Source organism: Pleurodeles waltl, chromosome 6 (genome assembly GCF_031143425.1).
Source record: "Pleurodeles waltl isolate 20211129_DDA chromosome 6, aPleWal1.hap1.20221129, whole genome shotgun sequence".
Classification (NCBI taxonomy): Eukaryota; Metazoa; Chordata; class Amphibia; order Caudata; family Salamandridae; genus Pleurodeles; species Pleurodeles waltl.
In genome coordinates, this window is record NC_090445.1 from 793,758,608 (window position 1) to 793,902,786 (window position 144,179).

Genomic DNA, 144,179 nt, shown 5'->3' on the forward strand with positions numbered 1-144,179 from the left:
AAAAGCCCTGGAGAAGGGCCTTGGTTTTGTCCCCACACCTAAACTAGACATCTTTAAATTGAGAATTGAGGTAGCTGAGTTCTTCCGCAAAATTAGACTTAAGACCTTCTTTATAGAGCACCCCATTGCTATCACTGGACCAGAGAAGAATACTGGGCTACGACCCAAATCGAAATTTACCCCTCCAAGTAACCAAATGCCACCAGAGGTACTGGCATTTGAGAAATCAGTGAGTCAGAAAATCGACAACTTACAAGAGAACCCCACAGATAAATACCAGAACATAAGCACCCAGGAATTAACAGCTCTACAGGAGCTCACCGCAGACACCTCGATAACTGTTAAACCAGCAGACAAAGAAGGGGCCACGGTGCTAATGCAAACCGTAATGTACAATGAGGAGTGCTCACGAATATTGGAGAACACTCACCATTATAAAAAACTCTCCAGAGATCCTACCCACTAGATCCAAGAAGAAATAGGGGGTCATTCTGACCTCGGCAGGAAAAGGCGCTTACCGCCGGTCAGAAGACCTCCATTACACCGCCGCGGTAAACCGCCACGGTCATTCTGACCCGCCACCTCAAAACCTCCAAAAACCTGACAACCACAAAAGTCCGCCACAGCAAAGGTCAGCGAAAAAATTGCGATGACCAAACCTCCACCGCCATGCCAACAGAAATACGCCCATGCCATTACGACCCACGAATCCACGCAGCGGTCTTTCAACCGCGGTATTCCATTGGTGGTACACACCGCCGCACTCAAAATACACATACCCGTACAAAACACAACCACATTGGACAATTTGAAATATACACACCTGATACACATACACACACCACTCCCACACACCCAATACAATATAAAACACACACCCACATCACCCACAAACCCCTACGACCACAATTGCGAATCAAGGACAGAGAGAGACAGCACTGCTTAGAGTAGACCATCACACAGAGGCCAATCACAACATCACCCACACATTTACCATGCACAAAACAACATACACCAACACACACATCACACTCTCCAACACATACAACTTCCCTCACCTCATCCACACCACCCCATGGCACCCCAAAGACACCCCAGGTTCTCTGACGCAGAACTCAGGGTCATGGTGGAGGAAATAGTTTGTGTAGAGCCCCAGCTCTTCGGGGCACAGGTGCAGCACACCACAATTGCTAGGAAGATGGAGCTATGGCAAAGGATAGTCGACAGGGTCAACGCGGTGGGACAGCATCCACGCAATTGGGACGACATCAGGAAGCGCTGGAACGACCTACGGGGGAAGGTGCGTTCCATGGTTTCAAGGCACAACATTGCGGTGCAGAAGACTGGCAGCGGACCCCCACCTACTCCCCCAGAATTTACAGCATGGGAGGAGGAAGTCTTGCACATCCTGCATCCTGAGGGCCTCGCAGGAGTACGCGGAGGAATGGACTCTGGTAAGTCAAATCTTAACTACTTCTTCCGACCCCCACCCCACCTGCATGCCAGCACATACCCCCACCCTCACCCCCATCACACCAACTCCTTGCAAATGTCCCACAATCACAACCCACCCATCCCAACACCAAGCCCTGCATGCCACCACAAAGCATGGACACCCATCACCAAAGCATGCCCACCGCACACACACATCACCCCCACAAGCCACCCTCACAAAAGCCCCCACAACGGAATGCCTGCACTTGGGTACACGGACACCCACCCATCACACGAAATGCCACACACAGAAGCTATAACCATACCCTTATACCCCTGCAGGACCCGAACGCCACCACACCGCCACGGAGGGTACAGAGATGTCCATCCCACCCCCAGAAGAGGCCCCCAGCGATGACAGCAGCACTGTCTCCCTGGACCCAGATGACCAGCCCGGACCATCGGGGACCTCTGGACAGTCGGTTCCCCAAACACAGCCACAGGCTACACCAGACCTAACCCCCTCTGGAAACACCAGCACAGCTCCCACCCAGCGGGCCCATGCCTCTGTCTCCAGGACACGTCAATCAGCGGTGTGTCTGCCACTACAGGGAACCCAGGTTGACCCACCACCCCAACAACAACAGGGACCTGGGGGCAGTGGTAGTGGGCACACTGTCCAGGGGACAGAGGCCCAGGGAAACAGGGGAACTGGGAGGGCTGCTGTGCGACAGGGGGGGACAGGCCCAGGGAACCCACTCTCCAAGAGGCCCTCACCACCATCATGGGAGCATACCACCACTCCCAGGAGACGATGGCGACGGTACTGGCCAGGTTCCAGGAGATCCAGGCACAGCAGGAGGAACGGTACATGGGGTTCGGAGAGGAACTCAGGAACATCGGGTCCGCAATGGGGACCATAGTCCTGGCCCTTAACCAGATAGTCACCACATTGCGGGACCATGTGGCACCCCAAAGGGCCCCTGTCACTAGCCTGGACCACGAACAGCCTACCAACTCTGCCGGCGCTAGTGGACAGGAGGCCCCCACACAACGACAGGCCACCAAAACCCCACCTCCTGCTGAAGAACAACCACCCCGCAAGCGGAACCTGAGATCACACAAGAAGACAGAGTAGGATTGCAAGACCCCCGCCAGCATCAGATACCCCCTGATGTCATCCCACTGTCCCACATTGTCACCCTGTCCAACCTTAAACTGCCCCTGCTCCATCCTTCCACAGGCATATTGACAATGCACCTGTGAGACTCAGAACTGGACTCTGCCATTGACGTTACTCCACCCCCACCCATCACCGTTTTACTATCATGTACCTATATGTAGCACTTAAAATAAATCACTTATTGCACATACAATAACAGGAGTCTGCTTGTATTTGTAAAAAATGTATTACACATAACGGTGCAATAATGTTCTGTTACATTGTGATGACAACATACCAATGACAATAAGCAGTAGTCCATGGGCAAACAAAGCTGAAGTCACGCAGTTGGTCATACAGCTCTGAAAAGGGAAGTGAAAGTCACAAATCAGTTAACAGGAACTGGGGGGGAAACACAGAAAGTAGAGACGCAGGAGGCCTGAAGTAAATGTGAAATGGCGTGGTTGATTCTTACCTGTGTGCTACTGAAAATATTGTTGTATGACTGTATCCCTGTTGTCCGTGTCATCCCCGTCGTCTTCCTCCTCTTCACTCTCCACAGGCTCCACAGCTGCTACAACACCACCATCTGGAGCATCCTCCTGCAGAAAAGGCACCTGGCGTCGCAAAGCAAGATTGTGAAGCATACAGCAGGCCACGATGATATGGCACACCTTCTTTGGTGAGTACATTAGGGGTCCACCTGTCATATGCAGGCACCTAAACCTGGCCTTCAGGAGGCCGAAGGTCCTTTCTATGATCCTCCTAGTTTGCCCATGGGCCTCATTGTACCGTTCCTCTGCCCTGGTCCGGGGATTCCTCACTGGGGTCAGTAGCCAGGACAGGTTGGGGTAACCAGAGTCCCCCAATAGCCACACACGATGTCTCTGTAGCTGTTCCATCACATAAGCGATACTGCTATTTTGCATAACATACGCGTCATGCACTGACCCAGGGAACTTGGCATTGACATGGGGGATGTACTGGTCAGCCAAACAGACCATCTGGACATTCATCGAATGATAACTTTTTCTGTTCCTGTACACCTGCTCACTGTCTTTGGGGGGAACCAAAGCCACATGGGTCCCATCAATGGCACCAATGATGTTTGGGATATGTCCAAGGGCATAGAAATCTCCCTTCACTGTAGCCAATTCATCCTCCTCAGGGAAAACAATGTAGCTCCGCATGTATTTCATCAGGGCACACAACACTCTGGACAAAACCTTTGAAAACATAGGCTGAGACATCCCAGATGACATGGCCACTGTTGTCTGAAAAGACCCACTTGCTAAAAAATGGAGTACTGACAGAACCTGCACCAGAGGGGGAATCCCTGTGGGTTGGCGGATGGGGGACATCAGGTCTGGCTCCAGCTGGGCACACAGTTCATGTATAGTGGCTCTGTCAAGTCTGTATCGAAGTATAATATGTCGTTCTTCCATTGTGGACAGGTCCACCAGCGGTCGGTACACGGGAGGATTCATCCTTCTCCTCGCAAGTCCCAGCGGACGGTGCCTAGGAAGGACAACATGGAGTACAGAGTCAAGCAACCCACGGGTACGTAACCACAGCTTGCACAGTAAATGAATCGCAATGCAGTGAAAGGCGTGTATGAGTGGCAATGCACGGCCTAGGCCTGTGTGACGCAGTAGAAATTAAGCCATGTGGGCCTTTGAAATGGCGGCTGCCTGACCTGTGAAGTGTGACAATGGGATGTGAGGTCAATGCGCTGGCGTGGCACACCGTGGCGGTAGGCGGTCGAAGACCGCGGTGCGAAGCCGCATTGGTTAACATTGAACCCTATGGGTTTCATGAGCCAATGACGATGTGCGCCCGCGGTCGCGGTATGCACTGCCGCGGTACGCACCGCTGCGGGTGTGACCGCCATTTTCTATCTGATTAATCACTCGAGACCTGATCATCCACAGGAGAGAACCCATACTGCAAGTGCTGCTGTGACCTCGGTCTGGAAGATACAATGGCTGCTGCGACTGGGGAAAGGGCCCCTGCCTTCACTTCAGAAGAGTTAGAGAAACTTGTTGATGGGGTCCTCCCCCAGTATGCGCTACTCTACGGTCCTCCAGACCAACAGGTAGGTACACTGGGTGCACGTTGAATGGCCTATGCCTGTGTTGAGTGGGGTGGATGTAAGATGGAGGGGAGCGAATGAGGAGTGCAACGCACGACAGATGAGAGCATGTGCCACATGGCAAGGTTGGGGAGGGGGGGCCACTCATATCTGCCATGCAGAAAAGTGATAATATTTCCTTTCCCACCCTGTACATGTCACATAGGTCAGCACCCATCAGAAGGTCGACATTTGGCGTGCCATCGCCAAGGACGTCTGGGCCCTGGGGGTCCACAACAGACAGGGCCCCAACTGCCGCAAGAGGTGGGAGGACATCCGCCGCGGGACCAGGAAGACCGCCGAGTCACTGCTGGGGATGGCCTCCCAACGTAGGAGGGGTGCCAGTCGTACCTTGACCCCCCTGATGTCCCGGATCCTGGCGGTGGCCTACCCCGATTTGGATGGGCGCGTGAGGACATCAAAGCAGACACAAGGGGGTGAGTATCCGCACATTTTGCTATCTTTGCGCGCAGTGGAGGTGTCTGGGTTGGGGAGGAGGGCTGTGGGTAACTCTAGGCCAGGGCGCTTTCTGTAGGCTAGTCCCCTCCGTTAGGCATGGCCCTGTGCCACCTCCCCCCACCTCTGTAGGGAGCCAAGTACAGCTATCCATGGTCCTGCATCACCCATGTGTGCATATGTTGTCCATAGACCTGTAGGCCTAGTCACAAGTACTGAGTAGTGTACCCCAATTGCGCGGCGTAGTGCAGGGGGCTTCTGTGTCTGTCCTCTCCCACAACTGTGTTGCCAATGCATGCACCCAACCTGTCTTTATTTCTCCCCCCACCCATTTTCTTTTTCTACCTGTTCATGTGTGCATTAGCATCATCAGGCGGAGGAGAATTGGCATCGGAGCATGAGGGAGCTGCAACTCACATGGCCCCGGAGGGCCATGCAACAGACTCAGAGTACACCAGTGAGACGGAGGGAGAGGGGAGCTCCACAACGGGGACCCGTGGAGACGTCAGCGACACCGACACGTCCTCGGAAGGGAGCTCCCTTGCGGTGGCGGCAACATCCGTGCCCACCGCCACAACAGGTACAGCCGCCACCCAGCGCACCAGTCCCGCCCTCCCAGCAGCCCCTCAGCCTACGATCCGTGCCCGCTCGCCCAGGAAGGCGGGCATCTCCTTCGCCCCAGGCACCTCAGGCCCTGCACCAGTTACCCCTGCTGCCCTCAGTGAGGAGGTCATTGACCTCCTGAGGACCATCATTGTTGGTCAGTCTACCCTTTTGAATGCCATCCAGGGTGTAGAAAGGGAGGTGCATCGGAGCAATGCATACCTGGAGGGCATTCATTCGGGTCAGGCTGCCCATCAGCGATCGTTCAACGCTCTGGCCTCAGCACTGACGGCAGCCATTGTCCCTGTTTCCAGCCTCCCTCTACTAACTGCCTCCACCCAGTCCCAGTCTCCTGTTCCTCTGCCTATCCCAACCACACCATCAGACCAGCCTGCACACACCTCAACACCCAAGGGCAGCTCATCCAGACATAAGCACCACAGATCCCACAAGCATTCACCCAAACAACACCCAGATGCAGACATGCCAACAGTCACTACCACCTCTGTGTCCCCCACCTCCTCGTCTCCCTCCGCCCTCCCTGTTACGTCTCCACTCACACCTGCATGCACACCACCATCAGGCAGTACTTCCATCACCAGCACACCCTCCAGTACAGTCCGCACACGTGCAGTCACCACCCCCACTGCCATTTACACGTCCCCTGTGTCCTCTCCCACTGTGTCTGTCACACCCTCTTCCAAACCACAAAAACGCAGGCAGCCACCCACCCAACAGCCATCCAGCTCACGACAGCCTCCGTCACAGGCACCTGCACCCAAAGACAGCACACTTGACTCTCCTACAACCACATCCTCTTCCTCCACTCCCATACCCACTACACCTACCCGTCCCTGTCTTTCTAAAATGCTTTTCCTTTCCAACCTTGACCTCTTTCCAACCACTAACCCACCCACTCCATCTGGTAGGAGTCCTAAGAGCACCTCAGCCACCACCAGCCCTGCATCAAGTATGACCATCGTGCACGGGTATTGGAGTCCACCTTTTACTGGGTCAGGAACATCGGCCAGCAGCAAGGGGACAGCCAGCCCATCCCCTGGGAAGAGAACCAGAAAAAATAAGGGCTGGCGCGAGAAGGCTGAGACGGCTGCCACCAAGGAGCGTAGCCTTGGCCCGTCACCTGCCACAACAGCTAAGGGAGGCAAGGGCCAGACTGCTCCATCGAAGGAGGGCAAGGGCAGCAGGGCGGAGAAGTCAGCCAGAAGGCAAGCGGACCAGGAGGGCCCCACCAGCCCCATACCGGGTGTGACGGACGACAGCCACGGGCCCAAGAGTCCATCACATGAGGGGCCAGCACCCGCAAGGTCGGAGGGCGAATAAGCGGAGAGTCTTGGTAAGGTCTGGCTCCCTAGATAGACAGGACAGGCACCGCTGAACAGGGCCCCGCCGTGAAAAGACACCGCTGAACAGGGCCCCGCCATGAAAAGACACCGCTGAACAGGGCCCCGCCGTGAAAAGACACCGCTGAACAGGGCCCGCAGTGAAAAGACACCGCTGAACAGGGCCCTGCCGTGAAGAGACACCGCTGAACAGGGCCCGCCGTGAAGAGACACCGCTGAACAGGGCCCGCCGTGAAGAGACACCGCTGAACAGGGCCCGCCGTGAAAAGACACCGCTGAACAGGGCCCCGCCGTGAAAAGACACCGCTGAACAGGGCCCGCCGTGAAAAGACACCGCTGAACAGGGCCCTGCCGTGAAGAGACACCGCTGAACAGGGCCCGCCGTGAAGAGACACCGCTGAACAGGGCCCGCCGTGAAGAGACACCGCTGAACAGGGCCCGCCGTGAAAAGACACCGCTGAACAGGACCCCGCCGTGAAGAGACACCGCTGAACAGGGCCCGCCGTGAAAAGACACCGCTGAACAGGGCCCCGCCGTGAAGAGACACCGCTGAACAGGGCCCGCCGTGAAAAGACACCGCTGAACAGGGCCCCGCCGTGAAGAGACACCGCTGAACAGGGCCCCGCCGTGAAGAGACACCGCTGAACAGGGGCCCGCCGTGAAGAGACACAGCTGAGCAGGGCCCGCCATCTCAAGCACCGCTCCGCTGGGCCCCGCCGCCTCAAGCACCGCTCTGCTGGGCCCTTCCTGTCAAGCACTGCTCCGCTGGGCCCCGCCGTCTCAAGCACCGCTCCGCTGGGCCCTTCCTGTCAAGCACCGCTCCACTGGGCCCCACCGTCTCCAGCACCGCTCCGCTGGGCCCTTCAACTCAATCACCGCTCCGCTGGGCCCTTCCTGTCAAGCACCGCTCCGCTGGGACCTTCAACTCAAGCACCGCTCCGCTGGGCCCCGCCGTCTCAAGCACCTCTCCGCTGGGCCCCGCCGTCTCAAGCACCGCTCCGCTGGGCCCTTCCTGTCAAGCACCGCTCCGCTGGGCCCTGCCGTCTCAAGCACCGCTCCGCTGGGCCCTTCAACTCAAGCACCGCTCCGCTGGGCCCTTCCTGTCAAGCACCGCTCCGCTGGGCCCTTCGACTCAAGCACCGCTCCGCTGGGCCCCGCCGTCTCAAGCACCGCTCCGCTGGGCCCTTCCTGTCAAGCACCGCTCCGCTGGGCCCCGCCGTCTCAAGCACCACTCCGCTGGGCCCTTCCTGTCAAGCACCGCTCCGCTGGGCCCTTCAACTCAAGCACCGCTCCGCTGGGCTCCGCCGTCTCAAGCACCGCTCCGCTGGGCCCCGCCGTCTCAAGCACCGCTGGCCCATTGACAGTGCCGGTTCTGTGTCGAGCTGGTGTTCACGCAGCACTCTGGGCACCATGCCTCCTCCAATACCAGTGGAGTCGGTTATACATCTGATGGACTGTGGCTTTGCACTCCCCAGGATGGCACAGTGGGCAACCCTCCCACTGTATAGACTTGAGAGACTGTGGCTTTGCACTCCCCAGGATGGAACAGTGGGCAACCCTCCCACTGTATAGACTTGAGAGACTGTGGCTTTGCACTCCCCAGGATGGAACAGTGGGCAAACCACCCACTGTAGAGACTTGAGAGACTGTGGCTTTGCACTCCCCTGGATGGTACAGTGGGCATGGAGGCCCCTCGTGGATCTGGCGTCGTGGACTCCTGTGGCTGAGGTGCCCCCCTTCCCTTCCCCCTAAGGTGCCTGTAGTTTTATCATCTGATGCCCCTGCAGTGTTCTCTCCAATGGTATCCGGTCTCCTGTGTGGGCTTTGCCCATGTGTTAGTACACATTGGCCCACGGACAGTGGAAATTTAAGTGACGACTTATTGCCTATGTGTATAGGTTTCGCAATATTCTTTCTTTCTTTTTAATATTTCATATTGCTATTTTACCATGACTTCAATGAACCCAGTGAAAGGCGTGTATGAGTGGCAATGCACGGCCTAAGCCTGTGTGACGCAGTAGAAATTAAGCCATATGGGCCTTTGAAATGGCGGCTGCCTGACCTGTGAAGTGTGACAATGGGATGTGAGGTCAATGCGCTGCCGTGGCACACCGTGGCGGTAGGCGGTCGAAGACCGCGGTGCGAAGCCGCATTGGTTAACATTGAACCCTATGGGTTTCATGAGCCAATGACGATGTGCGCCGGCGGTCGCAGTACGCACCGCCGCGGTGCGCACCGCCGCGGGCGTGACCGCCATTTTCTATCTGATTAATCACTCGAGACCTGATCATCCACAGGAGAGGACCTATACTGCAAGTGCTGCTGTGACCTCGGTCTGGAAGATACAATGGCTGCTGCGACTGGGGAAAGGGCCCCTGCCTTCACTTCAAAAGAGTTGGAGAAACTTGTTGATGGGGTCCTCCCCCAGTATGCGCTACTCTACGGTCCTCCAGACCAACAGGTAAGTACACTGGGTGCACGTTGAATGGCCTTTGCCTGTGTTGAGTGGGGTGGATGTAAGATGGTGGGGAGGGGAGCGAATGAGGAGTGCAACGCACGACAGATGAGAGCATGTGCCACATGGCAAGGTTGGGAGGGGGGGCCACTCACATCTGCCATGCAGAAAAGTGATGATATTTCCTTTCCCACCCTGTACATGTCACATAGGTCAGCGCCCATCAAAAGGTCGACATTTGGCGTGCCATCGCCAAGGACGTCCGGGCCCTGGGGGTCCACAACAGACGGGGCACCCACTGCCGCAAGAGGTGGGAGGACATCCGCCGCGGGACCAGGAAGACCGCCAAGTCACTGCTGGGGATGGCCTCCCAACGTAGGAGGAGTGCCAGTCGTACCTTGACCCCCCTGATGTCCCGGATCCTGGCGGTGGCCTACCCCGATTTGGATGGGCGCGTGAGGACATCACAGCAGACACAAGGGGGTGAGTATCCGCACATTCTGCTATCTTTGCGCGCAGTGGAGGTGTCTCGGTTGGGGAGGAGGGCTGTGGGTAACTCTAGGCCAGGGCGCTTTCTGTAGGCTAGTCCCCTCCGTTAGGCATGGCTCTGTGCCCCCGCCCCCCACCTCTGTAGGGAGCCAAGTACAGCTATCCATGGTCCTGCATCACCCATGTGTGCATATGTTGTCCATAGACCTGTAGGCCTAGTCACAAGTACTGAGTAGTGTACCCCGATTGCACGGCGTAGTGCAGGGGGCTTCTGTGTCTGTCCTCTCCCACAACGGTGTTGCCAATGCATGCACCCAACCTGTCTTTATTTCTCCCCCCCACCCATTTTCTTTTTCTACCTGTTCATGTGTGCATTAGCATCATCAGGCGGAGGAGAATTGGCATCGGAGCACGAGGGAGCTGCAACTCACATGGCCCCGGAGGGCCATGCAACAGACTCAGAGTACACCAGTGAGACGGAGGGCGAGGGGAGCTCCACAACGGGGACCCGTGGAGACGTCAGCGACACCGACACGTCCTCGGAAGGGAGCTCCCTTGCGGTGGCGGCAACATCCGTGCCCACCGCCACAACAGGTACAGCCGCCACCCAGCGCACCAGTCCCGCCCTCCCAGCAGCCCCTCAGCCTACGCTCCGTGCCCGCTCGCTCAGGAAGGCGGGCATCTCCTTCGCCCCAGGCACCTCAGGCCCTGCCCCAGTTACCCCTGCTGCTCTCAGTGAGGAGGTCATTGACCTCCTGAGGACCATCATTGTTGGGAAGTCTACCCTTTTGAATGCCATCCAGGGTGTAGAAAGGGAGGTGCATCGGAGCAATGCATACCTGGAGGGCATTCATTCGGGTCAGGCTGCCCATCAGCGATCGTTCAACGCTCTGGCCTCAGCACTGACGGCCGCCATTGTCCCTGTTTCCAGCCTCCCTCTACTAACTGCCTCCACCCAGTCCCAGTCTTCTGTGCCTCTGCCTATCCCATCCACACCATCAGACCAGCCTGCACACACCTCAACACCCAAGGGCAGCTCATCCAGACATAAGCACCACAGATCCCACAAGCATTCACCCAAACAACACCCAGATGCAGACATGCCAACAGTCACTACCACCTCTGTGTCCCCCACCTCCTCGTCTCCCTCCTCCCTCCCTGTTACGTCTCCACTCACACCTGCATGCACACCACCATCAGGCAGTACTTCCATCACCAGCACACCCTCCAGTACAGTCCGCACACGTGCAGTCACCACCCCCACTGCCATTTACACGTCCCCTGTGTCCTCTCCCACTGTGTCTGTCACACCCTCTTCCAAACCACACAAACGCAGGCAGCCACCCACCCAACAGCCATCCACCTCACGACAGCCTCCGTCACAGGCACCTGCACCCAAAGACAGCACACTTGACTCTCCTACAACCACATCCTCATCCTCCACTCCCATACCCACTACACCTACCCGTCCCTGTCTTTCTAAAATGCTTTTCCTTTCCAACCTTGACCTCTTTCCAACCACTAACCCACCCCCTCCATCTGGTAGGAGTCCTAAGAGCACCTCAGCCACTACCAGCCCTGCATCAAGTATGACCATCGTGCACGGGTATTGGAGTCCACCTTTTACTGGGTCAGGAACATCGGCCAGCAGCAAGGGGACAGCCAGCCCATTCCCTGGGAAGAGAACCAGAAAAAATAAGGGCCGGCGCGAGAAGGCTGAGACGGCTGCCACCAAGGAGCGTAGCCTTGGCCCTCACCTGCCACAACAGCTAAGGGAGGCAAGGGCCAGACTGCTCCATCGAAGGAGGGCAAGGGCAGCAGGGCGGAGAAGTCAGCCAGCAGGCGAGCGGACCAGGAGGGCCCCACCAGCCCCATACCGGGAGTGACGGACGACAGGCACGGGCCCAAGAGTCCATCACAGGAGGGGCCAGCACCCGCAAGGTCGGAGGGCGAATAAGCGGAGAGTCTTGGTAAGGTCTGGCTCCCTAGATAGACAGGACAGGCACCGCTGAACAGGGCCCCGCCGTGAAAAGACACCGCTGAACAGGGCCCCGCCGTGAAAAGACACCGCTGAACAGGGCCCCGCCGTGAAAAGACACCACTGAACAGGGCCCTGCCGTGAAGAGACACCGCTGAACAGGGCCCGCCGTGAAAAGACACCGCTGAACAGGGCCCGCCGTGAAGAGACACCGCTGAACAGGGCCCGCCGTGAAGAGACACCGCTGAACAGGGCCCGCCATGAAGAGACACCGCTGAACAGGGCCCGCCGTGAAGAGACACCGCTGAACAGGGCCCGCCGTGAAGAGACACCGCTGAACAGGGCCCGCCGTGAAAAGACACCGTTGAACAGGGCACTGCCGTGAAGAGACACTGCTGAACAGGGCCCGCCGTGAAAAGACACCGCTGAACAGGGCCCCGCCGTGAAGAGACACCGCTGAACAGGGCCCGCCGTGAAAAGACACCGCTGAACAGGGCCCCGCCGTGAAGGGACACCGCTGAACAGGGCCCCGCCGTGAAGAGACACCGCTGAACAGGGGCCCGCCGTGAAGAGACACCGCTGAACAGGGCCCGCCATCTCAAGCACCGCTCCGCTGGGCCCCGCCGTCTCAAGCACCGCTCCGCTGGGCCCTTCCTGTCAAGCACCGCTCCGCTGGGCCCCGCCGTCTCAAGCACCGCTCCGCTGGGCCCTTCCTGTCAAGCACCGCTCCGCTGGGCCCTGCCGTCTCAAGCACCGCTCCGCTGGGCCCTTCAACTCAAGCACCGCTCCGCTGGGCCCTTCCTGTCAAGCACCGCTCCGCTGGGCCCTTCAACTCAGGCACCGCTCCGCTGGGCCCCGCCGTCTCAAGCACCGCTCCGCTGGGCCCCGCCGTCTCAAGCCCGCTCCGCTGGGCCCCGCCGTCTCAAGCACCGCTCCGCTGGGCCCTTCCTGTCAAGCACCGCTCCGCTGGGCCCCGCCAGGCCCCGCCGTCTTAAGCACCGCTCCGCTGGGCCCTTCCTGTCAAGCACCGCTCCGCTCGGCCCTTCAACTCAAGCACCGTTCCGCTGGGCCCCGCCGTCTCAAGCACCGCTCCGCTGGGCCCCGCCGTCTCAAGCACCGCTGGCCCATTGACAGTGCCGGTTCTGTGTCGAGCTGGTGTTCACGCAGCACTCTGGGCACCATGCCTCCTCCAATACCAGTGGAGTTGGTTATACATCTGATGGACTGTGGCTTTGCACTCCCCAGGATGGCACAGTGGGCAACCCTCCCACTGTATAGACTTGAGAGACTGTGGCTTTGCACTCCCCAGGATGGAACAGTGGGCAACCCTCCCACTGAATAGACTTGAGAGACTGTGGCTTTGCACTCCCAAGGATGGAACAGTGGGCAAACCACCCACTGAAGAGACTTGAGAGACTGTGACTTTGCACTTCCCTGGATGGTACAGTGGCCATGGAGGCCCCTCGTGGATCTGGCGTCGTGGACTCCTGTGGCTGAGGTGCCCCCCCTTCCCTTCCCCCTGAGGTGCCTGTAGTTTTATCATCTGATGCCCCTGCAGTGTTCTCTCCGATGGTATCCGGTCTCCTGTGTGGGCTTTGCCCATGTGTTAGTACACATTGGCCCACGGACAGTGGAAATTTAAGTGACTGTGCAGGACTTATTGCCTGTGTGTATAGGTTTCGCAATATTCTTTCTTTATTTTTAATATTTCATATTGCTATTTTACCATGACTTTAATGAACCTATTTTATGCATAAATTTTGCTTCTCAATTTAATTATGTCTTTGCATTTTTCCAGGGGGTTTGGGTGGTGTCACTATGACTTGTTGCTCTGCATTTGTGTGTAGATAGTTGGGGGGGGTGGTGGGGGTGGGTGTGTCGCATATGTGTGTGCCCGTAACCTTTCATCCTCCCCCCTCCCCTGTGTTGTAGGTGCGGTACTCACCGTTGTCGTCTGCGCCGGCGTTAGTACTCGTGGTAGATGAGCAGGTAGACAATAGCCGGTAGGATGTTTAATTCGGGTTCCATGCTGTCCAGATTCCCCGTGGAGTGTGTAGAGGTGAGCGTTTTCCCGTTCGTAGTCTGTTTCCGCCGTGTTTTTATCGGCGGGGCTCCCGTTCCGGAAAAGGTGGCAGATTGGTGAGTTGTGATAGGGTGGGCGGTACATTGTCTGCCGCCTGCCTGTTGGCGGTGACCGCCGCGCTGTTTGTCTGTCCCGCCGTGGCGGTCGGAGTGTTAAAGTGGCGGGCTGTGTTGGCGGTTCCCGCCAGGGTCAGAATACCATTTTTTTGAGCGCCGATTTATCACCGATCGCCAGGGATGGAATCACCCCCTATATGTGAAGCAAATTCCAACATATCTAAAGGAAACACAAGATGTGCTCAATCTGCTTGACGGCCTAGAATTTAACAAAGAAAAAGAGTACTTGATAACCCTGGACATTGAGTCCTTGTATACCAACATACCTCAGGAAGCCACACTTGAAGTTATCTGTAACCTTTTTAACCACTTCTGTGCCCAGGACGTAATGGTTACGTCCTGAGGCACAGTGCTGCTGTGCCCAGGACGTAACCATTACGTCCTGTGCACAGAGCCCAGAGGGAGCGCTAGCGCTCCCTCTGTGGGGTTCCCCCCCGCCCCCCAAGTCAGGGATGGAAGGGGAAGCCCTTCCCCTCCCACCCCCGACCCCCCCCAACCCTCCCTGTGACGCTGATTAGTCACAGGGTCGCCCCCATCGCGCTGGAAGCAGAGCTTTCAGCGCGTTTGAAAGAGAAATGCTTTGCATTTCTCTTTCAATCCCATGGGGGAGGCCCCGAGAGGCTTCAAAGGGAAGGAAATGTATTTCCTTCCCTTTGAAGTCTCTCACAGGGTTTCAAAAGCCGGATTGCTTGCAATCCGGCTTTTGAAACCCCACTAGACACCAGGGATTTTTTTTTTTTTCTGAAACTGTCAAAAGGGAGCGACCCCTTGGGCAAGGGTCGCTCCCAGGGGGGGCATTTTTTTGGGAAGGACTTTTCTGCGCCCCTGGGGGCAGATCTGCCTATTATTAGGCCGATCTGCCCCCATGGGGGGCAGAAACCTCTAGGCACCAGGGAGCTTTTTTTTCTTTTTGTGTTATTATTTTTTTTTTAGGTGGGGAGCCAATCCGTTAGGCAAGGGTTGCTCCCCTACGGGACAATATATATTTAGGCCATTTCTGCCCCCCTTGGGGGCAGATTGGCCTATTTTGATGAGGCCAATCTGCCCCCAAGGGGGGCAGACACCATTAGATATCAGGGAGTTTTTTTTTGTGTGCGAATTTCACGCAACGGGAGCGACCCCTTGGGCAAGGGTCGCTCCCAGGGGGGGCATTTTTTTGGGAAGGCCTTTTCTGCCCCCCTGGGGGCAGATAGGCCTATTATTAGGCCGATCTGCCCCCGGGGGGGCAGAAACCTCTAGGCACCAGGGATCATTTCTTTTTTTTATGTTTTCTTTTTTTTTTAGGTGGGGAGCGACCCTTTAGGCAAGGGTCGCTCCCCTAGGGGGCAAATTATATTTAGGCCATTTCTGCAGATTGGCCTATTTTGATGAGGCCAGTCTGCCCCCAAGGGGGGCAGAAACCATTAGACACCAGGGAGGTTTTTTTTGCATGCGAATTTCACGCAACGGGAGCGACCCCTTGGGCAAGGGTCGCTCCCAGGGGGGGGGCATTTTTTTGGGAAGGCCTTTTCTGCCCCCCCTGGGGGCAGATAGGCCTATAATTAGGCCGATCTGCCCCCGGGGGGGCAGAAACCTCTAGGCACCAGGGATCATTTCTTTTTTTTTTTTTCTTTTTTTTTTAGGTGGGGAGCGACCCCTTAGGCAAGGGTCGCTCCCCTAGGGGGCAAATTATATTTAGGCCATTTCTGCAGATTGGCCTATTTTGATGAGGCCAATCTGCCCCCAAGGGGGGCAGAAACCATTAGACACCAGGGAGTTTTTTTTTTTTTTGCGTGAATTTCACACAAGGGGAGCGACCCCTTAGGCAGGGGTCGCTCCCGGGGGGGTCGATTATTTTAGGCCATTTCTGCCCCCCTGGGGGGTAGATCAGCCTATTTTGATTAGGCTGATCTGCCCCCAATGGGGGCAGAAACCACTAGGCACCAGGGATTTTTTATTTTTTTTTGTTTTACAGATGGGGAGCGACCCCTTGGATAAGGGTCGCTCCCCTGGAGGGGCAAATTGTATTTAAGCCATTTCTGCCCGCTTTGGGGGCAGATCGGCCAATTTTAGGTCAATCTGCCCCCAAGGGGGGCAGAAACCACTAGGCACAGGGATCTTTTTTTTGCGCCGTCACGCAAGGGGAGCGACCTTGTAGGCAAGGGTCGCTCCCTGGGGGGGGATGGGGGGCACAAAATTATTTTAGGCCATCTCTGCCCCCCCTTTGGGCAGATCGGCCCATTGGTATTAGGCCGATCTGCCCCCAGGGGGGGCAGAAACCTCTAGGCGCCAGGCGATTTTTTTTTTTTTTTGTGTTTTTTTTTTTGTTTGTTTCTTTTTTTTTAGATAGGGAGCGACCAATCAGGCAAGGGTCGCTCCCCTGGGGGGCAAACTGTATTTAGACCATTTCTGCCCCCGTGGGGGCAGATTGGTCGATTTTAGGTCAATCTGCCCCAAGGGGGCAGAAACCACTAGGCACCGGGGATTTGTTTTTTGGCGCCAATGTCACGCAGGGGGAGCGACCCCGTAGGCAAGGGTCGCTCCCGGGTGGGTGGTGCGGGTTGGGGGGGCAAATTTATTTTAGGCCATTTCTGCCCCCCCTGGTGCCAGATCGGCCTATTATTAGGCCGATCTGGCACCAGGGGGGGCAGAAACCTCTAGGCGCCAGGGCAATTTATTTTTTGTTTGGTTTTTTTTTTAGAGATGGGGAGCGACCCATCAGGCAAGGGTCGCTCCCCTGGGGGGCAAACTGTATTTAGACCATTTCTGCCCCCCTTGGGGGCAGATTGGTCGATTTTAGGTCAATCTGCCCCCAAGGGGGCAGAAACCACTAGGCACCGGGGATTTGTTTTTTGGCGCCAATGTCACGCAGGGGGAGCGACCCCGTAGGCAAGGGTCGCTCCAGGGGGGGGAGTTGGGGGGCAAATTTATTTTAGGCCATTTCTGCCCCCCCTGGGGGCAGATCGGCCTATTGGTGTTAGGTTGATCTGCCACCAGGAGGGGCAGAAACCTCTAGGCGCCAGGACAATGTTTTTTTTTTGTGGTTTTTTTTTTGTTTCTTTCTTTTTTTAGAGATGGGGAGCGACCAATCAGGCAAGGGTCGCTCCCCTGGGGGACAAACCGTATTTAGACCATTTCTGCCCTCCGTGGGGGCAGATTGGTCGATTTTAGGTCAATCTGCACCCAAGGGGGCAGAAACCACTAGGCACCGGGGATTTTTTTTTTGGCGCCAATGTGGGGGAGCGACCCCGTAGGCAAGGGTCGCTCCTGGTGGGGGGGTGGGGGTTGGAGATACAAATTTATTTTAGGCCATTTCTGCCCCCCCACCGGGGGCAGATCGGCCTATTATTAGGCCGATCTGCCACCGGGGGGGCAGAAACCTCTAGGCGCCAGGGCAAATTTTTTTTTTGTGTTTTTTTTTTGTTTCTTTCTTTTTTTAGAGATGGGGAGCGACCCATCAGGCAAGGGTCACTCCCCTGGGGGGCAAATTGTATTTAGACCATTTCTGCCCCCCTTGGGGGCAGATTGGCTGATTTTAGGTCAATCTGCCCCCAAGGGGGCAGAAACCACTAGGCACCAGGGATTTGTTTTTAGGCGCCAATGTCACGTAGGGGGACCGACCCCATAGGCAAGGGTCGCTCCTGGGCAGGGGAGCTTGGGGGGGTGGGGGGGGGGTCAAATTTATTTTAGGGCATTTCTGCCCCCCCCCGGGGCCGGATGAGCTAGAGGCCAAAATCTACAGGTAGGCAGGGGTCGCTCCCGGGGGGGTCGATTATTTTAGGCCATTTCTGCCCCCCTGGGGGGTAGATCAGCCTATTTTGATTAGGCTGATCTGCCCCCAAGGGGGGCAGAAACCACTAGGCACAGGGATCTTTTTTTTGCGCCGTCACGCAAGGGGAGCGACCTTGTAGGCAAGGGTCGCTACCTGGGGGGGGATGGGGGGCACAAAATTATTTTAGGCCATCTCTGCCCCCCCTTTGGGCAGATCGGCCCATTGGTATTAGGCCGATCTGCCCCCAGGGGGGGCAGAAACCTCTAGGCGCCAGGCGATTTTTTTTTTTTTTGTGTTTTTTTTTTTTTGTTTCTTTTTTTTTAGATAGGGAGCGACCAATCAGGCAAGGGTCGCTCCCCTGGGGGGCAAACTGTATTTAGACCATTTCTGCCCCCGTGGGGGCAGATTGGTCGATTTTAGGTCAATCTGCCCCAAGGGGGCAGAAACCACTAGGCACCGGGGATTTGTTTTTTGGCGCCAATGTCACGCAGGGGGAGCGACCCCGTAGGCAAGGGTCGCTCCCGGGTGGGTGGTGCGGGTTGGGGGGGCAAATTTATTTTAGGCCATTTCTGCCCCCCCTGGTGCCAGATCGGCCTATTATTAGGCCGATCTGGCACCAGGGGGGGCAGAAACCTCTAGGCGCCAGGGCAATTTATTTTTTGTTTGGTTTTTTTTTTTAGAGATGGGGAGCGACCCATCAGGCAAGGGTCGCTCCCCTGGGGGGCAAACTGTATTTAGACCATTTCTGCCCCCCTTGGGGGCAGATTGGTCGATTTTAGGTCAATCTGCCCCCAAGGGGGCAGAAACCACTAGGCACCGGGGATTTGTTTTTTGGCGCCAATGTCACGCAGGGGGAGCGACCCCGTAGGCAAGGGTCGCTCCAGGGGGGGGAGTTGGGGGGCAAATTTATTTTAGGCCATTTCTGCCCCCCCTGGGGGCAGATCGGCCTATTGGTGTTAGGTTGATCTGCCACCAGGAGGGGCAGAAACCTCTAGGCGCCAGGACAATGTTTTTTTTTTGTGGTTTTTTTTTTGTTTCTTTCTTTTTTTAGAGATGGGGAGCGACCAATCAGGCAAGGGTCGCTCCCCTGGGGGACAAACTGTATTTAGACCATTTCTGCCCTCCGTGGGGGCAGATTGGTCGATTTTAGGTCAATCTGCCCCCAAGGGGGCAGAAACCACTAGGCACCGGGGATTTGTTTTTTGGCGCCAATGTCACGCAGGGGGAGCGACCCCGTAGGCAAGGGTCGCTCCTGGTGGGGGGGTGGGGGTTGGGGATACAAATTTATTTTAGGCCATTTCTGCCCCCCCACCGGGGGCAGATCGGCCTATTATTAGGCCGATCTGCCACCGGGGGGGCAGAAACCTCTAGGCGCCAGGGCAAATTTTTTTTTTGTGTTTTTTTTTTGTTTCTTTCTTTTTTTAGAGATGGGGAGCGACCCATCAGGCAAGGGTCACTCCCCTGGGGGGCAAATTGTATTTAGACCATTTCTGCCCCCCTTGGGGGCAGATTGGCTGATTTTAGGTCAATCTGCCCCCAAGGGGGCAGAAACCACTAGGCACCAGGGATTTGTTTTTAGGCGCCAATGTCACGTAGGGGGACCGACCCCATAGGCAAGGGTCGCTCCTGGGCAGGGGAGCTTGGGGGGGTGGGGGGGGGTCAAATTTATTTTAGGGCATTTCTGCCCCCCCCCGGGGCCGGATGAGCTAGAGGCCAAAATCTACAGGTAGGCACTCTGCAAAAAACACCTCTGTTTTCTGTGAAAAAATATATTGTTTCCACGTTGTGTTTTGGGCCATTTCTTTTCGTGGGCGCTAGGCCTACCCACACAAGTGAGGTACCATTTTTATCGAGAGACTTAGGGGAACGCTGAGTAGAAGGAAATTTGTGGCTCCTTTCAGATTCCAGAACGTTCTGTCACCGAAATGAGAGAAAAAAATGTTTTTTGGCCAAATTTTGATGTTTGCAAAGGATTCTGGGTAACAGAACCTGGTCAGAGCCCCGCAAGTCACCCCATCTTGGATTCCCCTAGGTCTCTAGTTTTCAAAAATGCGCTGGTTTGCTAGGTTTCCCCAGGTGCTGGCTGAGCTAGAGGCCAAAATCTACAGGTAGGCACTTTTTTCTATGAAAAAATGTGATGTGTCCACGTTGTGTTTTGGGCCATTTCCTGTCGCGAGCGCTAGGCCTACCCACACAAGTGAGGTGTCATTTTTATCGGGAGACTTGGGGGAACGCTGGGTGGAAGGAAATTTGTGGCTCCTCTAGGATTCCAGAACTTTCTGCCACAGAAATGTGAGGAACATGTGTTTTTTTAGCCAAATTTTGAGGTTTGCAAAGGATTCTGGGTAACAGAACCTGGTCCGAGCCACAGAAGTCACCCCATCCTGGATTCCCCTAGGTCTCTAGTTTTCAGAAATGCACAGGTTTGGTAGGTTTCCCTAGGTGGCGGCTGAGCTACAGGCCAAAATCTACAGGTAGGCACTTTGCAAAAAACACCTCTGTTTTCTTTCAAAAATTTGGATGTGTCCACGTTGCTCTTTGGGGCGTTTCCTGTCGCGGGCGCTAGGCCTACCCACACAAGTGAGATATCATTTTTATTGGGAGACGTGGGGGAACGCTTGGTGGGAGGAAATTTGTGGCTCCTCTCAGATTCCAGAACTTTCTTTCACAGAAATGTGAGTAACATGTGTTTTTTTAGCCAAATTTTGAGGTTTGCAAAGGATTCTGGGTAACAGAACCTGGTCCGAGCCACACAAGTCACCCCATCTTGGATTTCCCTAGGTCTCTAGTTTTCAGAAATGCACAGGTTCGGTAGGTTTCCCTAGGTGGCGGCTGAGCTACAGGCCAAAATCTACAGGTAGGCACTTTGCAAAAAACACCTCAGTTTTCTTTCAAAAATTTGGATGTGTCCACGTTGCGCTTTGGGGTGTTTCCTGTCGTGGGCGCTAGGCCTACCCACACAAGTGAGGTATCATTTTTATCGGAAGACTTGGGGGAACACTGGGTGGACAAAATTTGTGGCTCCTCTCAGATTCCAGAACTTTCTGCCACAGAAATGTGAGGAACATGTGTTTTTTTAGCCAAATTTTGAGGTTTGCAAAGGATTCTGGGTAACAGAACCTGGTCCGAGCCACACAAGTCACCCCTTCTTGGATTCCCCTATGTTTCTAGTTTTCAGAAATGCACAGGTTTGGTAGGTTCCCCTAGGTGGTGACTGAGCTACAGGCCAAAATCTACAGGTAGGCACTTTGCAAAAAACACCTCTGTTTTCTTTCAAAAAAATGGATGTGTCCACGTTGCGCTTTGGGGCGTTTCCTGTCGCGGGCATTAGGCCTACCCACACAAGTGAGGTATCATTTTTATCTGGATACTTGGGGGAACGCTGGGTGGAAGGAAATTTGTGGTTCCTCTCAGATTCCAGAACTTTCTGCCACAGAAATGTGAGGAACATGTGGCTTTTTAGCCAAATTTTGAGGTTTGCAAAGGATTCTGGGTAACAGAACCTGGTCCGAGCCACACAAGTCACCCCATCTTGGATTCCCCTAGGTCTCTAGTTTTCAGAAATGCACAGGTTTGGTAGGTTTCCCTAGGTGCCGGCTGAGCTACAGGCCAAAATCTACAGGTAGGCACTTTGCAAAAAACACCTCTGTTTTGTTTCAAAAATTTGGATGTGTCCACGTTGCGCTTTGGGGCGTTTCCTGTCGCGGGCGCTAGGCCTTCCCACACAAGTGAGGTATCATTTTTATCGGGAGACTTGGGGGAACATAGAATAGCAAAACAAGTGTTATTGCCCCTTGTCTTTCTCTACATTTTTCCCTTCCAAATGTAAGACAGTGTGTAAAAAAGACGTCTATTTGAGAAATGCCCTGTAATTCACATGCTAGTATGGGCACCCCGGAATTCAGAGATGTGCAAATAACCACTGCTTCTCAACACCTTATCTTGTGCCCATTTTGGAAATACAAAGGTTTTCTTGATAGCTATTTTTTACTCTTTATATTTCAGCAAATGAATTGCTGTATACCCGGCATAGAATGAAAACCCACTGCAGAGTGCAGGTCATTTATTGGCTCTGGGTACCTAGAGTTCTTGATCAACCTACAAGCCCTATATATCCCCGCAACCAGAAGAGTCCATCAGACGTAACGGTTTATTGCTTTCGAAAATCGGACATTGCAGGAAAAAGTTACAGAGTAAAACGTAGAGATAAATTTAGGTTTTTTTCACCTCAATTTCAATATTTTTCTTTTTCAGTTGTTATTTTCTGTAGGAAACCCTTGTAGGATCTACACAAATTACCCCTTGCTGAATTCAGAATTTTGTCTACATTTCAGAAATGTTGCGGTTTCTGGGATCCAGCATTGGTTTCATGCCCATTTCTGTCACTGACTGGAAGGAGGCTGAAAGCACAAAAAATCGTAAAAATGGGGTATGTCCCAGTAAAATGCGAAAATTGTGTTGAAAAATTGGGTTTTCTGATTCAAGTCTGCCTGTTCCTGAAAGCTGGGAAGCTGGTGATTTTAGCACTGCAAACCCTTTCACAAGCCTTCTTCTGCAGCCCCTTTTTCCCATTTTAAAAAAAAAAAAGAAATTTTCAGTTTTTTGGCTAATGTCTTGGCCTCCTTCTGGGGAACCCACAAAGTCTGGGTACCTCTAGAATCCCTAGGATGTTGGAAAAAAAGGACGCAAATTTTGCGTGGGTAGCTTATGTGAACAAAATGTTATGAGGGCCTAAGCGCAAACTGCTCCAAAGAGCCAAAAAAAGGCTCGGCACAGGAGGGCGAAAAGGCCTGGCAGGGAAGGGGTTAATAATAGTGTCTGGAACGTTATAACTCCTCCAGAGTGTATTTTGGATCTTGCACTCCAAAAACTTTTTTGAATTCAATAAAAATTACTATCTTCAAGTACACAGAACTTTTGATGGGCAGTACCTTTGCCCCAAGTCCGGCCTGTCTCTACGTAGACCACTTTGAGAAACAATTTGTCCTAAATGAAGAGAACCCGTTGTACGTGGCTGGCCTGGCTTATAGTGGGTACCCAATGGTACTTACACCCTGTGCCAGGTCCAGTTATCCCTTATTAGTAGATTAGTAGTGTTCTAGCAGCTTAGGCTCATAGAGGTAGCTATAGCAAAGCAGATTAGGCTGAACTAGGAGACGTGCGAAGCTCCTACTATACCACTTATATCATATAGGTACTATATCACAAGAAACACAATACTCAGAGTTACTAAAAATAAAGATACTTTATTTTAGTGACAATGTGCCAAAAATATCTCAAAGATTATACTCCCTTAGGAGGTAAGTAAAATACACAGAAACCACAATCAGGTAAGTAAAACAGTCAGAAAGACTGTAGAATACAATAGGATGCATGTGCCTAGGAGCACAAGCACAAACCATATCCTAAGAAAGTGGAATGCGAACCACGAATGGACCCCAAGGCTAGTGTAGTGTATAGAGGGTCGCTGGGAGTATAAGAAAACACTAAGGGTGTACAAGATAACCCACCCCAAGACCACGAAAAGTAGGAGGAAAGTGCTACTACTTCCCCAGAAACACACTAAACTCGTGATAGAGGATTCTGCAAAGACCACAACAGACTGCAAAGCACTGAAGAAGGACTCCTGGACCTGAGGACCTGCAAAGTAAGGGGACCAAGTCCAAGAGTCATGAAAGTGTCCGGGGGGCAGGAGCACTCTAAACCCCGGATGAAGGTGCAAAATGGCTGCCTCCGGATGGAAGAAGCTGAAGATTCTGCAATAACAAAAGGTGCTAGGAACTTTTCCTTTGTGCAGATGTTGTCCCATGGAGTGCTGGAGGATGCAGATCTGTTTCCTTGGAGAAAGACCGCAAACAAGCCTTGCTAGCTGCAAAGGTTGCGGTTAAAGAAAAAGGGTGCTGCCCGGGCCCAGGAAGGACCAGGATGTCGCTACTTGGGAGAGGAGACAGAGGGGGCCCACAGCAACACAGAGGGCCCATGCACAAGAAGGCAGCACCCACAGAAGTCCTTGAACATGGGTTCAAGAAGACTGAGCATGGTGGTCATCTCAACACTACAAAAGAGGGTCCCACGAAGCCGGAGGTCAACTCAGCAAATTGAGCAATGCAGGACGGAGTGCTAGGGACCTGGGCTTGACTGTGCATGAAGGATTCCTTGCAAAAGTGCACAGAAGCCCTAGCAGCTGAAGTTCATGTGGTGCTCCTCTAAGTTTGGACAATTGGACCACTGGACAGTCTGGGTCACTTGGGTCCACCACCTGTATTCCAGGGGCAATGCTCATCCGGATTAGAGGGGTCCCAGAGTACCAGTGATGCTGACGTTTGGTGCCTGCTGGAGCAGGGGGAAGATTCTGTCAACCCACGGGAGATTTCCTCGTGGCTTCCAGTGCAGGTTGAAGGCAGACAACCCTCAGAGCATGCACCACCAGGAAACAGTCAAGAAAGCTGACAGGATTAGGCACTACAATGTCGCTGGTAGTCTTCTTGCTACTTTGTTGCAGTTTTGCAGGCGTCCTGGAGCAGTCAGAAGTCGATCCTTGGCAGAAGTCGAAGAGAGAGGCTGAGCTAAAGCCCACAGGAGAGACCCTAAATAGCCCTCAGAGGAGGATTGGCTACCTAGTGAGGTGAGCACATATCAGGAGGGGTCTCTGACGTCACCTGCTGGCACTGGCCACTCAGAGGCCTCCATTGTGCCCTCACACCTCTGGATTCAAGATGGCAGAGGTCTGGGACACACTGGAGGAGCGGTGGGCACCACCCCTGCTGTGGTGATGGACAGGGGAGTGGTCACTCCCCTTTCCTTTGTCCAGTTTCATGCCAGAGAAGAGACTTGGGATTCCCTGAACTGGTGTAGACTGGCTTATGCAAGGAGGGCACCATCTGTGCCCTTCAAAGCATTTCCAGAGGCTGGGGGAGGCTACTCCGCCCAGCCCTTAACACCTATTTCCAAAGGGAGAGGGTGTAACACCCTCTCTCAGAGGAAATTCTTTGTTCTGCCTTCCTGGGACTGGGCAGAACCCTGTCTGTGGGTTGGCAGCAGCGGTAGCTGCAGAGAAAACCCCAGAGAGCTGGTTTGGCTGTACTCAGAGTCCATAGTGGAGCCCCAGAAAAGCATGGGATTGGCACCCCAATACCATATTTGGCATGGGGGGGACAATTCCATGATCTTAGACATGTGACAAGGCCATATTCGGAGTTACCACTGTGAAGTTACATGACCTATATGTTGTGCACATGTATAATGGTGTCCCCGCACTCACAAAGTCCAGGGAAAATGCCCTGACGTATGTGGGGGCACCTTGGCTAGTGCTAGGGTGCCCTCACACTTAGTAAATTTGCACCTAACCTTCAGCAAGTGAAGGTTAGACTTATAGGTGACTTATAAGTTACTTAAGTGCAGTGAAATAACGTGTGCGTTATTTCACTCAGGCTGCAGTGGCAGTCCTGTGTAAAGGTTTGTCTGAGCTCCCTATGGGTGGCAAAAGAAATGCTGCAGCCCATAGGGATCTCCTGGAACCCCAAAACCCTGGGTACCTAGGTACCATATACTACGGAATTATAAGGGTGTTCCAGTGTGCCAATTGAAATTGGTAAAAGTGGTCACTAGCCTACAGTGAGAAATGTATAGGCGGAAAGAGCATAAGCACTGAGGTTCTGGTTAGCGGAACCTCAGTGACACAGTTAGGCACTACACATTTAAGCCACAAACTATGAGCACTGGGGTCCTGCTAGCGGGATCCCAGTGAGACAGGCACAACACACTGACACATTGGGTTTCCACTATGAGCACTGGGGTCCTGGGTAGCAGGATCCTAGTGAGACAGTAAAAACACACTGACATATTCACACAAACAGGCCAAGAGTGGGGGTAACAATGCTAGAAAGAGGCTACCTTCTCACACCCGTACTATGGCCAAATCAGGCTATGGAAACGTTAAATCGATGACATTCTCCTGATCTGGACAGGCACAAGAGAAGAGGCGACAATGTTTGTGAATTGGTTAAATGCTTTAAATCCTTTTTTTAGATTCACATCAACGATAGGTGACATAGAACTCTCCTTTCTCAATCTCCTCATATCTGAAAAGGATGGTTTCCTAAAGACGGAAGTCTTCTATAAGGCAACCGACAGGAACAACCTGCTACAATTCCACAGCTTCCATCCACGTTCTCTGAAAGAGAACCTACCAGTAGGTCAATTTCTCCGCCTATGACGTAACTGCTCAGAACTGAGAGACTACGTCAAACACGCCAAGAAACTTACTAAAACTCTCTGGGCCAAAGGCTTTCCGGCCCGTCTCACAAGAAGAGCTGAAAAAAGAGCATGTTACAGCCACAGGGATCTGTTGCTGCAACCCTCGGTACGAGACGATAAGAAGGACAACATAATATGTGTAACCACATTCAACCCACTATCCAATACAGTTAAAAAGATGATCAAGGAAGATTGGAAGATCCTAACATCAGGAGGTTTACCCTTTGTACCCCCACTCAACGCCTTCAAAAAAGCAAAAAGCATCCGTGACATGGTAGTCCACACTTGACCACGTGACAGGACTCCTGTAAACAAACAAATGACGTTATGGCACCTACCACCACCCATGGGTCACTTCCCATGTGGCAATTGTAGTGTATGCCAATTCACAAAAAAGACTACCAAATTAGAACTTGGGTTGCAGACACCCTGGGAGTTGAGGACCTCACAACTGCAACAATAGAAACCTCACCTATATAATAAAATGCCCTTGCCAACTCATGTATATCGTCATGACTACCAGGAGAGTGGGAACACGCATCTGCGAGCATCAAAGTACCATTAGATGCATACAGGATGCAACCCATTTAACAGAACATTACATTCAGAACAACCATGATCCTGATGAAATGGAGTGGTTTGTCATACATAAACTCAGCAATCCGACTATAAATGTGAAACAAAAACTGTTATATTATAAACAGAGATGGGTATGGAGGCTGCACACAGACACCATTGGACCCAATGATAATATCCAATGGTCAGCCCTGTAAACCTTTAGCAACACTCCCCTGTCTTTTACCTACCTTTTACTCATCCCTCTCTTCCTCTCCTTCCTCCTCTCCATCTCTCCTTCCTCCCCTTTTCTTCTGCTTCCCCGTCTCCTTTTTCCTTCCCCCTTGCCCCTTTTTCTCTCCTTTTCCACCCCTTTGTTTTTTTCTCCCCCCTTTTTCCCCTTCCCCTCCCCTTCCCCCTCTCATTTCCTAGTCCCCCCTCTTTTCCTGTTCTCCCCCACCTTTTTGCCTCTGTACCCCACCCTACATTTCACCTTCTCTCCTTCCCTTCTTTTCTCTCAACCTCCTCTTTTAATTTTTTTATTCTTGTTGCCTTTTTCTTCCGTCTTCTCTTCTCTCCCCCTTCCTTTTCTCCCCCTCCCCTTCCCTCTCCTCTCTTTTCCTCCCCCTGTTTCCCTTTTTCCCCCTTTTCCCTTTTTTCCCTGCATTCCCCCCTTTCTCCTCCCCCCTCCCTCCCTGGTTTCTTTCTTTCCTTTCTCTTTTTTTCCACTGGGTACACAGGTGCTGTCCGCCCTGAAACGGGGTTGGGCCCATTGCTTCCAACTGCTCCGATTGGAGTAGCTGCCACTCGGAGCCCTTGCTCGGGCTCACTGTTGCTATAGCAACCGTCTGACAAGCGTGCCTCCGAGTGCTGGGACTTCATCTCCCATCATTCAGAGGCCCGGGTAGATGCACCGCGTCTCTTAATTAATCACTTCCTTTTGGCTTGCCCGACAGCCAGGCACTCGCATCCCGAGCGGCCGGGCCTGCCGGTGTACTGACGCTTGACGCTCCCCCGTCCGAATCTGCACCCCCTACGTCAGAGGGTGCTTTTTCAGTCAGCTCCTTCCTGAATGTTTCAGCTCGGGTGCCCGTCTCCGCTCCCCCAGCGCGATGTTGCGCATGCGCGAGCGCTCACAGCAACACAGATTCAAACGAGGTGTTTAACCCCGTCGCTGCCAATGTTTAACCCCTTCGCTGCCAGGCCTTTTCCTTCTCAGGTGCCAGGGATTTTTTGGTCTATTTGGGGATATTCGCTTTTAGGCCCTCATAACTTTTTGTCTACATAAGCTACGCAAGCCAAACTTTAGTCCTTTTTTCCCCACATCCCAGGGAATCGACAGGTACCCAGACTTTTTGGGTTCCCCTGAAGGAGACAAAGAAATTTGCCAAAATGCAGCAAAAATTTCGTTTTTTCAAACAAGGGAAAAAAGGGCTGCAGAAGAGGGCTCGTGTTTTTTCCTTGAGGGCTCGTGTTTTTTCCTTGAAAATGGCATCAACAAAGGGTTCGCAGTGCTAAAATAACCATCTTCCCAGCTTTCAGGAACGGGCAGACTTGAATCAGAAAACGCAGTTTTTCAACCTAATTTTGGCATTTTACTGGGACATACCCCATTTTAATGTAGACAAAATGTATTATTCACCAAGGGGTCATTTCTGTAGATCCTACAGTGTTGTCCTACTGAAATAACCACATAAATAAAAAATAATAAAATTGACGTAAAAAAAAAACAACTGTTTTTCTCCACGTTTTACTCTGTAGCTTTTTTCTGCGAAGTTAGATTTTTGAAAGCAATATACTGTTACGTCTGCTGGACTCTTCTGGTTGCGGGGATATATTGGGCTTGTCGGTTCATCAATAACCCTAGGTACACCGAGCCAATAAATGAGCTGCACCTTGCAATGGGGTTTCATTCTATTCCAGGCGTACATCAATTAATTTGCTGAAATATAAAGATTGAAAGATAGGATTCAAGAAAACCTTTGTATTTCCAAAATGGCCACAAGATAAGGTGTTGAGAAGCAGTGGTTATTTGCACATCTCTGAATTCCGGGGTCCCATACTAGCATGTGAATTACAGGTCATTTCTCAAATAGATGTCTTTTTTACACACTGTCTTACATTTGGAAAGAAAAAATGTTGAATAAGACAAAGGCCAATAACACTTGTTCTTCTATTCTGTTTTCCCACAAGTCTCCTGATAAAAATGGTACCTCACTTGCGTGGGTAGGCCAAGTGCCTGCGACAGGAAACGTAACATGGACACATCACATTTTTACATTCAAATTTGACGTGTTTTTTGCAAAGTGCCTACTTGTGGATTTGGGCCCCTAGCTCATTCAGCACCTAAGAAAACCTAGCAAACCAGGACATTTCTGAAAACTAGACACCTATGGGATTACAGAATGGGTTGGCTTGTGGGGCACTCACCAAGTTCCTTTACCCAGAATCCTTTGCAAAACTCACAATTTGTCCCAAAAAAAAAATGTTCCTCTCATTTCAGTGACAGAAAGTTCTGTAATCTGAGAGGAGACACAAATTTCCTTCCACCCAGCGTTCCCCCAAGTGTCCTGATAAAAATGGTACTTCACTTGTGTGAGTAGGCCTAGCACCTGCAACAGGAAATGCCCCAAAACACAACGTGGACACTTCACATTTTCCTAAAGCAAACAGAGCTGTTTTTAGCAAAGTGCCTAGCTGTGGATTTTGTCTTCAAGCTCAGCCGGCACCTAGGGAAACCTACCAAACCTGTGCATTTCCCCCAAGTCTCCCGATAAAAATGGTACCTCACTTGTGTGGGTACTCCTAGGTCTTGCGACAGAAAATGCCCCAAAACACTATCTGGACACATCAAAATTATTAAATACAAAACTACCTGTTTTGGTGGGGAGGGGGGCACCTGCATTTTTGTTCCTGGATTCAGCAGCCATCTAGGAAAACCTACCAAACCCAGACATTTCTGAAAAATAGACACTAGAGGGAGTGCAGGGAGGTTTGACTTGCGTGGTTCCTCCAATGTTTTCTTATCCAGAATCCTCAGCAAACCTCACATTTAGCTAAAAAATCTAAATTTTCCAACATTTCTGTTTGGGATCACCCCACCGGGACAAATTTCCTACCACCCAATGTTCCCCTCAGTCGCTCGTTAAAAATGATACCTCACTTGTGTAGGTGGGCCAAGTGCCTGTGATAGGGAAGAGCCAAAAACATGTGGAAATCGAGGGGGAACCAAAGCGGGTCAAAAAAGGCAGTTTCATATAAAAAAAATGTTGTCTGACAAATGCAGCATAATTTTTATCGGTATAGATGAGACAATGTTGAGAGGTAGGAGGTTTGTGTATTCCTGCAGATTCCGGAAGGTTCCATCACAAAAATGTAGTAGAAATGTGTGATTCCCAGCAAAGTTGGAGGTTTGCAAGGCATTGTGGGAAAGAAAATGGTGTGGGGTGTATGTGAAGCACACTATCCTGGAATCAACTAGATGTTTAGTTTTCAGATGTGTCTAGGTGTTGTGGATGTTTCTAAATGGCAGCTTCCCAAAGTCCAAAAAGCGCAGCCCTCAACATTCCAAGTGGCACACTTTTGAGAGTTACCAAGCTCTCATGGCCCAAACGTAAAACCAAGACCCAAAATAATTGGGGGGGGTGGGAGGCAGGAATGGCCTAAAAGTAATTAGGCCCCACCGGGAGTGACCCTTGACTAAGGGGTGGCTCCCCACAAATAAAAAATAAACAAAAAAATAAGTTATCCCTGGTCTCTAGGGATTTTCTGCCCACCTTGGGGGCAGATCGTCCTAATTATATTAGGCCGATCTGCCACCGTGGGGGCAGAAATGGCCTACAAATGTTTTGCCCCTCCTTGGGAGCGGCTCTTGCCCAAGGGGCCACTCCCCTTCTGAGTAACTATAAAAACAATAAAAATTCCCTGGTGTCTAGTGGTTTCTGCCTCCCTGTGGGCAGTAATGGCCTAAAAATAATTCCCCCCCCCCCAGGGGGTGACCCTTGCCTAAGGAGTCACTCCCCACATATCAAAAATAAAGAAAACAAATATATATATATATTTATCCCTGGTGTCTTGGGGCTTATATTAGGCCGATCTGCCCCCATGGGCCAGAAATGGCCTAAAAATATTATGGGCCCCTAGGGAGTGACCCTTGCCCAAGGGGCCGCTCCCCTTATGTGTCAGCATGCTAAAAAAATAAAATTCCCTGGAGTCTAGTGGTTTCTGCCCCCAGGTGGGGCAGAATTGGCCTAAAAATAATTTGGCTCCCGGGGAGTGACCCTTGCCTAAGGGGTTGCTCCCCACACATAAAAAAAAAAAATGTATCCCTGGTGTCTAGGGGCTTTCTGCCCCCCGGGGCAGATCGGCCTAATTATATTAGATCTGTCTGCCACCAGGGGCAGCACAAATGGCCTAAAAATAATATGGACCCCTAGGGAGCGATCCTTGCCCAAGGGGCTGCTCCCCTTATTGACAGTACCTAAAACAAAATTCCCTGATGTCTAGTGGTCATTTCGGCTGCCCAATCGCATTGCGATCGAACAGCAGAAATGCTATTTCTCTTCCGGTGTTCTAGCTGTCTGCACATTCCCGTCTGTCTGCGCATCCCCGTCTGTCTTCGCTCCCCCTGATGTCAGAGGGTGCTCAGGAATACCGCTGCTGCCTGTATGTTTGAGCTTGTACGTCTGTCGGTGCCTCCCCAAACGTGATGTTATACAGGCATATCGCTGGATGAAATACTTATCCTTGCAAGGTCACACAATCTGTCCAATAGTCGCAGAGGACATGGATGCTGCCCTAGCGCGATCTGCTCCGGCACCAGGCCAGGCCAAATTGGGCACAGTAAAGGAAGAACGGGTTGACGCCGTTCAAGGATGCTACAATCAGCCGCATGTGGCTCAACCACCGAGAGTGGAGGAAAAGAGGTACGGTAGCTGTGGTCTAGAGCACAGGATACCAGGAATATGCCCTGCCAAGGGAAAGAACTTCTCCAAATGTGATAAGCCCAACGATTTTGCCAACGTTTTCCGAGGGAGGTGGCCCAGATCCGTGACCATGTTGGCCCGGAAGGCGGCAATAAAACAAGTTACGCCAGACGATGGCACTGGGATGGTGGCGGTTGACGCATACCCAGGCAACAAACCCTACGAGGATGATGAAGATAAGGAGATATTTGTTGTTTCGTTTGCTGACAGGTTGGACCAGAGGTGGAGACCACCACCCATGTGTACCATAACGTTAAATGGCCCGACAGTGCTCATAGACACTGGGGCGTCAGTAAACGTTATGGATGTGGAACAATACAGCAAGATATCCCCCCCACCAGAGCTCACACCATGCTGGACCAAGAAAAATGCCCATAGGGGCGTGGACCCGTTACTCCGGCGAGGGGCGATAGAGGTTACTGTTGGTAGTGAGCGCCATTCGACACATGCCAAATGCCATGTGTTGGAAGGCAAGAAAGGAACCCTTCTCCGATGCCACACGGTGGAAGACCTGGAGCTAGTGTTTTTCGCCCGGCAAGTCCACGACTCCCTGGCTGAGGCGGTGCTGGCCCATTTCCCGGAGTTGTTTCAGGGGCTAGGAAAACTGAAAGGAAAGTAGTTCCAGTTACATGTTGATCCTGCAGTACGACCCATTGCCCTAAGGCACCGGCGGGTGACTTTCCACTTACGACCCCAGGTGGAGAGTGAACTACAGACAATTGAGCAGTGGGGGTCATAGAGAAGGTGACCGGCCCGACGCCCTGGGTGTCGCCACTCGTCATCGCCCCAAAGCCTAAGCAGCCTGACACCATTCGCCTGTGTGTGGACATGCGCCTTCCCAACATTGCCATAAATTGAGAACGCCACATCACACCCACCATGGATGATATTGTTGTGGATCTTAACAGGGCCCAGTGGTTCTCTAAGTTGGACCTATACTCGGGATACCATCAGCGGGAGCTAACCCCAGAAAGCCGTAACGTCACCACATTCTCAAACCAAGTGGTGCTGCGACGTTACAAGTGCCTTAGCTTTGGGGGCTCTTCGGCTGTGCATATCTTCCACAATGCCATACGGGAGACACTGTCCGGTTTGACCGGCGTCATTAATCGACATCTTAATTTTCTCCAACACGTTAGAGGAACATCAAAAACAGCTGAGAGCCACTCTCCAGAGGTTAGCAGAAGCAGGACTAACGTTGCACCGGAAGAAATGCGCCTTGTACCACAACTCCATTGACTTTATTTGGTTACATCTTTTCAAGGGAACTTCTGAAGGTTGACCCCAAGAAAGTAGAGGCCATCCAAGGAGCAGCCTTACCTCGCAACGCCACTGAAGTCAGGAGCTTCCTCGGTATGGCAACGTACTGTGGGAGGTTCATCCCCAATCTGGCCACACTTTCTGAACCTCTTCAACAGCTCACGAAGGCCAACACCCCGTGGGAGTGGGGCATAGAAGTGGACAAGGCGTTCCTAGCAGTCAAAAGTTCACTGTTGGACTCTGTGGTCATTGCATACTTCCACCCGCACAAGAAAACGGAAGTCATGGTGGACTACAGCCCCATTGGGCTTGGAGCCATATTGCTGCAGGACAGAGCCACCAGCAGTGGACGCCAGTGGCCTATGCCAACATGGCCCTCTCGGCAACGGATGCCCGGTATGCACAAATTGAGCTGGAAGCGCTGGCCATACGACGGGCCTGTCAGCATTTCAACTTGTATTTTTGAGGGCACAAATTTATGATGGTTACCAACCACAAACCACTGGTATCCCTCTTTGCGGGCACGGCCCGAATTGCCCCGCCAAGAATTGAAAGGTGGGCGGTGCTCCTCCAGCCCTACCGGTTTTACATTGTCTACTGGCCTGTAGTCAACAATCCTGCAGATTACTTATCACGCCATCCGTTGCGGCCACGCTCGTAGGTAGAAGAAGAGGAGGAGGATGGACGGACAGAGAGTTTCGTAAACATGATTGTGAACCTAGCATGTCCCACAGGTCTGATGGTGACGGAGATCACTGATGCCTCAATCCGAGATGCAGTCATCGGCTGAGCCAATCGGTCATGGAAATGTTTCTTTGACAAGAAGTACGATTTTGACTCTGAGGAGCGCAAGACGATGCAGTGGATTTGGAATGTGAGGGCTGGAGCTCTCTGTGAGTCCAGAAGGTCTTCCTCTCCAGGGCCAGCGCTTAGTAATACCCCGCAGTCTACACCTTAGAGTTGTAGAATTAGCTTACCAGGGTCATCAGGGGACAGCGAAGACTGTTTGCGTGAGAAGGTGTGGTTCCCCAGGATGAACGCCATGGTAGATGACCTGATACCAACAGGTGATCCCTGTGCGGTCACCGCTCGAGATCCCGTCCTTGCTCCAGTGTTGACCAAACCTCCCAGCACTCGACCATGGCCCCGGGTAAGCCTGGATTTTGGTAGTTTTCCTGATGGATGGCTGACGGCTGTCATGACTGACTTGTGCGCCCGGTTCCCGATGGTGGAACTGGTGACGTCCACGGCATTTGAGCATGTTCATCCTGTCTTGGAGAAGGTTTTCGCTCTCCTGGGTCTGCTGGAGGACATAACAATGGACAATGGTCCTCCATTTCACAGCCAGGAGTTTCAGGTTTTGTTTGCCATATCACACTGGTGAATTACCCCACAATATCCCCAGGCAAACGGGGATGTTGAGCACTTCATGTGGACCTTGAATCCCGCTTTACGAACTGGAGTAAGTCAACAAGAGAACGCCAAGATATGCCTGCATGCGTTCCTGAGGGCATACCGGCAGACACCCCATAGCACGACGGGGTGTGCCCCGGCAGCGTTGATGTTTCGTTCGCCACCACAGGACTGCAGATACGCTGATGAGCAGTGGCAACCTACTGAATTGGATATACTCAAGACGCAGGAGAAGCAAAAACAGACCAATGTCTAGGCCAGCAAGAGGAGAAGGGCGAAACATTCTGATATAAAAGTGGGGGAATCCGTCATTCTGAAGGATCGCCACCCAGGTTGGAAGTTCCGTACCCCTTTTGAACCTGACATCTAGATAGTCGAGAAGAGCGCTGGGACCATCGCGGCTGCCACAAAAGTGGGGCGTCAGGTGACCCGGAATGTGTCTTGGTTCTTGAGGGTGGAGCCTCGGGATGGCGATTCAGGAGCTGACCCGCTGGAGGAGAGTGGCGAAGAGCTTGAAGGAGGCTACGTTTCACAGCCAAGTTCTCCAGATGAATGCTGACCAGGAAGTGACGGAGGTCCCAGCAAAGATCTCGAAGGGTCCTGTTCCCCATATCGGGGACCCGCACGAGGGTTGAAGCAGAGGGGGAGAAGTGAAAGGTACGACCTGCTGCCCAACCCTGAACCCAGCCAAAGTCTTAAGAGACTTCATGTGTTTAAAAGAAAAGTGACTGGTGTGCATGTACAGCCAATAACTCCTGCTGTTATCTCCTTTTCCTTTCTCTCTCTTTTCTTTTGTATCTCTGGTTGTTATTGTTATTCATATGCCTTGTTCACTAAAACATGTGGGGGAAGTAGACAATCACCCGGGCTCTCCCCTACATTGTTGCCTGCTCTGTGACACCATACGTTGTCCGGGGCGGAGGTTATAAAATAAAGAGGTGCCCGGCCTGCGCGGTATTGGCGCACTAGTTAACTGTACAGCTTGCTGCAACAAGGTTTTGTTCCCCCATTAGGCCGTACAGTCCACAGTCAGCGCAACACACCCAGCCGTGCTACAGTAACTAGAACCTCCGCCCCGCCATGCAGTTATGTCATCGAACATTTTCCTACAAATGTTATGACAACACATCAATTTTGTTATAACAGATGTAATGAGTGCTGTAATATATGGGTTAATTATCAGCGCACGGCGAGTGCACAAGTTATATTTAACCTCTATCATATTATTTTACTTTTAGCCCTGCGGAAGTGGTGGTCTCCAGGGTGTGGGGGCTAGGCGCAGCCCTTGCATAGTTACTAAGCTTAGCCCTGGGGAGGTGGTGGTCTCTGGGGCTTATAAAAGCACTAGTAGGGGAGATCCTGTGTGCCCCCATCCTATTTTTAAGCCATAATGCCCTGAGGACCTGGCTAACCCTGGCGCAAAATAACTGTGAAACTTGGGAGACCAGTTTTTTAAACCTCTGCAAAATCTACAGATCCAGCCGCAGATTTTGCAGATATTTAAAAACAAAATACCTTTAAGCCCTGGTGGGGTCCAGGGGGACCCCTGGACCAAAGCTAATGTTTTAGACTATAAATATCCCGTTACATTTTCTTTTTATGTTTTTATTTGGCCTCTGGGAAGCTGAATTCCACAGGTGCCTGGAAGAATGTATGGGATTTAGGAGTGTACGTACGTCTGATGTCTTAGGGGTCACCTCCTCTCCATTCTTAGGTCTGCACTACCCACAGTGCATTTACTGCCTCTGCAATATATACAGCTTACCTTTTGGGGTTTGTAGCCTATTCATTTCTTGCTGTTGGACCGGACGCAAAAACGACAAGGTGATGGATGGAATGCTTGAATTAATCCCCGCCCATGGAAATTGCTCGGGCAGCATCCCATTACAACTTTTCTTTTGCCCACCATGCCACCATATCACCCCAGTTTGGAACCTGCCATATGCAAAGCAGTATTTAACCCTACTGCTCAAGGAACAGTCCAGCCTGAAATGCCAGGCCAGATCCTCCCTGGACCATAAACAAGCATTCTGGGACTGTTTTTAGGGTATCACCACCTATGGGCCAGGCTAGCTTGAATTCAGTGGCACAGTGACCACAGGATAAACATCTGGGCATAAGCTTCCTACGTAGGGCAACACCACACCACTCCACTTTACACTACTCCTCCCTACAACACTCTACATCACTTCACTCTGCAACACTCTGCTCCACTCTATGCCCTTCTACTCCATGCAAGCCTCACTTCATACCGTGCTACTCCACTCCAAGACACTCCACTGTAAGACTTTCTATGACACGGCTCGCCACTCCACTCCATACCGCTACACTCCATTCTACCCCACTCCACTCCAATTCAATACAACCCAATCTACCCCACTCCACTGCACTACAATCTATGCCACTCCACTCAAACCTTCCATTTCAATCTACCATACTCTAAATTACCCAATCTACTCTGCTCCAGTGTATCACACTCCATGTTAACCTACCCCCACTCTACTTTAGTCCAATCCACCCCACTGTACTCCACTACAGTTTAGCCCACTCCACTCTAATCCCCTTTACCACTCTGTATTTAACCCCAATCTACCCCACTTCACTCCAATCAATCCCACTAAAAATGTACCACACACCACTGCAATCTAACCCACTCCACCCCAATCTATGGCATTACAGTCTAGTGCAGTATACTCCACTACAATCTACTTCACCTCAATCTACTCCACTATACCCCATTCTTCTCCACTCCAACCTACACTATTCCACTATAATTTAACCCACTTCAAACTACTCCACTCCAATCTACTCCAGTATACCCCAATCCACTATTCCCCAATTTACCCCATTCCAGTGTATCTCAGTCCACTCTACTGCAGCCTACCCGGATATACCTCAATCCTATCTACCGCAATCAACACAGACTTACTCCTTTGAGACGTGCATCAGCTGCAAGGTGCTTCATTTGCATCTATCTTTACTTATATAGCTGAGCTGTTGTCTTAATGTATCAATGCTCATGCTGTATGACAGTTTATTCACACCTCATGATAGTATATTTCATTAGTGTGTAGCTCACTCTTACCTTGTTGGAGACTCAATAGTAGCCAAGCCTGGTTTGTGTTTATGTAACTTTCTTCACATAGAGCGGTAGGCCTCTTTTTGCCCTTGGTTGTGTGACCTTAGCTGTTCTTGCTAGTCCAGTGGATGCCTTGTTATTTGTTGTTTAGCAGGGCTCCTTCTCTGCCCCACCATCTCCTAGCACCGTTTTTGGTCTGCAGTTGCCCTTTTCATTGCTCAGCTCGGCCCCTAGGCACTGTCACTCGATGCTTGTTGTCGGTTATGTCTTGGCTGGTGGGTCTGTGTGTTTCTTTTGCACTCTTTGCATTTTATTTTGCCCTTTTATTGTTGTCCTACTGCTACTGCATTGACTTAATAGTGTCTTATTCAAATTCCAACATGTAGTCCTCTTTTGTACTTGGTGTACTCCTCTGTGTCTATGGCCGGAATATTGCTATTCCTCTTTTTCTCATAAGTCCATGTATATCTGTGGGTTCCAGTATGGCTCCACTCCACTCAATGCAACTGCAAGCCACACAGTGCCACTTCACTATACTCAGTGCCTCACCACTTCACACCTCACACCACATAATGACTACACTCCATGCCACTATACTCCAAGCCACACAATGCCACCCTACACCACACAATTACACCGCTCTTAATACCACACCACACAATACCAACTCCACTCCACCAGCACTAAGCCACTCCACCCTACACCACTGAGCTTCAAACTTTTTAACCCCAGGCTCACACAGACACATACACCCACACAGACACACACACCCACACAAAATCTTTCACAATTATTCTATTAAATGTGCACTGTTTAAACTTTTTTAAATAGTGCAGATAACTTGTGTTACTGTTATAAAAAATGCAATCAAATACATGATGCCAACCATACTATTCTGGTCAGGCATGTACTGCTCATTTTCTTCAGCTTAAGACACAGCACGGTTCTCAGCATAATGCTTCTCTTGGCCATAGCCTGGTGCCTCACCTCCCTGGGATCATTTGAGGCCCCCCCCTCCCAGTTTAAAGGCCCCCTGTTCTACACAATGGCACCGTACTCCACTCCTCTAAGTGCAACTCCACACCACTTAATGCCACTCCAGTACACTCCAAGCCACACAGTGCCACTCCATCCCACAATGTACCACACTACTCTAATCCACACAATGCTACTCTTTTACATGTTGCACAATGCTACTTCAAACCATGCCAGTCCACTAAATGACAATACACTACACTCCAGGCCACAAAATGACACTTCCCCCAAGCCAAGGCACTCCACTTCAGTCAGTGCACTATACTTCTTGCAACATAACATAAGTCCACTTAATAAAATTTCACTCCTCTACACTCCACTCCACACAGTGCCATGCAACGCAATGCCACTCCACTCCTTCTAAATCAATATAGTTTACATATGTGCAGGAGCAGTGCGTGGCGGGGCGGCTGGTGCGGGGGTGAAGAAAAATTAATAATTGAAGAAAAAAAACTTACCTGAATGCGCTGCCGCCATCACCACCACCAAGCATCACCTCTTTCCTTGGCAACAGGCACAGGCTCCCAGCCTGCCCTGCGGCCAATCTAAATGTTACCATCATGACACAAGTGTTCAGATTTGGGGGAGTGCCAAGCCAGGGTGCTCCTAGGCAGACTGCGAGAGTCTGCCTGTTCTCTCCAACCCAGCACTGCATTGCTGGATTGGACAGAGCTTAGTGCGCATGTATGTTTGCCCAGCCTGAGACGGCCGGCTAAACATACATGCGTACTGAGGGGGAGTACTGAGTATTCCCCCTCTGTGCTCGTCAGGGTCCGTGGCCCCACCCCTTCTACAATACAACAATAATAAACATAGTTCTTTATTGCTGTATTGTAGAGGTTTGGCAGCTGCTGCCGCTGGCGGGGGCGATGCTCCTCCGACCTAACGGAGGTTCCACCCCTGCATATGTGAGATCTATTGATTTTGCCAATGCTTGTTTTGCAACACCTTTGGCGTCCCATAATCTTTGTGTTCTCTGGAGGTATAATGAGGGCAGATCTTCCAGTCTTTCCCGCGGGTGAGTGAGAAGGACCATTAGAGTCCAAGGGGCTGGAATTCTGGTCTGAGGGGGGGCGGTATCCAAACATATTTTACTTTCATATTTTTAGATACATCTTTGAGTGCAATGGGTTTTTAACCACCCCTCACGCCCCCACCTCCAGAGATCATGACGGCTGGACTGTGGGTAATCCTCCAATATCATTGATAACTGTATTCGCAGCAACTGATGCTGAGACTGTGTGTTAATTTTCATTTATTGGTGAACATGTGTTTGCGTCATATCATTTTAAATGTTTTTATTTGTTCTCTTTTTAAGTTAAATCAGAGTTTAACTTGTTGTGGAGCAAAATATACATGTCAGATTAGAGGCTAACCGTAAACTTTCATACGTCAATACAGGTGTTCGAAATATGGCTGAAGGTGGTCTAGTGTTTTCAAGGGCAGAAACAGACTCACTTGCCACGATTCTTTAGGAAGTTAATTATATATGAAGATCTCAACCTTTAACACTACTCTACTAGACATGGCACCCAATGTAAAATATTTCATATTAGAACTGATTTTTATTCATCAACATGTAGATAACACTAATAAAAGTAAAGATGAAATATATCATGTCTATGGTCAACCGCCTGATTGGGGTACAGATATTTCCAGATTACAGTAGAAGCTAACCAATTTGAAAGTCCGTGGAGATATACATATTATGTCCATCCTATATTAATAGGCCTCACTTTTGTGGGCAATCTGTAAAATATTTCCGACATGATGATGTCATGTCAGATGGCTATTTTGTTCTTCGGTGAGTCTGACTGCCAGGGTACATTACAGAGCCTTATTGTGTGAGCCCTCTGAAATTCTAAATCTGCAATACTCAAACGTCCTATTACCTAACATTACATGGATGCTCTGGCAGAAAAGGTCTAGGTAGAGTTTTTGATGCCCTGTTGCTAGAACATGGCAAAGAGAAATCAAGACCGCCCCCCTCCCCCCGGAAAGAATAACTCATGGAAGGATTATAAAAATTACCTTTTCATCAAGGTTTAGTTATGTCCATGGTATGCTGTGGCTTACAATTGCTAAATCTTTATTGCCGAGTGTTGAAAGAATGATAAAACAATTTGTATTGGGGGTCAACTAAACCTAGGACCCGGAGGACTAAACTGTAGGCTCACACAGAGGCTGAAGGCCTGCGTCTCCTAAAATGTGTTTTTATTATAGGGCTAATCATCTGTCACAGATTGTATCTGATAAGTGAAAAATGAGATTGCAGAATGAATCCTATGTGCAGACAACTGGAGTTTTTTATGTTGCTAAGAAGCTCTGCACTGGACTTGTTTCACTCAACTAAGGGCCCGGTTTAATTAGTGGCCAACCCATCATTGAGTAAATTATGAGAACATGGAGTCTTGCGTATATGGAGGGGGGCTGGATCCATGCACACGCCCCTACATGGAATACTGCTCAATTTAACTATACCCAAGAAGGACCTCCCTGATATGCAAGCCCTAGTAGATCCAATGGGCTCTTAACACAATAAGATATTGGGGTATTAACCTAACTCCCACACTGCCACCTTGGACGCAGGCCAATTGGCCGCAACACTGGTTTCACATGGATCTGTCAGTGGACTGCTAGCCCCTCTGGGTTCTAGCCTGGCTACCCAAGCATGTTTCATTGTTCAGCACCTACATAGCTACCCCCCATTAGGACGGTACTTGACATATGAGACAGGTTGGGAATCAGGTGAGGGTTTACTACCTTCCCCTCCTCCAACACTCCAATCGCACGCAACCCGGATTTCACTCTTGTGCTACTGCCACCATTATTTACTAGCTTGGAGGCAGAGGAGTGTAGGAAATTAACAGACCTCTTTGCGGGAGCCTCCATTAAGTCATTTGAACAGTGTAAGGCTTATTACTCTCTCCCTGAAACAACAAGGCTACAGTACTGCCAGATGCATCATTGGGCATTGCACCCCTCCAATTATTCTGGGGCTACCATATCCTATACTGACTTGAAAAATTAGTGAGCGCATATGACGGGTCTAAAGGACTAATCTCCAATACATACCGGACCATTCAACACTCTACACCTCTTCAAACCCACACATTTCAAACTTTCAGGGCTGCAGATGGCATTTTGTCTAAGCAATTGGAACCCCTTTGGCGAGACATACCTAAAACTTAAGAAAGCTTATCCCACTGTAAAATAGCTTATATGATAATTTTTCAATGGTATTATGCACTGGCTTACCTCTCCACCATATACCCCCTCCACATTTTTTTTTCTGCTGGTAAAGCAAACTAGTTGTGGGAGATTATTGACAAATCCGCTGTTGACCCCCAAGCAGGAAATGGAATGTTTGGGGATCAGAGTGTGCTGGTGTCATGCTAACTGACCAAGCAGGCCGCTTCCCTTTTGCGACCCACCCGCCACCACAAAACTCTTGGCCACAGCAAGGCCTGATACCGGGGGAGTTCAGGGCTTAGGCGACCTTAGATAGCATCTTACATAGAACTGCCGTAGCATAGGAACTTGCACCACACATCAGTGAACAGACTTTGGTTGATACCAGTTACTGAGAATCCCGGCGACCCAGTGGGCCTGAACTTCGACCAACAACCCCACTGCGGGCTTCACGAAGAAGTGCAGACTGAAAGTGGGTGTGGGCTACCACCCATTTTTTCCCCAGGGCCTATAGTGACCACACTTGAGTATTTGCCAGTGCAGCACTGGGACTGCCTGTCCCCCTCTACTACGTGGGTTAATTCGGGTCTTACAACATATATTACTGGGTGTAGAGTGCAGCAGGGGCTGACATTGCTGCTGGTCAAGTGGTGTGCACAGGCTCTCAGCTAGAACAGCAAAGCCATTCCGTTACAAAAATGCCAGTATTCCTCTTCCCGGATTATATCAGTGCAGTGCCGCAGGGCTCCCTTTTTGGGGGTGACATGCAGATTGAGGCAGGTTGACCTCCACTATTCCCTCCTTTTTCAAGTTAAACTGAAGGCCATGGTTTGAATTAAAAGTTACTGCTTTACCAAGCCCATGGATGCCTGGGACTGGGTTGAGACATCCGCTTTCCCTTCACTGCCATGCCGACAACCTGAGGCACAAACATCGCATCGCCAGAAGCACTGGGCACGCAAACATGGTGGTGCTGGATTCAAAGGGGCATCTACCCCAGAATAGGCAAAGGAGGGACAAACCCAGACTTTAGGTAGGAGGTTACATTGTGGGCAGACTGCATTCACCCCTTGTTTACTGTTCAGACGATGGCATAGCCGATGTCAAAGCATGGTCTCAGCAACCCTGCAGGAGCTGACAAGGGAAACAGCAGAGGAGCTTATATCACAACAAGAACCTCAGGTGAAGTAATCTGTATTCATCAGATTGTAGTAACAGGTCGTCCCAACTGACCCAGACAGAGTAGAACTGCAGACTGCTTACACACTGTGGAAACTGAAGACAGCCTGGCTACCCCCCTTGCCTAGCAAGCATGATGCATGCTGGTAACATGCAGGACCTTTTAATCCATGGGCCTTTTTTTTTTTTTTTTTTACTGTTTAGGTGATCAGAATGTTTGAGGGCTGTCCACGGTAGGGATTTTTTTTTTTTTACAGTTTTGCATAACTGTGATGATGTGGCTCATGATCCGCTACAGAGCCCACACTCTCCCCACTTAGGATACTGACATGTCTAAACTTAGCATAATCAGGTAGAATGTCCATGGTATGGGCTCCACACGTAACAGACATGCGGTTCAGCAGTATCTTAGGTGATGGGGTGTTCAAATTGCACTGCTATAAGAGACTCATATCATGGGAGAGGAGGGTTCCCGTTTTAAAAAATGCTGTAGAAGGAAATGTTTTATACCGCATAGTCTGGCTTTGCTTGCAGAGCCATAATCTTGCTTAGACCAGGTGTTCTCTTCAGGCTCACAGTAATCAAAATTGACCTGAAGGGCGGTCCCATGCTGGTCGAGGGGCAACTAGATGGGAGGACGGTCTTGTTAGGAAGCATTTAGGGCCCTCCATTCAACATAGCAGGCCTACTTCTCACGTTTGTTCTCCATATTCACTAAATGGGCCCACATCCCCTGTATCATTGACTTTAGGTGTGTAGTTGACCCACAGCGTGATTGATCCCACCTACAACTCCCATACTCCCCGGTGTAGGCTTCAACACTGGACTTTGTTGGACTGAAGGAGATTGCTGAACTCAGACTCTAGGGAATGTTCCTTTAATTCTCCCGCTCCCCCCCCCACATGTTTTGCGTATCCGATTCGATTGGATACTCTGTGTCACAGCTACTAGGCTATTGGCATCAAGGGCAGAATATCTGGGGGAAGACCTATTCCAACCTTAATCCCCTCCAGGTACAGTTTTAGTGGGGTGTGTCATAGTCACAGGTTCCCACTAGGCATTTACAGCCCACCATGCTTGGAGATAAGGTATTCTGTGACACAACAGCAGAGACACTCTCCCATAGCCTACTCGACAACTGGGGAACATCTGTGTCCAAGGTAATTGACTGGGAAGCGATGAAAGTTATCCTCAGGGGTCACTGCATCCATGCGGTTGTAGGGGTGAAGGCAGGCCCACACAGTGACATGTCCTGTATTTTGACATCCCTGGGTGCACTGCAAACTACGGCCCAAGCTGACTGTACAATGCTGGGTGCAATGATTAAGGCACTGCATAGACATGCTCAAATGAGTGAGCAACTACAACACCTCGACATCCGTGCGTACCAAGCGAAGCAGTATGCAGATGTTTATTGTCCTGGCTCCTGCGCAGCATGAACCTGCCCACACAGATCACGATAATCAGGGATTCACCAGCAATTGTCACAAATCAGTCAGATTCACAAGGCATTTACTATGCATTATCAGACCGCATATGACCCTCTATTATGGACAGTCAGGTTGCAATATGTCACTTTCTTGCGTCTGTCAACTTAGTAGTCCGTCGTCCACTAGATAGGGAAGATCTTAACGCACCACTTTCATGAGAGAAAGAGACGGTGTCAGGCAGGGCACAGCAACTCATAAAACACTGGGTATGGATTCCAAATCTAATTCTACAAAGCCTACAAGCACCTTTTAGCCCTGAAACTCCTCAAACCTTAACAAGAGTTCCAAACGGACGATTGACTTCTGCCCACCCTCCGCAAATCTTAGTATCCTTTTCCAAGCCTGTGAAAGACCCCATGGAGCTTGCCTCTTAATACCCGCATTCTATGTTGAGGTCTGATTATAAAATCCTGAACAAGGTTATAGCGGGCAGGCTGTGTGAACACATGCCACGTCTGGTGCACACAGGTAGGTCCACCACCACTTTAAATATACACCTTCTGCACAGGGTAATGAAGCTTCCTCTGGTCCAGTGGCCATTTGCTGCATGCTTGGTGCTGGACTTGCATGAAGCATTTGATATAGTGGATTGAAATTGCCCGTTTTTGACCGTGACTACTTTTGGCATCAAGGGATGACTAGATGCGTTAATTTTACTCATATACATTGAACGCACAGTGCGGGTGAATATTGGCCAGTGTATCTTCCCCTGTTTATGAGTGAGCAGAGGAATGTGGCAAGTCTGTCCGCTGTCCCCTCTGCTCTTTGGCCTCGCAACGGAGCCCTTATCCCTGAGGCTCCAACAGCAGGGGCGTTCCTGGAGTATCCCATTGTCTGGGGAGATTCATGTAGTCTTGTTATATGCAGATGATGCATTATTCTACATCTGAAACATACAGTAGGGCATAGCTGATATCCAAGACATACCCCTGGAGTTTCATGTTGCTTCTGGCCTGGGGGTGACCTGTGCCAAATCATGCCTGTTTATGCTGCACCCGAACTGTCCCCAGCAGCATTTCATTGTGGATTCCAATCCTTTGTGTTAGGAGCCCCGCACGTTTTGATACCTTGGCATAAACATCTATCATGAGACAAAGTATCTAATAGATGACAACCTTATAAGAAGCATAGCAACCCGCATCCCCACATGGCTTTTTGGAGCACTTTGCAAGGTAGAGTGTCCCTATCTAAGATGGTAATGCTCCCTCTGCTACTTTACTTTTCCTATAACCTCCTGGTCTGTGTCACCCAGAGGCACATCCCATCCATTACACTTGGCCATAAGGAGTTTCATTCAAAACAAGGGGAGTTGCCACATTGCACTCCGTAAACTACAGTTGTCCCTAGACTAAGGGGTATTTGGTGCTCCAGATTTCGAACATTACTAGTTGGCGGCCCAGGTGCATTGGTCGGCAAGTTGTTTGTCAGGCCATCACACAGAAGAACTTGAATCTCCCACAGCAGCCCGAGCACACTTTGTGGTCTAGCGGATCTTCCTCCCCCAGGACAGGCTTTCACATGATGCTAATGGATTATTGCTGATCACATGAGAGTTTTAATCAGAGCTTGCGATACATCACGCAGATTCTTTGCTTGAGATACCACTGAGCTACATAACCTCATTCAGCAAAATGTTTGGTAGCGTGGGCACGAGGGCCTGGGTAGAGGCAGGCATAAGTACACTAGTTGCTTTGTATCAGGGGGGTACATTATTTTCTTATAAATGCTTACAGGAGGAACATGCCCTTCCAGCAGGTCATTTCTTGGCATACGGGCGCTTGCTGGGCCACCGTGGAAATACTCTGGGCCATCACAGACAATATGCCAGTACAGCGACAAACAACACATTACACATAGTTTATACAGTGGAAAAGGAAATTTGGCAGTGAATTACATCATGCAATACATAGCTATCAGCTATGTAGGTACCTTGCAATCTCGTGTGCATGGGAACGTCACTCGAGGGTGGCCGTACTCCAGCTTGGGGTATCATGTGCACTGGATTGTGAGGGCTGTCTGGTTGGGGCAGTGGAAATTGCCTGGTACGATTTGCAATTGGAGGGCGGCTAACTATGGTGGAAGGCTGCTGGTCAAGGAATTCAGGAGCACTCAGAGTTACGCTGTATGTAATAAGTGCTGTGTTGGGAAATAAAACAGAAATAATTATTTGGAAAAAGAGCTGAACTCTCTAATTGGGAGCAGAAAGGCAAACTTTGGCCATGTGTCGGTTGCTTCTTAATTGTATGAAGTTCCTGGTGACAGTGAGCACTTAAAGGGTAGTTACATGAGAGGTTGCTTTAACAGGAGGGGATGGGTGGATTGAGGAGAAAGGTGGCGGTTCTCCTTTGTGATGTGTACACCTGCATAGGGGGATTGCAAGAGAAGTTCTCATCTGACTGGGGAATTGAGAGGTGTTGTGTGGGTAAACTGATGAAATCGTGATGCCTTCATCAATATGGGGACTCCCGTTGGCATGGGTAAGGTTCCACTTTGTCATTGGGTAAGGCTGTGGTTTAGTGAGTTATGGGTTTTTCAAGGGGAAGCACCTGCTGTAAGGGCCTTATATTGTAGCAACATCACATCCCATGCTGCTGCGATGGGGCACTGTCTGATACAGCCGGCCTACAAACAGTGTAGTGCAAGCCTATCTGCCTCATCCTAGCAGGACATTGCCAATTGCCATGGGCCTGCGACGCGGTTGCGGGGCCTTTCAATACAAAGAGAGGAGGCATTTGGCCAATAAGAGGGCCAGCTTAGCAAATTTGGCTTGTACTTTGTGTTGGTTCCATCAATGGGAATAATCCTAGTGCAGTGGCGTCCCATTTTTTCAGTGCATTAAGTTATGGGACTGTGGCCAAAGTGCTATGCAGCTTGTCCCAAAAGTGTGCCAATGTGGAGCAGGACTAGAGCATGTGTTGAAGGTGCACCACTGGGAAAGAGCATCTCAGGCAGGTGAGGTGTGCCACTAGGAATATTCTGTTAAGGGGGGGGAGGGGTTGAGGTAGCCCTTATGTAGAAGCACTTATTGGTTATTCTTGTAGCATGCTTTATGTCTTACCATCTTATGTGATTCCAGGGCCCTGGCACATTGATGATCATGAAAATGCCTCCTGTGGTTCTCCGTACAGAACTGCCTAAGTTGCATCAGGGGTATGTCCAAGTGTTCCAATGGCTTTACAAAGCCAAATGATAAGATGTCACCCGTGTACCATTTGATATATTGTACAAACAACTTTGTGTCTAGTTTTTTCTGTAAGGATTTACCATAGGGAGTCCTTTGAGGCAGCAGGCATCAGTATGTGAATTGTCCTGGGAGATGGCATAGTCCTGGTCAAAAGCTGGCCGTCCTGGAAGAGGTCTTCCACTGTGTCAAATGAGTGTGCCTGCCAGTCTGGTAGCTGCTCTCTTGTCAATGAGCCCTACACGCTGGCGAGGCCCTGTATTGCAATGTTAGGGGCATATGGAGCAATCTGGTTTGTTTGTTAGGCGAAAGTTTCTAGTTAGACATTTCCACGGCAACCATCCAGGAAAGGAGCAGGGCATCATCAGTGGTGATCTTGAATGTGTTTTTGCCCACCAGCCATCGAGCCACCCAATCAAGCTGTGCCACCAGGTAGTAAGACTCGAAACATGGGTCCCCTCAAACCTCCCTGAACCACTGTCAACCCAACATTCCAGATTGTATCCCCCCCATCAAATGATCTAGATCACAGAATTGGTATGGTGGAAAGGCTGGTACGTTGACAAAATACTGCAATTGGGAAGGATTATCATCTTTGAGAATGCAATCTTGCCGGTGAGGGCTCTGGGGAGCTGCTGACAGAGTTGCCCTCAAATTTGTCTTCCTGCAAGTGGTGAAGTGGAACCCCAGGTAACGGAAGGCTGTGGACTTCCAAGCTAAGGGTGTAGGGGCAATGCTGGCAGTGTGGGGTTTCACCTCGGAACAAGAAAGTATAGAATTTTCCCTAGTTAACTTGGAGCCCAGTCACCGCTTCGAAGTCCTGAAAGGCAGATGTCAAACAGGAGGTGTTGATTTTCATGTCTCAGATGTAAAGTAGAACATAATTTGCATAAAGGAACACTAAGTTCCTCCGTGCAGCTGTATCCTCCTCCCCCCCCACACACAAACAGGGCTCTTCCAACTGAGGCAGTGCGCTATTGGCTACATGGATTTGGAGAACAGGATTGGGGAGATGGGACAACCCTGTTTAACCACGACCAACAGGAAAGGGGGGGAATATTAGGCAGCCCACTTGGACCCTTGAAGGGAGGTTTATGTTTAGTAGTTTGTTGTAAGCTAGGAGGCATGGACCTAGAACGAAGGATGATAGGGTCGCAAACAGGTGCTCCATAAGACTCAATCAATACAGACTATTAGGCTGATCTAGTATATAGTGAGGATGCCTGGTCTATTACACTGAATAGGCGACAGATATTATAGGGGTGGCCAGTTAGCTGTGTAGGTCAGAGTGATACATACTGAAGAATGGCAGATTGCAATTGTAATATCCAGCCTGTAGGCAGGGTGATTTCTGTTCTTGTAGGGGACCACCACACCAGCAGTTATCAAGGTTTGTCCACTTATGAGTGGATTCGAGCTGTGTATTTGCTAGAGTTAGGCTGGCAATCTGAGAGATACTGCAGTATGGTGCCTCAGGAAGCCCTCATTAATAGTGGGGAGCAGACTGATTAAAAAGCCGCCTACAGTGTTGAAGAAAGAAGTAGATGGGCTGGCCCGTGGTTTTTGGTTTTTACAGGTAGTCTGCTAATGGCAGGGTCACAACCTGGTCATGAGTTTCATTGGCATGCTTCACTTGGCGTTAGCCTGGCATGACTCAGCATGTACCTAACAAGTGCACTTTGTCCATAAGGTCTTGGGTGGTCTGTTTTTGGGTCTTCAGCTGTGGTACCATCTCTGTGATATTACTTTCTGTGTTGGTGAACCGGGAAGCCAGTTTTCGCAGGTCCTTCTGAAGGAGACCAAATTCCACACATCTCCTTTATGTGCGCTTCTACTGATGAGCAAGAGGATTTATTGGTAAGTAGGATGGTGGCCTGTTTTTCACCCAAGTCCTGTGGAGAGCTGGAGGTCTTTGCCCTGTGTCAAGGCTCCTCCCCATGATGGAGTGTGGGATAGGTTGGACGGGGGTGAGGTTTTGGTGATTTCAGTTTACCCATGGTGTGTTCCAAGTCTACCGCACCAATAGTTGCTGGATCACTGTATGCAGGATGACTAAAATCATGTTCCGTTGGGTAAAAGTCTGCTAGTGTCAGCTGTGGTCTTTGTAGTAGCCAGCTCCCTACACCCTCCCCCTCTGCCGGGCATGCCCCAGTATGGTATGCAAGGTTGGTTCTGGCCAGTCGACAGTCTGATGCAGCACTGTGTCTATTGGGGGGGGAGGGGGGAGAGGAGGGGGGGTGGTGTGTGTGTGTGTGTGTGTGTGTGTGATGGCAGGATTAATGTTGATTGCGGCATTCAGGTCCTGGAGCAAAGTTACTCCACGGCTGCCATCTTTGGCTCCATGGCAACCCCATAAGCACCCTCTCATACACACACTGTATATAATGGGTTGAGGCTGTAGACTTGTCACCTGGTTTGTTTGTGCACTAGCATACACCGCACACAACCTGTTAAATGTAGTCCTTAGGGAGTGGGGCTTAGGTGGCGAGTCGACAAGGAAATACTGGAAACAGTACTTACATACCCCAGGATGATGCAGAATACCAAGTTCAGTAGATCCTGCATAATATATTTCATATAGCTTACCTCACTCCTGCAACTCTGTCCTAAATGTTTGGGTCCTCCTCTGTTTGCCCGAGATGCCAACATGCAGGTGCTGACACGATGCACGTATTCTGGAGTTGCTCAGTCTGTAACCTTATGGGTGTCAGTGTCCAACTTGCTGAGAGGTGACTGGATGTGTTCACAACGGAAGTTTCACTGTTGGGATTGTTCAGGTGCTCAAAACCAGATAAAGCTGCGAACCGGTTTATAAACCAAACATTGCTGATAGCATGCAGACTAATTGCCATGCACTGGAAAGCCTAGGTATTGTTAGATAAAGCCCACTGGTGTGCGGCAATACTGAAGTGGGGACAGGGAGAGGAGCCCAGGAGGCAAGAAATATGAGGACTACGCAAATACCCCAGAAATGTGGAATGGGAAGCACTATTACTTGACTTGCACACATTCAAGAGTTGGTGGCCCGTACTTAAACCTACCCTGGCGGGGACATAACCCCCCCCATCCCCTTTTATCCACATTCCCACACCTCCATCATAACCCCTTCCAGCCTGTCCATGGGTGAGTGACAACACCCTTCTGTTACACCCTTTGATGTCCCCGAATAGCTTCCTAGTGGCCATTATAGCTTCATGGATGTCACTGTTGATTTTCAATGTTTGCAGTACCTGCTTGAGATAGCAAGATTGAATAGCACTTATGGTAATGGCAGAATGTGAGTTAACATCGACACATGACTTGTTTTTACCAATGTTGCTGTTTAAGGACTGAACCAAGGGCTCCTGCTGATACTGATGTGAAACTATTTTATTAATGACGATGTAGCTGGATTGCGGATTTTACTAATGATAATGTAACTTTCATAGATGTAATTTATTCAAGATTGTGATATTGAAAATGCAATTTAAAACTGGTTAAAAAAAAGTTATTGGAGATGCAGTTGGGTAGTTAGCTTTCACTAAAAAATACTAATGGTAGGTCAGCACTAATGAGGGACACATTAGCAAAGCACATTTACTTTTGATAATTATTGAAATTATGAACTATGATTCAATCTCAAGACCGGAGCCATGGATTATGCATTTCCTTTGTCCATTTTATTAATCAGCAGCCTTTACAATTAGAAAAAAAACCTTTATTTCACAGAAATCTTAGGGAAGGGGTATTCCACATAACCTATCAAACTCTAAATTCATAACATAGTCCATGTTTATGTCCCCTCTTTCTTCGTGAGATAAAAATGGTCAGTTCCTTCTTGTTCATTCCCGTTTGGAGCCGTCATTCCCTAGAAGAGAAAATACACCTTGTAACTATTCCATGCAGAACCAATATGACGTTCAAGTGGAGGGCACGCAAATAGCAATGTCACCTTAAATCTCAAATACAGTATTCAAAAGCATGATAATGGCAAAATAGTCATACTACTACCATAGGAAAGTCCCAAATGTATCATGCATCAACTTTGTCACTGGGTCAACAGAAACCTCTTGCTAAAGCGGGTGTTGTCTTCATGTCCTTAACCCCTTCACTGCCATGGACATAATGCTATTAAAGAACGAGTTACTTACCTTCGGTAGAGACTTTTCTGGTGGATACATTAGCTTCCTGTGTATTCCTCACCTAATGAATTCTCCCCATGCGCAGCATTAGACGGAAACTTCTCTCTCTAGCTCTGCACGTCAGGCGAGGACATCACAATTGCCCGACTCCACGCGGCTCCGCTTGACGTTATCGTGGCAATAAGAGGTCCTCGCCGTCGTGCTGACGTCAGTTCATGCAATGTTTTAGGTGCCTTTGAAACATATAAAGAACATCGACAATCTACACCCTTTAAGATTAACAAGAATAAACTTTATAGAGAATCTTCATCTAAAAACTTTTGCACAGTTCTTTAAATAAGGGCACATACCAACATGAATGGTTTGCAAACTTGAAAATAACTTGAATGTGAACTATAAACATATATACATATGTAGAAACATTGAAACTGAAGTGCACACCCAAGCCGATCCTGGTATGACCAGACAGACAACGGGGAGGCGGGAGGGACCGTGAGGAATCCACAGGTAGCTAATATATCCACCAGAAAAAGCATTACCGAAGGTAAGTAACTTGCTCTTCTGATGGATACAACTACCTTTGGATTTCTCACCTAATGAATAGAGTCCCAAAGCAGTACCACCTCGGAGGGTGTCCGTCTGGTCAAACTAGGAAATCCTGCAGCACCGACTGCGCAAAATTGCCATCCATTTGCACCTCTGCATCCAAACAATGCTTCACAAAGGTGTAGAGGGAAGACCAAGTCACAGTCTTGCAGATGTCCACCATCGGAACACCTCTGGCCAAAGCCGATGAGGTTGACTTGGCCCTGGTGGAATGAGCCCTGATCCCCTCAGGAGGATCGTTCTTTGCCAATGAGTAACATATTTTAATACAAAGAACGGCCCACCTGGAGATCGCTCTCTTGTGGACGGCCTTCCCCTTCCTCACGTATCCAATAAAGGGTTGTTCATCCAACCGGAACTCTCGCGTCCTGTCGACATAAAAACTGAGAGCCCTCTTAGGGACCAGACGACGGAGTCTTTCCTCCTCCTTAGATGGATGCGGAGGAGGGTAGAACGTCAAGAGAGTTATTGATTGTCCCAAGTGAAATGGAGACACCACCTTGGGGAGGAAAGCCACCCTGGTCCTCAAAACCACCTAATCCTTATAAAAAGTGGTGAAAGGCGGGTGAGCAGAAAGAGCCTGCAGTTTGCTAACACGTCTAGCCGAAGTGATGGCCACCGTTTTGAAAAACAAATATCCTAATGGGCAGCAAGTAAGTCAACACCAAATTCAAGTCCCACTGCGGCATAATAAAAGGCCTGGGAGGAAATTTATTAGTAAGCCCCCTCAAAAATCGAACAACCAAAGGAGATCTGAATAGGGAGGGCTGATCTGGAAGATATAAAAAAAGTCGAAAGGGCCGAAAGATAGCCCTTAAACGTGGGCAAAGCACAACCACGCTGAGCCAATGACAACGCGAACAACAAAACATCAGAAAGATGGGCACTTAAGGGATACATTTTCTTCTCCCCACACCAACGAACAAAATAAGCCCACCTACTTGCATAGACCAACTTGGTGGAGTGTCGTCTGGCTGATAAAAGAACGTCCACCACCTTCGGTGGGAGAGAAAAGGAACTCCGGTTGCCCCGTTCGAGCGCCAGGCATGAAGCTGCAGGCTTTGGAGGTGGTGTGTCGAACCTGCCCCTGCGAAAGGAGGTCTGCCCTGAGAGGGAGACGGAGCGGCGGGTACAGTGAGTTGGAGAAGGTCTGCATACCACACCCTTCATGGCCAATCCAGAGCTTTCAGAATGACTTGGGCCCGGTCTTGCCGAATCTTCCTCAAAACCCGAGGAATCAAGGGTATGGGAGGAAATGCGTAAAGCAACTGGTCGCACCAGGACATCTGAAACGCACCCCCCCCAACGCTCCTTGCGTCGGATACTGGAGGCTGCATAACGACCGACAGTGCGCATTCTCGAGTGGCAAAGAGGTCTATTCAGGGAAAAAACCCCATCCGAAAGATGTAAAGAACTAGATCCGGATGCAGACACCACTCGTGGTTGTCCGAGAAGAAGCGACTGAGCTTGTCCGCATGTACGTTTTAGACCCCGGCCAAATGGTTTGCCACTACACAAAGCTGATGGTCCCGCACCCGGGACCAGAGTCGCAGAGCCTCTCTGCAAAGAAGGTACGACCCTACACCCCCGTTTGTTGATATACCAAATCGCAGTTGTGTTGTCCATCAGAATCTGAACTGACTGACCGCAAAGGGAAGGGAGGAAGGCCTTGAGGGCCAAACAAATCGCCCGCAGTTCCAGCAGATTAATATGAAACCTCGGCTCTACTGGAGACCAACGACCCTTGATCTCCAGATCCTCCAGATGAGCTCCCCACCCTATGGTGGAGGCATCCGTTATCACCGTGACCACCAGAGTTGGCTGCGAGAACGGCTTCTCTTGAGAAAGGTTGCCTTCCACAGCCCACCATCGGAGATCCGCTGCAGTGTCTCTGGAGACCCTTATCGATTCCCTGAGATCTCCTCTGTGCTGAAGCCACTGCTTGCGGAGGCACCACTGAAGAGCCCTCATATGCCAGTGTGAATGCGTGACCAACAGAATGCAAGAAGCGAACAGACCGAGCAAACAAAGGACCTTGAGGACCGGAACTACTGCTCCTTCTTGAAACATTGGAACCAGCGCCTGAATGTCCCGTATCCGTTGTGGCGGAGGAAAGGCTCGATTCAATGTTGTGTCCAGTACTGCCCCTATGAACAGGAGACGTTGAGAGGGCTCTAGGTGAGACTTGGGCACATTTATTGAAAAACCCAGACTGAACAACAACTGGGTTGTCAGCTGCAGATGACGCGGCACAAGCCCCGGAGACTCAGCTTTGATCAACCAATCGTCCAGGTAAGGGAATACTGCTACTCCCTTTCTCCTGAGGTGTGCTGCAACAACTGCAATCACCTTCGTGAAGACCCGTGGTGCGGAAGTAAGACCAAAAGGAAGGACCGCAAACTGGTAGTGCTGCGATCCTACCACAAACCGGAGATACTTCCTGTGCGACTTGAGAATGTGAAAATAAGCATCCTGCAAGCCGACCAACACCATCCAATCCTCCTTGTCCAACACCAAAAGCACCTGTGATAGAGTCAGCATTTTTAATTTCTCCTGTTTGAGGAACCAATTCAAAATCCTCAGGTCCAAAATAGGCCTCAGGTGACCATCCTTCTTGGGGATCAGGAAGTACCTGGAATAACACCCCTGACCCCTTTCTTACTCTGGAACCAACTCCACTGCACCTTTCAATAATAGGGAGAGAACCTCCTGTTGTAACAGCAAGAGATGATCTTCAGAACAAAAAGGAAAGACGGGGAGGGAAGTGAGGCGGAATCTCTCGAAAGGGAAGGGCGTAACCTCTTCTCACCAAACTGATGAAGTCTGTTGTTATGGACTCCATATGGGAAGAAAGAGTGAAAGCCTCCCCCCTACCGGAGAGGTATAAGAAACAATGGTGAGAGGACTAGGGCTTCTTTCCTTGAGGTAACCCTCCAGCGGAAGAGGAAGGGTGCTGCTGCTGGGTGGCACCTCTTGTGCCGACTCTACCCCGCCCCCTGTATGAGCGATAAGGGAGGCTGGAGGACTGCTGCGATCTCCCACGAAAGGAAGAACCTCTTCCAAAAACATGCAGCCGTCTAAGAGATCGAAATGGGGTAGCAGCAGCCTGCAGACCCAAAGATCTAGCTGTGGCCCTACATTCTTTAAAGCGCTCTAGCGAAGAGTCCGCTTTTGAACCAAACAGTTTTGCCCCATCAAAGGGCAGATCCAGCAACATAGACTGGACGTCTGTCGAAAATCCGGAAGTGCGTAACCACACATGCCGTCTGGAGGCAACGGAAGTCCCCATGGCTCTTGCAATAGAGTCCGTGGTATCCAGCCCTGTCTGAATAACCTGTGTAGCCGCCACCCGAGCGTCCGAAAGAAGACTACACAAGTCCTGGCACATGTCCGGAAGTACAGTCTTCGTCGCATCCATTATGGCATGGATATACCTGCCCAGAATACATGTTGCATTGGCGATTTTAGAGCCATGCTGCAAAAAGAAAACACCTTCCTGGCCGATTGGTCCATCCATTTGGATTCCCGGTCCGAGGGTACTCCCGGAAACGAACCAGGGGCCGCACTCGAAGAGCAGGATGCTTGCACCACCAAGCTCTCTGGTGAAGGGTGTTTGGATAAAAACTCCGGTTCCCCAGGTGCAGATCTAGAATGCCTGGCCACCGACCTACTATCAGCCAAAGAAAAAAACAGGCTTCTTCGAAACCTCTTCGATCGGATCCATCAGGGCTTCATTAAATGGTAAAAGAGGATCCACCACGGCTGTAGCAGAATGCAAATCCTCAGTCGAAAGGTTGGTCTTCACCTGCGCCGTCGGTAAAGGAAGATCCAGAAATGCTGCGGCCTTCCTAATAAGATTGGTAAGAGGCTGCCTCCTCTGTATATTCATCAGGGGAGGCCAGACCGTATTTGAGAGGTATCAAGACCACTTGCTGTGGCCAACCCAGGGAAATCACCCTGGGGGTCAGTGATTCCCTCTCCTCTAAAAGTCTAAGTCATGGAGCAGAGCAACGTCGGTGAATGGCGCTGGGAAGGCGTCATGACAGGTTCTCCGGATCCACCGACGCCGCAGATGGATCCATCAGCGCCATGGAGAAGGCACCCGCATCCGATGCCGACATCCGACCCCATCACCTCCAACACCAGCATCAAAGGTCTCTCCCTCGACGTCGAGGGCTACACTGTCGGCAGAGGGGCCTGACTTGAATCTCCAGCCAAACAAAATGGTATAAACGGCGTCGGTTTATATGGAGCTGGAACGAGATTGAAAGCCAGGGGACCAGTGGGGCCAGCCGGCGCACCACCTCCCGGAGCCATATTTTGAAAAATCTGGACATGGCATTAAGGAATGCCTCAAGATCCGTACCCGGAGCCGGGCTGGACTCTTCAGGTTCAGGATGCACCGGCGAAGCCAGATGACTGAGGATCCACAACTTCAAAGACTGACGGGGCCGGGGACATTTGCGGCATCGCAGGTTGAGGGGGACACAGTCGGACTCACTTCCCAAGACCTTTGGTGCCAGGACGATGGAGACCTCGACCGACTTCTGGACTGACGTCGGGAGTCACGATGACGTCACTTCTTATGGGATGACTTTACAGAAGAGGACCGATGGTGCCGCTTCCTCTCCTTCTTGGACCTTGCCAAGAAAAGCTGCCTCGCGTTCCTTCAATGCCTTCGTATTCATCTTTTGGCAGGATCCGCATTCTTGGAAGTCGTGATCGGAACTGAGGCACCAAAGACAATCGTTGTGCGGATCAGTCACAGACATGCAACCTGCAAGGCTTGAACCCCGACTTTTTCGGAGCCGACATCCTGGAAATACACAAAGTATACCTTCCAAAGAGCTAATGATACAGGTAACAGAAAAGTAACCGTTATCGGAGGCACGGAAAAAAGTGAACTGACGTCAGCACGGCGGCGAGGACCTCTTATTGCCACGATGACATCACGCGGAGCCGGGCAATTGTGATGTCCTCGCCGACGTGCAGAGCTAGAGAGAAGTTTCCGTTGAATGCTGCGCATGGGGAGAATTCATTAGGTGAGGAATCCACAGGTAGTTGTATCCATCAGAAATGCAGTTTTAAGAAAAAGGAGCCGCACAGAACAGCTGTGTAATGGCTCAAAGGAAGCACATATCAGCTAAGTAAGAACAACATTAAGGTCTTACTGAGGCGTGCTAAAGTGGGGGGGGGGTTTACAAATGGGTAAGACCATTAAGTAATCTACCCACAAGAGGAGACTTAAAGAGAATGTTTGTCCGCCAACATTAGGGAGGCTGAGAGCCGCCAAGTAACCTTTAAACAGTGCCAATGCAGAGCCCTACTGGGTGAAAGATATGATGAACCAAAGAACTGCAGAGAAAGAAGCGGGGGTGGGGGTCGGTGGAGGGAATCAAGAGACTTGTTTCTACACCATGACACAAATTGATGCTGACAAGCGTATACCATTTTGGTGGAGGGACTCCTGGTTGACAAGATAAACTCACAGACTTCGTGTGGAAGGTCAAAAGCCGTCAACTGCCGCCGCTCTATCGCCACATGGAAGGCGAAGATTGGACAGCTTCAGATGGAGAACCATCCCCTGCTGCTGCACCAGAAGTGCCTCCCTAATTTGCAGTCTGACTGGAAGATCGGTGGCCATGCTCAATAGCTCTGGATACCGTACTCTCCGTGCCCAGTCTGGAGCCACAAAGATTACTTGGGCCAGAAGTGGTATTGGCAGGAAGGCGTAAAGGAAGCCAGAGATCCACTCAAGACTAAAAGCGTTGCAGAGCGAGTGCAGTCATGAAAACTTCAACATGCAAAACAGCTGACATTGAGTGCTCTCTACAGAGCCGAACAGATAACCAAGGCTCTCCCCATTTGTGAAAGAGACCTTGCACCTTTTCTAGATGTAGACGCCATTCTAGATCGACTGACTCAATGACTGCATTTGTCTGCTCTGACGCTTGGGGATCACACCAGATGTTGAACCACCAGTGATATGCCCTGATGTGCCAGCCATGTCCAGAATCACAGAGCCTCTTTATAAAGGGTCCTGGACCCTACTCCACCCTGTTTGGTGCAGTACCACATGCCAGTAGTGCTGTCTGTGAACACTTGCACGACTTACCCTTTGAGAGAGGGAAGGATTTCAATGCAAGCGTGATTCCCTGGAGCTCCAGAAGGTTGATGTTGGGCCCAGAATCCGCATGAGACCAGAGGCCTATGATCTACGCCTCTCCTATGTGGCCGCCCAATCCCAGTAGTGAGGCATCTGTCACTACTGAGATATCTGGTTGGGGAAGCAAGAGATCCAGATTCCAAAGCCACCACAGCAGATCTTTCACAGTCCCCTCCGAGATCTAGATCATGTCGGAGAGATTACACTGATGCTGTGCCCACTGGAACTTAAGTCCCATTGAAGAGCCCGCATATGCCATCTGGCATGTGTCACTAGCAGGATGCAGGACGCCATGAGGCCCTGCACCCTCTGAGTTGTTTTCACCGAAAGCCAGGATAGAGGCTGAAACATCAGAATCATAGCATGAATATTCTTGATTCGCTTTTTGGGAGGATAGGTCCGAAACTGCACTGTGTCCAGAACAGCCCCGATTAAACGGAGCATCTGATAGGAAGTCAGGTGAGACTTTGGCATGTTTATAGTGAACCTCAAGTACCCGGAAGGACATCAATGAGGGCTTCATTGAAGGGGAGGCTCGGCGGTAGAAGCCCCAGCTTGAAGCACATCCGTCAGGAGATTCGTCCTGACCGCTACAGTGGACAGCTCCATGTCAATGACCTCAGCCACCCTACTGACCACAACAGAATAAGAGGTTCCCTCCGCCGTAGCCACCGTAGGAGGAGAATGTATGCCAGCATCTGGAGAAGTATCTAGACCATTACCTTCACCCTATTCCTGTGCCCAGTCCAAATCAGGGTTATCTAGCTGGTATTCTAAAGGGTCCAGCGTCCCCTCCTATCCTTCCTTGTATTTGTACCCATAGTAATAAGGGTCCAAACCCAATCTGGGGTGAGAACCACATCGAAGTCAGAAGCCGCGTCGGCAGGCACCGTTCTTTCTCCGGGTCATCGTGGGTAAGAATTGGGTCAACGTCGATCGTGTGCACCACCAATGTCAGAAGCACTGATGACCTAGCTGGTGTCGGGGAAGGTCGCGATGGCACAACCAGGGTCAGCAAGGATCCGGAGGGACCACTGGGGGCAGAGGCCAAAGACGCTGGCGTGGAACCAAAAGGGCCCTCATATGAACCCCTAGGCCTCGAAGGTGCCATAGAAGGGTCAGAATGATCAAATATGAGGCGCATGGCCTCAAAACTCCTTGAGTTTGGCAAGGGTCGCCCTGGCTCACGGAAAATTGGGGAGGTGCGGAGCACAGCAAGGACACTCCCCCCACGTCGCATCGGCTGATCGATGCGGTGAAGTTGGAAAACGCCTGGCCTTCTTTGACGACTTCTTTCTCTGACCTGAATGACACGAATATTATGATGAGTGGTGGTGACTTCGAACAGTCTCAAGACACTCATGAGTGACACCATGAACGATGCAGAGTCGAGCGTCGGGCCTTCATGAGCTTTAGGGACCGCTCCCTCAAAGCCTTCGTGTGCATGGCCTGGCACTCAAAGCACAACTTCGGGTTGCACTACAAACACAAACGGACCGGATGGCGATCTGTCCCCAACATCATATGGTGACAGGCCTCGCAAGGCTTGAACCCGTTCTTCGGGGACATCATGATGCGCCAAGGGTCAACACAAAAAACAGACAAAAGGGTCCAATACACTTAAAAAATTAACAGGGTATCTCTTCTCCACATCAGCGTGTGGCACAGAAAAGAACGGACGTCACTACGCCGATTTCCTCAAGTAGTGGAACTAAAATGTTGTGGATGATTGCATGGCAAAGTAGTGGCTTATGGAAGGTAGGTATCCATACACAGACTTTTGAAAGGTTTCTCTAATGGAAGGTGAACCTCAGTCAATTTCGAAGTACTTAACTTTTGTATGATACAACAAGATACAAGTAGGAAAATACAGGTCTGGTTGAGATGGGAACTGGGGGCAGCAAACAACACTCTACAGCCTTTTCCCCTGCTTAGGTCAGACTTTAGAAAGCCAACATGGTTGAGCCTTTTTTGGGCATTTCAGGTATGAAATCACAGTGTCCTTTTCACCCTTGCTACGTTCTCCAGAACATATGAAGTGGAGGCTGCCGCTTCTGTAACAGTAAGACTTTCAATGACAGGCAGAAGAAAGTGAAGGAAAAACACAAGACTTCATGTGGTTGTCTGATGAGGAACAAAATACGCAATGTACTTTACCCTCTGGATTTGGAGGATAAACAATTTCTAGTACCAAGAAGTTTTATGACTCACATTGTATGGATGAAAAAACTGGTTCTTATCCAGTCAGCCCAATGAAATCAGGTGATCAGAAGATGAGCTGGAATCCAAAGGCACCTAACAGTGAGCTGTAGCCTCGGAGTTCTGAGCAGTATCCACCAACTGATAGGGAGTAAGAACCGCAAGTCCTTAGGATTCACAAAACCTATCGGTCCTTGAGGTGGGCAGAAGACTTTAGTAGGAGTGTGAACCTCTGGGGCCATGTGTAGGAAGTTGGCTCTGTGTATACTATATCAAAGTATGAAATAGTCTGCACAAATTCCAAGGTTTCCCCTTACAGGTAAGATGGTGGCAAAATCTGATAATACTAATGCACTATTTGTGGTAGTGTGGTGGAGCAGTAGGGTTATCAGAGAATAGTGTTAAGCATTTGTTGTACACACACAGGCAATAAATGAGGAACAAAGACTTACTCCAGTACAATAGGTTTTTATATTGAAAAATATTTTCTTATTTTATTTTAAGAACCACAGGTTCAAGATTTACAGTTAACACTTTAAATGTAAGGTACTTCACTTAGATACTTTAGGAACTTTGAATAAAAGCACTATCATATACAGTGTTTGTAAAAATGGCAATAAGCTATTTTCAAAATGGACAGTGCAAAAATCAACAGTTCCTGGGGGAGGTAAGTAAAGGTTAGATTAGGAGGTAAGTAAAACACTTTCAAGTCACAGTTCTGGGGCATAGGCAGCCCACCGTTGGGGGTTCAAGGCAACCCCAAAGTTACCACACCAGCAGCTCAGGGCCAGTCAGGTGCAGAGGTCAAAGTGGTGCCCAAAACACATAGGTGCCTATAGAGAACAGGGGTGCTCCAGTTCCAGTCTGCCAGCAATTTAGTACCTACGTCCTTAGGGGCAGACTGGGGGGGGGGAAATGGAGGGGGGGCACAGAGGGAGGATTGGGCGCACAAGTAGGCATACAAAATACATCCTCTGCAGCACAGGGCCAGCCGGGTGCAGTGTGCAAAGCAGGCGTCTGGTTTCAATGGAGGGACCTGGGGGTCACTCTAGTGGTGCAGGCACGCACAGGGGGTGGTTCTTGGGACAGCCACCACCTGGACAAGGCAGAGGGTCACCTGGGGGTCACTCCTGCGCTGAAGTTTGGTTCATTCAGGTCCTGGGGGCTGAGGGTGCAGTGTTGGTTCCAGGCGCCGGACCCTTGTTGGAGGTCGCGGTCAGGGGGCCCTTCTGGATTCTCTGCAGGCATCGCTGTGGGGGCTCAGGGAGGGGTCGTCTCTTGTCACTCACTGGCTCTCAGACACCGGGTAGTCCTCCCTGTAGTGTTTGTTCTCTGGATCTTGAGCCGGGGGTGTCGGGTGCAGAGTGTGAAGTCTCACACTTCCGGCGGGAAACGTGAAGTCTTTGAAAGTTGCTTCTTTGTTGCAAAGTAGCAGCTGGTTTTGAACCGGGCCGTTGTTCAAGGGAGTTTCTTGGTCCTTTAGTCCAGGGCAGTCCTCTGAGGCTTCAGAGGTCGCTGGTCCCTGATGGATGCGCCGCTGGTTGTAGGTTTTCGAAGTTGGAGACAGGCCGGTAGGGCTGGGGATAAAGCAGTTGTGGTCGCCAGTCCTCTCTGCAGGCCTGTAGGTCAGCAGTCCTCCTCGTTTCTTCAGGTTGCAGGAATCTGATTCCTGGGATCTGGAGTGCCCCTAAATACTGAATTTAGGGGGGTGTTTAGGTCTGGGAGGGCAGTAGCCGATGGCTACTGTCCTGGAGGGTGGCTACACCCTCTTTGTGCCTCCTCCCTGTGGGGAGGAGGGCACATCCCTAATCCTATTGCCCCTAATGCCCATTGCTTCACAGCTTGTGTGCTGGTGGGGAGAAAATGACTAAGTCGACATGGCACTCCCCTCAGAGTGCCATGCCTACCTCCCACTGCCTGTGGCATAGGTAAGTCACCCCTCTAGCAGGCCTTACAGCCCTAAGGCAGGGTGCACTCTACCACAGGTGAGGGCATAAGTACTATGCCCATACAGTGGCCAAGCAAAACCTTAGACATTGTAAGTGCAGGGTAGCCATAAGAGTATATGGTCTGGGAGTTGGTCAAACATGAACTCCACAGTTCCATAATGGTTACACTGAAATCTGGGAAGTTTGGTATCAAACTTATCAGCACAATAAATGCACACTGATGCCAGTGTGCAATTTATTGTAACATACACCCAGAGGGCATCTTAGAGATGCCCCCTGAATGCCAACCAGAATTCTAGTGTAGGCGGACTAGTTTTTGCCAGCCTGCCACAGACCAGACATGTTGCTGGCCAGGAACAAAGCCTGTACTGGGTGGAAGTGCTTCTCACCTCCCCCTGCAGGAACTGTTAACACCTGGAGGTGAGCCTCAAAGGCTCACCCCTTTTGTTACAGCACCACAGGGCATCCCAACTAGTGGAGATGCCCGCCCCTCCGGCCACTGCCCCTACTTTTGGCGGCAAGGCTGGAGGAGATAATGAGGAAAACAAGGAGGAGCCACCCACCAGTCAGGACAGCCCCTAAGGTGTCCTGAGCTGAGGTGATCCCTGCCTTTAGAAATCCTCCATCTTGAGTTTGGAGGATTCCCCAATAGGATTAGGGATGTGCCCTCCTCCCCACTGCGAGGAGGCACAAAGAGGGTGTAGCCACCCTCCAGGACAGTAGCCATTGGCTACTGCCCTCCCAGACCTAAACACACCCCTAAATTCAGTATTTAGGGGCTCCCCAGAACCTAGGAAACTAGAATCCTGCAACCTAAACCAAGAAGGACTGCTGACCTGAAGCCCTGCAGACAAGACGGAGACGACAACTACGTTTGACCCAGCCCTACCGGCCTGTCGCCTGACTCAAAGAAAACTGCAACAGCGACGCATCCGACAGGGACCAGCGACCTCTGAAGCCTCAGAGGACTGCCCTGAACCTAAGGACCAAGAACCTCCTGTGAACAGGAGCCCTGTTCAAAACCAGCTACATATTTGCAACAAAGAAACAACTTCCAAAGATTGCACATTTCCTGCCGGAAGCGTGAGACACTACACTCTGCACCAGACGTCCCCTGCTCGAGATGCAGAGAACCAACACCACAGAGAGAACTCCCCGGCGACTGCAAGCCTGTGAGTAGCGAGAGACGACCCCCCTGGGCCCCCACAGTGACCCCTGCAGAGAGAATACAGAGGCTCCCTCTGACCGCGACTGCATGTAACAAGGGACCAGACGCCTGGAACCAACACTGCACGCGCAGCCCCCAGGACCTGAAGGAATCGAACCTCAATGCAGGAGCGCCTCCCAGGTGACCCTCTGCCGAGCCCACCCATGTGGTGGCTGTCCCGAGAAGCCCCCGCTGTGCCTGCCTGCAACGCTAGAGTGACCCCCCCCCCCCCCCAGTTCCTCCATTGTTTTCAACCTAAAACCCGATGCCTGCTTTACTCACTGCACCCGGCCGCCCCTGTGCCGCTGAGGGTGTACCTTGTGTGCCTTCTCGTGTCCCCCCCCCCCGGTGCTCTACAAAACCCCCGTGGTCTGCCCCCCCAGAGGACGCAGGTACTTACCTGCTGTCAGACTGGAACCGGAGCACCCCTGTTCCCCATAGACGCCTATGTGTTTTGGATACCTATTTCCTGTGCACGTGACCAGCCCTGAGCTGCTGGTGTGGTAACTTTGGGGTTGCCTTGAAACCCCAATGGTGGGCTGCCTATGCCCCAAACTTGAGACTTGTAAGTGTCTGTCTCATCTCCAAAACTAACCTTTACTTACCTCCCCCAGGAACTGTTGATTTTTGCACTGTGTCCACTTAAAATAGCTTATTGCCATTTCTACAAAGACTGTACATGATATTGTGTTTATTCAAAGTTCCTAAAGTATCTATGTGAAGTACCTTGGATTTAAAGTGTTTGATGTAAATCTTGAACCTGTGGTTCTTAAAATAAACTAAGAAAAGCTATTTTTCAATATAAAAACCTATTGGCCTGGAGTAAGTCTGAGTGTGTGTTCCTCATTTATTGCCTGTGTGTGTACAACAAATGCTTAACACTACCCTCTGATAAGCCTACTGCTCAACCACACTACTACAAAATAGAGCATTAGAATTATCTCTTTTTCCACTATCTTACCTCTAAGGGGAACCCTTGCACTCTGTGCACACTACTTATCAATTTGAAATAGTATATACACAGAGTCAAGGTCCTACATATATGTACTCCCTTAAACATACACTGCAACATGCCCATGAGGCTACCAAGGGCCTACCTTCGGGGTGCCTGACAAGTAGTAAAAAGGGAAGGTTTAGGCCTGGCAAGTGGGTAAGCTTGCCAAGTCGAATTGGCAGTTTAAAACTGCACACACTAACACTGTAGTGGCAGGTCCGAGCCATGGTTACAGGGCTACTAATGTGCTGCAGGCCCACTAGTATCATTTGATTTACAGTCCCTGGGCAACTCTAGTGCACTTTACTAGGGACTTACCAGTAAATCATATATGACACTCATGGATAAACCAAACGGTACAAGCTCTATAGGGAGCACTTGCGCACTGATTAGAAGTGGTGAAGTGCACAGACAATAAACCATCAAAAACAGACCAGAAAAATATTGTAGGAAGGCAGCAAAACGTTTGGGGATAACCCTGCAAAAAGGGCCATTTCCAATATCACACCTGCAGGAGCTGATGGTGAGCCTCAAAGGCTGAAGCCTCGTTACAGTGCCATGGGGCACTCCAGCTAGTGGAGTTGTTCGCACACGGACAAAGCCCCACTTTTGGCAGCAAGGTGATCAGGAAAATTATGGAAAGCAGGGAGGAGTGACCCCCCCAAAACTCACCCCTCCCCCTGCCATCTAAAGCTATGGCCATCCCTAGGGTGTCCAGAGCGGAGGTTGCCCCCCCCCCCCTTCCTGCAGAATCATCCATCTTAGTTTGGAGAACAGAAACCAATAGGGTTAGGTTTGCGTCCCCCTCCCCAAAGTGAGTGGACACAAGAACGGGGTGTAGCCACCCTCTGGGACAGTAGCCATTGGCTACTGCCCTCTGCCCCCTGTAACCCCCCTAAATCCAGGATTTAAGGGCTTACCTGAACCCAGCTCATGAGATTCAGGCTGACCTGACAAGAAAGAAGAAGGACTGCTGAGCTGAACCCCCAGCAGAGAAGACAATGACAACTGACTGCCTCAAAAAACCTGCACAAAAAAAGTGAGGCATCCAGCGGGGCCAGCCACCTCGACCAAGTTATAGAAGTCTGTCCTGCACCCAAAAGGACCAAGAACTGCAGTGGACAGTGGCCCTGTCCAAGAAGGAAACATCCAGGGACTCTGGCACACCTCCAGACACGCGAGTCCTGACCACCCTGCACCAGACACCCTACGGCCGGTGACCACGTGGCCCAACCAGCTAAAGAATCATCAGGCGATTGTGATCAAGTGCCCACCCTGGGTTGACCTTTCACCCCCCCCACAAAGATGCCTGCAGAGGGAAGACAGAGGACCCCGACCCCTGAACGCGAAAGCACTAGATGAATATACCCGCACTGTGAGAGACTGGCACCTTATTGCAGTACACCTCCACATTTTTGCCTGGTTTCCGAATGCAACTTGGACTGGAGTGCACTGGGATCCTGCTAACTAGGTTCCCGGTACCAGTGTTCTTTACATAAAACATTTTAAAAGTGATTGGATACATGTTTAGCTATCACTACAAGTCCCTAGTAAAAAGGTACTTAGGTACCCAGGGCATGCAGTACTTTGGATAAGCCCCTGGTGGCAGTGGCACTGATTGTGACAACCTCAAGGGACATGCATCAAGATGTGCACAGCACTGCCATAGCAGACAGTCTCCTGCTGCAAACCTAAAATACAAACTCTACTTGGCACACTACCTGTGTGCCCGGTCCACCGTACACTGCATTAACTATGGGTAAGACACCCCTATAGCAGGCCTTACAGACCTAAGGCAGGATACTCCATACTATATGTGAGGGCACAGCTGAATGAGCAGTATGTTCCCACCGTGTCCCTGGCAAACCTGGGATATAGTGAGTGAATAGAGCTGCCATTTTAATGTATGTGCTGGACACTGGCCAACACGAGATTCCCAGCAAAATAATGGCTACTCTGAACCCTGGGTTGTTTGGTATCAAACCACTCCGAATGATAAATTCAAACTGGTACCAGTACTGGATTTATAATAAAATGTACCCAGGGATCACCTTAGAGGTGTCCCCTGCAAAAGCCAACTATCCTGGCATATTTTCTGACTGGTTTCATCCAGCCTGCCACACCCACAGTCTATATTCAAACCTTGGTGGAGAGCCCAGTCTCCCTGGTTCGTAAATCAATGCCCTCCCTTGGTGGAGGAGCTAACCACCCACTCCCCCAGGAACGTGCAAAACCCCGGTAGTGAGCTTCAAAGGGCTACAGCCCCTGAAACTCGAGCCTCCAGGCCTGCTGCTAGCATCTGAGGGGTTGCCACTTTGCAAAACACCCACTTTTTGAGTGAGCAAAGGTGGGAAACCACACAAACATTAGGAGTGGCGGCCTAGCATGCACCACCTCTAAGGTGTTGTCTGCGAAGTGGACCCTCAAATTCAGTTTCCTCCATCTTGAAATGAAGGAAACTAGCCAATCAAGTTTAGGGAAGTCACCCTTCCCAAAGGAAGTGGACACTAAAGTGGGTGGAGCCACCCATAGGTAAGTGTCCCATTGGACATTACCAGGTTTCCCCTAGAACGCCCACTAAATTCTGTATTTATTAGACATCCCTAGAACAAGAAATCAGATTTCAAAATACAAAGAAAACCTGCACCAAAGAAGATCCAAAGCAAAAGAACTACAGACCTGTTGCACAAGAAAAGGCGCCAAACCCTGCCTGCTGCACCCAGGACCTGCAAATTGCTGCTGTGGAGGAGCTGGACACTGGACCGAGCCCAAGAAACCCAGGTAATATCCAGGCTTAAAGAATCACCCCAGATATCCCTTTTGAGTGGAGGCACCACTCAAAAACCAAGCAAGATCCAATAAGCCAGTGAAGGTCGCTTCACTGGCTGGCCGATATGTCCACAACTGGAATTTGCAGCCGGACCCCACGACACACTAACTACCGTCCCGGATGTGACCTACAAGTGTGCCAAGATTGGTGGCACTGTGCCCTCCAGTGGCCGAGTTACGCCAATTCCCTGGGACAACCTCAAACCAGCTCCCCAGGAGCTGAAAGTATCAGGAGGAAGCTCCTGTAGAGGGACTTTAATAACACCCTGGGACCTACCACCAGAATGCTCACAGTGTCCTGTAAGCAGCCAGAGAGCCTCACCTCCAAAAGGTCTCAGTTGCGCACAGCTCTGGATCTCACCCCGCATCCGGCCGCTCTGCGCCCGCAACAAGGAACCAGCTGTGCTCCACTGATCCCCAAACCCTTGCGACCGCGACAGCCCAAGGGGACCCCCAGAAACCATCTTTTCCAAGTGGCCCCTACAGGTGGCCCTGTGCCAAAAGCGTTTCCTACACTGCTCCCGCCGGAAACGGGAGCCGCAAGAGGCTCTCCGGCTGGTGCAAGGTGCCTACTGACTGCTGCGACCACAATGCAAAAAAAAAAAAAAAAAATAGAGACTGGTAACTCAATTGTACGATTTTGAATGGTAACTGTACATTGATTCCAATGATGCGTAATTATGGGCAGAAAGACTAACTTTATTACAACTTTTAAAACTAATATATAAAAAAGTATTTGAAAGATCTTGGTCTTAAAAATTAAATAAAACTGAAGTATTTTTATAAACTCTGGTCTTGAGTTATTTATTGAGTGCATGTGCTGCATGATTGGTTTTGTGAGCACAACAAATGCTTAGTACATCTCCGGGATTAGCCTAACTGCTCGAACAGCTACCTTAAAAATTGTAGCATTAAGTGGTCTAATTTTTGCTCATGGAAACCAAAGTGTGGTCGCCTGGACCCACTGCATAGTGTGCCTAGTTTTGCACACTGCATAGAAGGCCAGCCTCCTACAGATGCCTAAAAGACCACTGCACCCGCAGCCCCCAGAGAACCCGACCTCCAGCACAGGTACATTCCTCCCTGTCTAGCTTAGGGTTTGCTCCAGGGGACCCCCTGGTCCTCACATGTAGCATCTGAGTGACCCCGGGGTCTCCTCACAGAGATCTATTGGAAAACCAATGCCTTGTTTGCATCCTGCACCCAGCTGCCATAGTGCCACTGAGGGTGTGCGTTTGATGCCTCCTTGTGGCCCCAACAGTGCCCCTCTAACCCTCCCCCTCCTACCCCCAGGTCTGCCCACCAAAGAACAGGTACTTTTCTGCTGGGAGATCTGATTCAGAGTGCACCCGGTCTCCGTAGGAGCCCACTTTAAAATGGCTCAAATTTGACCTCTGCACCCGAACGGCCCAGTGTTGCTGGGAGCTTGGGGTTCACTTGAACCCCCAGCTGTGGACTTCCTAAGCCCCAGAGACTGAAACTGTTAAGTCAAGTACTTACCTCTAAAACTGTGCTTTAGTTTCTTCCTCAAGGATGTGTCCTGAAAATTGCAGTGTCAACATTTAAAATAGCTTAATTGGCATTCATTCAAAAACTGTATGCTATATGAATTCCATTCAAAGTATTATTATTGATATATATGTGAAATAATATCTATTGATGTAATTACATGCAAAGAGAATCTTGTGATTCTAGAAATAAACAAAAAAAAATGTTCTATATAAAAACCTACTGGTCTGTAGTTTAGTCATTAAGTGTGTGCTTCTTCTATTGTGTCTGTGTGTAGAACAAATGCATTTGTAGTATCTACTTTAGCCTCTGTGGAACACCTGGAATCTGTGCATGTCATTTTGATATAGTATATAAAGAGTGAGGGGGACTGACTGAGTTGGCGAGGTAGCATGTTCAAGGTCTGTGCTGCGATGTAGGAAAAGGATCTCCCTCTGGCTGCATTGTTACCAATTCTAGGGGTGGCAGCAAGGGCAACTTGTGCAGAGCGGAGTTACTGGTCTCTGTTTGGGTCTGAGAGACTCAGTTGGTGCACGAGTCGCTGAGTCCGAGTGGCTCTGTGAGTGTGCGCATGAGTACCTCAGTGAGTGTGAGTGCTTGGGGATTCTCTGAGCAGGTCTGTGTGAGTTCACGAGTGCCTCTGTGGGTGTTATACTGGGTGCATGGGTATGTGAGTATTGTAGGAAGCAGCATATATAGTGAACCAAAACGAGGTACACTGCGCAAAAAGTCAAAGCAATCAGAGGAACAAATTACATGCAAAATGCTCCTTTTTTCGGTAGTGTGGTCAAGCGACTCCTACTTACACACTGAAACACACACTGAAAGAAATCACACCAATTTATAGTAATAACATGTACTTTTATATAAAGTCTGATATTTTGATTTATTAATTTTTACAGCTTGCAAAACTTGATACAGTGCATTTTTCAGATGTGGTAAAGTTATCCTATGAAGGAAGAACTAGCACTGCATACAGGTATAGTAAAGCGACTTACGTGATCAATCTCCTGGACTTCGGCCACACGGACCATTCACCTCAGGCAGCAGGGTGCATGGGTACAGCTCAGCGTCAAGTGCCCCATGTTAGTCTATGGGGACCGGTTTGGTCACAAAGTTGCTTGAGGTATGGATTGGGAGTCCACATCAGAGGAACCCACGTGGGTTTCGAACCTTGAGACCCTTAGGCACGTAGGGACACCACCGATCCACTTCACCTCAGGCTGTGGGGTGCAGGTGCAGTGGTGTTTTATCGCATCAGGTCTGGTGCTGGAGTTCCTTGTGGTTGTAAGGAGCCACGCAGAAACAGTCTATAGGCATCGACTTGGGGTTTAGTCCGAACAAGCCAACAAGTGGCCTCAGGTCTCACGAGGCAGAGAGATGTGGGGACAGCCTTGGTCCTCTTCTCCTAGGCCCAGGGCAGACGGGTGCAGAGGTGTCCTGAGACATGGGGTCTTTGTCACTCACTGTTGCTAGGGGTCTGCAGAATCAGGCTGCAAACGCTGTCAGGATGTCCACATAGGGCAAGGCCTGGGTAGGCTGTGTCTGAAACGCCTGGGGACCATGGGGACACCACTGGCCCACTTCAACTCGGGCTAGGCAGCTCAGCTGCAGTGATGTTGCCCAGTGTTGGGTTTTTGGCAGTCAAGGTCCTCATGGTTCTTCCTTGGGTGCCTGCAGATGCAGGGCAGCAGCTCATGTAATCCAAAAGAGTTCTTCTTGGTGATTTGTGAAGCACGGACAGCGCTCCCTGATTTTTGGAACCTGCAGTGGAAGGACAGGTCAGATGCTCCTCAAGGGCCAGGCGCAGCAGGCTTGGCACCACGTCAGTCGTGCTTCTTAGGTCTATGGTTTTGCAGTCTTGTTGCACACTCCTTTTGTGTCATGGAAGAAAGTCAGAGAATCTGTGTAGGAAAGTGCCCTTGTTGGCATGGTTGCCCCCCACTTTTTGTCTGATATTGGTGATAACTTGACAGAGCGTGATGGGATCCTGCTAACCAGGCCCCAGCACTAGTGTGCTTTCCCAAAACTGTAGCATTGTGTCCACACAACAGCACACCCTTGGTACACAGTTAAGTCCCTTGTAAAAAGTACCCACGGTACCAAGGGCCCTGTTAACTGGAAAGTCCCCAAGTGCTGCAGCATGACTTATGCCACCCTGGGGACCACTCACCTAGCACATGCACATTGCCATTGCAGATTGTGTGCGCTGGTGCTGAGAAAAAGGCAAATTTGACATTGCACCTCTCAGTGTGCCACACCACAAACCACTGCCGATGGTATACGACACTCAAGCAGGCTTTACAAGGTGAGGAATCCACAGGTAGTTGTATCCATCAGAAATATATTTAAATTTATTTTAGAACCACAAGATTCAACTCAGGTTACTCACGTTATCGCAGTCGCCTGGGAGTCCCCTCTGCGGTATTAGTTTTCTGGAGCTCGAGGTGGGGGCATTGGATGCAGAGTGAGAAGTCTCACGCTTCCAGCGGGAAGGGAGAGTTCTTTCAAAACTTGCAAAAATGTTGCAGTGTCCTCAGAGGTCGCTGTTCCCCGACAGATGCGTCGCTGTGCAGTTTGAGTCTGGGGACAGGCCGGTAGGGCTGGAGCCAAGTCAGTTGGTGTTTCCGTCATCTCTGCGGGGCTTTCAGGTCAGCAGAACTTATTTGTGCAGGTTGCAGGAATCTGATTTCCTGGGTTCAGGGTCACCCCTAAATACTCAATTTAGGGGTGTGTTTAGGTCTTGGGGCAGTAGCAAATGGCTACTGGCTTTGCGGGTGGCTACACCCTCTTGGTGCCTCCACCCTGAGGTGATGGGGGCATCTTCCAATCTCAAGATAGATGAATTATAAAAGTTAAGAGTCCCCTCAGGGCACCTTAGGGGCTGTCCTGACTGGTGGGTGGCTCCTCCTTGTTTCCCTCATCATCTCCTCCAGCCTTGCTGCCTAAAGTGGGGGGGGGGGAAGAGTCCATCTCCACTAGCTGGGATGCCCTGGGGTGTTGTAACAAAAGGCATGAGCCTTTGAGGCTCCCCGCCAGGTGTTACAGTTCCTGCAGGGGGAGGTGAGAAGCATATCCACCCAGTACAGTCTTTGTTCCTGGCCACAGATTGACAAAGGTACTCTCCCCATGTTGCCAGAAACTCATCTGGTTGTGTCAGACTGGCAGAAACTGGTCAGCCTAGCACTAGTAGTCGGACTGGTATTCCGGGTCCCTCTCTAAGATGCCCTCTGGGTGTATTTTAAAACAAATACCACACTGGCATCAGTGTGCATTTATTGTGCTGAGAAGTTGGATACCAAACTTCTCATATTTCAGTTTAGCCATTATGGAACTGTGGAGTTTGTGCTAGTTAAACCCCCAGACCTTATACTCTTATGGCTAACCTGCAATTACAATGTCCAAGGTTTTGCTAAGACACCGTAGGGGCATAGTGCTCATGCAGCTATTCCCTCACCTGTGGCATAGTACACCCTGCCTTAGGGCTGTAAGGCCTGCTAGAGGGGTGACTTATCTATGCCATAGGCAGTGTGAGGTTGGCATGGCACCCTGAGGGGAGTGCCATGTCGACTTAGTCATTTTCTCCCAACCAGCACACACAAGCTGGCAAGCAGTGTGACTGTGCTGAGTGAGGGGTATCCAGGGTGTCATACGGCATGCTGCAGCCCTTAGAGACCTTCCTTGGCAACAGGCCCTTGGTACCAGGTGTACCATTTACAATGGACATAACTGTGTGCCAGGGCTGTGCCAATTGTGGGTACCGGTTAGGGAAAGAACACCAGGCATATCTTATCCTCCAAACCCACCCTTGCTGCCATCCACAGAATCAGGAAGAGCACATCTGAAGGCAGATGCTTTTCTTACCTTGTAGCCGAGTCAAACACGCTTCCACTCAAACTCAGACATGCAGACTCACTGAACCAGCTCACAAAGGATCTAAAGACATGGATCGCAGAGTGTGCAGCACGTCCGCAACAGCTATTTGAGCCTCCATGGGTGATAAGCCGCCCTTTAAAAGCGTCTGATTGCTCAAATGACTGATGTGTGCAAAAATACCTTTATTAGGAATGAAAAACTTGCCTAACAATAGCTTTACAAGTATGTCTCAATAAAAACATAAAAGAAAAGAAATGTTTTACCTAGAATTTATTTTGAAAGATTAGCAACACATAACTCACCCACTGTTCAATCAGTCATGTTTGGCTACTAGAAATGGCTGCCAATACTCTTTTTAGTTTTGTTAGTTCCAGAGTGACCTCCAATTAGTGAAGAATGTAACTTATTAAAAATGTGTTTTGCCAATTCTTGACCAACGATAACTTGTGCCTTCTTCCCCTTTCCTACAAAGAACACCTTTTCACCTAATTAGCGAAAAAACCATGAGAACGTTTAAAGGGCGATTTCTATTTACTGCAGATGTTGCACGAGAGATACATTAAAAGCACGTACTATATATATATATATATATATATATATATACATACACACACACACACGCTAACAATCATTTTAAAAAATAAAATATAATGAAATGAATCAGACTAAACAATATTTGTTAACACATAAGTAGGTAGATAAATATAATTGAAAGGATCACCAATTCATGAAGCTTCATTCAAACAAGTACAGTAAATTGTATGAATGTATAACAATTTTCTAATTCCAAAGTAATTTGAAAAATAACTTAACATCAATGGTGATTTTTTTGGAAAGTCTCCGTAATCCATGCTTCATTATTTTACTGAAATCATCAGGGTACACATTACTGCGTATATAAAATTCAGAATCTGGTTGTACTTTGTAGCATCCATTGTTCTTTACAATAACAAAATAAATATAAACTGAAGAAAATCTAAACATCGTAATAGTAAAAAAATAAAATCACATGGATGAATATACGTTAAAGGTAAATAATGTGTTCCTCTGATTGACAATTTGCACCCACACATTCGTTTTTTGAAAATGGATACCATAAGAATATCTCTCCACAGTAGCTGCCTCCGCTCTGGTGGGAGGAGCACATAAGCCATCAGAAGTCTGCTTCTTCGCCAAGGCATTGCACCTTTTAATAGGAAGAAAAAGATAGTTGGAGATGGTCCTCTTCTCTCATCAGCTTGCCTAATTTTCACAGCAATTAAGCAAATAAAAAGCTGATCATCCATTTAGCATTGTTTAGTACAATGAATGACTGCTGTGGGTCAAATATATGTAAGAATGAGGAGGTAGAGAAAAAGTCGTCAGGACAATATTTAGACCAACGTGAAAGAGTGAACACTTTTGGAAAAAGAGAACCAGCTTGCCTCAATAGATGGTAGTTAAATGTGTGGCTACAGAGAGGGTTAGATGCTCGTTAACCCTTATGTAAGAAGTAATTACGGGAAAAAAAGAATATTGTATCGTCAACAAACCTATAGGTCCTCATTACAACCCTGGCGGTCGGTGTTAAAGCGGCGGTAAAACAGCCAACAGGCCGGCGGTAAAACAAATGTAATCACAACCGTGGCGGAAACCGCCAACATAGACAGCCACTTTAACACTCTGACTGCCACAGTGGTACAAACAAACAGCATGGTGGTCACCACCAACAGACAGGTGGAAGACAATGTATCGCCCACAGAATCATGAGAGGCCAATCCGCCACTTTTTCAGGGGCGGATTCAATGCGAACAAAAACACAGCGGAAAAAGAACTTGGAAGGAAAAATGCTCACCTCTACACACCATACGAGGAACCAGGATGCCATGGAGCCGGAACTCCATATTCTACCAGCCATTGTCTTCCTGCTCCTCTACCAGGAGCACGAACGCCAGCAGCGAAGACCACAGTGAGTATTACACCTACGCAACACCCCCACCCACTACAGCACACATACACACACACACACAAATACATGTTGATACATTACAGTTACACCCCCCAAGGCCCCCGGAAGAATGCAAGGACAATGGAAATTATTGTAACGATTCTGATCAATAAAAATCCAGTACTCATAAATATATATACACACCATTAACAATATATACACCAAGAATTAAAGTCCATGTGCTGCGCATAGATAGTCCGTGGACCACTGGGCCCAAAATGCATGGGCGAGGCCCACACAAGATATCCAATCAAAATGGAGCGAATACAGGGGTCATCAGATCGAAATACAACAGGCACCTCAGCCGGATGAGTGCACAACGCCAGATCTATGAGGGGGCTCCATGCCCACTGCTGCATCCTGGGAGTGCAAAGCCACAGTCTCACAAGTGAATAACAGTCTCCACTGGTTCTGGAGGGGGGTTTGTGCCCAGAGTGCTTCATCCTGCCAAGGACTGAGGTAGTGGATGCTTTTCTCCACTGGTTCTGGAGGGTGCTTTGTGCCCAGCGTGCTTCATCCTGCCAAGGACAGAGGTAGTGGATGTGAATCTCCACTCATGGTGGGCCATGGAAGCTGTCCAGGCCCCTGAAAATGACCACCAGCTCCGTACGACTGACCACGGAGGATGGCAGCCATATCTGCGGTGGTGCCACTGGCATATGTGGCGTGTCCACTGTCAGTGATTGTGGCAGCCTCAGTAGCAGCGGTGCTTGCGGCGCTCATTGGCCTGCAGTGCTGGTGGGTGGCTCAGTGAGCGTGCTGGTGGCGGCGGTGTCCTGGGACGCGGTGCTGGCGGTGTCCTGGGAAGCAGTGCTGGTGGTGGCGGTGTCCTGGGAAGCGGTCTTGTCCGCCGTGCAGGTTGGCGGCGACTTCCCTTTCTTTCTGTGCCCCTTCCCCACCTTGGATGGTGGCGCAGCTGTCTTCACACTCCCAACTGTAGTCCTGGGAGAGCCCTTGGTGGCAGGTGTTTTGCCCTTCTCCCTCCGGGCTGTGGCCAACTTCTTATGTTTCTGAGGTGGGGGACTGTCTGTGGTCTGGCTCCTTGGCACACTGGCTGCCCTGCTGCTTGGTGCACTCCAGAAGCCGGTTACTGCTGGCACCACTTTTCCCGTCGATGTGGTGGCTGAGGTGCTGGGTTGTGACCTGGAAAGCCGTGCCATAGGGGACGGAAGGGGTGGGGGAGGTGAGGGGGAAGAGGTCAAGGTTTGACAGGAAAAGTTTTAGACACACTGGGAAGGGTAGATGGAGGGGGTTTGGGAGTGGAGGAAGAGGTAGTGGTTGTAGGAGGTGTACATCTGCTGAATTTGGGTGAAGGTGCATGGGCTGGAGGCTGTTGAGGTTAATGGGTGTTGGGTGGGTGGGTGCCTGCGTTTGTGTACTTTGGGAGGAGGGATCACAGACACACTGGGAGAGGAAACTGGGGATGTGTGACTTGTAGTGGTATGGTGAGTGCACATGAGCGGTGTGTGGTGATGGATGTAGTGGCTGAAGATGTAGTGCATGCAGGTGTGAGTGGAGACGTGACAGGGAGGGATGAGGGAGACGAGGAGGAGGGGGACACAGTGGATGTTGGTATGTCTGCATGGGTATGATGCTTGTGTGAGTGCCTGTGGGATGTGTGGTACTTATGTTTGCCAGAGCTACCCTTGTGTGTTGAGGTGTGTGCATGCTGGTCTGATGGTGTGCTTGGGATAGGCTGAGGTACAGGGAATTAGGTCTGGGTGGAGGAAGTTGGAGGGGGGAGGCTGGACACCAGGACAATGGCTGCCATCAGTGCTGAGGAGTCCGTGTCGCTGGTCTCAGCTCCTGTCCCCACTGTGGAACTCCCCTCGCCCGCCGTCCGCTGTTTCGCCCTCCAGGGCCATGTGGGATGCAGCTCCCTCCTGCTCCGGTGCCACTGCTCCTCTGCCTGATGATGCTAATGCACACAAGAACAGGTAGACCACAAAAAGGTGGGGAAGACAGAAGAAAGACATGTTCAGTGCATGCAATACCGCTACAGTTGGCGGACACTACAGACACAGCAGCCCTCTGCACTACGCCATGCACTTAGAGTTCCCTAATTAATCACAGGAACATGGGGTACAAGGCCTATGCCCGACTGCTGCACACATGAGTCACAGGAGCCTGACTAGGTGTAGATGGCTCTTAACACTGGTGGGGTGCCACATAGCCTGCCTTACGGAGGGAACATGCCTACAAAACTTGTCCTGGCCAAGGGGTACCCACAGCCCACCTCCCCCAACCAGACACCTCCAATGTGCGCTGAATCAGCCGAATGAGAGCGTACTCACACCCTTGTGGCTGATGTGATGCTCTCAAGCGCCCATCCAACTCCGGGGAAGCCACCACCAGGATCTGGAACATCAGGGGTGTCCCCACCCCCTGGCCCCCCCCCCCCAGCAACCCCTCCCCAGCAACTCCCCCCCCCCCCCCTGTTGGGAGGCCATCCCCAGCTGGGCCTCCGCTGTCTTCTTGCTCAAGCGGCGAATGTCCTCCCATCTTTTCCGGCAGTGGGTGCTACGTCTGTGGTGGACACCCAGGGTCCTGACTTCCTTGGCGATGACACGCCAAATATCCTTCTTCTGGTGGGCGCTGACCTACAGGAATAGGACAGGGGAAAAGGAGAAGATATAACCGTCCGCACCGTCACAGTCATTGGCCCGCATTCCTACCCTTGCCATGACACACATACACTCACCGTCGTTTCATTCACACCTAATTCTCCCCTTCCATCTTCCATCCACACAGGCATTGCCCATACAGCATGCTCACAGTGTACTTACCTGTTTGTCTGGAGGAACGTAGAGCAGCGTGTACGGTGGGAGGACCCCATCCACTAGTTTCTCAAACTCCTCCGTTGTGAAGGCAGGGGCCCTTTCCCCAGACACATGAGCTATTGTCTCTTCCAGAATGAGGTCACAGCAGCACTTGCAGTGTAGGTCATCTCCTGTTGAACATCAGGTATCAAGTGAGTGAACAGATAGAAAATGGCGGTCATGTCCGCTGCGGTGCGTACCGTCACCGCCAGCGTACATCGTCATTGGCTCCTGGGACCCATAGGGCCCAATGTTAACCAATGCAGGATTGCGCCGCGGTCTTCGACCGCCTATTGCGACGGTGTACAACGCCAGCGCAGTTACCTCATATCCCATTGTCCCACCTTACAGGACAGGCAGCCGCCATTTCATGGGGCCACATGGCATTATGTTTAAATGCGTCACACATACCTAGGCCTTGCATACACACTAAGACAGGCACATATCGGACTGAAAAATATGTGCAATAAAATTGTGTTTTCGTACATCAGTGTTGGCTGACCCTCTGCTCGCTGTTCTCCTCCACAGAGTACGTCCGCTGGGGCAGGTGAGGAGATGGCGGCATCCTCCGGTGTACAGACCGCTGGTGGACCTGTTGACAATGGAAGAGCGACATGTAATTGTCACCTACAGACTGGACCGTGCCACAATCCATGAACTGTGTGCCCAGTTGGAGCCAGACCTGATGTCAGCTATCCGCCATCCCACAGGTATCCCCCCCTATAGTGCAGGTGCTGTTAGTACTCCATTTCCTGGCAAGTGGGTCTTTTCAGACGACAGTGGCCATAGCCTCTGGGATGTCCCAGCCTATGTTCTCCAACGTGTTGTCCAGAGTGTTGTCTGCCCTGCTGAAACACATGCACAGCTACATCGTGCTCCCTCAGATGGAGGATTTGCCTACAGTTAAAGGTGACTTCTATGCCCTGGGACATATCCCCAACATCATAGGTGCCATTGATGGGACCCATGTGGCCTTGGCCCCCCCCGCAGGAGTGAACAGGTGTACGGAAACCGGAAGAGCTACCATTCAATGAATGTGCAGATGGTGTGTTTGGCCGACCAGTACATCTCCCATGTGAATGCCAAGTTTCCTGGATCAGTGCATGACGCTTACATTCTGAGGAATAGCAGCATCCCTTATGTGATGGGGCAACTCCAGAGGCACTGTGTGTGGCTATTAGGTGAGGACATGGACCCTATATAGTGTGACTAGGTGTCTGGGAATGGGGTTGCCCCTAAGGGTAAGTGTGTGTCCAACAGTTGTAACAACATTTGCAGATGACTCTGGCTACCCCAACCTGTCATGGCTACTGACCCCAGTGAGGAATCCTAGGACAAGGGCAGAGGAACGCTACAATGAGGCACATGGGCGAACTAGGAGGGTTATAGAGAAAGACCTTCGGCCTCCTGAAGGCCAGGTTTAGGTGCCTACATGACGGGTGTTTCCCTTTTCTACGCACCAAAGAAGGTGTGCCAGATCATCGTGGCCTGCTGTATGCTGCACAACTTGGCTTTGCGACGACAGCTGCCTTTTCTGCAGGATGGTCCTGAAGGAGGTCTTGTGGCAGCTGTGGAGCCTGTGGATAGTGAAGACGAGGAAGCAGAACAGGAAATCGACAACAGAAACAAGGTGATTCATCAATACTTCCAGTGAGACACAGGTAAGACGACATCACTGCCTGCTACATCTGATACACTTGTTCTACCTCTCATCTGTCTGTCACTTTCACCCAGTGTATGGACCCTGATTTGTCACTTTCCCTTTCGATTTCACAGATGTGGGTCCCACTGTGTGACCTCTGCTATGTTTCCTCATGGACTAGAGCGGTGTGACATAGGTATGCTGACAATACAATGGATATTGCTATTTTCCTCAGTTATTGCAAATACACATTTGTGAAAGCACAGACTGACTCCAGATTGTTTTGTGATTTAAGTGTGTTTATTTAAGTGCTAAATAGTGGAGGGGGTTGTAAAATGGTCAGGGGTGATGATGGAGGAATGTCCATGGCAGAGTCCAGTCTATTTGTTTCACAGGTGCATTGTCCAAAGGGACACAGGAAGTGGAGCTGGGGCAGTTAGTGGTTGAACAGGGTGACAAAGTGGGACTGAAGGATGACAATCAGGGTGGTCTTATTTCTTGACGGGGGTCTTGGCATCGTGCTCTGTCTTTGTCCTAGATCTCAGGGACCGCTTGCGGGGTGGTTCTCCATCTGCAGGGGGTGGGGTGCTGGTGTCGAGGTCCTGTGGCGGTGCCTCCTGTCTACTAGCGCCGGCGGTGGGCAGTTCATCGTCCAGGCTAGTGTCAGGGGCCCCTTGTTGTGCCACAGTGTCCCTCCTGGTGTTCACGAGTTCCTCCAGCACCCCCTACAATGGTGCCCAGGGTGGTATTGATGGATCCGAGTTCCTCCCTGAACCCCAAATACTGTTCCTCCTGCAGCCGCTGGATCTCCTGAAACTTGGACAGTACTGTTGCCATCGTCTCCTGGGAATAGTGGTAGGTTCCCATGACGTTGGAGGGCCTCATGCAGAGTGGGTTCCAAAGGCCTGTCCTCCCCTGTTGCCCAGCAGCCCTCCCAGTTCCCCTGTGTTCCTGGGCCTCTGTCCCATGAACCGTGTGCCCACTGCCAATGCCCCCAAGTCCCTGCTGTTCTTGGGGTGGTGGGTTAGCCTGAGTTCCCTGAAGTGGTGGACACACTGCTGCTTGACGTGTCATGGGGACAGAGGTATGGGCCTGGTGGGTGCTGGTGTTTCCAGAGGGGGGAGGCTCTGTTGTGGCTTCTGCCAGTGTGAGGGGAACCGACTGTCCTGAGGTCCCAGATGGGCCGGGCTGGTCATCTAGATCCAGTTGGACAGAGCTGCTATCATCAATGTGGGCCTCTTCTGTGGGTGGAGTGGACATGTCTGGAACATCCTGTCCGGTGACGTTGGTTAGGGGTCCTGCAGGGGGTTTAAAGGCATAGTTTATCTGTGTGTTCCATGGTGTGCAATGGGTGGGTGACCCTGTACCCCAGTGGTTGCATTCCTGTGTAGGAGCTTGTGCGCTTGATGTTTAGGGGTCTGTGTGGGTATGTGCAGTGGACATGCATTTATGATGTGTATCCATGCTTTGTTGTTGCATGAAGGGCCTGGTGTTGGGATGTGTGGTTTGAGATGGTGGGACATCTGTGAGGAGTTGGAGTGATGGGGGGTGAGGGTGAGGGTATGTGATTGCATGCAAGTAGGGTGGGGGATGAAGTAGTGAAAGCTTTGACTTACCAATTCCTCCAGCTACTCCTGTGAGGCCCTCAGGATGCAGTATAGCCAAGACCTGCTCCTCCCATGTTAGTTGTGGGGGAGGAGGTGGGGGTCCGCCACCAGTCCTCTGAACCGCAATGTGGTGTCTTGAGACCACGGAACACACCTTCCCCCATGGGCCGTTCCACCTCTTACTGATGTTATCCCGTGTTCTTGGGTGCTGTCCCACTGCGCTGACCCTGTCCACGATTCTGCGCCATAGCTCCATCTTCCTAGCTATGGTGGTGTGCTGCACTTGTGATCCGAATAGCTGTGGCTCTACCCGGATGATTTCATCCACCATGAGCCTGAGCTCCTCCTCAGAAAACCTGGGGTGTCTTTGCGGTGAACATGGGGTGGTGTGGGTGATGTCTGAGGTGATGTTTAGGGGTGTGTGGTGTTTTGCGCTTGGATGTGTGTGTGTGATGGTGTTTTGTGCCTCTGTATGGTGTCATCTTTGCTGTGCTGTCTCTCTGGCCTCCGTCAATATATCAGGTAGTAAGGGTTAGTGGGTGACGTGGGAGTGGTGTGTGTATGTGTATAAGGTGCGTGTATTTGGAATTGTCCAATGTGGTTGTGTTTTGTAAGAGAGTATTTTGAGCGTGGCGGTGTGTTATCGCAAGTTTATCACTGACCTTTGGTGTTACCGCCAATGTTGTAATGAGGGCCATAGTGATTATGCTCAAATGGCGTTCACGAGAAAATCTCAAAAAACAAATGTAAGATTTCAGTGTGCTCTAAAAAAACATTTTTAGGCTGCTAGTGAAACAAGCTGCTTGAAATACTATCGACAGCTGGTGACTAACATGGAAGATCGGTCAGGCACCCGCAAACAGGCTGGAAACACTGAAAGATAACCTTTGTTTGTGCTCAAAGATGACGATAGTCCCACGCCAATGAGCTGACACCACCATCATCAGTTTTGTGAAGACACGAAAGAGGATCACAGTAAACTTAAAAAGCTACTTGCTCACTTTGAAACACAGTTAACATGTGTGAAAAATTCAGGATGCGGGTGTGTGAATAAGCATTGTGAAGGTCCAGCACTACTATAAAGTATCCTGTTTGAGCACTGACAACACCTCAGCCAGGGTGTGCATTTAGAAATTGGCTTTGTGGAGGTAGCTGTTGACTAACCAACCAAAAGGACCTTTTAGTTTTTTTTGTGCACAAAGAAATGAAAAAGAAAAAGAACCACAACCTATCTCTGGAGGTAGGACAACCTACTCTGCGCTTGTGCAGAAGAGAGATGGAAACACCCGCTAGAGCAAGGAAGATTAGCTCTCCATTAGACACTGAATGAACATAGCAACAGGTCATGAGCTTCGCAGGTTTCTTAACGTAGATGACCACTGCTGTTGCTTTTGCCATCTCCATTCCTCCCAATGACTCCCTCCCATTTCTGTTAGTCAGCACAAACCTTGGCACTGAAAAAATAAAAAATACCAAGCCAAAGGCACTTTACCGTCAAGTCTGCGAAGATCCACATCCAGAGCCGATCCCACATAGCCTGATCTTCCTTGCCAGCACCAAATGTTGAGGCGTTAGTCACACAAGCGCAGAACATTTTGATAGCTGCCTGTGGATCTTTCTGGTGCAGAGCTTGTGGGTGTCTAAAACTGAAACTTTATAACAGAGGGCACAAAAACGCATAGACCTCAGCCAGATTATGTTGTGACTTTAAAGACTCATATTGACTAGCAGGCTGTATGTCACCACACTAGACTGAGGAGTAATAGTGGGTAAGAGACAAAGAGCCCACACAAACAGTTGTAGACCACAGTTCTAAGAAAGACTATTATTTTGCCACACTATGTTCTATCTTGCGTGTGATGTTTAATTAAAAGACAAGTATTAAATGGAACATTTGTTGTACACACACGGGCAGTAAATATGAACACACACTCAATGACTTAACCCCAGACCAATAGGTTTTTTATATAGAAAAATATTCTTCTCTTAATTTACTTTAGAACCACAAGATTCTGAATTCAAGTAAGTACATAAATTGTAAGGTACTTGGCATAAGCAAATATAGAACTTGGAATGAAAACAGTAAGGTACACAGTTCTGGCAAATATGCAAATAACCTATTTTAAAAGAGGACACTGCAAAATTCAACAGTTGCTGTAGGAGGTAAGTAGAAGTTAATTTAGCAGGTAAGTAAAGCACTTACAAGTTCAGTCTCCAGGGCATAGACAGCCGACTGTTGGGGGTTCAAGTCAACCACAAACACCCAGTACCAGCAACACAGGGGTGGTCAAGTGCAGAGGTCAAAGTAGCATAGGCGCTTATGGAGAAAAGGGGTGCTCTGGTTCCACTCTGCTAGCAGGTAACTACCTGCGCCCTCTGGGAGCAGACCCGGGGAGTTTTGTATAGCACTGGGTTGGGCGGTGTCCCAAACAGGCGCACAGGGCCAGCCAGGTGCAGTGTGCAAAGTAGGTGTCAGGTTTTGAATAGAAATCAATGGAGGGACTCAGGGGCCACTCTGGTGATGCAGGCAGGGCATGGGCTTCTTCTTGGGCCAGCCACCGACTGGGCTAGGATGAGGGACGCCTGCTGGTCACTTCTGGAGCGGTAGTTGGTTCCTCTTGGGCCTGGGGGCTGCAGGGGCAGTGCTTCTTCCAGGCGTTGGGATCTCTGTTACCAGGAAGTTGCGGTGAGGGGGAGCCTCTGGATTCTCTCTGCAGGCTTCACGTGGGGATGCAGGGAGATTGTCTCAGGGTGGCCACGTCGTTGGAGTCACCTGGGGGTCCACGCTGCAGTGTTGGTTTCTCTGGACACAAGCTGGGGGCGTTGGTGCAGAGTGGTGGGGACTCACGCTTCAGGAGTGAGGTGGGTGTCACTTTAAAGATGGTTTCTTCCTTGTTGTTTGACAGAGCCCATATCCACTAGAGTTTTTTGGTCCTTTGGGTTGAAGGGCAGTACCCCGAGTTGGCAGAGGTCACTGGTCCCGCAGGATGAGTCGCTGTTGCAGGTTCTTTGAGTCTGGAGACAGGCAGGTAGGGCTGGGGCCAAGTCAGTTGTTGTCTCCATCTTCTCCACTGGTGTTTTGAGGTCAGCAGTCCTTTAGGTTTTCAGGAAATCTGAAATCCTGGGTTCAAGGTCGCCCATAAATACTGAGTGTAGGAGGGTGTTAGGGCTGGAGGGCAGTAGCCAATGGCTACTGACCTTGAGGATGGCTACACCCTCCTTGTGCTTCTCTTTGGGGAGGGGGGCACATCCCTATCCTTATTGGGTAAATCCTCCAAAACAAGATGGAGGATTTTCCAAGGAGGGGGAGGGGGTCACTACAGCTCTGGTCAACTTAGGGGTGGAACTGGCTGAGGGGGTGACACATCCTTGTTTTTCTCATTATCTCCGCCGGACTTTCCGCCCAAAGTTGGGGCTGTGTCCAGGGGGCGGGCATCTCCACTAGCCAGAGTGCCCTGTGGCAGTGTAACACGAAGCCTGAGCCTTTGTGGCTCACTGCTAGGTGTTACTGTTCCTGCAGGGGAGGTGTGAAGCACCTCCACCCAGTGCAGGCTTGGTTTCTGGCCTCAGAGAGCACAAAGGCTCTCACGCCAGGAGGTCAGAAACTAGTCCCTCTGTGGCACGCTGGCACAGACCAGTCAGTCTTGCATTGAAGGATTGGGTAAAATACAGGGGGCATTTCTAAGATGCCCTGAGTGCTATCGGTCGAAGAGCCATGTCTTGAGGAGTTTCCTGAAGGTGAGGAGGTCCTGGGTCTTGCGCAGGGAGGTCGGCAGTGAGTTCCAGGTCTTGGCGGCGAGGTAGGAGAAGGATCTGCCGCCAGAGGTCTTGCGTTGAATTTGGGGAGCGAGGGAGAGGTTGGCAGAGCGGAGTTGGCAGGAGGGGGACGTAGAAGTTGAGTCTGTTGTTCAGGTAGGCGGGTCCGGCGTCGTGTAGTGCTTTGTGCGCGTGGGTGAGGAGTCTAAAGGTGATCCTCTTGTCCACGGGGAGCCAGTGGAGGTCCTTCAGGTGGTGGGAGATGTGGCATCGGCGGGGTATGTCGAGGATCAAGCGGGCGGATGCGTTCTGGATGCGTTGGAGTCGTTTGATGTCTTTTGCTGGGATGCCTGTGTAGAGTGTCTTGCCGTAGTCAAGTCTGCTACTGACAAGGGCCTGAGTCACCGTTTTTCTGGTTTCCGTCGGGATCCACTTGTAGATTCTGCAGAGCATGCAGAGGGTGTTGAAGCAGGAGGAGGAGACTGCGTTGACCTGTTTGGACATGGTGAGAGCGGAGTAGAGGATGAAGCTGAGGTTGCGTGCGTGGTTGGCAGGAGTAGGTGGGGGACCCAGTACGGTGGGCCACCAGGAGTCGTCCCAGGCCGAGGGTGAGCGTCCGAGGATGAGGACTTCCGTCTTATCGGAGTTTAATTTCAGGCGGCTGTTTCTCATCCATTCGGCAATGGATTTCAGTCCCTCGTGGAGGTTGGCTTTGGCGGTGTGTGGATCTTTAGTAAGGGAAAGGATGAGCTGGGTGTCGTCGGCGTAGGAGAGGATGGTGAGGTTATGCTGACGGGCCAGCTGTGCGAGGGGTGCCATGTATACGTTGAACAGCGTTGGGCTTAGCAAGGAGCCTTGGGGACGCCGCAGATGAGGTTGGTGGCTTCGGAGCGGAAGGGTGAGAGTCGGACTCTCTGGGTTCTGCCGGAGAGAAAAGAGGAGATCCCGTTGAGGGCTTTGTCTTGAATTCCGGCTTCGTGGAGACGAGTTAGTAGGGTGCGGTGGCAGACCGTATCGAAGGCGGCGGATAGGTCTAGGAGGATGAGGGCTGAAGTTTCGCCGTTGTCCATTTGCTGTCTGATGTCGTCTGTGGCGGCAAGGAGTGCAGTCTCGATGCTGTGATTGCGTCTGAATCCGGATTTAGAGGGGTCTAGGGTGGAGTTGCCTTCGAGGTAGTGGGTGAGCTGTGCGTTGACGATCTTCTCAATGACCTTTGCTGGGAAGGGGAGAAGGGAGATCGGGCGGAAGTTTTTTAGGTCGGCCTTGGGTTTCTTGAGGAAGGCTTGGATATCGGCGTGCTTCCAGCTGTCCGGAAAGGTTGCGGTGTTGAAGGATAGGTTGATGATCTTACGAAGTTGGGGGGCGATGGTGGAGTCGGCTTTGTTGTAGACGTGGTGTGGGCAGGGATCTGAGGGGGATCCTGAGTGGATGGAGTTCATGGTCTTTCAGGTTTCGGCGTCATCTACGTGGGTCCAGGTGGTGAGGCGGTCGGCGTGGGAGGAGTTGTTGGGTGTGGGGTCTGGCGGAGGTGTGGTGTTGAGGCTGTCGTGGATGGCGGCGATTTTCTGGTAGAAAAAGGTGGAGAGTGCGTCGCAGAGTTTCTGGGATGGTGGGACGTCGTTGGCGTTGGGTTTGGAGAGCTCCTTCACGATGCAGAAGAGTTCCTTGCTGTCGTGTGCGTTGTTGTTTCGGCGTTCTGTGAAGTGGGAGCGTTTGGCGAGTCGGATAAGTTGGTGGTGCTTGCGGGTGGCTTCCTTGTGGGTTGTGAGGCTGTCGGGTGTGCGCCCGAGAAGCCATTTTTTCTTGAGTTTCTGGCAGGTGCGTTTGGAGGTGATCAGTTAGTCTGTGAACCAGGCTGCTTTTTTCTTTTCTTGGTTGACGGTGGGCCTCTTGAGTGGTGCGAGGGTGTTGGCGCAGTTGAGGATCCACTGTTGGAGGTTGATGGCGGCGGAGTCCGGGTCGGTGGGGTCGGACGGTGGGTTCTTGGCGAGGGTGCTGGTTAGTTGGTCTTTGGTGACTTTTCACCAGCGGCGGTGTGCCGGTAGTGGGGTGCGGTGGTGTTCGGTGTTTTTCTTGAATGTGAAGTGGACGCAGTGGTGGTCGGTCCAGTGGAGTTCGGAGGTGTGGCTGAATGAGATGTGGTTGCTTGCATTGAAGAGTGGGTCTAGGGTGTGACCGGCGATGTGGGTGGGTGTGTTGACCAGTTGTCTGAGTCTGAGGTTGGTGGTCAGTGATGCGGTGTTGGCGTCGTCGTTGTTCTCCAGGTGGAAGCTGAGATCTCCCAGGAGGATGTAGTCCGTTGAGGCGAGGGCGTGGGTGCTTGCGAGGTCGGAAATGGTGTCACTGAAGGGGGCTCTTGGTCCTGGAGGTCGGTACCAGGGACTTATCTGTGTGCGAGGGGTGTCCCAATTTGGGGAAATAATGGTACATTTTAACTGAAAGAACACTGGTGGTGGGGCCTGGTTAGCAGGATCTCAACACACTTCAGTACTCCGTAGAGTCAGCATCAATAGCAGGATAAAAGTGTTTGGGGTAGGTGGGGGTTGTGGACTGCAAAAAGGAGGCATTTTCCTACAGAGGGTGTGTAAGCTTGTTGAGGAGACAGCGTTAATTTGTTGTGTTATTGATAGAGAAGCCAAGGGTAAAGGCCAGGTTACGCAATTGGTTAATGTGGGCGGGGGCATTAACATGAGTGGGGGGCCACCAGGAGTCGTTCCAGGCAGAATGGGGTGTAGGCAATCACAAGCATTTCTTGTTTGAGTTGAGCTTGAGGCAGCTGACGTCCATCCAAGGGCAGACTGCTCTCCTCCCATTGGGAAAATGCATCTTGGCTTGAGCAGAGTCGCCCGACATGGAGAGGATCAGTTGGGTGTCATTGTCGTAGGAGACTATCTTTACCTCGTGTTTGATGATCTTAGCGAGCGAGCCATGTAGAGGTTAAAAAGCTTCAGGCAGTGTGTGGATCCTTGGGCTACTCTGCAGCAAGTGTATAAGTTCTGATGTGAATGGTGGTAGTCTGACCCTCTGGTGAGGAAGGACCAGATCCAGCTCAGGGCTTTGTCTCAGATGCCAGCGTCGAGCAGCCTGTCACAGAGGCTGAAGTGGGAGACTGTCTAGAATGCAGTAGAGAGGTCTAGAAGGTTGAGTGCGGCAGTGCCTACGCTGTGCAGTATGATGCGTATGTGGTTGGTGGTGGCCAAAAGTACAGTTTCGGTGCTGTGATTGCTTCCAGATCAGAAAAGGGAAAGTTCTAGGATACGGTGTCTCTCGAGGAACTCTACGAGTTCCTAGTTGATGGCTTTTTCCGTTACCTTGGCTGGGAAAGTGAGCAGAGACATGGGTCAGTAATTCTTCAGCTCCCTAGGGTCGGCTTTGGGTTTCTTGAGTAGCGGGCGGATTTCTGCGTGTTTACAGTCTGAGGGGAATGTGGCAGTTTTAAACGATAGGTTGATGGTTCAGCAAAGCTCTGGTGAAATGATGGGAATGACAAGCTTGAGGATGTGATGAGGGCATGGATCTGAGGGTGCTCCCAAGTGGATGGAGTTCATTATTCTTTGGGAGTCCTATACAGTAATTGTGGTTCAGCAGTTCGTATCTGGTGGGGGAGCAAGGTCCATGGTGCTGAGCGGTGAAGGCGGGCTCTGTATGCTGAAGCCTTTGTAGATGTCCCAGATCTTACAGTGAAAGAAGGTGGGGAAGATCGTTGTGGAGGTCTTGGGAGGGAGGGATGGATGAGGTTTCTGCTCTGCGGTTTGTGAACTCTTCGACAAGGATGAAGAGCTCTTCGATATTGCGAGTGCTGGTGTTGAGGCATGCTTGAAATGCTGATTTTTGGGTGGCTAGTATGTTCTGGTGGTACGTTGTGTCGGTATTTTTGCAGGCGGTGCGGTTTGGTGGATTTGCGGAGGCTCCATTTGCATTACAATCGTCTGCAGGCGCGCTTGGATTGATGTAGGTCTTGCGTAAACCACTTGGGAGTTTTGCTATGTAGATTCCATGCCAATTTCCTTAGAGGGGCTACATTGGCTGCACATTCAGAGTCAGCGCTTTAGTTTGCCTGCGGATTCATTGGAGTGGTTGACAGCGTTTGGTGATCTGTGCTTCCGTGACTATACCCCAATGTTTGCCAGGGGGTTAGGGAATGTGGTGGCATGCAGTGCTTGAGTAGGTTAAGTAGATGCACTTGGTCAAGCCAACAGTGTTTGGAGGTGTGGATGAAGGTGAGGTTGTCCCCTGCTGAGAGAATGGCGTAGAGGATGTGAAGGGGTTTGTGGGTAGGGACGATGACTAGTTGTTTGACGCCGAGAATTGTGGGGTCGTACAGGATGTTTGATGTATTGGGGGTCATTGAGGGGATCAAGCTGTAAATCGAGATCACAGAGTGGGATGTAACAGGAGGAAGTGAGTGCTTGGAGAGGCAATGAGGTTGACAATGTCCTGTAAAGACTGGGGTTGAGGTGCAGGTGGCCTGTAGATGAGGGTGCCACGTAGGAAGGTGTTTCGGTTGGTCAGGATGTGGAAATGTAGATGCTCATGCGTTGACAGAATGTGACTAGATGATGAAAGGCGGAGGTTGTTCTAGTAGATTATGGCAATGACACCTCCAGGAAGGTTGGCTCTGTCCTTGTGTATGATTTTGTAGTTGTGCGTAATGGCCGTGGCAATGTCCGTGGTAGCTGCAGGGGTGATCCAACTCATAGCGAGATGGTGACGTCCAGAGCTGTTGAGTCGAGGTCTCAGACTTGTAGTGCATGCTTGACGAGGGAGCATGTGTTAAGAAGCAGTGAGGAATCATGAGGTGGTACTTGGGAGTATGCTGGAGCAGGCGCAGCAAGAAAATGATCCATGTTTGTACATGTGGTCAGCTTGGTGGCATGCTGATGATCTTATGGGGTTGAGGGCACGTAGAGTGCTTGCGTTAAACCAGCAGAAGGGGTGAGAACCAGGGTCCCTGGTGCTGGGTGGCGTCCATGCACAAACATGCTTCCCTGTGGCGCACTAGCGTGGCGGCCGTCGTTAAGGAAGAGAGGTATGGAGGCGGTGGTCCAGCGATAAGGAGGTGGGAGAAGCGCTTTGCATGGGGCGGGTGGGGATGCTGGGACATCAGCATTGCGGGGTAAACACAAGAGGGAAAAAATGAAAAAAGGACAGAAAAGCATCAAGTGAAAGGGAAAAAAAAGGTCCAATTATTATGCCCAGTGGTGCCTCTGAATTGGGGGCGACTTAAAAAAGAGGCCTTTGAAGAAAGTGCAAATAGGACAGGAAGTGCAGTGACTAGTTGCAGACTCGCTAAGGGGGATTATGCATCCATGTGTGGAAAGAATAGCCAGCCCATTTAGATGTGACAGCTGCACCATTTCATCCTGCCCAGGGTGGGCCATCAGGATATTTATGATCCAGTCACACCTGAGCTCCCTTGGCGTGTGCCTGTCTGGAGGGAATGCACAAGAGATGATTCGTCACCCACCCAAACAGGTAGACATGCCAGTAGGCAGTAAATATTTAAGAAAATAAAACGGCAAATTTATTAATGTGACATTTTCAGCCACACAAATTAATGTTAGACTTGACCATAAGTTGTGATTTTGAATTGCGAGTCCATAGACACCAAAGTCCAAATTTTGTTTTTTTCAATTCGAAATTAGACAGGCTGCTTCAAGGTAACCCTGATGTTAGCTTAAGTGAAAGTTAGGCCTTGCGGTGGTGAAAGACAAGTGTAATAGTTTTTGTATTACCACAACAGGTTAAAATTAAAAATACACGTCCAACTTGCCCCTGCCCTTTGATCTGTCCCAGGCCCACTAAAGGGGTTACATATGTTTTAAAAATAAAGGTTTGAACCTGGAAAGATTTAACTTGACAGATCAAAATGGAAGTTTAGAACTGCACACACAGACTCTGGAATGACAAGCAAGTTATGTTGACCTACTACTTGGGATGCGCAATCATTACTGTGGGCGCAATAGTAGCCTTTAATTTACAAATCAAGGGTATAGGTAAGTACAATTTATTAGGGACTCATAAGTAAATGAAATATGCCAACTGTGTTAAGCATACATCACCATATTTTAAGGCAAGAGCGCATGCACTTCAGCACTGGTTAGTAGTGGTAAAGTGCTCAGAGGCCCGACAACAAGAAAAAGTCTGAGAAAGAGTAGGAAGGCCAACATTTGGGGGTGAACCTTAAGAGGAGGACATTTGACAATAAGCAAAACGCAAAATACATACAGATATTGTATTTGATTCTCATTTTTGAACCACTGTAACAATATGTCCTGCAGAAAAAAATATAAACTGAGCAGATAGGATAGATGCTCGTACAAAATACCAGTAGACTGGACTAACCAATTAACTGAAAGAAGAAATTGACTGCCCATACACAATTAAGTTCAGCTGCTAACTGTACATCAACTATATTCACAGGGAAGCTATACTATATGTGAGTTATACTAAGTATGATGATGTACCTCAACTAACCAGTACCTCACCTACTTATCTCAAATGTCTGTAATACAAATGAAGGTCACTCTTCTTGCCATGAAAGAAACAGTAATGGGGCAGATATCAGACAATACAAGATTGTATAGATCCTCTGAAAAATGGACATTTAATTTTGGAATCTTTGAGAAACACTGCACTGGTCGCCACCATACTCTACACCACTCTACTCTGTACTAATACATTCTGCACCAATACACTCTATTCCACTGTATTCTATGACACTGCTCTGTCCCATGCCACTGTACTCTACGCCAGTGCACTCTAAACAACTGCACTGTATGCCGCTGCCCTTTACTCTGCACCACTGTACTCTATGCCACTGTTCTCTGTGCCACTCCACTGACACTACAAAACTGCACTCAATCAATCAATCAATCATTCGATTTATAAAGTGCGCTATGTACCCGTTAGGGTTTCGAGGCGCTGGAGGGGGGGGGAGACTGCTATCGTTCGAAGAGCTATGTCTTGAGGAGTCTCCTGAAGGTGAGGAGGTCCTGGGTCTGGCGTAGTGAGGTCGGAGTGAGTTCCAGGTCTTGGCGGCGAGGTAGGAGAAGGATCTGCCGCCAGAGGTCTTGCGCTGGATGCGGGGGACGATGGCGAGGGCAAGGATGACACAGCGGAGTTGGCGTGAGGGAACGTAGAAGTTGAGTCTGGTGTTCAGGTAGGTGGGTCCAGTGTCGCGTAGTGCCTTGTGTGCGTGGGTGAGGAGTTTAAAGGTGATCCTCTTGTCCATGGGGAGCCAGTGGAGGTCCTTCAGGTGGTGGGAGATGTGACATCGGCGGGGTATGTTGAGGATCAGGCGGGCGAATGCGTTCTGGATGCGTTTGAGTCGTTGGATGTCTTTAGTTGGGATGCCTGTGTAGAGTGCGTTGCCGTAGTAGAGTCTGCTACTGACGAGGGCTTGGGTCACCGTCTTTCTTGTTTCTGTTGGAATACACTTGAAGATTCTGCGGAGCATGCGGAGGGTGTTGAAACAGGAGGAGGAGACTGCGTTGACCTGTTTGGACATGGTGAGAGCGGAGTCGAGGATGAAGCCGAGGTTTCGTGCGTGGCTGGCTGGGGTGGGTGGGGGGCCCAGGGCGGTGGGCCACCAAGAGTCGTTCCAGGCCGAGGGAGAGTGACTGAGGATGAGGACTTCCGTCTTGTCGGAGTTTAGTTTCAGGCGGCTGTTGCTCATCCACTCGGCGATGGATTTCAGTCCCTCGTGGAGGTTGGCTTTGGCGATGTGAGGATCTTTGGTCAGGGAGAGGACGAGCTAGGTGTCGTCGGCGTAGGAGAGGATGCTGAGGTTGTGCTGACAGGCCAGTTGTGCGAGGGGGGACATGTAGACATTGAACAGCATTGGGCTTAGCGAGGAGCCTTGGGGGACGCCGCAGATGAGGTTGGTGGCTTCGGAGCGGAAGGGTGAGAGTCGGACTCTCTGTGTTCTGCCGGAGAGAAACAAGGAGATCCAGTTGAGGGCTTTGTCTTGGATACCGGCTTCGTGGAGACGATTTAGTAGGGTGCGGTGGCATACCGTGTCGAAGGCAGCGGAGAGGTCTAGGAGGATGAGGGCTGAAGTTCGCCGTTGTCCATTTGTTGTCTGATGTCATCTGTGGCGGCGAGGAGTGCAGTCTCTGTGCTGTGGTTGCGTCTGAAGCCGGATTGGGAGGGGTCTAGGATGGAGTTGTCTTCGAGATAGTGGGTGAGCTGGGCGTTGCCGATCTTCTCGATGACCTTCGCTGGGAAGGGGAGGAGGGAGATCGGGCGGAAGTTTTTGAGATCGTTGAGGTCAGCCTTAGGTTTCTTGAGGAGGGGTTGGATTTCTGCGTGCTTCCAGCTGTCCGGGAAGGTAGCGGTGTTGAAGGAAAGGTTGATGATCTTGCAGAGTTGGGGGGCGATGGTGACGTCGGCTTTGTTGAAGACGTGATGTGGGCAAAGGTCAGAGGGAGATCCTGAGTGGATGGACTTCATAGTCTTTAGGGTTTTGGCGACATCTACGTGGGTCCAGGTAGTGAGGCGGTCGGCGTGGGAGGAGTTGTTGGGGGTGGGGGTCAGGGGAGGCGAGGTGTTGAAGCTGTTGTGGATGGCTGCGATTTTCTGATAGAAGAAGGTGGAGAGATCGTCGCAGAGTTTCTGGGATGGTGGGACGTCGTTGACGTTGGGGTTGGAGAGCTCCTTCACGATGCAGAAAAGTTCCTTGCAGTCGTGTGCGTTGTTGTTAAGGCGTTCTGTGAAGTGGGAGCGTTTGGCGAGTCGGATCAGTTGGTGGTGTTCGCGGTTGGCTTCCTTGAGGGTTGCAAGGCTGTCGGGTGTGCGCTCGAGGATCCATTTTTTCTTGAGTTTCTGGCAGTTGCGTTTGGAGGTGATCAGTTCGTCTGTGAACCAGGCTGTTTTTTTCTTTTCTTGGTTGACGGTGGGTCTCGAGTGGTGCTAGGATGTTGGCGCAGTTGAGGATCCATTGTTGGAGGTTGATGGCGGCGGAGTCCGGGTCGGTGGGGTCGGGTGGTGGGTTTTTGGCGAGGGTGCTGGTTAGTTGTTCTTCTATGGTGACTTTTCCCCAGCGGCGGTGAGGCGGTAGTGGGGTGCGGTGGTGTTCGGTGGTGTTCGGTGTTTTTCTTGAAGGTGAAATGGACGCAGTGGTGGTCGGTCCAGTGGAGTTCGGAGGTGTGGCTGAAAGAGATGTGGTTGCTTGCAGAGAAGAGTGGGTCAAGGGTGTGACCGGCGATGTGGGTGGGTGTGTTGACCAGTTGTCTGAGTCCGAGGTTGGAGAGGTTGGTGGTCAGAGATGCGGTGTTGGCGTCATTGTTGTTCTCCAGGTGGAAATTGAGGTCTCCCAGGAGGATGTAGTCTGTTGAGGCGAGGGCGTGGGTGCTTGCGAGGTCGGAGATGGTGTCGCTGAAGGGGGCTCTTGGTCCTGGAGGACGGTATATGAGGGTTCCTCTGAGGGTAGTGTTGGGGTCCGTGTGGATCTGGAAATGAAGGTGTTTGGCTGTCTTGAGGGTGTCTTCCATGTGGGTGTGGATCTTGAGGGTAGATTTGTGGGCGATGGCTATCCCTCTACCGATTCCGTTGGTGCGGTCTCTTCTGGTGCTCTTGCAACCGTCAGGGATGGCGATGGCGATGTCTGAGGCCGAGGAGTCGTTCCACCAGGTTTCGGTTAGGAAGGCTACGTCTGGGGCGGTGGTGTCGAGCAGGTCCCAGAGCTGGATGGCGTGCTTTCGTGCGGAGCGTGTGTTGAGGATGCAGTTCAGGTGGTTGGTGTTGGTTGTTGTAGGCTTCGTTGTTCTGTTGCAGGTGAACTTGCCGGTGCGGCAGGAGAAGGGTCCTTTGGTGTGCTTCGGGGTGGCCTGGAAGCAGGCTGTGGATGGGCCAGGGTTGAGGGCGAGGAGTTCGCTGCCCGAGTAGCGAAGGCTGGGGATGCGGGGGCGTGAGGACCGGGGGGGGCGCAATCCAGGCGCGGACGCGCAGCGCCAGCCATTAGGAAGGGAGGGGGGAGGGAGGGGGGAGCAGCTGGGGGGCGGGAGGCAGCGGCAAGGGTAGATCGGCAAGGGGGAGCGCCCAAGGGGTGAAAAAAACAGGGAAAAAAGCAAGGCACAAACAGTAAGGATAAGTTCAAAAACAGTCACAAAATACAATTCTGGCACAAATTACAATCGGGGTACAGCAATCAGAAGGGGCACAACGGGGGCAGAAGCGCAAGGAGGCAAGGCGCTGAAAAAAGAAAAAAACACTTACAGGACGGCGAAAAGCGGCACACGGGTCAAGTGAAGCTTAAACAGAGCCCACTAGACACCAGGGATGAGACGCAGGAGGATGCCTGCGGGTGGAGGAGGGCCTCGAACACGCTAGTAGCAGCGTGGGTGGGGGTCAGGGGCACGAGACAGCAGGGTGGTGCTGCGGACGTGGGGGGCGAGCTCTAGACCTAAAGCAGGTCAGAGGTCGCTCACTCGCGACGCGCAGCGCCAGCCATTAAGAAGGGAGGGGGGAGGGAGGAGCAGCTGGGAGGCAGGAGGGAGCGGCGAATGGTGGCGGGGCCGCAGGGAGGCAGCGGCAAGGGTAGATCGGCAAGGGGGAGCGCCCAAGGGGCGAAAAAAACAGGGAAAAAAGCAAGGCACAAACAGTAAGGAGAAGTTCAAACAGTCACAAAATACAATTCTGGCACAAATTACAATCGGGGTACAGCAATCAGAAGGGGCACAACGGGGCAGAAGCACAAGGAGGCAAGGCGCTGAAAAAAAGGAAAAAACACTTACAGGACGGCGGAAAGCGGCACACGGGTCAAGTGAAGCTTAAACAGAGCCCACTAGACACCAGGGATGAGGCGCAGGAGGATGCCTGCGGGTGGAGGAGGGCCACGAACACGCTAGCAGCAGCGTGGGCGAGGGTCAGGGGCACGAGACAGCAGGGTGGTGCTGCGGACGTGGGGGGCGAGCTCTAGACCTAAAGCAGGTCAGAGATCGCTCACTCGCGACGTGCTGCACCAGCCATTAAGAAGGGAGGCGGGAGGGAGGAGCAGCTGGGGGGCGGGAGGGAGCGGCGAATGGGGGCGCGAGGGGGCGGAGCCGCAGGGAGGCAGCGGCAAGGGTGGATCGGCAAGGGGGAGCGCCCAAGGGGCAAAAAAAACAGGGAAAAAAGCAAGGCACAAACAGTAAGGAAAAGTTCAAAAACAGTCACAAAATACAATTCTGGCACAAATTACAATCAGGGTACAGCAATCAGAAGGGGCACATCGGGGGCAGAAGCGCAAGGAGGCAAGGTGCTGAAACAAAAGGAAAAAACACTTACAGGACGGCGAAAAGCGGCACAGTGAAGCTTAAACAGAGCCCACTAGACACCAGGTATGAGGCGCAGGAGGATGCCTGCGGGTGGAGGAGGGCCTCGAACACGCTAGCAGCAGCGTGGGCGGGGGTCAGGGGCACGAGACAGCAGGGTGGTGCTGCGGACGTGGGGGGTGAGCTCTAGACCTAAAGCAGGTCAGAGGTCTACACCACACTATTCTTTACTACTGCACTCTATGACACTACACTGCATCACTGCACCCTATGCCACTGCACTCTAGGCACTATACTCTGCACCACTCTACGCCACTGCACTCTGCAACGAGTCTACTCTGCACTCTAAACTACACTGTACACCACTACCTTCTACTCTGCAACATTGCACTCTCCGCCACTGTACAGCAATTTACTCTGTACTACTGCATTCTACGCTACTGCACTCTATGCCACTCTACATCAATCCACTCTACGCAACTGCACTCTACAGCACTATAATCAACTCTGCACTGCACCACTCAACACTACGCCACTGCACTCTCTGCCACACAAGTCTACTCTGCACTCTATGCCACTGCACCACTCTACACTACTGCACTCTGCCACTCTATTGTATACCACTCTACTCCACTCTACTTTGTCCCATGCCACTGCACTCTACGCAAATGCACTATAAACAACTGCGCAGTACCCCACTGCACTGTACTCTAAATGAACTTCACGCCACTATGCCACTAACTTATAGCCATGCTAAACAGCAGCCACTCTGGTCAAAACACATTGGCAAAGCCAATAACTCTTGCGTAGACAAGACCTATTGGCTTTGCCAATGCCTGTTAGTACTATGAGGTCGGACGTCCCTGAAAGAACTGTGAATGTGTAAGTCCTTGTTTTAAACATGCAACTGATGCCTCGTCGGGGGTAGTAAACGTTATATAAATACAATTACATCATAATATAGGCTGCTACAAAATGTGCAAATACATTCCAGTTAAATTTTAAAAAAAGTGTTTTTCAAATACAGATTTGATTAATATATAGTTTATACCTAATACTAACATTATTTATAACAGTCTAATAAAACCACCCACTCCACAGCTCACCTTGGAACACCATTACAGTATCTCTCTGAAAGAAAATATCTTTGCTATTAGAAAACTTCAAGTGACTCCTTTGGTTAAAGTCAATGCAGGTTTTCAAGCCCCTTTATGTTTGCAGATTTACCAGTTGCCCACGTTTGCATTTCTTCAGGGAAGGAGACCCCCTGGCAAGAAGGCAGTGTCTTATCTATCTGCCCCTCCCTGCCTTGGAGCACAAGAGACCCCCTGCCTTTCAGTCCAGTTGGGGAAACTAATCTGCCTGTAATTTGGCCCTGCCTCCGTTGTCCTTTTGGTGAAAGGCTAAAATGATGGACAAATACCGTCCCTTAACCCTTTCATTGCGGACAACGGGCGGCAATGCCAAATTACAGGCAGTCCGTGGAAATAACCAACAGGTGGTCACCCTACTCACAGTAACATTCATGCCTGCGCGCCTGGCCCCACCTAAACAGAGGCTCGCATTTCATAATGCTAATCGCGGTAACTGACAATTCTTTAGTGCTCACAAAATGCGTGCAGCGTCCCGAGCTGCTTCTAACGGCCCAATGAGGTGCCGTGACGCAGCTCGGGAACAGGTAACTAGTAGAAGGGCAGTGACACAAAAGAAAGTCACTGAAAGAGGAAAGCCGAGATTATATATATAGAATATATAATCGGCACGAGTACTGACCTTAAAGAAGGGGTAGCGCCGCTCCGACGAGTCTGTAACGCGGTACTGCTGCTCCGACCGCAATCCGTTGTGCCCCTTTCAATGCGAGCGTTAAAATGCAAAACGCGCATGCGCATGCGCGTCATCCTCTTTAAAAATTCAAAGCGCGCATGCGCTGCAGAACTGCCCGTTGAGGGGAGCAGTTCCAGACGGCGAAATTGTCAAAATCGCCGGTGCGCATGCGCACATAACACAGCCAACCCGATTCGGACGGGGTGCGGCTAAATGCAGAACACCGGAAGTCAAGCAGCATCGACGCTTCAGCTGAGACACACATGACCATAATTGACATTAATCAGCCCTTTTATCTAAAGTCCGCCGCATTCTGGCCCAAGTGAACAAGCTGCTGGGACACGGACCACTTAGGTGCACAAGCATGTTGCTGCCTTTGTAGTAGTAAGTCTAAAACTCCCTCAGGGTGCCCCCCTTTGATTCTCCATCGCTTCTTATCTTTTTTTTAGATAAGTATCCATGTTTGTGAGTTTAGTAATTATGTTCTTTCTCTTTTACAAGATTTTTTATTACAAGTATGTTACGTAATGACTTTACTGATTGATATAGTGAATACACAGCAGCCTTTTTCTGCATTATTAACCACTTCTGAGTTACCAGCCTGCTGGCATGTGGTAGCTCGACCTTCTTAGCCATATTTTAATCCATGTCCCTCCCATAGAGTGTGACTACAAGGGGCACCCCCCCTCCGTCAGTTCCCAGACCAGAGGCTAACCGCATTTTTTGCAGGGTAAGACCATCATAATTGGCTTCCCTTGCCAAAAGACCTTAAAAATCTTGCATGTGTATGTGTGTATTTTCCATGGCATGTTTCTGACACCATCAGTGTGCTTTGGTTTGGAGTGAAGTGGCACATTTATTTCACAACAGTTTACTTATTATATTCTTTTGTTATTTAGGCCATATCCCCCCAAATTCTTCAGGTAGGCCTATTTTCTTAGAGCACTTATCTTTCCTAACAAGCATAAAATTCTGCTCCTCACCCTTAGGGATCCTTGACCCTGATGAATGCCCCAGACCACTGTGGCTCTTAGTGTGGGCAGAAACATGTTGGTCCCCATTTTTTAGACCCCCCGAGTCATCCCACTCAAAGGAGTCTCCGTCCCCGTTTTTGCTCTTACCTACGAACACCTACATTAAATTTCTTACCTAAACAGGTGATTTGTAAGGTAATTTTAGCTTTCACTACCCTTATCTGGGTCCCTTGTATTATCCAGCAAGATTAAATCTCAGCACTCCCTCTGAAGTTCTTCGTTAAACAACGAGGTTGAGCCCACCCAGGTAGTATCATCTTACCTGGGTGGGGCTAGGTGAAGCTGGGTGGTCATATGATGAAGCATGACACTATAATGTGTGTGAGACCACCTAGTCCTTAAAGGGAATTCCCTCATAGGTCTAGCCACCCATCACCCCCATATGTCCTCTTGAACTACGGCAAGTGCTCAACCAGCATTCATTTAACAGGCCACAAGAGTCCTGTTCTCCCCTACACCACCCCACACACTTTGTGTGTTTGCTATGAATTCTGACCTACACTTTTGTACTGTTCCTGCTGAAGGGAAGAAAGTGCGTACCAGTATCTCTTTGCTTACCCAAAAAATGTAATTTTATAGTCACCGAAAAGGTGGTTTCTAGAAAAATCAATTGATGTTAAGGTGAAATTAGGGAATATTTTGAGAGAGACACACATCCACCAGTCACCCATACATCAGTTGGCATATCGTTCATGAAAAAAAGATAACAGTTATGACAATAGAAATATGCAACTTCTAATAGAAAATATAAATTAGGGAGGACACATTTCAGTGTAATAAGTTAAACTTCAGTTTCCAAAGTGGTGTATGCTTTCATTGGCAATCTGAAGTGGTACACTGGCCCTACCACAGAGCAAAAACATTATCTATTTCTTTGTGAAAACACTGCATAAAATGAATATGATGTAGAAGCTGGTTGAGGAAGGCATGTTGAATTTTCCCAATGCTAAATGAGAAAATTCATATTTTGACAATTAAGATGCAAGGGTAATAGGAAGGTCTCGGAACATTTGAATGGATTACAGCCTGGTGATGTCAAATGACCCAATCACTGGAAAACAATTTTGGCCAAATAAGTGCCGCTCCCAGCTTTTCAAAATATGTCCTGATCATGAAACCGTTAAGTAAAAATTCAGGAAATTCAGCTAAGCTTCTCTTGTCCTACATGTTGCAATTTGTAATGCTTAAGTTGAGATACTCTGTTGATGATCCACCCCTCTACATAGAGACATCCACCCACTTAAAAGGGCGTGAGAGTGGAAAGCTAATGTTTGTATGTGGATTCGGTACAATGGCACTGATGTACTCCTGGGAGGAAATTATCTTTTCTTGTAATGTGCTGTTTGTCTTCAGACAAGGGAAGGTAGCAGCTGTTTCAGTGCCCTGGCTAGCTTCAAGTGCTAGTTTCCATTAATTTACTCAACCTACCACATGGTCTGTCAAAATAATAGATTGAGTAATGGTATAGCCTTCCCTATTGCCTGCCTGTCAAAAGCTCATATGATTTAATCATTTTGCTGATGCACTTTATTAGCCCATTCTACTCAGCAGTGAATGACATGTTCCTGACAGAGGCATTGGCTTTCTTATTAATCTCATAGTCATTGAGAGATTTGTGCTGCTCAAAGAGTCATTGTACCATGTGCAAGATGGAGATCAAAAGTATCAGAACCTCTCATATGTGCATATTTACCCAACATTACTAGCTTGTGGTTTAAAATCTCACCATTTCCAATATGTCCTGGGCTCTTTTTTCTTTTGGTGGCAGTCCTGTACAATCAGGGTGATGTACTGAGCTAAATAGCGTCTGCCATCTGATATGACATCTATAATGTCTCCGCCATTGTCAGTTGCAACAAATGTAATTTTGAAACCCCTTTGTTCAAGCCATTTATAGGTTTTGGCTTTTAAGTATGAGTGGATGTTCTTGCACTTGGAGAACATCAGAATTGTTTGCTGACAAATGCTTTCTAGAACTTAACTTATGGCAGGGCCCTCTTGTTAATCCCCTTAAATGTGACCTAGTGTGTTATAATGTCCATCTTGCCTGATGTTTATCCCCTCCTTATATATTTATGGTTTCAGTGTTACATTGTTTTCCGATTGAATTGAGCTATAGTATTGCTTTATATTTTTGTTAGGACCCCACCTGAAGTGACTTCCAAGGAGGTGTGGTGTTTGGGTTCTTTTGATGAGCATCATCTACTTTGCCTTGTGCTAGTTGAACATAATTGATGCTGAATTCAGGCTCTAAGTGACAAGGCTTGGTGTCCTGACATCTGCTGACTCATAAACCACCATGTTCATCACACTCATCATGAGCATTTACCTCAGCCACTTTGAATTCTGGAGCTGCTGCAACACCAGCTTTCACATTTATTAGGTGGTCTGTAGTCTTGCATAATTGTTTCTCAAATGGGCTAATAGTCCCCTAGTGGCAAGATGTCCAGTTGGCCTCCCTCAACACACTTCAGCATGACAGCTTCCTAACTGTCAAAATATCATTCTTACACTGCCAAACACAGAACTTGTTGTGGAGCCAGAATCCGTGCACTTCAGATGTTTGTGAACTAAGGTGGAGTATGGACATCATTTGTTTTGATTTCAAGAAGATGGAGGAAGATGGTGTATACATACAATCTGAATAGAGATGATTTTTATGTCACCAGGGAGTATGGACATTATTTGTTTTGATTTCAAGAAGATGGAGGAAGCTGGTGTATTCATACAGTCTGAATAGAGATGATTTTATTATCACCAGTGCCTCCTTCAGTGCCATTGCCAACACTGGCAGGTTCAATTTCCACATTGTGATCCACACCAACTGCGTTTCATTTTTCAGAATCTTCCTTATTAATTGTCCTTAAAAGCAGCACACGGTGATTCACTCCTTGTAAGTGTTACTTTCTTCTGGAGAAGTAGAGGGCTTTCCCTTTTTTCTTTGAAGAGGAAATGCTGTAAAAGAATACAATGTTTATGATGAAAGAGCAAAACATTCTGATGCTCTCGTAACTCAGGAGACTCAAAGTTTTGCTTTAATTCTCTTTTCTAGGAGGATTTGGATCTCTCTCAGTGATGATTGCATTCACCACAAAACTGAGTGGAAAGGTGGCCAATGTATTTGATGGTGGAACCCTGAATCTGGGCTCAACTCCAGTATCTTTCTTTCCAGAAGATGTTGTACCAGCTAGACTGTGTTGCTCACATGGGCAGAAGAAAGAAGAGGCTCTGTTGCCTGACTCTGCACAGCTGGCTCTCTTTTTAGAGGAATAACACAGATCATTGTTCACTTGTTTGAAAAGAACTGACTTCTCGGGTGCTATCTCTCTGAGTTCAGTTCTGTTTTCCTATAGGTAAGAAGGAATAAAAAGGCAGAATGTCCAAAGTGGTCATTAGGATGAATCTAATACATGAAATAATACATAACATTGAAGCCATACGTACTAGATACAAACTTTACAGGAAGAGGTGATATTACAGAGGTATTAAAAATGGTTTTGCAATACTATAAACTGCATTTATTGTTTGTAACCAATATTTTTGACTGGCCCTAACTGCACACAAAGGGTGGAAAAGGCAGAAATATAGCATGTTTTTTAATAGATACATAGAAATGTTTTCAAGTAGGCAATACCAGACTGAAACTTTTGAGCACTAAAAAAATAAAACCATTCTAGGGACACAATGACAAACACAGGCAGTGGCAGAACATCTATCACTTGTGAATCTACAAAATTCTGCTAATTTCTGGGAAAATGGGCAAGAATATTTGGGTTTAATCAGTGCTTCTTAGGCTACTAAAAGAGAGTCAGGGTGAGAGAGTGATATCGAATTTAAATGTAGTACCTATGCCCTGCCTTACAGGCTACCACCAGACCCCAAACACAGCAGAGGCTTTAGACAAAAAAAAATGTGAAATCAGCAAAATATCTATGGGCAAAGTCAGACCACTTGGATTGCAGGTGAGCTCAAGCAGACTCAGAAAAGTACAGAAATACAGAAAGTACTGGAAAATAACATGTTTGCCATGCACACAACACATGCCCTCCGCACACAAGTGCAGCTTGGCTTTAGGAAAAGGGAAAAGCAATAATATTATGTGCTCATAAGGCAATAAAGAGAATACCAGGACTTTGATACTAAGAAAACCAGCAGTGATATATGGGCACATTTCAAAGTCCTGGGATTTGTAGGCAACATGAGGAAAACTGACAGATGAGCACATGAAATAGAAAAAGGAGGCATGTGGGACAGAGGGGAAACATCTGCCCATCCTTGAGTCTCTCCACAACATCAAAACCATGCAGAAAAATAATGGAAACCGTGAAAAGTCAGTAAACCTGAAAATAAGGTATGTGGTCCCCAAAGGGCCCATAAATCCTCAAGACTACAAGAGGGAGACTGGAAAAATATTACAATTAATAACAATAGGCAAACCTACACAATAACACCTGGCAGAAAATTAAGAAAGCAAAATCAGTAAAGTGTGAGAACAATTCTGGGGACCAGCGAGGCCCAGTGGATCTCCAGGAAAGCATTTGGCTTTGTTTAGATGAGCACATTGCAAGGATTAAGCATATATGTCCTTTATCTTTCCACAGTCCTACCACCAACAAATACATGCAAAAACGTTTTTGCAGAAAAATACTTCAAATTTGATGTGGAATCTATGCCCTTCCACACACCCTACAGCAGTGAGACAGTGACACTGAAAAGTCATGAATATTGTTTGTGCCATCCACAAGGGTTCAGAGCCCAGCTGGACTACAGCAAAGAAACACACACACACATATACACACTCTTGAGGAACTGACTGAAATACAAGGGGATGATAGAGGCTTGCTATCGAATCTCCCCCCACTACCAACAACACTTGCAGAAAAAGGATTGCACAGGAGTAACATAAATTTGCCATGCATTCTAACCTTATGCATTGATCCCCAGCCTCCCTAGGATAGCAAAATTGAGACTGTAAAAAAGATTGCTTTAAAGGAGAGAAATATTCATGGACCTCAAAAGGGCCCATAATCTCCCAAAACAGTAAAAGGGAGACAGGCAAAATTGATTAGATCTACCAGGCGCCAAACACAACAGCATAAATTTTAAACAAAAAAAGTCAGTAAATGCAGCCAAAATATCTGTGCACTCCAAAAGGTCCACAAACAACACCATACCCCTCCCTGTAGAAGGCTTTTAAAAGTAGCAAAAATGGACATTGTGAATTAATGAATGCATCTCTTTATTTGATCATAAAAAGATAACTAAACCTCAACTAAGATTCAATCTATACCGGTTATAATATTAAAGTTTATAATAGTGCACACTTTATATAATATGAAAATTCTTTAAAAAGCCATTACCACAGACTTTATATATGTGAAAACATCAAGAATTAAAATGCATGCTCTCATGAGTGCAGAGAATTAAGGTGTTACCATATTGAAAAGCAGATTAAAAATAAAACATGCTTCAGGGCAGTTAAGCATTTGCAAATAAATCAATGCATGTCTGCATCTACTGAATTGCAGTCTCCTGAGAATAGGGAGTGAAAATGTACATGATATCGGGTGATAAAAAATCTAAAAAAAGGGAGTTTGACAGGATCTGTGTGGCTGATGCATCACATGGGCATCTATATTTAACTGTCGTATCATAATGGCCCAAGGTAAAGGGGAGTTGCCACCTGATGTTGCCCATTTGGATGCTGTTCAGGAGCATCTGCTGCCCTGAGTGTGGTACCAGTTCCAGGTAGGCTCCAGTCCTACAGAAGTTTGAATCAAATTATATTCTTGTATTGAAAATGTCATTAACTCTGTCTTTTCCCTTTCACTCTCACACAAAGAAGGTTCTTATAAGCCATCCTTTATCATTTTTCTTTAGCTCAAGGATTATGAAAATTAGATGGGCTACCACGTAAAGGGAGGTATCCTTTATGTATTTGAGCCAGGGGGTCTTATCCCTTCAATACATGTTAAACATTCTTCAATTACATCTTTATTGAGTGAGGCGTGGTTGTTACACCACATTGAAGGCCACAGTAATAAGGGCGCTAGTTTGCTTTAGTCCTCAAAGTATTCCAGCTCAACTCTTGATGTATACCATAGTGCATGCTGCACCTGGGAATGCCCAAGATGCACCTGCATACCCTAGTCCCCTCTTCTTTCTACACTGCTACCATCCTTGTTTCCTCAACTACCAGCACCATAGGTCAGGATTGGAACACATTTCCTTTTGTGTATTTAAGGAAAGGCTAAATATTTGAGCCTATGGTTTCTATAAAACATACTTTCTTGTTAGGAATACACAGTACCCATATACTACACCTATCGAATGTTATGCCCCCGTGTGTTACCCCCAAATAAGGGAACTCATTTATCCTTACTAATGGTTTGCCCTTGATAGAGTCGAACAGTCCATAACAATTTCTAAATGTTTTGGAGAGGTTAGTTTTCAAATACAGTTCCTCCTTGAAATCTACAAAATCATTAAGAAGAATTGACGGAATGAGGGAATGCACATGTGGTTTATGAGAGAAGAGCAGGGGCAGGAAGGACAAAGGGAGCAAACAGAGCAAGTGGTGGTGGCGTTTGTATCAAGAGTGCATTTCGCTGACAATTAGAACTGTATGTAGAGGTCTGTACTTTTCCTCTCCATAAATATCATTGATCTCCTTGTGCATCAAAAAGGAGAATGCTAAAATTAAACAATACTGCCAATTTACTCAAACCCTTTGCAAAATCTTTATCTTTAGAGACACGCTCAATGTTTGTTGAAATTATGTAAGAAACTGTAGCTGCCAAATAAACTGACAATACCTCATCATTGTTTCTAAAATTACTTTCATCATCAAAATTCACCAAATTCTCTAACATCTAAATCCTCTAACAATTTTGGCAGCTCTACAAATACCTTCTCGAGTTGAAGCAACATCCCACATATCTATGAAAATGCTTTTAGAAGAAATCAAGGCTCAGAGACCGTTCATAAAAGATACCAAAATTGACTATGAACTCCAGATGACAAATGGTCTCTTATGGACAAAACAGCAAATTAAGTTGAGCAATGAGTAAGTGACTTACAAGGCTCCACAGCAATACATGTTCAGTTACAAATGTAAATTGAAACAGAAGTAGAAGATTTAGAAATAGTTTCTTTTAATATCCAAAGGGTACACAGATTAGGATATAACTGATTTTTCCACCTCAATTATTAAGCTCAGAGGTGTCATATTTATTCTTGAATATGCAAGCTTGTTCACAGTTCTTATGATGGCCATGACGAAAAAGCACATTTTCTGCTTCAGGCATAAATTCATCTTCTCTCAAGAAATTGGAAAATCTACAGCTGATAATAGAAATACATTTCCGTATGTACATCCAGATCTAATAGCTCTGAATGCCAGATTTAGCCTCTTTGGCTCATTTCTCCTCAAAAGTAAGATATGCGCTTTCAGCCAAACTGTGGAAGTTTCTTGATGACTGCAGAGAAGAAGCAACGGAAAACATCCAGAGCTCCTGTTAGATAAATGCTGTTTCATTTGTAGACCTTTTTAAAAGTAGTTCAAGACTTTCTGTTGTCAACCTAATTTCTTTCTTTTCCCTTGCATATTGTGTATTAGCAAACCGTCTTGCTGTAGCAATATCACTTGTTACTTATGAACCTTCTTCCTGATCTGTCTTAGAGTTCAGACATGTCTTCAATGCAAATCTCAGCCCTCCTCAACTTTGTTTCAGTAGGTATGAATTTTAGGAACATTTTCCCTTCATTTTGTAGGTTTGTTTTCACTTAATAATTAGTTTGTCTTGTCTTTTTTCAAAATTATTCTTAGAGCCATTTCATGAAATGCTAAGTGACTAGGGTCTCCAAATAAAAGACAAAGAACGCTGTCACATCTCTACAATCTTAAAAATGTGGGACCTGGGCTCACTGTGCCATTGGATTCAAGCTAGCCTGGCTGATGAGGGGTGGTACCCCAAAACCAGTCCCAAGATGCTTGGTTCCAGTCCAGGGAGGATCTGGCCTGGCTGTTTCTGCTGGACTGTTCCCATGGGGAGCAGGGTCAAGTCTGATTTGCATATAGCTTGGATCAAACTGAGGTGGCATGGTGGTAAAAAAAAAAGATTGATTGGGATGTGACCCCAAGCGATTGAGAGTGGCTGAGATTAATTCAAGCATTTCATCCATTATCTTGTTGTTTTTGTAATTCTTAATGATGGCAGGAACCCCTAGACGCATAAACTATAGACGATGTTGTTTGTCAAACTTGATTACAGAATATTTGCTAACATCATTGCTTATTGTTTGGACACCTGCGCAACAGATTTACTAAAGCAAAAATAATCAAGTTTTGTCAAAGGGAGATTTGCTTCAGGCAATACAAGACTGAACTTCGACACTGTAAGTAAATCATATAGCTATACATTTCCTTCAGCAACAATCACCCGTGATGCATAAAAGGATTTTGGCTGTATACGCTCCAGTTCTGAAATATTATGGCTTTGGTCCTAAAACAATTACTTTACTATATTTTTTATATTTTCATCCCATGCTTCAATTTTTTTCAATGGTTTTATTTCAGCACCTTTTAAACTAAATAGAGATGTAAGTTACATTTGTTAAATTTCTCCTTTATTATTTATAATAGCTGTCATATGAGGCTTTAAATATATTATGAAACACATTAAAGTGTCCCTTTATACAGAAGATGTACTTTCGTTTATCTCATATCTAATTTCTTCTGTAGCAGTCTTCCTAGAAGAAGTCAAAATATTTTCTTTGGTCTCAGAACATAATCTAAATTCAGATAAAGGTGAAATTCTTCTGGTTAACATTGCTTAAAACAAGACATCATAAATCTTTATTTGAAATTAATCCACTCACAATTAAATACTTCAGATTGTTGTTTTCCAGCTCCATAAGAGTCACAGTTAATACACATTTAAATGGAACAATTGATAACATAAGCTCATTTATAAATAGCTAGAATCCCTCATTTCCTTCATGGTGTGGATGCCCAAGCTAAATAAAAATGATGTTGGATGCTATTATTCTAAACATTTTATACAATATGTGCCTGAATATGTCATCTTTCTTTTTTTAGAAACATATACACCATACTCTTTTCCTTTTAGTGGAATAAGAAAACTGTTTGTCTTTATTTGCGCTCAAGAGAGGAAAACAAGAAGGCAGGGTTCATTTTCCATTCAAAGCAATCTACCTACTTGCTATTAGAAAATATAAATTGTAGCTATCCTACTTTGTTTGATTTGAAAAATCCTTTGTTCACTCCTTTTCCTTTAAAGATTATTTATCTTTTTCTTACAAACCATCCCACTTGTCACCACTAATCACCACTAATCCTTAAGAACATTTGCAGATTCCTATAGCCTTTGATTCACTCACAGTTGAAGCACAATAACAATTTCTTAAACTCAATCATTTCGCATAATAAACTTATTAAAATTAAGAATACATCCGTTTTTGGAAACCTTCACAAGACGTTGGTTTAATATGGGTTTATCAGCTTATTATTAATAACGATAGATTAATGTTCTTTCATGAAGTTCACATGAAACAGGGCCACCTAATATTCCCCCAGGAAACTGGGTATAAATTCTGACATATAGCAATATGTTTCTGAAGGGGGTCACTTATTGTAATATTTCTAATTAAGTTAGTGTATTAATCCAATTATTGTTAAAATCACATCATAGACAATAGTAGTAAGGCGTACCAACACAAAATATTTCTTATAAACAAAAAACAGTTTTACTTATCCATTGAATTGCCACGTCATAATATTTTTACGATTCATTTCCTTAAAAATTCAATCAGGGTTCCTAATATTTTCAATAACAGTGACCGCCATTACTGAACATAAACATAATCTTTTGTGTTTGAAATGATCAGTATTGAACAGTGTATGCACTGAACAAGATTTGCATCTCACTCACTATTGAAAGAGAACCAATTTGGTTTCCTGTGACTATTTCTTTTAATAATATTGCTATGTTGTATATCTCACATCAACGATCAATGGAAGAGGTCCCTAAACCCCCATGACCTTACTGGATGTATGTTATAACTTTACTATCATTTATTTACTGTTCAATATTATGTATGTTAGTCACAACACTTTTCTTAACTATTTATCAACAGTTATCATCTGATAGAACTGACTGTTGTATATTTTATCTACATTTTATTCTGTTGGACCTGGTCCTTTTTGCAGGGTCCATCGCCAAACCTGTTGCCTCCATCCTCCTATTTTTTCTGACCTGTTTTGTTGGCTTTAAGACTCTGGGCACTTTACCACCGCTAATCAGTGCTAAAGTGTATATGCTCTCTGTGTAAATTGTATTGGTGATTGGTTTATCCCTGATTGGCATATTTGATTTGATGGTAGGTTCCTAGTAAAGTGCACTAGAGGTGTCCAGGGCCTGTATATCAAATGCTACTTGTGGGCCTGCAGCACTGCTTGCGCCACCCACATGAGTAGCCCTGTAAACATGTCTCAGACCTGCCACTGCAGTGTCTGTGTGTGAAGTCTTGCACTGCCAATTCGACCAAACCTTTCCTTTTTATACATGTAAAGCAACCCTAAGGAAGGCCCTAGGTAGCCCCATGGGCAGGGGGCAGTGTATGTTAAGGGTGGGACATAATGCCCCTCATTACAACCCTGGTGGTTGTGTTAAAGTCGCAGTAATACCACCACCAGGCCGGTGGTAATTACCGCCAAATTATGACCATTGCAGTGTTTTCTCCGATAGACAGCCAATGTACCACACTGACCACCAGGGCAGAAAGAACAGCCACCATGCTGGTAGCCGCCTACATGATCCACCCACCATATTAAGACACACAGGGCCAGATGTATCAAGTGTTTTTGCATTCGCAAACGGTGTGAATGGCCATTTGAGAATGCAAAAATGCCTTTTCCGATGTATGAAAATAAGAAAATCATGACAATAAAGTTTTTTAGTGAATGAGACATGATTTAGCGTGTCGCAAACAGCGTATCGCAAATAGCGATATGATTTACCGAATCGCAATTTGCAAAATGCAAAATTTTAACATAGATTAGCTATTCGCAGATAACGATCCGCTAAATCGTGACGCTATTTGCGATACGCAGATTGCGACATGCAAAAACTGATTCACAATGCGATGCATCCAAAAATCGCAATTTGCGATTATTCGCAGAATTCCCGTTTGCGCATGCAATTTACCACGAACTGAAACTAGGTGGTAACCAGGTGCAATCTATATAAAGAGGCCCAGAATGCTTAAGCTCCTCTTCCACAATGGCTGCACTCTACGTCATGGTGAGGAGAATGAGGATCTGGGCAGGTTTGAGGAGAGAGAGGAGGAGACAGGAGTGCATATTTAGAGTGCGCATCGCCCTTTTTGACAAGGCTGAGGAAGAAATTTATGAGAAGTACAGGTTAAGCTCAGCCATAATACTTGACCTGATAGCTGAGCTACAACCCATGCTGCAGCGCTCAACACACAGGACCAATATCATACCAACCCATGTGCAGGCATTATGCTCCCTGCACCTACTAGCCTCAGGGAGCTATCAAGAGATCATAGCAGCAGCTGGAGGGGTATCACAGAGTGCCCTCTCTAGATTTTTCAATGCGTTGCTCAATGCCATGCTGAGCAGAATACAACTGTACATAAGATTCCCCAGCACCCCACAGGCATTACAACAAACTAAAGTTAATTTCTACCAGATAGCACAGTTCCCACATGTCCTAGGTGCCATTGATGGGACACATGTAGCAATCTGTCCACCATCGGCCATCGAGTATGTGTATCGCAACCGTAAAAACCATCATTCTTTGAACATACAGGTAATATGCAATTCCTCCTACATCATTACCGATCTCGTGGCCAGATACCCAGGGAGCACACATGACTCCTACATCTTTCGCCACAGCGGGATACACACAAGACAGCTAGCTGGGGAGTATGGTGAAGGATATCTACTAGGTAATTTGATAGTTCCGAATAATGCATTGATGTAAGCATGATGTCAGACAGCACATGTACTCATTGTACTCTCTGTGCATTCAGGAGACAGTGCCTACGCTGTGCGCATCTATATGTTTACGCCCTACCTGAGCCCTGCAACTCCAACAGAGAGGAGGTACAATGCTGCACATAGGGCAACCCGCAATGTGGTAGAGCGCACTTTTGGGCTCCTGAAGAGCCGCTTCAGGTGCATCCATAAGAGTGGAGGTGCACTACAGTACAGCCCAGAGACGACATGCAAAATTGTGGCCACATGTGCTATCTTGCACAACATAGAAACCACCAGGGGCATACCAGTGGAATTTACTGAGCCAGACTCAGATGAGGATGATGATCCCTTACCACTCCTTCTACCAGCCGACAGGACCAGTGCAGCAGAGGGCAGGCAAAGACGTGCTGACATCATGTGCAACCATTTTTGATGTAAGTAATGACAAATCCACTTAAATGCAATGTATTTCTGTAGTTAGCATATTTATTACCTTTACTCCAGGTAGACAATGTGTCATTAGGACATAGCTATTCACAATGGGCAGACATGAACAATTAACAGTGTCACACTATTAGCATCATAGCATGACTGTATTTCTACATATTTAGGTGGTCCCCTGTAGCCCTCAACATCACTCCTTACGTCCACGCACTCCACTTGAGTGCTCAGTGCCCTCGCTGGCACCTCTAGTAGTAGGTTCACATGCAGTACTGTGTCTGGCCCTACAATGCCTTGGATCAATCACAGGGACTGTCAGACTGCTGAGGGTAGAGGACTCCTCACTGTCCCCAACACCCAGTTCGCTGGTTGTGGCACTGCATGCCTTTTTCATGGCATCCAGAATGTTGGTAATTTGCACCAATCCCTGTGCAATGTCCCGACTGTAATGTGCCATCTCCCCCTATGTGGCAATGGCACGCCGAGATATCAGGGCTGTTGAACTTGCAAGCCAATTGACGGATCTACAGAAGCTATCAAATCTTCCCAAATACTGGTGATGGCACCTGCGCTGGCTGACGTGCTCCTGACTTATCTCAGTGCAGAGTTCCCCAAGGGCCTGTGTCAACTCCTTGGTGTTTTCAATAGCTGTTTGCTGTCCCTCAATGAGAGTCTCCAACTGCTTGTGTAGCAACCCAAATTGCTATTGTGAGACACAAACTGTCTGTGCAGTGACTTCAATTGTTTGCATTGCAGGTGTTGCACCTTCAGCATAGAAGCTTCAAGGCTGCCAAAGATTGATGGGCCCACTCCTTCTTCTGTGCACTGTCTTCCTGCATTGTGGTGCCTCCTGGGGGAGTTGACTGGCGCTGGCGCTGGTGCAGGGACTGCTGTCTTCCTGTGGGGCCCACCTCTGGTGGTGGTGTGGGTTCGTGTTCTGGCATCTCATCTGAGTCTAGGTTATATTCTGGCAGTGGTAACACCCTTTCCCTGCGTCTAGTCGGAACAATACTGTAGGACTCACTAGTATTTGAGTCAGACTGTGGCTGTGTTTCTGCTTTCCCCACTTTTTCAGATCCTGCAGCAACAGGGACCGAGTCATCTGCAAAGACATTGTGCAGCATGTATGTTCTAGCATTTTTCACAGATTTCCACAGTGATGCTTTAAATGTACGAATAAATTGTGTCACCCTGAGTCGTTTGTGGTGTTTCTCTATGTGGCTGACCACTATCTTGATATTTATGTTGTGTATTCACCTTAGGTTTGTGTACTATCACTCCCATAAGGCACTGTTGTGTTGTATGTAAGATGTGACATGGACTACTTTTCACTGTGCATCAAGCTATGTTCTATTTCCTAAGGGGCATTTGTACCTGCGCATGTGGGGATACACATAGTTACTGGCCTTACCTTTGCTGCTGCTGGGCGTCCCTGAGGTGTCAATGTCAGTAACATCACTGACAGCTTCTGGAAGCAATGTGGACTCCACCAGGTCTTCCATAGGGGTGGACGGTGTCTTGGTGGATGGTCCGCCTCCGGTGCTCCTTGCTTTCATAAATCTGCTGGCCACCCTCTCCTTGGCACGGGACAGCAAGTCGTACCATTGCTTGCATATCTCCTTCACAGAGTGCTGCGCAACACCCACTGCGCATATTTTTGTCTGGATGTCGGACCAGAGTTTCCACTTCTCACTCTCAGGTATTTGGAGTGAGTTTTTTCCAAATAGTCTATCATGGTTCCCAACAACCTCCTCAATGAGCACCTCCAATTCTGCCTCACAGAATTTTAGCGTCCTCTTCCTGTCTCCCTTCTCCTTCCCATTTCCAGCATTGGCCATGTTGCTGTTTGGTCCTTGCTTTCTCTCAATGCTGACTCCCTGGGGCTGGGCTGTGTCTCTCTCCCTGCTCCTGTGGGTGTGGCTCCTGGAAACAGCATGGGCTGACTCACTTCCTGGTTGTGATGTCATCAGGCTGTTCCGGTTTGCTGTTTTCGCTATTTGCGATTTTCAATTACCGAATCGCGAATTTTTTTGCAATTCGGTATTTGCATCTTGCAAATTGCGTTTGCGAATTTTAAGAAATCGTTATTAGTGATTTACAAATTTGATACATCGCTTTTTGCATTTCTTAAAAAACGCAATTTGAGAATCGCTAACTGGAATCTTGATACATCTGGCCCACTATTCTACCACTTTTTCTAGGGCGGTACCAATGACATCAAAAGCCTGGCAGAAACACTGCACAGTTGTGAAAGGACTCACCATTGGAGACACAGGGAAGAACCACGCCACCATGAAGCTTGAGCTGCAAGGCTTCCCCATGATTTTCTTCGTGCTGCTCCACCACGAACATCAACGCCATTGAAGACGACAGCGGTGAGTACAGCCGCCTAGCACACAAGGGAGGGAGAGAGGAAAAAGAGAATGGCACAGACACGCAACACACACACCCCCAACACCATACACACAACCAGCTGCATTACAAAAACATTTGTATCCCGTACCTTGGATGAATAATGCAAGGACAAAACGATTTTGAGAAAGTGAATGTAATGAGAGAAACACATCAAGATAAATAAGTGAGACAAGACAAGAGAAATATACATATGTACAGAAAAAGGGACACAGCTCAGTCCAAAATATATGTACTCCACATGGCCACAGGCCAAAGTCCAAGGCTAAACATGGCACCTGCCTTAACACGGAGAAAACACTGCAGGGGCATCTGTTGGTAAATAGGCAGGCATCTCACGGGGACAGGGGATGGGGGGTACCTCAGCCGGGAGACGGAGAAACACCACTAGTTCTGGAGGGGGCAACATGCCCTGTGCTTGGCCCTGGGGAGTGCAAGGCCACAGTCTCTTGAGTGGGTGACTTACCCACTTGCTCTGGAGGGGGCAACATGCCCTGTGCTTGGTCCTGGGGAGTGCAAGGCCACAGTCTCTCGAGTGGATGACTTGCCCACTGGTTCTGGAGGGGGCATCGTGCCCTGTGCTCTTGATCCTGGCGAGTCTGGGTTAGATGAGTGTCTTCCCCAGTGGTTCTGGAGGGGGCATTGTGCCCTGTGCTCTTGATCCTGGTGAGTCTGGGGTAGGTGGGTGTCTTACCCACTTGTTCTGGAGGGGGCATCGTGCTCTGTGCTCTTGATCCTGGTGAGTCTGGGGTAGGTGAATGTCTTCCCCACTGGTTCTGGAGGAGGCATCGAGCCCTGTGCCCTTGATCCTGGCGAGTCTGGGGTAGGTGAATGTCTTCCCCACTGGTTCTGGAGGGGGCATTGAGCCCTGTGCTCTTAATCCTGGAGAGTGCAAGCTCACAGACTCTCAGGTGGGTGTCATAGCCACTGGATTTGCAGGCGGCAGGCTGCACAGCAGTCCATGGAGGCAGGATTACATACCGTCCGCCGGTGGTGACGGCTGCTCAGTGGTGGTGCTACTGCTGGTGGGGGGAGGCTCCTGCCCATCCCCTGCAACCTCGGATGGCTGCTCACTGGAGGTGGTGGTAGTGGTGCTGCTCGGGCGGGAGGTTCCTGCCCATCCCCTGCAACCTCAGATGGCTGCTCACTGGAGGTGGTGGTGCTGCACTGGAGGTGGTGGTGGTGCTGCTGGTGGGGGGAGGCTCCTGCCCATCCCCTGCAAACTCAGACGGCTGCTCACTGGAGGTGGTGGTGCTGCTGGTGGGGGGAGGCTCCTGACCTTCCCATGCAACCTCAAACAGCTGCACAACCATGGTTGGTGGTAGGGGCTCCACCACAGTTCCTGCCCCAGGCCTCTTGCTCTTCCTGCCTGCTGGTGCAGGCTCCTTTTCCTTCTTGGCAGCAGCTTGGGCAGGCTCCTTTCCCTTCTTGGCAGCAGCTTGGGCTGGCTCCTTTCCCTTCTTGGCAGCAGCTTGGGCAGGCTCCTTTCCCTTCTTGGCAGCAGCTTGGGCCGTCTCCTTTACCCTCAGGGCATGTGCCCTGGATCCTCTTCCACCACATGTGGATGTGGTGACGACTGGGCCCGTGGACTGGGTGGCTGAGGTGCTTGGCCAGGTTTTTCCCAACCTGGCCAGACTTGTGCAGGATGGGGGAGGGAGGGGTAGGAAAGAGATCAATGGTGGATAGGAACAGTTTTTTAGGGACACTGGGGCGGGAAGAAGGAGAAGGTGTGGGAGTGGAGGAACAGGGAGTAGTTGTTGGAGGTGTCTGTCTGCTGATTTTGGGTGTAGGTGCATGGGCTGGATGCTGTTGTGAGGTGGATGGCTGTTGTCAGGAATCCCCAAGGTGCCTCCTGCGTTATCTGTCAGAATCCCCAGGGATTAGGGTTAAATCATATCTCTGTTCTTGGTTAAACCTTCATGTTTCTAAGTAAACATAATGTGCTCTGTTACACAATTGGTTTTATCAGTGCTTGTTTTGCCAATGCTTGTTTGCTAATGTGAGCAGGTGTAGACATGTGCTTCTATTTGGGTGTGGTGTAGAAATGTGCTTCTAATTGGGTGTGGTGACTCATCCACATGTGGAAACTCAACTGCTTTCCTGATTGGCTATAATTAGCAGAGTGAAGGATGCCTCCCTGCTTGGCTTTGTTTTGCTTCCTGATCTAAGCATCTGATTTAGCAGTCCAGTTCCTGCTGTCATCCTCGTATTCAGGACTTTTGAGGCAATTCTGTTCTTCGTTCCTGTACCAGCTGACACCAGGCATTCCTCCAGCACTCCGGAAAAGATTGCAGCTAAGTGACTGGTATTCTCCAGGGAGTTTGTTCTTTGAGCGCCGCACCTTCCTAGAAAAGCTGGTGTATTTCAGACCTTGTATTTTGGCAGAGTGCTTATCTTGAAGAGACAAACTAATTTCTGAACATTCTACGTTATTATTGTAGTTATTTGCCTAAATGTGCTTCGGAAATCTGCTTGAGCTCAAGTATTACAAAAAGTGACAGTGCAATTTTAAAAGAGCATTTACGTGACTTTTCTTTCTCTAATAGCATAACTCTTGGGGCCAGATGTACCAAGAAGGCCTATTGCGAGTCAGAAATAGCGATTTTTAAGAAATCGCTATTTCTGATTCACAAAATGGAATGTATTACATTTGCGATTCGGTAATAGGGATTTCTTAAAAATCACAAATGCTATTACCGAATCGTAAATTGCTATACCGGCCACATTCACACCTATGGGACTGTAGACCCATATCTGCAAATGTTTTGCATTTCCAAAATTGTGATTTCTTAACTGGAAATCGCAATTTCAGAAATGCAAAACCCCAGGGTGCTGGGGACCTAAGGCCCCCTCTGCTGCAGCCCAAAATAATTTTTACAACATGTAAGGTGCACACATGCCAAAAGGGCATGTGTGCTTTACATATAAATTTTTAAAATGCATTTTAAATGCATTTTTTAAATTTGTACATGGTTACCACCAGGTTCAACCTGGTGGTAAATAGCGATTCCTAAATGCCCAATTCACATTTAGGAATTGCTTCTTACATGTGCTTTAGAAATCGCAAATAGGGAATCCTTATTTGCAATTTCTTATTTAGAGAGTCGCCATCTGCGACTCTCTAAACAGGGTCGCAATTTTAAGGAATCTCTATTTTAGCAATTCCATAAAATTGATTTCAGAATGCCTTTAATACATTCTAAAATGGCCTTTTGCATTCGCAAACGTTCATTCACACCGTTTGCGAATGCAAAAAGCTTCCATACATCTGGCCCTTGGATTTAAATTGTGTCATTCATGCCTGTGTTTCAGGTTTGAGGAATTTGCTTTTGAAGGGTTTTTCACACACACAGTGAAACCAAACCAAACTGTGCCACCCTAACTGTTTAAACCCATAGTGGACATTTGTATTTCTTGGATTGTTTTTGTTCCTTTTAGTTTAACCTTATGCATGCAGGAACGTTATACATGATATAATTAATGCCCTTGTCTTTCTTGTGCATGATAAGTGCAATCACAGTTCTAATTGTAGTGTGCAACAGTGAATATCTGTGAAGCCAGCCCTAGTGTTGCAGTACTTATTGTTATGGTACTCAGTTTAGGTTATTGGTACTGCAGTGTTAGTAACTATGCCAACAGTTATTATTATCCAACAAAAGTGCTGGAGCATCCCAGTGATCTTCTACCGCTCCCGTGTATCAGAAAGAGAGATTCTGTTTCAAGGAAGTTGAGTGCACTAACTCTACTATCATTCTGTCAACAACGACCTGCCCCCCGAAGATACAGGGTGCCTGGCTGGACCGGCAAGACGTGGCAATGTTTTGTCTCTTTCTCTTCCACTCCCCCCTTCCTTTTGGGACACCTGCCGGGGTTTCTGTGTCCATCAGGAAGTGCCGAGAGTGTTCCAGGATGTCGGGGGCATACCATCGCCCCTGCAGACATCCTGCTTTTCAGGTGAGCGGCCCGTCTCGACAGCTGTTGGGTGTCTGTGTGCTCGCATTTGTGCGCCTTAGGAGAGGGGACAGACACAGTGGGAGAATACACAGGGGATGTGTGCATGACTGTTGTGGAGGTGTCTCCCAGTAAGGTGTGTGTTCTGCTTGGTGTGGTGGTGATGCTGGTAGTCAATGATGATGTAGTGCATGCAGGTATGAGTGTGGATGGAACTGGGAGGGAGGTGGAGGGGGAGACAGAGGAAATAGTGGATGTTGGTATGTCTGCATCTAGATGGTGTTTGTGTGAGTGCCTGTGGGATGAAGTGTGGTGCATGTGTTTGCCTGAACCACTCTTGTGTGTTGTCTTGTGTGCATGCTGGTCTGCCTGTGTGCTTGGGATGGGTTGGGGTTGAGGAGAATAGGACTGGGAAGTGGAAGTTGGAGGGGGGACGGTAGAAACAGGGACAATGCCTGCCATCAGAGAGGAGGCCAGAGCCTGGATCGAGCTCTGTTGGGCGGCCAATGCCTTTGTCGTGAGGAATAGCAACATCCCAAATGTGATGGCCCAACTACAGAGGCATAGGGTGTGGCTAATATGTGAGCCCTGGTCCCTACCCAGTATATGTTTTGCATGGGTATGGTGTGGGCCATATAGGATAGTGTGTGGCTAAATGTTGTTCCTCAATATTTCAGGTGACTCTGGTTACCCAAACCTCTCTTGGCTGCTGACCCTTGTGAGGAATGCCAGGACAAGTGCAGAAGAATGTTATAATGAGGCTCATGGGTGAACCAGAAGGATAATAGAAAGAACTGTTGGCTTCCTGAAGGCCAGGTTCCAGTGCCTCCATCTAACAGGTGGATCCCTGTGCTACTCACCCAAGAAGGTCTGCCAGATTATAGTTGCATGCTGCATGTTGCACAACCTTGCCCTGAGATGCCATGTGCATTTTCTGCAGGAGGAGGAGAAGGCTGGAGATGCCCATGTGACCCTGTGGACAGTGAGGATGAGGAGGCAGAGGATGAGGATAAGGACAACAGAACATCAGTCATCAGACAGTACGTCCAAAGACACACAGGTAAGACAGTGTTCCTTCACATTTCAATGTTTTTTGGGGGAATTTCTGTGGCACTGGCATGCTGTTATTTCCCCCTTCTATGCCCACTTACTGTACCCTTTAGCAATTCATTTTACAGATGTTGGTGACCTCACATATGCTCCTGGTGTGATCACTGCAGCCTGCTACAGGTCATACAACTATGCTCATTTTCTGTACAGTTGAATTGCAATGTCCGAACCTGTTGAAATGAATACATACTTAAAAAATTTGACATACTTTAAAAAAAAAAAAATTCCAAGGGTGTTTATTGAAGTGCTAAAATATGGAGGGGCAAGTGCAATGGGATGGGGTGGTGATGGAGGAAAGTCCAGGTTATAGTTCTAGTCTATTTGTAGTACAGGTGCATTGTCCAAGGGTACATAGGAAGGGAAGCAATGGCAATTCAAGGTGGACAGAGTGACAGAGTGGGACACAAGGGTGACAATCAGGAGAGTCTCATTTCCTGGTGGGGGTTTTGGCAAGTTTCTCTGGCTTCTGTCTGAATCGCAAGGAACGTTTGGGGGGTGGTTCTTCTGCAGGGGCAGGGGTGCTGGTGGCCTGTGGGTCCTGTGGCTGTGCCTCCTGGGCACTAGTGGCAGCGGAGGTGGAAGGCTGTTCGGATATCTGGCTAGTGGGAGGGGCCCGTTGGTGTGAATCTCCCTCCCTCATAATGTTTGCCATGTCTGCCAGCACACCTGCAATGGAGATCAGGGTGTTGTTAATGGCCTGCAAGTCCTCCCTGATCCCCTGGTACTGTCCCTCCTGCAGCCGCCTGTTCTGCACATTGCCCAGGATCTGGCCCATCGTGTCCTGGGAATGTTAATATGCTCCCATGATCTCTGCAAGTGCATCCTGGAGAGTCGGTTCCCTGGGCCTGTCCTCCCCCTGGTGCACAGCACTCCTCCCAGTTTCCCTGTTGGCCTGTGCCTCTGTCTCCTGAACCGTGAACCCACTGCCACTGACCCCAGGTCCCTGATTGTCTTGGGTATGAGGGGTGGCCTGGGGTCCCTGTAGCGGTGGATACACTGCTGATTGGCCTGTCCTGGGGACAGAGGTGTGGGTACGCTGGGTGGGTGCTGTGGTGGTGGTTCCTGATGGGGGAGGCTCTGTGGTGGTCTGTGAATGGGCCTGGGTAACCGGCTGTCCAGAGGTCCCTGATGTGCCAGGTTGGTCATCCAGATCCAGAAGACCAGAGTTCCTGTCATCACTGTGGGCCTCTTCTGTTGGGGGACTGGATATTGCAGACACCTCCTCTGCTAAAATTGGCTGGGGCACCTGTGGGGATTTAAATGCTGTTTTATTGTTTCTGCGTCTGACATATTGTACATCCGTGGCTTGCCTCTTTGGTTTTATTTGCCTTGGCAGCTTTCCCTTGAGTAAGTTGGTAAATGGTGGGTTTGCTGATTCTCTCTAGTGCAGTGGTCTCCAAACTTTTTAATGCCGCGCCCCCCTGTTGAAAAATAAAAATTATTGGGTCCCCTACAGAATTTTTCACAATTACTTTATAAAGATGGCAATGTTTAAATATGTCTAGACCTATTTAAACATTGTTGTTAAGTAATGTTACCTTTTAAAAAATTGCAATAACATGCTTCTGCTTAAAGCAAAGGCCTGTTGTCTGTAAAATGCTGCTTTTGGCTAGAGTCTGGCATCCCCCCTGGGATCACTTAAGGCCCCCTTTGGGGGGCCCACCCCCCAGTTTGAAGACCTCTGCTCTAGTGCGTATGCTTTTGTGATGGGTGTCCATGCTGGTCTGTGAGTGGTGTCCATACATTGGTATGGCATGCAGGGCTTGGCATTGGGATGTTGGGGTGTGTGGGGAGTGGTGGAGTGATGGGAGTGAGGGTAGGGTGAGGGTATGAGAAGGCATGCAGGTAGGGGTTGACTTACCAGAGCCTAGTCCTCCTCCTACTCCGGCCAGGCCCTCAGGATGCATGATTGCCAAAACTTGCTCCTCCCATGTTGTTAGTTGTGAGGGAGGAGGTGGAGGTCCACCTCCAGTCCTCTGTACAGTGAGTTGGTATCTGGCTGCAATCGAATGTACCTTTCCCAATAGGTCGTTCTGCCTCTTCCTGATGTCATCCCTAGTTCTTGGGTGCTATCTCACGGCATTGACCCTGTCCACGATTCTTCACCATAATTCCATCTTCGTAGCTATCGATATCTGCTGCACCTGTGCTCCAAATAGCTGATGATTTCCTTCACCATGACCCTTAGCTCCTCCTCTGTGAATCGGGGGTGTCTTTGTGGTGCCATGAGTGTTGTGTGAGGTGTGTAGGGTGGTGTGTTGGGGTGTGTAATGTGGGGTGCGTGAGTGGTGTATGGGTGTCAGTAGTGTGTGGCTCTGGTTTTGTCTGTGGTCTTGGTGTCTTTCGTGCCAATGATTTGTAGTCATAAAGGGTTGTGCATAATGTGGGTGTGTGTTTTATAGTGGTGTGGGTGTGGTGTGTGTATGGTTATTAGGTGTATGATGTTTGAATTGTCCATTGTGGTGTTGTTTTGTATGTGTGTGTGTATTTTGAGCATGAGGGTGTATACAGCCAATGAGTTACCACCACTGAATGTCTGCCGTGGTGATTGGTGGGTCATAATGTGGTAGGCATTCTTCTGTTTGCTTAGCGGTGTGGGTTTTGATACCACCACTTTATTACTGACCTTTGGACTTTGTGTATGTGGCTGAATAGTGATGGACTGGTATATGTGTGTCATAATATGGTGAACAGATATCTGCCGCGGAGGAGGTATGTTGGCGGCAGTCAGGGTGGCGGTAAGTGGGATTTCCCGCCAATCTCATAATTAGGGCCAATGTGTTTTACATGTCCTAACAGTGAAATACTGCCAAATTCGATTTTCACTGTTGCAAGGCCTATTTCTCACTTTGTTAACATGGGGGCTGCCTTTAAATATGTTTTAAGTGCAGTTTCCATTTGGGAGCAGATAGCTAGTTGATTTCAGTCATGTTTGGGGATTCCATTGCTACTTTTCCAGTGATATTTGATGTATCTTATCTCTTTGTTCTCTTTTCTCCTTCCTTCCATTTTCTTTATTCTTTCTTATTGTTACCCTCACTTATTAAGCAACAATCATTCTGAATTTGCCATTTTCTTACTTTCATTACCATTCAATTCTTAACTATACACTTGTCTTTATTTAGTGACTGAACGTAATTAGTCAGTGGGAGAAACAGTCCTCACAGTGTTCCTCTGTCAAAATGAAGATAATTAAAAGTACCAGTGGGTTTTAAAGAAAAAGGACGACCATGCCATTTGATAGGTACTGTAATGCAATCTTATTGTTAATATTTAAGGGTTGGGGTGGGAGTAGTGGTGCCTAAATCCTGCAAATACCAGTAGGAATCTAATACACTTTTCAGCTGAGCATCTCCATAATGCCTGCAACTCCATTCTGTTCAGTCAGCCCCCCACAGGTATTTGTACACCTTTTGATGACGCTATCTTAAGTTTTTCCACAGAGCAGCAGACGCCAGCTGCAAACTACTAAATGTTGGAATACCAAATCTAGGTCAGCCTATCTATCATCTCAGAGTTTTGTGTGTATTCCCTTTGCAATGCTTGGATGGCAGACAGTCTGAACAGTTTCATTAGGAAATATGAATGCAAATGAAACTAATATTTAAATTTAAAGGTGTGAATTGTGTTTGATCTCCTGCAAAAGGTGTTGATACTTCATTCAATCACTTGGGCTTTTAGATGCATATTCTGCATATTTCATAATAGATGAGAACATCATGTTTGGTAATTTAGCTCAAGCGCTGTGTTCTGTAATTTGATATTGATCACATTTACCAAACAATGGATCCTAATTGGTAGTTAAGTTCATCCTACATAAAGAAAGTTTTAGCAGAGCATATGTGACAGCTGCTCACTTCACAGCAGAGTTTGGAATTCCAGAGTTACAAAAACAAAAACTAAGGGTAACATACTGATACAGATACTTTTCTGAACAGAAAATCCACTGTTTTCACGTATTTTTTGAGTAGCACATATTTTGTTTTAAACTGGTAGTCTATTTAAATGACACAAATAGAAAAACTGTCATGAGAAAAATCAGTTATGGTACTCAAAGGATGAAGTAATTGGAGCAAATGAGTGCCTTTTAGCAACAACAAAATCTCTGTTGTAAAATAATTATCAAGGCATGACCTTAAACATCTAAACTGGAAAGGAAAAACAAGAATGGGACACATTAGGCCATATGGAGTTAATGAGAATGTTACTTAACCGCTCTCTGGAGATGTATTATGCTGAAGAACTTGAGATGGGAAAACACAATTCTAAAATCCAGGAAAACCTAATTCTTCATTCTACATTGATTTGTGCTCAGAATCATATGATCAAAATTATCCATCAGATTTGTATTGAAAAACGTGTCCAATGCTCTTCTGCCTGGCCTCCAAAACTTCACAGTGGCCCATGTTTCATCAAGCACCTAAAGAAATACGTTCACATCATACCCTTTAAGATGGATCTCCACTGGCTGCTCTTGCCAGCTCTTACGATCTTCAAAACTGTCTGTATCATCTTCAAATACCATGAACGGTAGCCCCTCATCTCCATCTGGCAGAAAAATTCACTACCAGGCTTTCAACACATCTAAGGCCACAACCCTCTCAGACTGGAGTACAAAAAAGAGAAAGGTTTGCCATCAACATCTATGCAGTGAGGATCTGGATTGACATCTCAGTAACCAGTACGACTGCTTCAGTCTTGCTTCAGTCTAAGAAACAACAGCTGGCAATACAATCCTTTAAAGAACACTACATTCAATGTAGTAACAACCTGTTCCTGGTCTCAGAACCCAGCTATAATTATAACTCATTGACTGCATCCTTCCAATTGTCCCCTTTGAAAGGTTGGTGCTATACTGTGAGAAGGCTTTAACCTTGAAGTTTAGCTCTAGTAAGTGATGTATAGTTTTTCTCTGATCTGTATTGACAATCACGGTGTTACAAAGAAAGAATTGTTGTAAGTTATGAAAAGAGGTTTAATTGAGAACCACCAACCAGAGCAGGCAGCATGGTCCAAAGGCCCACATCAACTTCCAAGAACTCCCAACACCAGAATTCCAAATACATGCCTAAGAAACCGTAAGGATGACAAGGTTCCTTATGACATGCTGAACATTCTGACAGCCTATTTACAATGTTAACATATTACAAGGTAGAACATAACACATCCCCCTTCCTACAACAATAACCATTGAAAGGAATACAAAAGCTGTAAAAGAAAATGATTATTATATTAAAATTACACATTAAAAAAAAGAAAAAGAAAATAAATTCAAGACACATTGGCCCTCATTACAACCCTGGTGGTAAATCCCGCTTTCCGCCGTGCAGAAGACCGCCAACATACTGTTGCGTCCACGGAATTCTGCTACAGGTATTACGACCCACAGCTCGGAATCCACCACAATACAGACACTTACACAAGTCCGCCACACCAAAGGTCAGTGATAAACTGGCAATACCAAAACCCACACCGTCACGGCAACAGGACTACACCCACACTATTACGACCCACGAATCAACGCAGCGGTCTTTCAACCGCGGTAAACCATTGGCAGCACACACCGCTGCACTCAAAATACACATACACTAACAAAACACAACCACATTGGAAAATTCAAAATACACTCACCTGATACACATACACACCACACCCACACACTCAATCCAATATAAAGCACACACCCACATCACCCACAAACCCTTACAACCAAAATTCTGAAAGAAGGCCAGAGAGAGAGAGACTACCTAACACAACACCAGCATCCACAGACACACACCAACACATCCCATTACACATCACAGCAGACAGCACCTCACACACCACCAACACCTCATCATGGCACCTCAAAGACACCCCAGGTTCTCCGAGGAGGAGCTCAGGGTCATGGTGGAGGAAAACGTCTGGGTAGAGCCACAGCTATTCGGATCAAAGGTGCAGCAGACATCCATTGCAAGGAAGATGGAGCTGTGGCGCAGAATTGTCGACAGGGTTAACGCAGTGGGACAGCATCCAAGAACACGGGATGACATCAGGAAGAGGTGAAACGACCTACGTGGGAAGGTACGTTCCGTGGTATCCAGACACCAGATTGCTGTACAGAGGACCGGCGGTGGCCCCCCACCCCATCCCCCACAACTAACAACATGGGAGGAGCAAGTCTTGGCAATCATGCATCCAGAGGGCCTCGCAGGAGTAGCAGGAGGACTGGACTCTGGTGAGCTAATATTTACTATTTTATCCCCCCCACATCACCTGCATGCCATCCCATACTCCCACCCTCATCCTCACACCCATCACCCCAACAACCCACAGATACCCCACTAACCCAACCCACACATCCCAAAACCAAGCACCGCATGTAACACCAATGCATGGACACCCATCACCAAAGCATGTCCAGTAGAGAGACTTACTCATGCCCCAAAATCACCAATCACACAAGGGCCAAGCCAATAATGCAAGCACAGGAGTAGAGGGTCACTCACCCATTGCACAAGATGTCACACACAGATGCAATAACTATGCATTTACACCCCAACAGGACCCCTACCCACGTCACCGGACAGAAGGTGCCAGACAGATCCAGTCCCCCCACAGAAGAGGCCCACAGTGATGACAGCAGCTCTGCATGCTTGGATCAAGATGACCAGCCTGGCCCATCAGGGACCTCGGGACAGTCGGTTCCCCTGACACTGTCACAAACCACCACTGAACCTCCCCCCTCAGGAAACACCACCACAGCACCCACCCAGCACCCACCCAGCACCCACCCAGCCCATCCCTCTGTCCCCAGGACAAGTCAATCATCAGTGTGTCCACCACTACAGGGAATCCAGGCAAACCCACCAAAACAGGACGATCAGGGACCTGGGGACAGTGGCAGCGGGCACACGGTTCAGGGGACAGAGGCACAGGATAACAGGGAAGCTGCTGTGCGACAGGGGGAGGACAGGCCAAGGAAACCGACACTCCACAAGGCACTCTCCATCATCATGGGAGCTTACCACCATTCCCAGGAGACCATGGGCACGGTACTGGCGAAGTTTCAGGAGACCCAGCGGCTGCAGGTGAAACACTACCTGGGGATCAGAGAGGACTTTAAGTCCATCAACACCACCCTGGTCACCATTGCAGGGGTGCTGGCAGACCTCAACACCAGGAGGGACACAGGGGCACACCAACGGGCCACTGATACTAGCCCAGATGATGAGCAGCCCTCCACCTCCGCGCCAGCGCTAGTGGACAGGAGGCACCACCAAAGGCACAACAGGCCAACGGCACCCCACCCCCTGCAGATGGAGAACCACCCCGAAAACGGTCTATGAGATCCAGGAACAAGACAGAGAACATTGCCAAGACCCCCGCCAGGAAATAAGACCCCCCTGAATGTCACCATTCTGTCCCATGCTTCACCCTGTCCACCTTAAACTGCCATTGCTCCACTTCCTATGCCCCATTGGTCAATGCACCTGTGAATCAAATAGACCGGACTCTGCCATGGACATTCCTCCACCATCACCCCAGCCCATTTTACAACCCCTCCACTTATTTGCACAGAAATAAACACACTTGAATCAAAAAACAATCTGGAGTCAGTCTGTGCTTTCACAAATGTGTAATAGCAATATCTCTGGAATATAGCAATGTCAATGTACTTGTTCACATACCAATGTAACACAGCTGTAGGCCAGCAGTAAACATAGCAGAGGGCACAAAGTGGGACCCAGCTCTGTGAAATGGAAAGCCAAAGTAACAAGTCAGGGTCCATACACTGAGTGAAAATGACAGACTTATGCTAGCTCCAACAATAGCATGAGATGTGGGAAGCAGTTACATTTTCTTACCTGTGTCTCAATGGACGTATTGCATGATGATGTTGTTTCGGTTGTCGACATCTTCTTTTGCCTCCTCTTCTTCAGTGTCCACAGGCTCCACAGCTGCCATAAGACCACCATCTGGCCCATCCTTCTGCAGAAAAGGCACCTGGTGTCGCAAAGCCAGGTTGTGCAGCATACAGCAGGCCACAATTATCTGGCACACCTTCTTCGGTGAGTAGTATAGGGGGCCACATGTCAGATGGAGGCACCGGAATCTGGCCTTCAGGAGGCTGAAGGTGCGTTCTATTATCCTCCTCGTTCACCCATGTGTGTCATTGTAGAGTTCCTCTGCCCTTGTCCTGGGATTCCTCACTAGGGTCAGTAGCCATGACAGGTTGGGGTAACCAGAGTCACCTGCAAATGTCGAGGGACAACTGTTAGACACACACTCACCTTTAGGGACAACCCCATACCCAGACACCTATGTCAACTGTGTTGGGACCTTGGCCTCACCTATTAGCCACACACGGTGCCTCTGGAGTTGCCCCATCACATAAGGGATGCTGCTGTTCCTCAAAATTTAAGCGTCATGCACTGAGCCAGGATACTTGGCATTCACATGGGAGATGTACTGGTCTGCCACCATCTGCACATTCATCGAATGGTAGCTTTTCCGGTTTCTGTGTACCTGTTCATTCCTGCGTGGGGGGACAAATGCCACATGTGTCCCATCAATGGCACCAATGATGTTGGGGATATGTCCCAGGGCATAGATGTCACCTTTCACTGTGGGCGAATCCTCCACCTGAGGGAAAACAATGTAGCTGCGCATGTGTTTCAGCAGGGCACATAATACTCTGGATAACAGGTTAGAGAACATTGGCTGGGACATACCTGATGCCATGGCCACTGTTGTTTGAAAACACCTACTGGGCAGGAAATGGAGTACAGACAGAACCTGCACTAGAGGGGGGATTCCGGTGGGATGGCGGAAAGCTGAAATCAGGTATGGCTCCAACAGGGCACACAGTTCCAGGATTGTTGCACAATCAAGTCTGTATGTGATCATGATGGGTCTCTCTTCCATTGTCGACAGGTCCACCAGGGGTCTGTACACCGGAGCATGCCACCATCTCATCACCTGCCTCAGCAGACGTGCCCTATGGAGGAGAACAGCGAGCAGAGAGTCATCCAGCACTGAGGTATCACAATGTGTTATTTGCAGAAACGTTGGTAATTCGCAATGTGCTGGTATCTGTCTGTACTCCCGGCCTAGGTAAGTGTGACGCATTTTTTATCCATTGCATGTGGCCCCCAGAAAAGGAGGCTGCCTGACCTGTAAGGTGGGACAAGAGGTAACTGCACTGGCGTTGTACACCATCGCAGTGGGCGGTCGAAGACCGCAGCGCAATTCTTCATTGGTTAACATTGCGCCCTATGGGTCCCAGGAGCCAATGACAATGTACGCCGGCGGTGATGGTACGCCCCGCCGCAGACGTGACCGCCATTTTCTGTCTGTTCACTCACTTGATACCTGACCTTCAACAGGAGAGAACCTACACTGCAAGTGCTGCTGTGACCTGTGTCTAGAAGCGACGATCACTACAGTGTCTGGGGAAAGGGCCCCTGCCTTCACCTCAGAGGAGTTGGAGGAACTAGTGGATGGGGTCCTCCCCCAGTACATGCAACTGTACGGTCCTCCAGACAAACAGGTGAGTACACTGTGAGCATGCTGCCTGGGCAATGCCTGTTTTGAGTGGTGTGGATGGAAGATACATGGGGGGGGGCTGAGGCCTGCATGTGCGGATGGTGAGTGTATGTGCGTCAGGGCATGGGTGGGAACTGGTGGGCAATGAGTATGACAGTCCGGACGGGTGAGTAATTTCCTTTCCTCCTGTACCATTCCTCTAGGTCAGCGCCCACCAGAAGAAGGGTACTTGGCCTGCCATCACCAAGGACGTCCGGACCCTGGGGTTCTACCACAGATGGAGCACCCACTACCGTAAAAGATGGGAGGACCTGCGCCGCTGGACCAAGAAGATGGCGGAGGCCCAGCTGGGGAAGGCCTCCCAACATAGATGGGGTGCCCGTCGCACCATGACCCCCCCTGATGTACCGGATCCTGGCGGTGGCCTATCCAGAGTTGGATGGGCGCTTGAGGGCATCACAACAGCCACAAGGGGGTGAGTACACTCTCATTCAGCTGAATCTGCGCGCATTATGAGGTGTGTGGGTGGGGGAGGTGTGCAGTGGGTTCCCCTGGGTCAGGGTGAACTTGGTAGGCAAGGTCCCTTGTGAGGCAGGCTCTGTGGCACCACAACCCCACTAGTGGTAATAGCCATCCGCACCTAGTCAGGCTCCTATGACTTCCAGGTGTTCAGCAATTGGGCTTCGGCCTCGTACTCCATGGGCAGGTGAATTTGCTAGGAACTGTTAGTGCATGGCGTAGTGCAGAAAGCTGCTCCCTGTGTGTTGTGTCCACCAACGGTAGTGGTGTTGCATGCACTGAACATGTTTTTCTTCTCTCTTCCCCCCTCCTCTTTGTTTTGTCTCCCTGTTCTTGTGTGCAATAGCATTATCTGGCAGAGGAGCAGTAGTACCGGAGCAGGAGGGAGCTGCATCCCACATGGCCCTGGAGGGTGAAGCAACGGAGTCTGAAGCCACCAGTGGGACAGAGGGCGAGGGGAGCTCCACGACGGAGAAAGGAGCATACACCAGTGACAGTGACTCCACCTCTAATGGGAGCTCCCTTTCGGTGACTGGCACCTCTGTGTCCACCGTACTAACAGGTACAACTGCCATCCCCCCTACCAGCACTGCCCTCCCAGCAGCCCCTCAGCATGTGTCCCATGCCCGCTCACCCAGGAGGGTGGGCATCTGCTTCACCCCAGGCACCTCAGGCCCTGCCCCAGTCAGCCCTGCTTCCCTCAGTGAGGAGGCTATTGACGTCCTGAGATACCTCACTGTTGGGCAAGCTACCATTTTGAATGCCATCCAGGGTGTTGAGAGGCATTTGCAACAAACAAATCAATACCTGGAAGGCATTCATTCTGGGCAGGCGGCCCAACAGAGGGCATTTCAGACTCTGGCCTCAGCACTGATGGCAGCCATTGTCCCTGTGCCCAGCCTCCCCCCCCTCCAACTTCCTCCACCCGACCCAATCCCCTATACCTCAGCCTATCCCAAGCACACCATCAGACCAGCATGCACACTCATCAACACACAAGAGTGGACATGGCTAGCATAAGCACCACACATCCCACAAGCACTCACACAAGCACCATCCCCATTCAGACACAGCAATATCCACTGCCTACAGTGTGTCCCCCTCCTCCACGTCCTCCTCATCCCACCCAGTCTCGTCTTCCCTCACACCTGCATGCACTACATCCTCAGCCACTATCTCCATCACCAACACGCCCATCACCACATACTGCTCACGTGCAATCACCACCCCCACTACCATGCACAAATCCCCAGTGTCCTCTCCCAGTGTGTCTGTGAGCCCACCTCCCAAAGTACACAAACGCAGGCACACACCCACCCAACAGCCATCCACCTCACAACAGCCTCAGGCACATGCACCTTCACCCAAATTCAGCAAACGTACACCTCCTACAACTACTACCTCTTTCTCCACTCCCAAACCCACTCCATCTTCCTGTCCCAATGTGTCTAAAAAACTTTTCCTGGCAAACCTTGACCTCTTCACTTCACCTCTCCCCGTCCTTCCCCTAGGGCTAGGCTTTCCAGGTCCCAGCCCAGCACCTCAGCCACCAAATCCACAAGCCTGTGGTGCCAGTAACTGCGGGATCATCGAGTCCGCCACCCATCATGGCTGCCAGTGTGCCACATAGCGAGGGCAAGAACATTCCGCCACCTGCCAAGGTGAAGAAGGTGCCCACTTCCCGGAGGGAAAAGCCACACCTACCAGCCACCAAGGGCTCCGCCAAAACAAAAGGGGATAGTGGCAAGACACCTGCAGCACCATCAAAGGTGGGGAAGGGACAAAAGCAGAAGAGCAGGTCAGGACAGGGCACGGTGGCACCGACTGAAGGACTAATGTCACCCCTTCTGTCCACGATTACACCAACCTGTATGGTGGCGAACACAGCAAGCTGCCCCGCCACCAGCACTGCCACCTGTACCGCCACCGACATGTCTGCAGCCTCAGCGACAGTCCACAGCATCTTCCCCAGTGGGCAGCCGTCTGAGGCTGCAGGAGCCATCCTGCTGTGTCCCGCAACAGGTGCTGACCCATGCACCACCGCCAGCACTGCCACCAGAGAAACCGCCGCAAGCACCGCCACCAGCCCCGCGACGTGCTCAGACAGTGGCACCACTGCTGACATGGCTACCATCCCCAGTGGGCAGTCATCCGAGGCTGGAGGAGACTTTCTGGACCCTGCCCAGCTTGCATGAGGCATGACTTCCATCACTGTTTGCACCTGCAGGTGGAAGTGAAGCCGCAGCAGTGTGGGGTATGTCTCTGCCTCCATGGAGTATCATGCTACCTGTTCCTAGGCAATCTCGTGGCACACACACCCAGGTGAGGGAATGGGACCGGCCACACTGCATGTGGAGCACTCTGGGCACCAGACCCCCTCCAGAACCAGTGGAAAATGATATCCACTCACCTAATCCTTGGCAGGATGAAGCACTCTGGGCACCAGGCCCCCTCCAGAACCCGTGGAGAATTACATCCACTCACCTAATCCTTGGCAGAATGAAGCACTCTGGGAAATAGGCCCCCTCCAGAAGCAGTGGAGAATGACATCCACTACCTCAGTCCTTGGCAGGATGAAGCACTCTGGGCACCAGGCCCCCTCCAGAACCCGTGGAGAATGACATCCACTCACCTAATCCTTGGCAGGATGAAGCACTCTGGGCACTAGGCCCCCTCCAGAACCAGTGGAGAATGACATCCACTACCTCAGTCCTTGGCAGGATGAAGCACTCTGGGCACCAGGCCCCCTCTAGAACCAGTGGATAATGACATCCACTCACCTAATCCTTGGCAGGATGAAGCACTCTGGGCACCAGGCCCCCTCCAGAACCAGTGGAGAATGACATCCAGTACCTCAGTCCTTGGCAGGATGAAGCACTCTGGGCACCAAGCCCCCTCTAGAACCAGTGGTGAATGACATCCACTCACCTAATCCTTGGCAGGATGAAGCACTCTGGACACCAGGCCCCCTCCAGAACCAGTGGAGAATGACATCCACTACCTCAGTCCTTGGCAGGATGAAGCACTCTGGGCACCAAGCCCCCTCCAGAACCAGTGGAGACTGTTATCCACTTGAGAGACTGTGGCTTTGCACTCCCCAGGATAAAGCAGTGGGCATACCACCCACTGGAGAGACTTCAAAGACTGTTGCTTTACACTCCCCAGGATAAAGCAGTGGGCATGGAGCCCCCTCGTGCAGCAGTGGTGTTGTGCGTTCATCCGGCTGAGGTGCCCCCCCTTCCCTTCCTCCAGAGGTGCCTGTTTATTTTCGATCTGATGCCCCATCAGTTTTCTCTCCTTCTCGAGTTAGGTATCTTGTGTGGGCTTCGCCCATGCATTTTGGGACCACTGGTCCAGGGACAATGAGTGGTACACTATCCGGACTTGTGTAGTTGGTGTACATATTTGCATATACTGAATATTGAACTTTCACAATCTGATTTTTCATGATTACAATTGTTACAATCATTTAATTTTGTCCTTGTGTTCTTTTAGGTGGTGGTGGGTCTATATGTAATGTTGCTGCATGTATTTGTGGGTATGTTGTTGTGGGTGAGGGTGTTGCGTGTTGCGTGTGTGTGTCACTCTCTTTTCCCTCCCCCCTCCCCAGTGTTGTAGGTGCAGTACTCACCGTGGTCGTCAACGGCGTCTGTTCCCTGCTCGGAAGACCAGCATAGGCAGTACGTGTAGTTCGGGCTCCATGGCATCCTGGTTCCTCGTTGAGTGTCGAGAGGTGAGTGATTTCCCTTCTGTGTACTGTTTCCACCATGCTTTTGATGACGTTGGTTCCACCCCGGAAAAGGTGGCGGATAGGCCTGTTGTGATACGGTGGGCGGTACTTTGTCCTCTGCATGTCTGTTGGTGGTAACTGCTGCGGTATTTGTTTCTACTGCCGTGGCGGTAGGAGTGTTAAAGTGGCTGTCTATGTTGGCGGTTTCCGCCGTGGTCGTGATTCCATTTTTTTTTTCCCCAGCCTGTTGGTGGTATTACCGCCGCTTTAACACCGACCACCAGGGTTGTAATGAGGGCCATAGTACTTTAACCATTGTGGTTTGGATCGAACTCTAGCCTCTCTACCCAACTCAGTTGGGACTCTGGATTCAACAGGGCAATGCGTAGACCTGTTGAATCCACCATAAGATGGATTCTTATCGCCCAATGGACCCCTCCACTTTGCAATATGGGACATGCTCCACACGTCATCGTTGTCTAAAACAACTACATTTCTTCTCACTCCTTTGATACGAAAAGGACCCATACATCCAGATCTTCCTTTCCTCCCAAAACCAGTTTTTTTTTACCAATACCATCTCACCCACAGTCCATCTAACTCCAGAAACCCCTTGTTTAGAGTCATAACTAGATTTATACCCTTGCTGATGCATTTTCCTGCATTCAGGCACCTTGTTAAACCTTTCACTACTCTGTTCCACCTGCCTCAATGTATTCTTCATCCACTCTGGGTTCATTTTGGTACACCCAGCTCTGCCTCTCAAATACTCAAATGGAGAAATCACGGTAATAGCATTAGGAGTATTGCAATGCGCCCACCACATCTCTCTGAGGATGTCAGACAAAGAAACTCTAGTCTCAACAGCCTCTTGAACACAAAATTTCACCATCCTGTTCATGCGCTCTGCAAGACCTTTGGATTGAGGTAAATACAAAGCCGCCCTCAAATGCACGATAGCTAGGGATTTCAAGAAATCTTGCATTTCTTGGGACGTCAATTGAATCCCATTATCTGTGACCAAGTGACTATGTACTCCCTCACAAGAGAACTCCTCTTTAAGAAATTCAATTACGGTCCATGTATTCAAGGTACTTACACATTTTGTCACAACCCACTTTGAAGCATAATCAACCAAGAGAATGGCATAACGTTCATTGGCGGGTAATAGTTGGAATGGACCCATGAAGTCTAACCCTAACTTCAACCGTGGCTTTTCAGGTACCTCCACAGGACAAAGTGGGGGCTTATCCACAGTCTTGCTCTTGTCACTGCATGCACAAGAAACACAATCCTTCACCAACTCTTCCACTTCATGATCCAAGCCCGGCCACCAGTACACTTCTCTCAACCTTGATTTGGCTAGATTCCTGCCCATGTGGCCCTCATGAGCTAAATTGATTATTTTACTTCTCACATTTATGGAGGAATAGTCTTGGTACCCCTGAATAACCCATTACCATGAAAACAAAGTTCCTCTCTTACATTCCAAAACCCTTTAAGAGGATCTGGAACACAATTAAAGTCCGGCCAACTCCTCACAATAAATTCCTCAAGCCCTTTCCTATCCGTGTCTTGCTTCAATGCACCCTTCCATTCTTTTCAGAAATGTCTGTTTCTCTCACCCAATTAATCACACAACCATCCTCGACCTCATCCTCACTATTGATAGAAGCTCGGGACAAAAAGCCTGGTATATACTCCACTTGGAAATTATACTCCAACAAACCCTCCACCCATCTTTTAATCCTATATGTTAATTCTTCACACTTCTTTGAGGAAAAGATCTGTACAAGAGGCCTATGGTCTGTTCTTACGGCAAAAGGTAAACCCCACAAGTAAAACTTGAAATGCTTGATTGCCCATGAGCACGCCAGAGCTTCCCTCTCTATAACAGAACAATTCTGTTCCGCTCCCTTGAGAGACCGGGAAGCAAAAGCATTTACTTTCTCTTCACCATCATTCTCTGGGTCAGAACAGCCCCCAAGCCATTAACACTAGCATCAGTGTACAAGATGGTTTTCGCAAATACATTAAAATGCCCCAAAGTGGGCATTTACCAATGCTGTTCTTAATAAAAGCAAAAGCAGATTCACAATCTTTCGACCAAATAAATGCACTACCTTTCTTCAAGAGTGATCTCGGCGCCTGAATTATACTAGAAAAGTTTGCAATAAACTTGGAGTAATACTCAGCCAAGCCTAAGAAGGATCTGACCCCATCCTTATTCCTTGGTTCAGGAGCCTGGATAATTGAATCAACCAACTCCAATTTAGGTTTAATCCCTTCACCAGAGATAGTGTGGCCTAAATATTCTACAGCTGTAACCCTAAACTTGCATTTTTCCTTCTTTACTGTCAATCCTGACAGAGCCAATTTACCCAACACCTCTCTTAAAATTCTGTTCTGGTCACTCAAGGTCTCACCATGAACCAGAATATCATCCTGGAAATATAAAATCCAAGAAACTCCTTCTAAAACTTTCCTCATGATACGTTGGAAGCAAGCAGCCACCAAAGCCAACCCAAAAGGCATCCTTAGCAATTGGTAAGCTCCCAGTGGTGCTCCAAATGAAGTTAGATGTCTAGATTCAGGATGTAGGATGAGCTGGTGGTAAGCTGAAGACAGTCCTAAAACACTAAAAAACTTGGAACCTCCCAAACCCTTCTGAGATGATAGGCAAAGGTTGGCGGTCCACCCATATGTGCTTATTGAGATCCCTGAGGTCAACACACATGTGAATCTGTTTCCCACCCTCCTTGGGTGCTAAAACAATTGGAGCCAACCTTTCAGAAGATCCAATCTCCTCAATCACTCCTGCTGCCATTAATCTGTTCAGTTCTTTTTTGAGAGGCTCGATCATTAATTTTGGAACCCTTCTCACCTTATGTACAGAAGGAATAGCATTACTCTTAAGCACAATCTTATGCTCAAAACCCTCCAAACATCCCAAATTATCACCACAAACTGTGGGAAATTCCTTAAAGATGTCCAGGTTTGTGTTTCCATCATTCACCACCATGACTTGACAATCGGAATTAGGATCCAACCTGATACCCCTGTCTCGTTGGTGGCACCAACCTAAAAGATTATCTCCCCGCTGTGCAATATAAACTTCACCAACTGTAGTTTTGTTCTGGAATTGATTTTTCATGACCCTGTATCCTAACACATCAATTTTAGTGCCCCCATAACTCACAGGATTGATATCAGGTCCCACTAAAGGACCATACTCTTCACCAAATATCGCCTGCCAATGTTTATCACCCACCATGGTGTAAGGAGATCCTGAGTCCGCCAAAACTTTGACAACCCTATTGTCCAACTTAATAGAAAATTCAGGCATAATGATTGGTCTTTCATCCACAGCTCCAACACTTCCCGTAAATTGGTTTCACTTCAGATTTCACACAGAGTATCATTTTATTTACATTTTCTGTGACTGAATCTATGCTCCATTGTTTGTCACCCTTACACACTCTTGCATAATGACCTTTCTTCCTACATCCCCTACAAACAGAATTCTTGCGCTGTGAATTCCGGATTGCCACAATGATAACACCGTGCCATAGTGGTATCCTTCCCTTTCTGCTTAGAATAGACAGACATTTCATTGTCAGTGCTTATTATTAAAACTTCATCCTGAACACAAGTCATTTTCACCATTTCATGGTCATTCATTTCCTTAATGCAATTGTTGGTACTTTCCATCCCTTCAACTATGGCAATCGTTTCCCTCAAGTCAGGATTCTTACTTAAGAGTTTCTCTTGAACCCGTCTGCTGTTGGTACAACGTACCAGTTGGTCTCGAATCAGGGAATCAGTGATGTCATCAAAATCAAAAGTGCGTGCCAATGTTCGTAAGGCAGCAACAAAATTCCCCACACTCTCTGTTTTACCTTGAGTCCTAGCAAAAAATGTATGTCTCTCTAAAACAACATTGAGCTTAGAATCAAAATGTTCTGCTAACATCCTGACAGACATTTCATAAACATCCCTTGGATCCCCTTCAGCACCACTGACAGGTAAAGTTTCAAGGCTATCATATATATATACCTGCCCTCCACCCCCAATTTATGTAAAAGAACACCTTGTTTCCTCGCTGGAGAAAACGTCTCCCCTCCAATTGCTATCAGATAGCAATCAAATACATTTTTCCAGCATTTCCATGGCAGAATAGGTTCTCCTTTCTCAGTCAGGATAGCAGGATGTTGAGACATTGCAGGTGTGGCCATTTCAGTTAAACATAAAAAGTATTCTCAAACTCAATCCTCGTCCAAGATGGCGACAATTAGACAGTCTAGTTGTTTAGAAACAGGAAATATACATGTGACCGATGACACAGTTCCGACGTTTTAATTTGGAAGAATTCTTTTCAGTAGCTTTATGAGAAACAGGAAATGCACATGTTCACCGTGAGACATCAAAGAAGTTCATCCAAGATGGCAGCAGTCAGATACAGTCTAGTTGCTCAGAACAGGAAGTGTACACGTGACCGATGACACAGTTCCGATGTTCCAGCATACAATAATTCTCCTCAGTAGCCTTATGAGGAACAGGAACTGCGCGTGTTCACCGCGAGGCATCAACAGAAGTTGGAAATGAGACTCGTGCACACATTCACAGCACACATGCGGATTAAAATCCGCAAGAATACCACTTGCGTGCCATTTGCCATGCAGATAGAAAGGCAAAATGCTAAAAAGTGCCCTGGCCGGGTGAAATCCGTGCCCACGCTGAATAGACCAGCACCAACGCCACGGCAGACCGGGAGGCTGCCTTCTTGAGTCATTAAACAGCGCAACCAAACAGGCAGAAAATCTCTGCGTCCAAATCCAGCGGCCTTTCAGCAAAGATCTAAGAAGGCAGAAGAAATTTGAGCAGCTCAATAGGTATGGTAGAAAATAGCCTTGTGTCACCAGTACAATTAACAGGACCACAGAGCCTGCATAGAAAAGGTAAGCTCACATGTTCCGTGGGCTCGAGGAGCGGTTGGTGGTGACGCCTGTCTCCTACCAGGCAACTCGTAGCCAGTGTTACAAAGAAAGAATCATTGTAAGTTATGAAAAGAGGTTTAACTGAGAACCACCAACCGGAGCAGGCAGCTTGGTCCAAAGGCCAACATCAACTGCCAAGAAGTCCCAACACCAGAATTCCAAATACATGCCTAAGGAACCGTAAGGTTGACAATGTTCCTTATGACATGCTGAACATTCTGACAGCCTATTTACAATGTGACCATTTCACAAGGTAGAACAAAACACACGGACACACAGTTGCAATAAGTAGGGTAATCATAGACACGAGAAATGGGGAAATGGGATAAGAAAGCCACTGGATATCATCACTTCAACTTGTCACTGCTGGTTATTAATGTCTGAGGGTCAAACAAAAACCACAATAAAACTTATATCCAGGACTTCAAAGTGACCACTGCTATTTCAAAACTTTGTGAGAATTCAATGAAATCATGAGTAATATAGTAGTGTTCAGATGCCAAAGTGCAGTGTGTCTTTCTTAGATGTGAAGCCTTCTGTGCTGCCTGTATATGGGGGAAACCAAGTCAAGATCACTGGTGTTTAAAGCTCTCCAAGGTCTTCATACCTCAGATGAACCACCAGCGAGGGGCTGTCCACCCTGTCCTTCTCACTGCAGACTGATGACAGCAAGCCCATTCACTGCAGGGACATGGCTAAGCAGGAGACATCACCAGGAGAGGTGAGCAGTCGTACATGCTGAGACTGAGAGTACAGTTGTCAGCAAGGAAGGGGGTTGAGAGCCAAGCACAGGGGACTGCTGACCTGCAAGGCAAGACAGGAACAGAATAGTCTGCTGTTTGCCTGAGATATGCTTCATTGAGTTATCAAGAACGCCGCAGGACTATGCCCTCTGATGGAACACCTGAAATGCCAGCCTAAAGTTTGCACACCAACATATATAGGCATTGAGTAGCAGTGTTGGCAGGAGGCATAGATCTGCCACTGAGAAGAATTCTACACCTTGACATGCTCAGGGAGCCCAGCGACACAGTAGTGTAATTTACTTCATGAAGCTTGATGGATACTATAGAAGATGAGACAAAATGGTAATCCATTCTACTTTTTAGTTCGAATGCCCAAGACTTAACCTGCAACCTTGAGTAACATTTAACAATGACATTAGAAGCCTTCTGAATGGCTTGTGCTCACTGACCCTCGGTCATGGCATATGACATTTATCTGCCTCTTTGGAAAGTTGCCACCTTCGGCTGCCCCTGTGGAGCCCCCATGTGTAGTGTCTGAGTTTCCTCCATACCCTGAATTTCCCTGGTTATGTGCACTGTATCTGGCTTCTTGCAGGCGTTCAATAATAACACTTCCCACTTAACCTACCCACATTAATCAGTGGAATTAATCCAATGTGGAAAGACCCGGAAACATTTGTTTACAAGGTTTATTTAATTGTGCATGATTTATCTTTTGACAAGGTTTCTTTTTTCACATATTTCCTTCTCACATACACTTTTTTGTATAAATACAATGCTCAAAACTCATACATTAATTCCCCAAATAATACTACAATGAATGCAAGATCAAAACAGTACAATATGACATTTAACACCCCGCTTGCCAACCAGTGTCTCTCAGTCATACACCATGCATTCCATATTTACAAGCCCTTTAAACTCCCACAACAAAAACTTTAACAAGCAACCAGGGAGATCATTCCTCTCAAGCCTTCAATTGATGTGCCTGGAACTGGGTTTTACAGACAAAATCGGTCAACACAGGTTTCAGTGGGATAAAGGTTCTTTCCACCACCTTCTTTGAGACCTATTACTCTTAGGTTTGTTATTTAGCCCAATCCAAAAAGTAGGGTAATCTCTATTGAAATAAAAAGCATAAAAATATCGGAGGCACAACCACAATTTTAAATGACGGTAGATAGTTTCACCACATACAGGTACTGCAATGGGTTCGAGAATTGCCCCATCATATGCCTGTCTTTTTATGGGATGGTATGAAAAAGAACATGCATGGGGGAGACATTCCTCTCCCTGGACAAACTTTATAGTCTTTTGGGGGAGGTATATTGATGATATCATTATGTTATGGAATGGGACGGTGGAACAATTATTGAGGTATCACAGCTTCCTTAATGATAATCCTTTTAATGTCAAACTGTGTATCCAATATAGTTAGGACAGGATAGATTTTCTGGATATTCAGTTCTTTGTGGAAAATAACAAATTACAGAGTACTATGTTTAGAAAGGCAGCAGCATGTACTAGCATTCTACATGTGACTAGTGCTCATCCTAAAACAGTTGTTCGTAACATCCCATTTGGTAAAATGGTACGTATAAGGCACAATTGTAGTACTGTGGACATGTTTGCCGCTCAGATTGATAATGCAAAAAATAGGTTCAGAAAAAGAGGATATGATGAAAAATCCTTATTGCAAGCGGAAAAAAAAGATTGAACAAATGACTAGGAGAGAAAGATTATCTGTGAAACAAAGAAGAATAGAAAGAAACCTGCCCCACTGGCTTTTGTGACACAATATTCTCTGCTGAGTGATGACATTTTTAAGATCTTAAGGCGACACTGGCATTTTCTTACTGAAACACCTGGATTAAAGTGATGCATATCCAAAGTACCTAAAGTTACCTATCGTAGAGGTAGGACATTAAGAGACCATTTATGTCCCAGTTACATTTCTACCAATAATACACAAATGTAGTTACCCACCACACCAAAAGGATTTTACATTTGCCATGAGTGCAATATGTGCACTTTGGGTTTGGATAAGATGAAGAGTTTTTGTTATAATACAAGAAGAAGATAAGAGATTAGACATTTCATTACTTGTAATTCAAAATATGTGGTATACATTTTAGGGTGCACATGTAACAAACTTTGCATAGGAAGTACCATAAGATCTTTAAAAATGTGAATACAGGAACATGTCCGTGCAATAAGAAATAGGGACAGCAAATATCCTTCAACATTGCATATGATAGAACATCTTTCTGGTGACAGTTGTATCTGGTTTTATGGGGTGGATTATGTACCTCTGGACCAGAGAGGAGGAAGTAGAGAGTTAACTTTACATCAGAAGGCGGCCACATGGATATGCCATCTACGCTCGTTGGAATTTGGTCACATTACGGATGATGAATTACATTATTTCTTATAAAGGGACGATCTATGCTTATTTGTTATATTGCATTAATCAATAAATGAGCATGAGGCTTAGTAAATTGATCTGCCAGCCCCAGTACATCTAATAAATTACAAATGGGTGGTAGAGATGCTAATTTTGGAAAAACAAGATCATCAACTTAGTACCTACTAGGCATGATGACTGTTACTATGAAATTTGAGGTTTATGAATATAAAGTCAAAGAATTTGTTAACACACCATTTTCTGACATGGGGGACGTTAGGATTGCTACTGTTGACTTACTATTGAACGTTAATAATTTGGTCCATCAGAACACAAGTGGTTGTGGGAAATTTGACTTAATCTATGTCTTCAGAATTGGTTGCTACAATCATAACAGATTCTGTGAAATGAAGTTCTTCTATTATGCTTTTCAGAACAGTAAAATACTGGTGAAGGACATGATACATGATGGTTTGTGCTATCATCATTGAATTTGTAAAATGATTCCCGATGTGTGAGATTGTTTACATTGACCTTGACCCTTATTGCTATTCGTTAAAGGCGTTTTATTTTGGTAGAAGACATATTGTAGGGACACCTTGACTATAATTTAATCTGTTGAAGAACGATTCCCGATATTCGGGATCATGCATGCGGATTAATGCCTTTTTTTCTTGATCTTTGATAGTTACTACTTAGCACTAGTGGGTAATGGAGAGGTGAATGAATAAAATGCAGTTAGTTCCTTTTACACTGTGAATGCCAGGGGTAGCATTTGATCAAAGAGAGTAGTCCTAATGATGACTAACCCCTTCCAATATGGCCGCCGTGATCACTATTGTATTCTAAGAAGAACAGTTTCCAGTACAGATGATGTACTACCAGAGCTATGGCGGTTTCCTATTTGGAGATTCAACTCACCATTGAACCATGGGGAGGTGGCTATTTAAACTGGATTACTCGCCCGTTGCTCGTCTTGTTACACATTGCGTATATCACTGATGGAATACTATCGTTCCCCCACTAATTAGAAGAATGGAAGGTACTGTAATGGCTGCACGCGAGGGAGGTGCATTGATTATAAAACTCTTTCTGTGATAGGGTATAATGGATTATGGTTAAAACTTTGAGAGATCCATTGGTTATTATGATACTAGGGGGATAACTTTTAAAGTGAAACACTGTTGATTGAATGAGGCGAACCATGGAGAGTTGGTAATTTAAACCGGGTGACTCGTGCGTAGTTCTTTTGGTCACATATTGTAAATATCATCAACGGAATGCTACTGTTCCCTCGATGTGTAGTAAAAGACAAAGTACTGTAATGGCTGCACATGAGGTTGGTGTATTGATTGAAAACTCTTTTGGTGATATGGTATAATGGATTGTGGCTCGAACTATGAAGGAACCTTTGGCTGCAAAGATTTTTGGGGGATAACTTCTAATATGAAACGCTGCTGACTAAATGAGACTAGTGACTGTTAATTTGTTAAAATAAATATGGCATAAGATTTGTAAATAAAAATTAAAGGGAAATTAATGACAGTATGTGATTTCTTTATCTATATAATAGAATGTGACATAATGTCTTTCACTCATACCAGATGCATAACCTGGAAGTACCCATGACTAATGGAAAATCACATGACAAATTAAACCTGAAGCCAATTGACTAGGTATGTGTAAGGAAAAATACTTGGACAACCAATCATAAGGTGGCATGTCTATGTGGGGGATAGCAATTGTTGTAACAAAGTTTTTAAGATCTCATATTTTTGAGGTTCTGGATAATAGGTTCGAAGATATTTAATTGTTGGTGAATGGATTATGATAAATCTAATTTGGGTTTACTCAATGACACTTAAAATAATGGTGGTTTTGTTTTTTAGATATTTTATAAATACACAATTTATATATATGTCTTTTCAAATTTGGTTATGTTTGTTTATATATGTATAATTGATACAGTTTGTAATAATTGTTAATGTCTTATAAAAATGCATATGTTAATTAGTTGTGTCTAATGTAAGTAATATTAATATTATTATAGTGATGTTGTGTATGGTAGCTAAAGAAGTCCCTTGTCTATCTTTTTCTCCTTTTGAGTAGGGTATTAATTTGTGTATGTATTTAATGATTGTATTACTGTGGTGTTTTTATCCTGTTGTGTATAGTTGTGTGTTATATGTGTCATATTACAGCCTTGAAGAAGTCCTATGGAAAAGGACGCAACACATTGGCTGTCTCTGTAATGAAATTTTTACTTTGTTGAAAAAGAGGAAAAGAATAAAAAGAAGATTTGTATAACACCATATTGAAAGAATTGGACATGGATATATCACTAATAGAGGTGCATTACCGTTGTTTCTAATAGCTTCAAAAGAGTTATAAAAACCAGCACTTAAAAAAAGATCTCACATCTCATCAATAAGCTTACAATGTTTGGGAAGATGAAACAAATACTGTGCTAAAATAATTTTTCCTTAGGACTTGGGGGGTGAAATAATAATGTTACTACCAGCTTACAGATCCTACAGTGCTACATATCTTCAATAAACTCTAAAGTGCTGAACCAAACAAACCCTCAGAAACTTTACATCAAGTGTTAGCATACTGTTCCTTTCACAATTACAGTCACATAGGTCTTATATTATTTAAAATACAGCTGCATCCATTTTTTTCAATTCTTCATTTATTGTGTAGTACTTCACATATGGGGACATTGGTAGGACCTAATGGAAATCCCTAATGGAAATACAAGGACATGTATGGTTCCTTCATTTATTTTTAGTACATATACTAATTATAGATTGCGTGTTAGTGTTGATCGTTACCACATGTATTGTCCACTGTCAGAATCATACAGTGTTTGGATCCATATAGATATCGGAAATCCAAACTGCAATTGCACCCTTTTTGGAACATACCACAAAACAGCCTTAAAGATGCCTTAAGGACAAATAAAATGATAGGATATGATCAGTATGAGATCTTTACCAAGACTAAGGGCCTCATTATGAGGATGGCGGTCCGAGGACGGCTAGACTCGCAGTGATGGTCAGACTACCACAGAGGACGTCCAGGCTTGCAGTGTTGGTCAGACTACCGCAGCTGTGACTGTCTGACTGCCACATTACAATCCTGGTGGGCGGATCGGCCAGGGGACCACCGTCCCTGCCGGGAACATGGTTCTCAATGTGTGACAGCAGTTGGAGTTGTAACCAGCCACAGCGGCACTGAACTCAGCACTACCTGTCTGATTACAACCCCACTTTCTGCCAATCTTGCCATG

The 144,179-nt window shown here is 48.7% G+C and overlaps 1 long non-coding RNA gene across 2 annotated transcripts; it reads right to left on the minus strand.

Moving 5' to 3' along the window:
- Window positions 1-51,281: 51,281 nt before the first annotated feature.
- Window positions 51,282-98,024, minus strand: LOC138302044 (uncharacterized). Of its 2 annotated transcripts, none has more exons than XR_011205240.1 (2): window positions 97,940-98,024; window positions 51,282-51,491 (listed from the first exon to the last, which is right to left on the minus strand). It is a non-coding gene; the product is annotated as an uncharacterized lncRNA (long non-coding RNA). The 2 variants fall into 2 exon arrangements; XR_011205239.1 differs by lacking the exon at window positions 97,940-98,024 and adding an exon at window positions 82,648-82,766.
- Window positions 98,025-144,179: the final 46,155 nt, after the last annotated feature.